A 144,179-nucleotide genomic window follows, 5' to 3' on the forward strand; every position below is an offset into this window, starting at 1 on the left:
TCCCTTTCTTGGGATCAAAATTTTTGAGGTGTTTCTTGGGGTTTCGAAGCATATCGTGAAGCTTCCCCCTGATATCCAACTGTATATTGAGCCATCGAGGCTAAAGGTGTCGATGGTTAGCTTTGGTGGATGATAGATGACTATTTTAATGTTATCTTCCTAATAAATTTTAGAGCCAAACCTAGGGCCTTCACTAGTGCATGGAGGTTCTTCGTCATTCCCCCAGGACCATTAGGTTTCCAAATTCCAAAATTTTTCTGAGGTTTCTAATGTTCTCAAATTCTTTAGGAACCTAGGTTCCTCTTGTTTCGAGGTTCCTCAACATTTTGAAATCGACTTGCTTCCTAACATTCCCTTCACCCTTGGTCTTTGAACCACCTCAACATTCTTTTCCATATTTGGTTTCCACCTTGTGAATTCTCGCCTCTATGTCCCTCCCTTTCAGATTTCGGGGGGCTCTCCAAAACTTTGATTGAAATCTCTCAACAACATCCACATAACCATCCAAAATCATACTAGTAAAATGTGGTACCGAAATTACAAGGACACCTTTATAGGTATGGTAAAGATTAGAAGTGCGTGGATTAGGGAGGGAGCTCGTGGAAGGGATACAATTGAGGCCTTTAGAAAATTGTCGAGTAATAGGGTGTAAAGCTCTAAACTGCTTGTATGTGACTTCATAGAGAGGTGGCTCCTCCTCAACTAGAGCATTCTCGAGTGGGGGAGGTTTAGAATTGTTGGGGAAGGTCATCGAAAAGTAGACCAAAAGCGTGGTGGTGAGGTGACGTAGAAGGAATAGGGGGAGGTTGGTTACTAGATTGTTGGGATATTCCAGGATCAAGACAGGTGTTAGTTCCAACCATTTTGTAAAGGCCATCCTTCCAGTGCCAAAATCTATTGACGATGGAATGTACACCAACATCTAGGGATATCCTCGGTGTAGGATCCCAATCAAACTCTACACCGTTTGGTTTAGAGTCCCATTCGGTATGTGGGCTCAAGTTCCATCTCATTAAGTGCTATTTTTCTTTGGAAAAAAAAGTGTTAAAGTGAGAGAAAAATTAAAACTTATCCAATGCAAGAGAGTATCCTACAAAAATCCAATATGACAAAGGCCATGAATGTCGACAACATAACTTCAAAGTGTGGACCTCAAGAAAAGTTTTGTTAGAAAAGCCTTAAATCAGATTCACATATATATAAATACAACATTATCAACCATGAATGAGTTTGTGATTAAAAACCATGTGAAATCTAAGCATACAATTCCATAACAATATAATGATAATGCCAAGGAAATAGTTTATCAACACTAGAAAATATTAAGCACATCATATACCAGCTGTTCACTGCAAGAAGAATCACACAATGCATGATGATACATGAGGAAACAATATTCCAAAGTTCAAATAACTTATAAAATTAAGCTGAGACTATCCAAAGCACCATCACATGAGACATCCATTAATTCCAAGGGTGGAAATAGAAAATTGCTTCTTGCATTCACTAAGAGATCTCTTAATTCTCAAACCATATGCACAAAAGATAAGTCCAAAGCTAAAAGTCCTTTACAATGTGTCATGGGGACATATTTATAGAAAGAAGGGTGAATTTTTGTCTACCCATGACTCTTGAGCTACCTTGTGACCTTTCATATCCCCATGAGACTCTACTTTACTCTTGTCTCTATTCTACTATGCACATGCTAAATAAAAGAGATGACTTTAGTCCGCTAATTAAACCAAGAAAAACTCAAGAACGTCGACATGTATTTCATACACTATATATGAATGCCAAAGCTTGTACTTTGTTGCAACACTAAACAAATTTTGTTGCTCATCTCCATGTCTTTGAAGACACTCTAGATCATCCTATATTAGAATTCTTTTCGACCTTGATTTTAATTGATAAGATCACCATCTTGGTATATATCCTCACTAGTTCTATCAAATACTGAGTAATTGTTTCTTTTATCACCTGCAATTTTTCTATAGCAGAGGCTTGTTTGATAGGAATGAGAAATGATTGAATTTCTTGGAGAACCTCCTCTCGTTTCCTTACTTCCCCGACTGATTCGATAGAACAAACTTTGTGTACTTCAATTACAAATTCTAGTCCACTCAACAAATTCTTATATGAAGCTAGTACTTTGTCTACAACCTTTGATAGTTTTTGTTGTGATTGTACCTTGACACGAATTTGGACTTTGGCATTTTGAGCAGCTATCCAATATTTTGTAGGGAGAGTTGCTGGCGCATTCAAATATTTGGTAGTACATTCACATATGTTGTTGATAACTATGGTGGCTTGTCTGAGCATAACTGTCTTCTCCTTAGTTTTATCTTGTATTTTTGGCAATGGTGCTATATTCTGATGCAACTTCAACATCTCTTCATAGACTATAGTCATATATTCCTCTAATGTTTCTACCTCTTCTTCAGTAGACACTTTCAACTCCTTTGTTCTTGAATGGGCTAGTAACAAAACTTTATTCTCTTCTTCAGACTTAGCGACTCTTTGCTAGGATGCTTAGATCTTGGCTTGAAGTTCTACAACCTTTTTGTTGATCCCTCTCACATTTAGCTCTGTTGTAGTCACAAAGCAGGTTCCAACCAAAGAAATCATTTCAGGGTTCATTATAGTATCTAGGACAATATTCTTCTCTGTAGCCATTGATAAAGGCTTGGAAGGATTCTTGACATAACATCTTCTTCTCTCTTGCATAATATTACAATAGACCTGATCAAAAGTCAATATAGTAATGTCCAATACTTCTTCCTCTTCTTCATCTGGTATTCCCAACTCTTTGAGTGGAATATGTTCGCTAGTAGTTGGGGTGGATGGAGGAATGTTCAATGGAGATAAATAAATTTGCATCCCAGAACCTTTCCCCTATTGGTCATTTGTTGTACTTCCTTGTTTCTTGCTAAGGTGGACTAGCTTTACCTTCTTATGGAGTTCTTCTTGCCGTCTCTTTATTTCTTATTCAACCTAACTCTCCTTGTCTTGTTCGATTTTCCTCTTTCATTCCTCTTCAATTATTTCCTTTTCTAACTCCTCTTCTTCCCGCTTCTTATTTAGTTCCTCTTCTTCTTGTTTCTTCCTGATTTCTTCTTCTTATGGCCTTTTCTTTTGGTCAACTTCCTAAGCTTTCCATTCTTCCTCTTCCTTATTAAGTCATTCTTCTTTTTCCTTCTTGATTCATTCTCGTTCCTTTCCTGTTCCTGATGCTTTTCTTCTTTCCACTGCTGGCGACGAAGTTAGATGACCTGTTGATTTCCTCCCCCTTGTGATTGTCTAAGCTCTTCCTCCCTTTTTCTCCTTATCTCTTGCTTCTTCCTGGAAATAACTGCATTCCTTCCTTCCAGGGTTTCTTCATATTTGTTTCCCTCTTGCTAATCCAATGGATCCTCTTGGTCATTTCTTTTATGCTTCTTTTGTTTTCCATCTATATTTTGATTCACTCTCTTCCTTTTAAGCAATACGGATTTAACTTCCAGGCTTATACTTTCTTGTGAGTCATCTTCTTATTCATCCTCCTGCTCCTGTTTTTCTCTTGGTCCTATTTCCCTAGTGGCATTGTACCAATTTCTAACTTTTTCTTCATGACTATCCTTGGTATTAATTTAGGACCAATTGAAACCTACCCTTTTGCAATGAGATGCTACAACTTCCTTTGGGTTGCATCTACAGTGGCTCAAATCTACAAAGTAGAAACCTTTCATCTCCTTCACCTCCTTTTAATCCTCCCTGAAGTTCTCTAGGGTGTATGCCCCAATGGTTAGAGGGAAAACATGCCATGTATTTTTCCTTCCTTTACCTAATATCTTAGAGAACCTTGTAGTTAATTGGTAGTAGACTTGAGGCAAGAGCACCCTTTCTATTGCTAGTTTAGGAAGAGCATGTGAAGGCTCATAAGCGCTGAAGAATTTGATAAATGTAGCCTCTCCAATGGGAAACCAATCTTCCACCTTGTTGATTGTTTCCTTAGCCCTTTTAGATATGCAAGGGCCATCTTCTCCAAAGAGCATCTGGTATAAAGGTGCAATGAATGATTAAAAAGTAATTTCATGTATACTTTTGTAGCCTGGATTCTAGAAGATTTTATAATGAATGTGCACGAGCTCTGGTACCTCTAGGGTTCAAACATAACTCCATCCCTCAAATGAACATCTGGAACATGCTGCATCCAAGAGGTATTATGCCATATAAAACTTCGACGATTGATATTTTTCATGGTTCGTTGCTGCTTGTATATTTGAATTCAGAGTTGATGCCAAAATTCTTGCCTAGTTGAAAATAGTTCCTCTGGTAGCTACTGTGTACATGATAGAGACCCATGTTACTAGGAAAGTGTCAATGTTTGCCTTGCCATATAATTAATTCATGATTGCTGCCAAAAGCTGATAGAGTTTCCTAAGGCCTTCTGTTTTATATACCTTATCTGCCTTGACCCAAAACTTGGACGGTTTTGACCACCATGACTTTAGAATATCTTTGGTTTACATCTATAAATATTCTAGCCACCTAGTGTTGAAGGAATATTCTCACTTTGGTAGGTTATATTAGGCAACAATATCAGTAGCAGTGGAGGAAGTGAAGGCTTCACATATGTGCCTACTTTAACCCAATGATCTTTATCAGTGTTCTGTAGTATCCATTCAATGATATCTGCACATGGGAACACTGGAGGATGTGCAAGCACTTTATGAAGCCATGAACTCTTGATGTTGATATAAACTCTAAAGTCCTCCTGGTCTTAGGGATATCTCTTTTTGAGAATTCTGAATAGATGTTGCACCACGAGAGCTTGGTGGTCTTATTAATATTACATGTTGTGTCCTTGTAGATTGGCGGTGGTGGTGAACCTTCAAGAATTTATTGGACACTGATCTTTGCACTTTTGTGAAAATTATTTACCATTGGAGGCACCATATGTCCAAAGAAAGACGATATCAAAATCCAATTTAGATAAATTTCACCTGGAATTTCAAACATACAATCCCAAGAAGAAAATGATGACATAAATAATACTATCAAGAGCAACAATTGTCAACAAAATTTCACAAGTGCTGGGCATAGGAAAATACTTGATTCAGGAACTAGCTTAAGGGTTGGTCACAGGGTCACAAGTTCAAGGGGTCGCTAATCAATAGAAGATTAAAATGGCAACTTTGCGACCTAAGAATTTGAAGAGGCTGAAGGTCATTAGGTCATAATTTTGAAATATTAAAAGGTCCCAAGTATATAAGGTTGTGAAGTAGCAGGGTTGCAAGGTTGCATCATTACAAATAGAATCATGGTACGACTCTACAATCTAGTGACCTTGTGGTCTTAGGGAAGAGATAAGTCCAGGGTTGATCAATAGGTGGGAAAACTAGGTCACCAGGTCGCAGGATGGAGGTTATCACGATGTTCAGGAGCATGACCAAGCTTCTGTCGGCTGCTGGAGCGATGAAGTAATTACTAAGGAGGAAAATGAGGGTTCCAAGGTTTGCTATGAATTCATGCGAGAACAAATGATCAAGGGAAAATCAAGGAATGAGTTTATATTATCTAAACGAGGAATGAGGAACTAAAACACATAACTGAGAAATTGAATGGAGGTTTGGAGGGTTTAGGGAAAGTTCATATTTTAAATGGCCTATTAAGGTGGATAAAATATAGTTTCCATAGCATATGAAGAGTCAGAGAGACACATGGAATACTTAATGATTATAGTTCAGGTGAAGAGTCACTAGCCTGGAGAAAAAAGTTGCGCCTCTGCCTAGTCTCAAAACTCGTCTGCTTTGAGCGCTCCAACAAGCTGATTAGTGACAAATGAAGCAAGGGTGTATATATAGAAAAGGTCACACGTGCGGAGCTCGAGGTCACATATTATAACCTTTAGTAAATTGCGACCTCAAAACCATGCAACCAATTGATTTAATGTCTTTACGAGGTCGCAAGGTGTCAAGTAATAATGGGTCACAAGAAATAAGGTTGACAACAATGTGAATATATGACTTTACAACTTGAGATTTAGTGAGTGGTGCAGGTCACGAGGTCACAAGGTCACAGAGTCTTTGAAATTAATAGTTGTGCGATAAGGAAACTATGAAACCAAACAATCTAGGTAAAACAAGGTGTGTTTGACAGGGGTCATAGGTCACATCTTTTAAGTTGAGGATAGGGATTCTAGATGCGACTTGCAGGTTTGGGGAGAAATTTAAACTGAAACTTGTAAATTGAAAATCTCTCAAGTTTCATAGGAAAACCTGTCTCGGTTTGATGAGTGTGAAACCTTAATACAATGCAGATGAAGGTAAAAATATCAGAGAAGAGGGGGGCTCCAAAATTTTGAAGTGGGTCAAATTTTTGGGTTGTTGTAATGGCTACAATAATTGGCGATTCACTTGTGGAACCTCAAAGTATCTACATGTTATATATTGAGAGTACAGTCACCCCTTGTGAGTGTGTCATCCCAAGCTCATGGGTCCCATTGATGTCTCCAAGTTACCATAGATGTTGATCAGAAGAACCCCATTTCTTTAGCTTGTCTTACTCAAACACATCACTTTGGTTTTACATAGTAGGACTGTTAGGTCCCTATACTACTAGTGTAACCCCTTATTGTTATTAGTGAAACACCCTTATTATATTATTGTGCCCATATAGTCCCCATGCTGTTATTGTTGTGCCCCATAGAAGCCCACTATTGTTATTGTTGTGCCCCTAAAACATTATTGTTATATAGGCTCTGATTGTATTGGGACCCCTTAAACTCCTACATATATAAAGGAGGTCTTGTCATTTGTATCATACAATAATTGTTCATCTGTGTAATGTAAAGGAGGTTTAACCCTCGAAGAGGCTGATTTTGAAGTTGTTGATATATCTTTTCTTCTATTTTGTGAGCTGGTTACATAACATTTGGTATTAGAGCTTTGGATTCTAGGGTTTCGCTGCTCCAAATGGGTCATCGTGGCATTTTCGCTATAACGTTTTTTCTATGACGTTTCAGAAGCTGAAATTAAAATCCATTTGATCGGAAATCACGTTGAACCTTGGGTCCGAATTTCAGATATTTTATCGCTATATTTTCAGAGATGGGATCCAAGGAAGTTAGGGTTTTTACAGGCTCACGAATTATATCTCAAACATGTGACTTGGGGAAAATAGTCATAACTTTCTCTTTGAGCATAAATTTAAAATTTCATAAAATGTTACATAAAGAGGATGAATTGTAGTTTTCTTTATATATGTTTCAGGTCCTAAGGTTGAAACAATGACACGTGGAACTTCGTACAAGTTTGCTCTACTGAACCAGTTTATAATCAGGTCATCGTGAGATATTTGGCATAACTCTTCCTCGGAGAATCCAATCTTGATCAGACTTGTGGGGTTGGAAAGAGGACTCAGAGGGTTAACGCAAGATGAAATTTTAGACCCTGGAGATCTAAAATTACAGAGATACAACAGATTCAATCTCGAGCTCCTACGAAGTGAAAAAGGGTGTGCAGTTTTTTTTAAATTTTGCGTAAGTTTGGTTGAAAAATTAGTTTGAAGGAATTCAAAGGGCATACTGAAGCATTATTATCATTAAATGATGCCCCAAAGAAAGAAAATGGAAACACCTAATAAGCAACCTGAAAGCTCTAGCATGACTCATGAAGAAGAGAAAGAAATGCAACATGATATATCAAAATTACGAGACCAAGTGCAACAAAATTCACTCACAAAAAGTAATAGAAGCTAAGATGGATGGTGTGGAAGCTAAGCTAGATGGTTTAAATAAATGCGTGGAAGCTAAGATGAATGGCGTGGAATCTAAGATGGATGGTACATAAGAAAAAATTAAAGGAAGCATGGAAGATTTGAAGACAAAGTTGCTACAAGAAATGCTTACTAATGGCGAAAGGTTAGTAAAGGAAACTCATGATGAGAACAAAAGAAATGTTAATCATGATTTCATAGACTCTAACGTTGGATTGAAGACCCACCATGTTCCAAAGATCGATATGAGGAAGTTTGATGGTAAGGATCTCGTAACATGGATACTACAAATGAAGCAATATTTCGATCTCCATAATGTGAAAAACACACAAAATATATGCATTGTAACTTTATATGTGGAACAAAATCAGTTTGTATGGTATCGATGACTTTGCTCTTGTAAACAAATTGTCACTTAGGCAATTTTTACGAAATAAATGATAGCACATTATGAGGATACAAAAAGCAACACCTTTTTTAACCAATTGATAAATCTCAAACAAAAGGGTTCAATGATGGAGCACATTGAGGACTTCCAAAAATTGAATATAAGGGTAAAAGATATTCTATAGGAGCATAGGATTGATGTGTTCATAGGGACTTTAAAGGATAACATCCAACATGAGGTTTGCCTTTGGGAAATTGATTCATTGGAGAAGGAATTCAGGTTGGCAAGAAAAATGGAAAGCAATATTATAGCAACAAGGAATCCTATCACTCACAACTATAAAGATGGAAGTGTTGTTGCCCCTAGCCTTGCACAACCTACAAGGTTGAGACCAAACAATTGGAAGAAAAAAGAGAAGAATTTCTTTGTTACAGTTGTGATAGAAAATACACTAAAGGTCATAAGTGTGCTGAGAAGAAATTATTTTAAATAGATTGTGAAGAGGAGGAAGAAAAAGAACAAGAAACATCAAAAGAAGAGGATATACACCAGGAACAAACCCTAGATAAAGAAGAAATGAATCCGACCATATCTTGTAATGAATCGGCCAAAATTACCACTCCTCAAACTATCAAGATAGAAGGAAATATCAAGAATAAAAAGGTAATGGTGTTGATTGATTCGAGCAGTACCCATAATTTTATTCATTGTAAGATAGCCAAGGAATTGAATTTCCTCCTATATCCAGCACTAGAGTGTCAAGTGATGGTTGCAAGTGGAGGAACCATAAATTTCTTTGGAAAGTGCCATAAGATCAAGTTATCCATGGGAGAATAGGTATTGAATATCCCAATGCTTTCCATTCCAATGGGTGGTGCTAATGTTTTACTAGGATTCCAATGGATACAATCTTGGGGTACAATAGCTTTTGATTTTCAAGAAATTTTCTTGAATTTTTTTTCAGAAGGAAAGGAAGTTGAATGAAGGGGCATCGTAGGGAAATCAGGAAAGATAATCAGCTCTAACGGAATGAAAAAGCTTTTAAAGAAATAAAAACAAGGTGTAATTGCACAATTATGCTCACTAGAGGTTTCCACATCGAAATCATCTGTTTCTCCAGATCTCCAAAAATCCTTGGACAATCATTCCAAGGTATTTGAGACTCCCAAAGGCCTACCACCTATTTGTGATCATGATCATGCTATTCATTTGATTCCAGGAAGTGTTCCCCCAAACATAAGGCCTTACAGATATCCATATGCCCAAAAGAGTGAAATTGAACATATGGCTACAGAAATGCTAGAGGTTGGTATAATTAAACCTAGTCAAAGTTCTTTCTCTGCTCCAGTGGTATTGGTACACAAGTAGAATGGATCATGGCGCATGTGTCCAGATTATAGGGAGCTCAAAAAGCTTACTGTTAAAGATAAATTTCCCATTCCTGTCATTGATGAATTATTGGATGAATTATATGAAGAAATTTACTTCACCAAGTTGGATCTTCGTTCAGGATATCATCAAATTAGAATGAAGAATCAAGACATTCCAAAAACAACATTTAGAACTCATGAGGGTCATTATGCATTTTTGGTCATGCCTTTTTGCCTTACCAATGCACATTCTACATTTCAAGGTTTGATGAATTCCATTTTCAAACCATTCCTTAGAAAATTTGTGTTAGTATTTTTTGATGATATACTAATCTACAACAAGTCTTGGAAGAATCATGTTCAACATGTTGACAGGGTGCTAAAACTATTGGAGGAGAAACAATTATATGCAAAAGGCTCCAAATGTTTCTTTGGAGTACAAGGGCTAGGATATTTGGGTCATATTGTATCTCACGAAGGTGTTAAAGTAGACCCTAGAAAAATTAAAGCCATTAAGGAATGGAAAATTCCCACATCCATAAAGCATCTGCGAGGATTTCTTGGGTTGACAGGGTATTATCGTAGGTTTGTTAAGAATTATGGGAGAATATCAACACCTCTAACAACATTACTAAAGAAAGATGCATTTCCTTGGACTCCAGAAGCAACGAAGGCCTTTGAACATCTTAAAGAGGAAATGTGCCAAGCACCGGTCTCAACTATGACATACTTCACAAAAACCTTTATTGTGGAATGTGATGCCTCAGGAAATGGAATTTGTGTTGTTTTAATGCAATAAGAAATACCCATTTCTTTCGAAAGTTGTCCAATCAACATAAAAGATTTACACAAAGCTATTTACGAGAAGGAAATGTTGGAAATACTGCATGCACTCAAGAAATGGCGAACTTACCTAATGGGAAGACACTTCAAGGTAAAAAAAAATCATGATAGCCTTAAATCATTTTTAGAACAAAGATTATCTTTAGAAGAACAACAAAAATGGGTCACAAATATGTTGGGTTATGACTTTGAAATCATCTACAAAAAAGGGAAGCAAAGGGTTGTTGTAGATGCACTCTCAAGAAAGGATGAGGATGCAGAAGAATTATTTTGTGCCATTTGTATTATCCAACCAGATTGGATAAATGAAGCAAGGGATGAAAGGAATAATTACGAAGAAGTGTGTCCACTAATTCAAAATTTTCAGAATATCCCAGTTCAAAAAATATTTCTAGAACTTGAAGAGGAAGGAAAAATCATATTGGAACCTGAAGCAGTCACAGAAACAAGAAATTGACAGCTACAAAATCGATCAGTTTCAGAGTATCTCATCAAGTTGAAGAACTTACCCACTGAAGATTCCACATGGGAGGATGATAATTTTATACAGAAGCATCCAGAACTACTCAAGCATTGAGGACAACAATTTTTGAAGGAGAGGGGCATGTTAGGTCCCTATACTAGTAGTGTAACCCCTTATTGTTATTAGTGCAACCCCTTATTGTATTATTGTGCCCATATAGTCCCCATGTTGTTATTATTGTGCCCCATAGAAGCCCACTATTGTTATTGTTGCGCCCCTACAATATTATTGTTATGTAGGCTCTGATTGTATTGGGACCCCTTAGACTCCTGTATATAGAAAGGAGGTATTGTCATTGGTATCATCCAAGAATTGTTCATTTGTGTAATGTAAAGGAGGTTTCCCCCTCAAAGAGGCTGATTTTGAAGTCATTGATCTATATTTTAGTTTATTTTGTGAGTTGCTTACATAACAAGGAAAAGGTGTACCTTGATATTCTTGTGATAACTAGAGGGTAGGTAGGTACAAGTTTGGTAGCAAAATTGCTTCCTTCCCATACACTAGGAAGTAAGGAGAAGTCCTGAGAGATAGTTTAGGGGTGACACGGTCTGTCCACAGGGAATTGGTTAAGGCATCTTGCTAATTTGCTTGATTTGATAACAAGGTTTTCTTGATAATACATACTAGGTTCTTATTGGTGGATTCTGCTAGGTCATTTCATTGGGGGTAGTAATTAGTTGAATGTTTCAAAACAATACCATTTTATAAAGCAAAATCATAAAATTTGAATGATGAGAAATAAGTAGCATTATCAAATACGAGGGAGGTGGGAGCACCTAACCTAGTTATGATGTTTTGATTAATGAAGCGAATTACCTCTTGGTCATTGATTTAATGTAAAGACACAACATACACCCATATTATGAAGTATTCGGTCGCTGTGAGTATGTTCCATGTTGTTTTGATGAATGTGGTACGATTTCCCCAATGACATCCAACCCCCACTGTTGAAAAGGTTTTTCAGCTTCTATAGAATGGAGTGGTGCAATTGACCGTGATTCCCTTCCGGCACACTTCTAACAAATAAAGCATTTTTTCATATATGCATGGGCATCCTTAAACATGGTACACCAATAGAAACTGAATCTCATGATTTTATGCACTGCAGCTTCACTAGAGTAATTCAAACCTGTCGGGCCATCATGTAACTCCTTCAACACCTTTGTGGATTCATCAAATTCTAAACATTTGATACACCATTGTGGTGTTTACAAAATAAATTACCTTGAACTAGCTAATAAGATTTATCCTTAAACCTCATAGGTCCTTTTTGCTTCGCAGACAAGTCAAGAGACAAGGTTCCTTGTCCTAAATACTACTTCAGATCAGTATACCAAGATGATGAAGAATAATGTGCTGGCATCAAATCATTCTGGTACATTTCAATTTCCTAATCCCACCCTTCTAGCTCTTTTTTTGGTTGGTCGGAAGCTTCAGTGGTCAGTTTCCACAGCTTAGATCCTTTAATTATGTGAGAAATATTGAACACAATTTCATATTCTTGGAGGGATGTCATCCAGTTAACTCTTCTTTTTCCCAACTCTTGTTGGACAAACAATGACCTTATGCCCGAGTGGGGCACAAACATTGTCACGTGATTCTTTAGGATGTACGACCAAAAATGTTTAACAACTTTGTAAACAACATATGCCTATTTGTCCATCTCAAGATAGTTGAGCTCAGAACCTTGCAGACTGGTACTCATGAAATGGGTCGTTCGTTACCTTTATTATCCTTCTATGTCAGCACAACTATTAATGAGGAATATGAAGCAAATGTGTACAAAATAAAATATTTATTGAAAGCAAGGGTATACAAGGTAGGAGCTTCAACGATGGATTTATTGATATAATTAAAATATCCATTCTCTTCCTAATTCCATTTGAATCCTGCATCCTTTCTTATCATATTTTTTGAAGTCTTGACTATCTGAGAAAAATCAGTGATAAAATTACGAAGGAAGTTCATTTTACCCAGAAAAAATTGCATCGCCTTGTTACTGTTGGGGTGCGCGATATGTGTGATAGATTTGAATCATATGATATCACTCGTGATACTGCTCTTGGTTATTATATGTCCCAAGAGATTACCTTCGGAGATCGCAAAGATTCTCTTCTTTGGATTGAGCGATATCCCTTACTTTCTGCAACGTTCAAATATTTTCTTTAGGTGATGCAGATGATCTGATCTTCCCTTAGAGAACACTGTCACATTATCAAGGTACACTACCAAGATTTGGCCAATAAGACCTCTAAATTCATTATCCATTGTTAGGACCTCATATTGTACCTTTTTGACCATACATTTTGTTATGATATCATCCCTTTCAACTTACATTTAAAAGCCTTTGTTAGTATTTTAACCCAATTATCTCAAAGGTATGTAATGATTCTTCTCATCACTATACGTTTAGTTATTTAGCATATAATCACGACATCTTCATAGTTAATCTTTAAATTATTAAGTGATGAACTATTAAAGAATGATATGCAGTCCACGTTGCTGAAACAACCTGGAAGTCTATTTTTGCAGTTGCTGAAACAACAAAAACGGCACACGAGTCATGATGCTGAAACAGTTGAGAATTGCGTTCTAAATTTGACAGCAGCGAAGGAACCAGAACTGATCACCGAGGAAGCTATTACACTGGATTAACGCTTATAACTAAAGACAACATTTTGTTGACAGGGAACTGATTTCCCTATTTTTGTATAATGGGTTAAAACAATGTAAATCTTTTGTAATAGATGTCTCCTCTTTATAAAGAGGAGACATCTACATTAGAAGGGCGATGAACAGACTGTGGAAAAAGGCTTAACTGAAGAAACATGGCTGGAATTCTTTTTGTAATATGACATATTGATGGATGAATAAAATTTTGTTCTGAACATCTTTTTATAGTTCTTGTTTCCAGGGGGATCTTGTGAGAAGGACAGGGCCCACTTTCATCACAAGATTCACTCATTTCATTTCTGCAGTGTGTCAAGTATGTCTTTTATTCATGCCTTGTTAACAAGTACTGTTTGCTGAATATTATAATACCTTTGCCGAAATTCTGTTTCTTTCTCAATTGATTGCTGTGTTATTCAAAGTTAATTTATGAGTGTTTCATCGGTGATTAAGTTATAGAGTGAATTAGCAAGCTAGTTAATCAGAGGCAGTGCTGGAGATTCCCGCTCTGGGGATAGGGTCCTAATTCTCTGTTACAGCACATCCATTGTTTTCTTTTGCAGAATGATTCTTTTTCATTATCTGATTCTTTGAGTGGAATTCAACATCCTCTGATAGCTATCTGCAACAGAGTGTAATTGTTGTAATGCAGAGTGGAACTTCAGTTTGTTAATTTAAGGCGTGAATTGTTTATACTACAACCTTTTGTTGCTTTTAAAATTGAGTGCATATAGTACGCAGTTGCCTTTGAAATAACAAGACCTCCCTAGGTTGACAATTAATGTCGCACTTTAATTCAATAAGCAATTAAAGTGACCAACATTTTGGTGCTGTTGCTGGGGAAGGCAATTATAGATTTTAAAAGTACTGATGATTTTTCTGTAGATATGTAGGATGCATGAGAGGACGCAAGAAAACTAATCCTACAGGTGGCAAAGGCAAAGGAAGAGGAGGAAGAAAAACTTTCATTGATGATATTATTTCAAAAGCTGAGACATCCCAGAGGTTAAGCTCTGGGAGGCCACAAACTCAACATTCTTTCCAAACGGACCATCAAACGGAGGAATTAGTGGGACCTAAAAGGATTATAGAAACAACAGAACATACTGAGGAACTAGTGGAGGAAGTCGAAGGACCAATAGAAGATATTGAAGAAGCAATAGAAGATATTGAAGTTGAGGAACCAGTTCAGGACATTGAGAGTCCAACAGAAAACACTAAAGACCGGGCAAGTGCATAAGGAAAACAACCAATGGAGGACAAAAATGAAGGACTCTTTGGTGGAGGTCATAGAGGAGAAGGAAGAGGAGACAATTCCCTCTCCACCTTGGAATTCCCTATTGGGGAACTCCCCAGAGGAACAACTCCTATGAAGAATATCCCACTTTCAGCATTACCCAATTTCCATGGTTTATCCTTTGAAGACCCTGACGAGTTTCTTTTCGAATTTGATATATAGTATAAAAGCTGTGATTATGTTAATAATGCTCAGAAATTGAAGTTGTTTCCAACAACATTAAAAGGAAATGCACTAAGATGGTTTATGAGCTTGGGAGGTCATGTGATCACAACATGGGATCAGATGAAGGAGAAATTTCTGGCCAAATACCAAGACTATTGCCGGACGAGAGAAAAAAGGGAGGAATTATTCAAGATGGTTCAGAAGGAGGATGAAAATCTGGAGGACTTTGTGGAAAGACTCCAGTATAATCTGCAGAGATCTGAGCACCCTGATGTAAGTAAAGATATTCTCAAAACAATATTATTGAAAGGGGTAAGGGATGATTGTTTAGATATGTTAAATATGCTTGGTAAAGGGGATATATCTAAAGAATCGTATGATGAAATCGTTAACCTCTGTAAGAGATGTTCAAGAGGAGCTGCAAATAAATCAAAGAGCAGGGACAATACTTATTCAAGGGTCCAGAAATCAGCCAGTGGAGGAGTAACAAGAGCTGAAATAGGTAATCTGCTTGAGGAATTCAAGACTGAAATGTTAAGTTCTTTTGCTTCACAGATTGATACCTTGCAGGTTAAAAAGAAGCAGGCAGAGGCAGAAGCCGCTTTGGCCATCTTTTGCTCTAAATGTAGAGAAAAACACCCATTGAGGGAATGCCCACTGGACAAGGTGCCAATCTGTACCATTTGTGAGAAGGACCATGAAACTCAACAATGCCCCTCTTTACTAGGGATAAAGGCAACGTTACAACCAACTGAGGAGGAAGCTGAAGTAGTTTATCTGCTGACACAAAGGAGGCAATGGCAACCACGAGGACAAGGTACGAACTCTAGTATGCCATTTAATCGTTGGAATAATTATCCTTCTTTTAATCAAGAAAATTACCCGCCCTTTAGCCAAATGCAATACCTGCCCTTTAATCAAATGAATTTCCCACCCATGCAGCAAACAAACCCTCCCTTTGTAGACCCTGCAATGTGGACTCCCTGGATTCTACAACAATCCTATTTTAATCAATGGAACCCAAACTGGAGAGCTCAACAAACTCCATTCACAAACCAATTTCCTCAGTTCCAGCAACAACTTTCTCTCCCGTCAGGTACCCCACCGAATAATCAGACCATGAAGCCTCAGCTGCCTGTATAACTGAACCCTAACCCTAATAATAATAAAGCTGTGCAAGTCATCAACATTTAGAACCTGCCTACATCTCCTGTGTAATGTAATGATATTCATTTACGATCTAGGAGAGTAGTCGAGCCAATTATAGATGATATTACCTCTTCTGACTCTGATAAAGAAGAGACAGAACAGGGTAAATCATCTAATAAGGATGCTGAAACAGTCAAGCCATCCTCTAATGGAACTGCTGAAACAGCAGAACCACCATTCCCTGAGCGCTTGGCTCTCACTAAGACGCCTGAGCCGCCTGCTTTTAACCTTTTAGGGGAATTGTAGAATCTGTATGTTAAAATCCCACTTTTACGAGCACTCACAGATGTACCAATCTATGCCAGAATCGTCAGAGACATTTGTATCAAGAAACCTGGTAGGAAGGCTAAAGATCCCCTTACAGTTCATGTGATGGGAGATCTAGCTGCTTTAATGTCAAGAAAAGTTCCTCTTGTAAAATATGGTGACCTTGGTCACCCTACGGTCACAGTGCAGGTCGGAAAAACTATTGTTTCGCGAGTTCTGGTAGACCTAGGTGCTGCTATAAACATTATGACCCTTGAAACTGCACAGTTGTTACAATTGAAAAATGTAATTAGAGAAACGCCAACTATCCTGGAATTAGCTGATCATTCCACAATCAAACCAGAAGGGGTTATTGAAGACCTGATCATTTCAGTTGAATCCTGGAATTACCCAGTTGACTTTGTTGTGTTACAGACTAAAGCAAAGTTGGGGGGCATCCTCTGATTTTGGGGAGACCCTGGCTGGCTACAACAGATGCTTTTATTAGCTGTAGATCAGGATCAATGACAATTTCTAATGGTTGTGAAACTAAGCAGCTTACGCTGCACCCTCATGCTACACCTATGATTAATAATGATGATTTTGTATGGTTAGACTATGAGGATAATGATACTCAACCTATTTGAACCATTGGACAAGCCTTAACTCTTAAAGATACCACAGAAGATGAAGTAATTAGCAATTTTATTTCTGAACCTTCCTCAGTTACTTCTGAAGCACATAATTAGTTAACTGCAACTTTGGATCTTGAAACACAACAAAAGCTTAAATTTGAAGATTTACCTCAAACATCAACTGCTATCTCCTCTAAAAGCATAACAATAGAAATTGGACCTGGCAAAACATTGAACATAAACCCCAATTTATCAGATGCTGAAACACAACAGCTAATGAAGTTGCTCTGTGAGAACAAGGAAGCATTCGCATGGGACTACACAGACATGAAGGGGATCTCTCCTGAATTATGTACTCATCGTATCTATATTAAGGAGGGAGCCCGACCAGTCTGTCAACCCCAACGGCGAATGAATCCCAATTTGAGGGAAATTGTTAAAGAAGAACTTCAAAAGTTGCTTGATGCAGGGTTTATATACCCCATATCTGACAGTGAATGGGTTTCTCCATTGGTAATAGTACCGAAGAAAAATGGGAAATGGAGAGTGTGTGTAGATTATAGAGCCTTAAATAAAGCTACCCAAAAAGATCATTTCCCCTTGCCATTTATTGATCAGGTATTGGACAGCTTGTCAGGAAAGAAATTCTTTTCCTTTTTAGATGGTTTTAGTGGATATAACCAAATCAGAATTGCACCTCAAGATCAAGACAAGACCACTTTTACTAGTCATTGGGGAACTTTTGCTTATAGATTTCTTCCATTTGGACTATGTAATGCTCCAGCAACATTTCAAAGAGCAGTGATAGGAATTTTTTTTTTTGATATGCTTAATGATTCTTTGGAGATATTTATGGATGATTTCACTCCCTATGGTGTGACTTTTGAAGTTGCGCTACAAAACCTTGAGAAAGTACTTAAACGATGCATACAAGCTAATCTTTCCTTGAGTACCGAAAAATGTCATATGATGATGAATGAAGGAATTGTACTTGGACACTTCATTTCATTCCTTGGGATTCAAGTGGATCCATCCAAAGTACAGGTAATTCAGACCCTTCCTATTCCTAAAACACAAACTGATGTAAGAAGTTTTTTAGGACATGCTGGATATTACAAAAGATTTATCAATTTTTTTTCTAAAATAGCTTCTCCTTTGTTTGTGTTACTTATGAAAAATGCTGAATTTAAGTGGACTGATGCCTGTCAGAAAGCATTTGATGAACTTAAGCATCAGTTGTCTACAGCTCCTATTCTGAGGGGACCTGATTGGGCAATTCCCTTTCATATATCCTCTGATTCTTCGGATACCGCAATTGGAGCTGTCTTGGGTCAAGAGGAAAACAATCTTCCTTATGCTATCTACTTCATTAGTAAGAATATGACCCCCGCTGAACTTAATTACACAGTTACCGAGAAAGAATTTTTAGTAGTTATTTATGCTATTAATAAATTTCGACATTATATTACTGGTTATCCTACTTTTGTTCATACTGACCACTCGGCTATCAAGTATTTAATGAATAAATCTGTTACAAATGCTCGAGTTACCAGGTGGTTATTGTTACTACAAGAATTTGATATTACAATTGTGGATCGACCAGGTAAAGAAAATGTAGTTGCTGATTTCCTTTCTTGGATAAAAACTGATGATAATACTCCAGTAGATGATTCCTTTCCTGATGAATATTTGTTTGCAGTATATGCTCACTCACCATGGTATGCAGACATTGCCAATTATTTGGTTGCAGGGAAGCTACCATCACACCTATCACATAGGGAGAAAAGAAGGATCATTCAACAAAGTGCTTGGTACAGCTGGATAACTGGGTGTCTTTTTCATACAGGACTTGATCAGGAGATCCGAAGATGCATTAGAGAAGATGAGGTCTATGATATATTGAAGGCTTGTCATGATGGCCCTTGTGGTGGGCATTTTGCTGATAAGAGAACAACACATAAAATTCTCAGGATGGGTTATTATTGGCCCTCACTTTTCAAGGATGCAAAGAAATATGTCAGGGCCTGCGACAGTTGTTAGAGAATGGGCCAACCCAATCATAGAGATGAAATGCCACTGAACCCTCAGGTAATACTTGAACCCTTTGAAAGATGGGCTCTAGATTTTGTAGGGCCCATCAATCCTCCATCCAACCAAAGAGTTTATATATTGGTTTGTACAGATTATATGACTAAATGGGTGGAAGCTAAGGCACTTATCAAAGCTAATGAAGAATCTGTTTTAACCTTTTTATTTGAAGAAATCTTTGTTAGATTTGGGGTGCCTAGAGAATTAGTCACAGATGGAGGACCTCCTTTCAATTCACATGGTTTCAAAGATATGCTTAAAAAATATCATATCAATCATAAAATGACTACACCTTACCACCCCTAAGCTAATGGTCAGGTGGAAAGTACAAATAAAGTCATAGAAGCTATTTTAACAAAAACTGTGAAGGAGAATAGGAAAGATTGGTCTCAAAGACTGCCTGAGGCATTATGGGCTTACAGAACTACTTGGAGGAATACAACAAGTTTTTCAACCTATAAATTGGTTTATGGTAAAAGTGTTGTTTTTCCTGTGGAATTTGAAATTAAAACTTTAAGAACTGCTTTAGCTATTAACCTTGATTTGACTGATGCACCGATAGCTAGGATGCAACGGCTGCAGGAATTGGATGAAAAAAGGTTGGATGCAATCCATCAAACAACTATGATTAAGCAGCAAAGAACCAGGTGGCATGACACAACTATTAAGCATAAATAGTTCCAAAAAGGTAATTGGGTTTTACTATATGATTCCAGGTTTGAAAATTTTCAAGGAAAACTACGAGCAAGGTGGCTGGGACCTTACGAGATAGATACTGTTTTTCCCAATGGAACAGTAAGGCTCCTAACAATTGATGGTTTTAGAACTCCATTTCTAGTAAATGGGTATCGGCTTCGTCTGTACTAGCAACCAATTTCTAAGGAGGATTTTAAGGCCACTTGCATGGCAGATTCACATTACATCTTTTTGGGGGAACCTCTTACCCCTCATTGCAGTTAATCTCTGCATTTTTTTGTATTAGTATTAGATTAGATTACTTAACTAATAATCCCTGTCAAGGGCTGCCATATTACAATCTATTTTGCAGGTCTTAGATTCGGAGGCCGGTTGAAGGAATAATTGCATTACAAGCAGGATCAGGTTTCAGTTTGGGAAACACGACCATTCCACTTTAATTCATGATCCATCAGCAACATTTTCCTATTCCTCTTTAACAGTAGCATCTCTTTTTCCCGTTGCTGAAACACCAGTTTCGGCCGTTGCTGAAACACCAGTTTCTGTTGTTGCTGAAACACCAACTTTTCCCCATTTTCCCCGTTGTTGAAACACCAACTTTTCCCCATTTTCCCTGTTGCTGAAACACCAACTTTTCCCCATTTTCTCCATTGCCGAAACACCGACTTTTTCCATTTTTTCCGAAAAAGCGTCAATTTTCCCATTTTTCTGTAATTGAGGCATCAACTTCTCTAAAAAACGATCAATACATAACACTTTCCATTTGAGAGAATCAGCCATTCATCCTGATAATTGAGTTCCTTCACCATTACCTCCTGTGAATAGAGAAAGCCTTTTATATAAATACCCTCATATCTTATAACCCTTTCCAATAACCATTGGTGATCTACTAAACGACGAAAATATACTTTCAGCACAACAATCGAAGGTAAAACGTGAGGTATGCATGTTTATGTGTAAATATTAAACTATAGTTAATGAGAATATTATGATATGATTGCCGAAATCGCCGTACATTCAAAACTTATCATTTTAGCCGCAGTTGGGGGGAATATCAAAGTTTTGCAATCATTACCCGATATGCCAATCACCGTCATTTTTTTAACACGATCAAGTCTCGTCACCCCGTCTCTGTTTTATTATGTCATAACCCCATTTGCAATATCTTACTCTGTCTCGGCTGCGGTAACTCAGCTCTATATTATGCATTTTACCGAACAAGTAACTGTGGGAGGTAACGCTGTCCGAAATGAACCTGGTTCAACAACGCTATTGGAACTTTACCCAGAAGCATATCAAATTTTTCTGCAAGCCGGCTGGGTGGATTACTTCCGGAGGCTCCAGGAATTCGATTCTCAACAAGTCCTGGAATTCGCACATAATTTAAAGGAAGATTATTCCACTGTTCGGGGAGTGCGAATTCCGGTAACAGAGGGGGATATAGCACAGGTTTCAGGATTTCCAGCCAATGGCATCCGTTGGTTCAGCTGTAAACACATAATTCTGAACGCATAGCAAGATTTTCTTCTACCTAGGGAGCAGGTCGAACCTAAAGGCAGAGGTGTTGCACTGCATTCATTACCACCTCCATGGCCAAAGGTTGCAGAGTTTGTCAAGCATTATCTCACCTGTGAAGGACGTTACCAGGTAGTGTACCAGCATGACTTTGTGTTGTTGAATCATTTAAGACATGGTCGTTTATTAAATATGTCGTACTATCTGCTTGGGTGTCTAAAGAATATGGCACATTATTCCAAGGATGCAAAGTACCTACTCCTCTCCATTACTCACCATCGCCTGGTTTAGCTTTTAATCCTGAGGGGCTTTGCCATGCAGAACCCTCCTTCCCTTAACAACCCACCCCAGGAAGCTGCTGAAGTTACTCAACCAGCAGCCGAGAACCCTCAAGAAACTGCTGAAATTTCTCAAGTAGCAGCCGAGACTCCCCAAGTGAATGCTGAAAATCCTCAGCCATCTGTGACAGCCAGTCCAATTGACCCCGCTAGTGCATCAACCCTGTCCCATAATTTACCTGAATCATCCATTCCCACTGTCCATATCCCCAGCGGTGATTCAGACGAAGTTGAAATGACCACCTTTGCATTCTGAACGTTACTGACGTTCGAGCTGATATGAGAGATCAATAAATCCATTTGTTCATTGACCAACAAGTTACTATAACTAACTCGAGGGTCGTACATTCACGACGGAATCGGGATCAAATGTACGTAACTCACTATCTATATTACGAAATTCCCCTAGCTAGGCTGAGAAGGAAAAGGAAAAGGCAAGAAATGGTTGTTCCTTCATCAAAAAGACGAACAAGGGCCTCAATTAAACAAGCTATTATCTCTGATGTTCCTCCTACCCCAGAAAAGGCCATCCATAAAAGAAAAACCACTGTTTTCCCTGCCTCCTTACCTCGAAGACGAAGGAGGACGTCTTCTGCAGTAGCAACAGAGACCCCCATCCCAAATTCCCCACCCATTATCCTAAAACCCCATACCCCACCAAACCCCGAATCCTTACCTTCCTCACCCTCGGGTACCAAAATGCAAAACATCCAGGATTTTGTGACATCATTCCTTTCAGAAGACGCAGCTGCTCCACAAGAACCAGCTGCTAATTTATCAAAAGTAGACACCCAAGACGATGTACAACATGTAGCTGTTACACAAGAACCAGCTACCGACTCAACAAGTGTTACACAAGAACCACCTGCTGAGGAGCTAAAGATAGACGACCTAGAAGTAGCTGCCCCACAAGAACCAGCTACTGACTCAACACCTGCCGAGGAACAAAAGATAGATGACCTAGAGGTAGCTGCCCCACAAGAACCAGCTACTGACTCAACAGGTGCTGAGGAGCAAAAGTTAGATGACCAAGAGGTAGCTGTCCCACAAGAACTAGCTACTAGTCCAGCAGGTGTTACACAAGAACCACCTGCTGACGATCATGATCTGGAAACACATCAGGACATAGCAGCTACTGATTCAGCAAGTGTTACACAAGAACCACCTGCTGATAAACAGGAAATGGATAATCAACATACAACTGAATCAGCTACTGTCTCAGCAAGTGTCACACAAGAACCACCTGCTGATGACCATGATTAGGAAACAGAGCAAGACTTGGCTGCTACTGATTCAACAGTTGATACACAAGAGCCACCTTCCGATGAGCAAAGTGTAGAAACCCAGGATACTGCACAAACTATAGCTGCTACAGAAGAACTAGCCACTTAGTTGATTGATATGCAGAATTTGCATGTTCAGGAGGATATAGCTATTACAAAACTAGCTGATGATCCAGCAGTTGTCACACAAGAACCACCTGCTGGAGATATAAGTAATGAAACTGCCACCAAACAACCATCCTCCCATCCACTTGAACCAGCTACAGAGACTACAATTGCTACAGAAGACCCTGTCACGCTAGCTTCCCTTCAACAAGAGAATGAGTTTCTGAAAGCCGAGATTCAGGCTTATAAGCAGGAGTTAATAATAGCAAGGGAAGCTTATGAAAAAGAACTTAACTTGTATACTTTAGCTCAGGTAGCATCTGCAGCCGAGAAAAGTGCAGATAAGGATCGGTATGATGAATACATGTGCAGCCAGTGTGGTGACCTCTATTCTCGAGCTGGTTATAAGGTAATTGAAGTCCCATTGTCTGGACCCACTCCTGCATTTACTCCTGTTGTAGTTAAAAAGGAACGCCCTGCTGTTACACAAGAACCAGCAGGGCCTTCAAAAATTTCTGAAGAAGAAGAGAAACCGCAAGTACCCCGGCCTACCCTAGTTGTTAAAGCTGAGAATCCTGCACCAAAGTCTGCAAAGACGGTATTTACCCAGACTGAGCCTCTCTGTGCAGAAACTGTCTTCACTCAAACTTTAAGCATTCAAGAACTCAGGGATATATGGAAGAAAGAGTATGCCTTGTCACAAGAAAAGGCATTACAGGAACATAAATCAGTATGGCAGAATCATGTATATAGAAATTGGGAAGTCCTGGAACAATTCCATGCACAACAGAAGGAAAATAAAAAGTTAAAAACTAGACTGTCTCTTATCTTTGAATTAGTTCAAAGACTTCTGGCTACTAGGAAACTATCTTTTAATTATTCTGTGTTCCTAGCAGAACGCCTAGCATTCCTTCAGATAAAAGTAGTCAGAGATGGATGACCTCACGAAGTGTCTACACCCTAGCAGCTTATTGAAACTTTTGCAGCAACGTCAGTCAGTGAACAAAATCTCTTATGTGAACTCCATCTCCATAATGAGGCCATGCCGGAAGATAGAAAGCTTAATCTGATTCCTGTGGCTGGTGACATTCAGATTAGAGCCTTGGTCTCTTTTATGGCCAATCAACTCATGTGGCAAAACACTTTTCTTTCAGCAAAACATAATGAAGAAAATCGCCTTCTGTGGATCCGAGCTGAACCACAGAATGCTGTTGTTTTCATTGCTGAACATCATCGGGTTATAAGAGAACCAGGAATGACTGAGCATATCAGGGAATTACAGGCAGCAGTGTTAGAAGAATGTCAACAATATATCAAAAAGAAAGGACCTCTTGCCATACAGGCAAACAATTTGTTCTGGGAACATTGCCCTAAGGAGAGAAGGGAATACCATCCTTTTAACCCTCTTAATATTCATGCAGCAATTTCATGAGTGCCTAATTATGTTAAATGTGTTCAGCAGTGTGGTGACAAATGGTTGGGTTATCATTTTCATTTCCCGCTTCTCTGGTTGCCAGTACAACAATATAAGGCCTACTTCAAGGTGTCCAAAAAGGAGGAGCTTGCAGCATGGCAAAGATTACAGAGCGTCCAGGGTTTCAGAGATTCGACTGATAGCACCTTCTATACTTACTGTATAAGTAATTTTCACTGTACATCCCAGTACTCCGATTCAGACTCAGAGTAGATGTTGCATGGGGACATGCAACTGCTTCAGTTGGGGGGGATGTTAGGACCTCATATTGTCCCTTTTTGACCATACATTTTGTTATGATATCATCCCTTTCAACTTACATTTAAAAGCCTTTGTTAGTATTTTAACCCAATTATCTCAAAGGTATGTAATGATTCTTCTCATCACTATACTTTTAATTATTTAGCATATAATCACGACATCTTCATAGTTAATATTTAAATTATTAAGTGCTGAACAGTTAAAGAATGATGTGCAGTCCACGTTGCTGAAACAACCTGGAAGTCTATTTTTGCAGTTGCTGAAACAGTAGAAACGGCACGCGAGTCATGATGCTGAAACAGTTGAGAATTGCGTTCTAAATTTGACAGCAGCGAAGGAACCAGAACTGATCACCGAGGAAGCTATTACACTGGATTAACACTTATAACTAAAGACAACATTTTGTTGACAGGGAACTGATTTCCCTATTTTTGTATAATGGGTTAAAACAATGTAAATCTTTTGTAATAGATGTCTCCTCTTTATAAAGAGGAGACATCTACATTAAAAGGGGGATGAACAGATTGTGGAAAAAGGCTTAACTGAAGAAACAGGGCTGGAATTATTTTTGTAATATGACATATTGATGGATGAATAAAATTTTGTTCTGAACATATTTTTCTAGTTCTTGTTTCCTAGGGGATCTTGTGAGAAGGACAGGGCCCACCTTCATCACAAGATTCACCCATTTCATTTCTGCAGTGTGTCAAGTGTGTCTTTTATTCATGCCTTGTTAACAAGTACTGTTTGCTGAATATTATAATACCTTTGCCGAAATTCTGTTTCTTTCTCAATTGATTGCTGTGTTATTCAAAGTTAATTTATGAGTGTTTCACCGGTGATTAAGTTATAGAGTGAATTGGCAAGCTAGTTAATCAGAGGCAGGTGCTGGAGATTCCCGCTCTGGGGATAGGATCCTGACTCTCTGTTACAGCACAACCATTGTTTTCTTTTGCAGATTGATTCTTTTTCATTATCTGATTCTTTGAGTGGAATTCAACATCCTCTAATAGCTATCTGCAACAGAGTGTAATTGATGTAATGAAGAGTGGAACTTCAGTTTGTTAATTTAAGGCGTGAATTGTTTATACTACAACCTTTTGTTGCTTTTAAAATTGAGTGCATATAGTACGCAATTGCCTTTGAAATAAGAAGACCTCCCTGGGTTGACAATTAATGTTGCACTTTAATTCAATAAGCAATTAAAGTGACGAACATCCATCACTGTAGGTTTTAACCCCGTATAGAAATTACCTGCATACAAATTCTATCAACATAAAATAAAAAATGTGAGAGCATAACACATAAAACACATATACACAAATATTTTCCCCTGGATCCCAAAACCGGGACTACTAGCTTGATTTTTCATTATGTTCCTTTCAATGTTATAATACATATATATACATGCCGAAGCATCTAATACCATGGACCGAAAACCATCGCGTCCAAAACCATGTGCGAAAACCATGCACAAAACCATAGGTAGGTTCGCCCCACCTAATATAGGGTCCAAATTTTTTTCCCGACCCCGTAGAGGGGGGCTAACCACCCCCCTCTAATACCCTATACAAGGGGGGCTACCATGTCCCCACTTCGCAGTTGGTGCAACAAAGGGGGGGCTCTGCCCTCCCTCTAACCCCCCGATTAACTAGGGGGTCTAGTTGTGGAAAGAATATAACACAACCCAACAATCACCGTTTGGAAGGTAGCTATAGCATTGATAAGACCATAGGGAATGTGTCGAGAAGCGAATCCCTCCACTTTGTCCAAAATGTTGTCTTCAGTCAGTCTGGCTCTGTGACTAAAACTTGATTATAACCTGATAACCTGACAATATAATTATGACATTTTTCAAATCTATGACAAGGACTTGAGATTTATCAAGCAGGATAATTTTAGCATATGTCATATCTGGCTCAATGTTCAACTTCTTACAAACTCAAAAATGCATGACATTTGTGCATACGCCAGAAGCAACAAGCCAATTGCACACATTGTAGTTAGAGATCTCGAAGGTTAAAAGAAAGGGAGGATTCAAACCCATAGAATTGGAATTAGCAACATTAACAATAGATTGTAGGTTAAATGAAGTCTTGGACAGACTGGAAGGGGTGGATTTTGAGGAGGAAGAAGATTTACTGGCAGGAGATGTGGCAACAAAGGTTTTGATGATTAACTCCCACTGGTTGGCTATCTTAGGAAGTTCATAAAGTGAAATATTGGCCTGTGTATTCTTCATGTCCTCTATAATTTTGTATCCCATATTCAAGGGTGTAGTTTCCTCTTTATATGATTGAGGAGTATAAGTAGGTTGTTAATATTTAGTTGGGGTTTCGAGAGCATTAGAGTTACATTTATTTCTTGTCAAAGTGCTCTTCGAGGTTTGGTTGGATGAATTTTTGGGATCCTAGGTTGAAACCTTGGTCAGATTGTTTGGGGGAAAAATCCTTCTTAACAATTCCTTCTTCTTTTCTTCTAGCATGGGTTTTGCTATCGACTCTTTACTACTTAGGTTATATGCCTTCGGTGTCTTGGGGGAGGGGGGGTGTCTCCCACAGGGGCTTCTTGGATGGATGGACTTCACCCCCTCGAATAAATTCAAATGCTAACACTGAAGAATAAACATTAGTGTATCGGGGAAAAATTTCCTCTTTAGCGTCCTTAGTTTCCTCATCTTCTTCACCAATCATCTGATCTTCAAGAACTTTGGTAACCATGAAATCTGTGTTGTATATCCATTGTGAACACGTATTTTCTGAATGGGAAGCTTGGTGAAAGGTGCAGTAATTCTCCATCCCAACCTTTTCTACGTTGAAATTTTCATTAGTGATATGAGATGACTTTGCACGCGAAATATTGTTATTTTAAAAGAAAGGCTTGTAAGACTTATTGCCCGATGAACTCTCACTGGTTTTCCTTTTCAACTGAAAAAATTTGTTGGTCAACTGCTTCAAAGATTTGGATAAAGCCTTAAAATCAAAAGAATCCTTATAATGGGATTTCTAGTTGAGGCTTGAGTTTTCTTACTAGCCGACTTCACATATTTGCAGGTGTCAAGCTCAAGTGCTCCTATGGAAAGTAAATCCTTTTCAACAACAAGGGCCTTTGCAAAGTTTTCAACAAGAGTAACCTTTTCTTCTCAGTTTAAAAACATGGAAATATCATGCGTTAAGGATTTAGTATAATAATTTGTTATGAAACCAGCACACAAAAAGATAGACAAGATAGATGAATGCCTTAGAAATCAACCTCTTCGAGGGGGCAACCTCCTTTACATTACACAAATGAACAATTCTTGGATGATACAAATGACAAGACCTCCTTTCTATATATAGGAGTCTAAGGGGACATAATATAATCAAAGCCGACATAACAATAATAATGTAAGGGCACAATAATAACAATAGTGGGGTTCTATGGGGCACAATAATAACAATATGGGGACTACATGGGCACAAAAATATAATAAGGGGGTTGTACTAATAACAATAAGGGGTTAAACTAGTAGTATAGGGACCTAACATGCTCCTCTCCTTTAAAAAGTGTTGTCCTCAATGCTTGAGTAGTTTTGGATGCTTCTGTATAAAATTCTCATCCTCCCGTGTGGAATATTCAGTGGTTAAGTTCTTCCACTTGATGAGATACTCTGAAATTGATCTATTTCATAGCTGTCAATTTCTCAGTTCTGTGACTGCTTTAGGTTCCAATATGATTTTTCCTTCCTTGTCAATTTCTCACAATATTGTTTGAACTCGGATCTTCTGCAACTTTTGAATGAGTTCCCTCCCTGCTTCGTCATTCTTCCATTCATCCCTTGCTTCATTTATCGAATTTGATTGGATAATTATACCAACCTCTAACATTTCAGCAACCATACATTCAATTTCACTCCTTTGGGAATATGGATATCTGTAAGGCCTGATGTTTGGAGGAACACTTCCTAGAATCAAATGAATAGCATGATCATGATCACGAATAGGTGGGAGGCCTTTGGGAGTCTCAAATACCTTGGAATGATTATCCAAGACGTTTTGGAGAGCTGGAGAAATAGATGATTTCGATGTGGGAACCTCTAGCAAACATAATTGTGAAACTACGCCTCTTTGTTCTTTCTTTAGAAGCTTTGTCATTCTGTTAGAGATGATTATCTTTCCCGGTTTCCCTATGATACCCCTTAATTCAACTTCATTTCCTTTTGAAGAAAATTTCATGAAAAGTTCTTGAAAATTAAAATCTATTGTACCCAAGGATTGTAGCCATTGGACTCATAGTACAACATCAGCACCACCCATTGGAATGGAAAGCATTGGGCTATTCAATGCATATTATCCCATGGATAGCTTGATATTATGATGATTTCTAGAGCAATTTATGGTTCCACCACTTGCAACCATCACTTGACACTCTGGTGCTGGATATAGGAAGCAATTCAATTCCTTGGCTATCTTACAATGAATAAAATTATGGGTACTGCCCTAATCAATCAACACTATTACCTTTTTCTTATTGATATGTCCTTCTATCTTGATAGCTTGAGAAGTGGTAATTCCGGCCAATGCATTACAACATATTTTTGGATTCATTTCTTGATGCTCGGTGTGATCTTTCGCTTCTTGAACCTTTTTCTTCTTGATATGTCCGTTTATCTTGAGAGTTTGAGGAGTCGTAATTCTTGCCAATTCTTTACAAGATATGGTCAGATTCATTTCTTCTTTCTCTGGGGTTGGTTCCTAGTGTATATCCTCTTATTTTGAGTTTCTTGATCCTTTTCTTCCTCCTCTTCACAATCTATGTAAAATAATTTCTTCTCAGCACACTTATGATCTTTAGTGTATTTACTATCACAACTATAACAAATCCCTTTTTTTCTTTTTTCTTCCAATTTTTGTCGTGTAAACCTTGTAGGTTAAGACTAGGAGAAAAAACACTTCCATATTTATAGTTGTGAGTGGTAGGATTCCTTGTTTCCATAATTCTGCTTTCAATTTTTCTTGCCAACCTGAATGCCTTTTCCAATGAATCAAGTTCCCAAATACGAACCTCATGTTGAATGTTATCCTTTAAAGTCCCTATGAAGACATCAATCCTTTTCTTCTCTGAAATATCATTTACCCTTATATTCAATTTTTGGAAGTCCTAAATGTGCTCTGCCATTGAACCCTTTTGTTCAAGATTTACCAATTGGCTAAAGAAGGTGTTACTCTTTGTATCCTCATAGTGTGCTATCATTTCTTCTGTGAAAATTGACCAAGTGACAAGTGCTTTATGAGAAAAAAGCCCTTTATACCATAAAAAATTGATTTGATTCTAAATATAAAGATGAAATATGTAAATTTTTTAACAGTTACACCTCATGTGGATCAAAATATTGCTCCATCTATAGTATCCAATTTACCAGATCCTTGCCATCAAACTTCCGCATATCGTTTTTTTCTTGATTTTAGGAGCTCGATTTTGAAAAAAATGTAACTCTCTAATTTTGGATCTTTAAGTTCTAAAATTTCGGCCTGTTATAGCCCTTTGAGTGCTCTCTCTAACCCGCAAGTCTGATCACAATTGGATTCCCGAAAAAATAGTTATGCCAAATCTCCCACGATGACCTGATTATAGACTGGTTCAGTAGAGTGAACTTGTATGACGTGCCACATGTCACTGTTTTGACCTTATGTTCTAAAAATGATACCCAGAAAACTACAGTTTGTTGTCTTTCTGTCACTTCTTACGAAATTTGAACAGATGCTCCGAGAGAGAGTTATGACATGTTTTCCAAGGTCACCTATTTGGGATGTAATTTGGGGGCCTATAGAAACCCTACATGTCTTGGACTGTATCTCTGAAAAGATAGTGAAGAAAAATCTGAAGTTCGGGACCAAGTGTCACCAAGTTTTCGGCTTAACTGGGTTTTAATTTCAGAGTTTGACACTTCGTAGAAAAACAATTATAGCAAAAATTTCACGATGGCTTGTTTTAGATAGAATTCTGGAGCTTGAAAAACCCTAAATTCCTCAGATCAGATCTTTGAACATATAGTGATACAAGATCTGAAATTAGTATCCGATGTTCAGCGTGATTTCATATCAAATGATTTTTTGTTTTAGCTTTTGAAACATCGCAGAAAAAAAGTTATAGCGAAAATGCCACGATGTCCGGTTTGGAGCAGCGAAACCCTAGAATCCAAAGCTCTGATACCAAATGTTATGAAACCATTTCACAAAAAGATAGAAAATATAGATGAACGCCTTAGAAATCGGCCTCTTTGAGGGGGAAACCTCCTTTACATTACAAAAATGAACTATTTGTGGATGATACAAATGACAAGACCTCCTTTCTATATATATGAGTCTAAGGGGACATAATATAATCAGAGCTGATATAACAATAATAATGCAAGGGCACAATAATAACAATAGTGGGCTTCTATGGGGCACAATAATAACAATATGGGGACTACATGGGCACAACAATATAATAAGGGGGTTGTACTAATAACAACAAGGGGTTAAACTAGTAGTATAGGGACCTAACATAATCATTAGTGATTGAATCATTAAGAGTAACATCAACTGGGAACTTATTCAAGATGGTGGTGAATCACTGATTTAGGTCTTTAACTTTTTCATTATTACCAATCTTCAAAGAACTTAGCTCAATAAGAAGCATAATTATTTTGGAACTCATCCCAATTCCATATACAAGCTACATACAAAGAGGGATACCATGTGGCCGCTTTATTCTCAAGGGTGTGAGGGAAAATCTTAAAGGAAACATCATCATGTTGTAATTTCATCATTTGCAAGGCTAGATACAAATTGTTGATATGGTCTTAAGCCGTGGTCCCTTTCTCAGGATCATATTTTGGGAGGTTTTTCTCAGGGTGTCAAAGAATACCATGAAGCTACCCCCTGATATCCAAAGGAGACGGAGCCATCCAGGATAAAGGTTGTTAATGATTAGCTTTGGGTGGATGGTAGACAACTTGGCTAATGTTATCTTCTTGATAATTTTCAAAGCCAGACCTAGAGCCTCCACTAGTGCGTGGAGGTCCTTCTTCATCCCCCCCCAGGGACCCTTAGGTTTCCTAGATTCCTAAAGTTTCTGAGGTTTCTAAGGTTATTCAAATTACTTTGGGATATAAGGTCCCTCCCTTTCAAATCCTAGGGGGCTCTCCAAACCTTCAATTGAAAGTCTGTCAGAAACATTCACATAATCATCCAAAGTCATACTGATCAAATGTGGTATCGATCTTACCAAGAAATCTTTACGGGTATGGTGAGGCTTAGAAGTCAATGGATTAGGGAGGGAGATTGTAGCATGGATACATTTAAGGCATTTTGGAAATTGTTGAGTAATAGGGCATAAATATAGCAACTGCTCATATGTGATTTCATAGAGAAGTGGTTCCTTCTTGACTGGAGCATCCTCGAGTGGAGGAGGTTGAGAATCATCTGGGGGAAGGTCACCGAAAGGTGGACCAAAAGAGGGACGGTGAGGTGATGTGGAAGGAATAGGGGGAAGTTGGTTACTAGCTTGTTGGGAGGTTTAAGGATGAGGATGGGTTTTACTACCAATAGTTTTGTAAAGGCCCTCCTTTAGCACCAAAATCTGTTGATAGGTTGGAATGTACAACCAACAACTAGAGGATCTCTCCGATGTAGGATCCAAATCAGACTCTACACCATTTTCTTTAGGAGTCCCATCTGGTATGTGTGCCCGATTTCCATCTCATTAAGTGCTATTTTTATTCAGACAAACAAATTCCAGTAATAACAATAATATGACAAATTCCATGAATAGAAACAACGTAAATTCAAAGTGTGGACCTCAAGAAAAGCATTGTTAGCAACGCCTTAAATCATATTCAAACACATATACATATAAGCTTATCAACCATGAATGAGTTCATTATTAATAACCATGTGAAAGAATAGACAAGCATATGATTCCATAAAGATATAATGCTAATGCCAAGGAAATATTTTATCAAAACTAGAAAAAGGCAAGAACATCATATACTAGTTGTTCACTGGAAGAAGAACCCTGCAATGCACAATGATAAATAAGGAAACAATTTGCCAAAGTTCAAGGAACCTAGAACATTATGCTGAGAATATCCAAAGCTCTATCACATGAGACATCCATCAAATCCAAGAATGGAAATATTTTTTTTTCTTGCATTCACTAAGAGATCTCTTAATTCTCAAACCATATGCACAAAATATAAGTCCAAAGCTAAAAGTCCTTTACAATGTGCCATGGGGACATATTTATAGAAAGAAGGTTGATTTTCTTCCTACCTGTGATTCTTGAGCTACCTTGTGACCTTTCACACCCTTATGAGACCCTACTCTACTCTTGTCTCTATCCTACTATGCACATGTTGCATACAAGAGATGGCCCTACTCTGCTAATTAACCAAAGATAATTCAGGAATATATACATATAATTCTTGCACAAGATATGAATTCCAAACCTTGTACTTTCTTGCCATGCTAACCACCTTTTTCTACTCATCACTGTGTTCTTTTTTTACCTTGATTTGATTTGATAAGCTCACCATCTTGGTATATATCCTCACTGGTTCTATCACATACTGAGTAATTGTTTCTTTTTTCACCTGCAAGTTTTCCATAGTAGAGGCCTGTTTGAGAGGATTGAGAAATGCTTGAATTTATTGGAGAAACTCTCCTTGCTTCCTTACTTCCCTAACTAATTCGATAGAAGGGACTTTGTGTACTTAAATCATAGATTCTAGTTGACTCAACAAATGCTTATATGAAGGCAGTACTTAGTCTACATCCTTTGCTAGTTTGTCTCATGATTGGACCTTCATGTGAATTTGGACTTTGTCATTTTGAGCAATTATCCAATCTTTTGTAGGTAGAATTTCGGCACATTCAAATATTTGTTAGTCCATTCACATATGTTGTTGATAACTGTGGTGGCTTGTCTAAGCATAGTTGTCTTCTCCTTAGTTTTAGCTGGTATGATTAGGAATGGTGCTATAGTCTAATGCAACTTCAACATCTATTCATAGACTACAACCATAACTTCCTATAATGTTGCCACCTCTTCTTCAATAGATGCTTTCGACTCCTTTGCACTTGAATGGGATAGGCACACAAATTTATTATCTTCTTCAGCCTTAACATCTCTTTGATCGAAAGCATAGAGATTGGCTTGAAGTTTTGCAACTAGTTTGTTTAGCCTACTTGTATTTAGCTCTATTGCAGTCACAAATGTGGTTCCAACCGAAACGATCATTTCAGGATTCATTGTAGTATCCAGGACAATCCCCTTCTCTGTATTCATTGATAAAGGCATGGAAGGGTTATTGGCATAAAATTTTCTTCTCTCTTGCATAATCTTACAGTGGATTTGATAAAAAATTAATCTAGTAATGTCTAGTACTTCTTCCTCTTCCTCATCTGGGATACCCAAATCTTTGAGTGGAAGACGTCTGCCAGTAATTGGGGTGGATGGAGGAATGTCCAATGGAGATAAATCAATCTGCATCCCAGAACCTTGCCCTTGCTGGTCATTTGATGTACTGCCTTATTGCTTGCTAAGGCAACCTAGCTAAGCCTTCTTATGGATTTCTTCATATCATCTCTTTATTTCTTATTCAACCCGCTACTCCTTGTCTTCTTCAGTTTTCATCTTTCATTCTTCTTCAAATACTTTCTTTTCTTGCTCCTCTTCTTCCCGCTTCCTCTTTAGTTCCTCCTCTTATTGTTTCTTCCTAATTTATTCTTCTTCTTGCCTTTTCTTTTTCTGAACTTCCTTTGCGTTTTGTTCTTCCTCTTCCTTCTTAAGTCATTCTTCTTTATTCTTTTTTAAGTCATTCTTCTTCCTCTTGTTGCTTATTCCTTTCCTCTTCTAACTTTTGTTGTTGAAGTTCCTTGACCAACTGATTTCCTACTCCTTGTGATTATCTAAGCTCTTCCTCCCTTTTCCTCCTTATCTCTTGCTTTTTCCCAGCAATAGCTGCATTCCTTTCTTCTAGGGTTTCTTCATCTTCGTTTCCCTCTTGCTCATCCAATGGGTCCTCTTGGTCATTTATTTTATGGTTCTTTTGTTTTCCATTTGTCTTTTGTTGCTCTCTCTTCCTTCTAAGCAGTGTGGCTTTAGCTTCCAGGGTTATACTTTCTTGGGATTCATCTGCTTGTTCATCCTCATGCTCCTATTATTCACTTGGTCCTATTTCCCTAGTGGCATTAGAACAGACTCTAACTTTGTCTTCATGCCTATCCCTTGTATGAATGTACGACCAATTGAAACCTACCCTTTTGTAATGAAATTGTACGATTTCCTTTGGGTTGTAGCTGTGGTGGTTCAAATGTACGAAGTAGAAACCTTTCATCTCCTCCGCCTCTTTTTCAGCCTCCTTGAAGTTCTCTAGGGTGTGTTCCCCAATGGCTAGAGGGAAAACATGCCATGGTTTTTTCTTGCCTTTGACTAAGATCTTGGGGAACCCCTGTAGTTAAGTGGTAGCAGACTTCATGTAAGAGCACTTTGTCTGTTGCCAGTATAGGAAGAGCATGTGGAGGCTTATAGGAGCCAAAGAATCTGATATAGGTGGCCTCTCCAATGGGAAACAAATGTGCCACCTTGTTTATTGTTTCCTTATCCATTTTATACATGCAAGGGGAATCTTCTCCAAAGAGCATCTAGTATAAAGGTGCAACGAATGATTCAAAAGTAATTTCATGCATAATTTTGTAGCCTAGATCCCATAATATTTTATAGTGAATGTGCATGGGATCTGGTACCTCTGGGGTCCAATCGTAACTCCATCCCTCAAACTAACATCTAGAACATACTACATCCAATAAGTATGATTCCATATAAAACTCCGATGACTATTTTTTTTTAATTAATTAATTAATTTTTTATTTATTTATTTATTTTATTTTTATTTTTCTTTATTTATTTATTTATTTTTAATTTTATTTATTTATTTATTTTAAAATTTTTTTTTTTTTTTTTAAATTTTTTTTTTTAAATTTAAATTAAATTTTATTTATTTGAATCAAATATCAAGTTTGTTTCATGATTAATTTAATTGGAGATTGTGAAGATTTCAATTTAAAAAAGCGTAAGCTGACCTTTCTGACACAACACCACCAAGTAGATCAAATGCTATGTCAAATGATTAGAAGAGACAAACCAACCACAATAAGAAGTGGAGTTAAAAGGTGAATGAGAATCCACGAAGCTTTAATTTTTGTTCATCCTTCTAGGAAGGTGCAAATTAAAAAGCTTATGTATTGTAATCAGCTTGATAGACCAAAATAAAACATCAACGCTGTCATACTACAACGTTGTGGCAGAAGGATAGGGAAGAGGAGAATACTTTCTTTGCAGAACATAGCGAAAATATGGCGGACAAGCCTTCCCGTGCTTTGTTGATCTATGGGGATGGCCTGATACCTGCTATGGGTTCTTCTCATTCTTATCTACATGCTCTAGCTTCTCGAGGCTGTTGTGGTTTCCTCGCTGTTAGATATCTACCCCGCAAGGCATGTTATATGTTTCTCTGACTCTTTTAAGAAAAAAGAACATATTAGTGTTTTTGACATTATGGGTTTATTGGAAACGACTTATGAACTTTTGGGTTTAATGTCAAACTGCAGTTTCTGATCAATGACTGTAGAGTTCTATCAGGGCAGTGGGATTGTATTTCACATTTTAAAACTTTCCATCATTAGTAAATAGAGCTAGGGTGTATTGCATAGATAATGCTACAGCAAAAGACTTTTACATGAATAATGATCTTTGATATTGAAGCAACATTACCTTCTATGTCAAAGCGAACATCAAGATAACCAGCTTAAGGAATTCATATGGATATAATTGGGCTGAAATAATGCACTTAATTTTTCTTGAAAATTTAAATTGGGACTTCACATATAGAATTTTTATTGTTGTTGTTGTTGCATAGGCTAGGTTTTCATATGATTAAAAAATGCAGCATTCATAATTCTTGTATCACTGGGTCTAGCCTTTTTCTTATTCTCAATGTCCAACCGCATTGGGAAATCTATTTGTACTTAGTATTTTTTAAGGCTTGCACTACTAAGCTAGATCGCCTAAGGAATCTTACTGGTGGTAGTGCCGGTCCAGGTGCAACAAGAATTGCCAACCAGGGCGATCAATTCCAAAGCATACACTTGTAGCATCTTAATCTGTTAGCGTTCTGCATCTCAATGGAAAATTTGTTTCTTATGTCTAGAACATCCAATGAATTGCGGCAAATTTTTTTTCCCCTCACTTTTTAAGCGATTAGACATTAAAAGTTTATGTATTTCATACCATTTCATTTGATATAGAAGCCACTGCTTTATGATGCTGACGTGGGTGTAAAATTTATGTCCTGCTAATAAACATATTGAATTAAGGGTTTTCTATTCTTGAATTCTTCACTTTAAATATCAAATCTATCATAAAATTTCGTTGTTCCCTCGTACTCGAGGTACCAGCGTACTGAAACTTGTGCAACATAGGGGACCTTCTACTTGCTCGGTGAAACATCTACACTTTGTCGAAAAAATTAAGGGCCTGGTCTGATTCATATACATGTCCAAGGGGCAATGGTGGATATTGTAATCAGCTTGATATACCAAAAGAAAACATCAACGCTGTCATACTACAACATTGTGGCTATGTTACCAGGATTCAGATACGGATACGGATCCGGATCCAGATTCGCTAGTTTTTTGAAAATCCAAGATCCGGATACGGCAAGGATACGTCACGTACACATAAAAAAAATATAATAATATTTTCTAAATTTTAAAAAACACTTTAGAACTAAAAGATCAAATACTCCATCAAAAACTTTTAGAACACTGAATGATAAATATGAAGATTGAAACACTGAAATGATGCGTCCTCCCTTACACAAAGTAACAAAAAGAATCATAATATCATAAATAGTCTATAAGCTACCTTACTAGTAATGCATATAAAGTTCAAATTATAATATATTAATAATTATCAATACACAATTAAATAATAAAAATTAAAATACAGCTCATTTAAGTTTTAACATCATAATATCATAAATGCTCTATAAATTACCTTACTTAGTAATGCATATAAAGTTCAAATTATAATATATTAGTAATTATTAATACACAATTAAATAATAAAAATTAAAATACACTTCATTTAAGTTTTAACACCACTACAATATGAATATCTTCCTGAATGGTAGAACACTTCTCAGTGCAATAAAGCAATTATTATTAGAATAATGCAATTATTATTAATATTTCTAATAATAAGATAATAGGACATAGAGATACCATGTTTTGTATTCATATATAATCTTTGCCATATTGATATATGATACCAAATTAAATTAATGTATATGTATTCTATTAAAATAAAAATATACATATTTTATTTTATTAAATTCTACATACATATATAAATATTAAATACACATACATACTAATAAATTCTATTAAAATAAAAATATACAGGCTTTATTCTTTGAACTTAAACTTATAAAACATTTAAAAAACTTTTGTTATTTAGCTTCTAATGATCAATTTTTTTAACTTCCACGCACTCTTTTGTAATATAATATATGGATATAAAAAATTAAAAATTTATCAGATTCGGCCTTTGTATATATGTAATATGTGTATAAAAAATTATCAGATTTGGTATTTGTATATAATATATACGTATATAAAAAATTTCGGGCGGCGGATATAAATCGGCGGAATTTTCGGGCATAGTGCATACATTTTACTGTATATTTCTTTACTTTTATAATAAAATACGATGAAAAAGAACTCTGGTTTCCACTTCAAATTTCCGCTGGTTGTGAGGTGGTTCACAGGTAATATAGGGGAAATATCTTTGCAGGGGCAGTCTCCGTGCATGCATTGGCGTTATCTATCTGTCTGCAATTTGTAAACTTCCGGGAGTTACCAGTATCCTGTCTCGGGCTCTATCAGCAGCAGCTCCATTCTCTGGCTCTCTTGCCAGACTTGGTTGCAATCTGTTTGAACTTTGAACAATATAACATCGCACTTTGTATCAAGCCCCCTTCTGAACAGTGAATAACGCCAAACCCAACGCTGAACTCCTCCTGCCGTATTTCATCCGTATTTCTCCGTATCCGGATCAGATCCGAGGATCCGTGGATCTTGGCCCCCCTGCTGCCGGATCCGGTAACATAATATTTTGTTAAAAAGGTGGCCTTGGTTTATAGTTTAAAGGTGGTCGATATTATAAAATTTCTTTTAACCACTCTTTTGTCAAGGATAGGGTCATCTGACTTAGGACATTGACTAATATAAATTAATTAATTGTTTGGACCAATGATCCACAAGGATAAAATTACCTATTGTTGGCTCTAGCTCCCTTCACACAATCCAATTCCTAGGATTTCCCAGTCTATAAACTCTTACAACTATCTCAATCCATGATTCCTCTCCCATCAGGTTGCACAACCCAAGGAATGGGATCCCTATCTTTGTCATGTAGTCCCTCAGGTTATCCCACTTCCCTCCAAGGCTCTAGCATTGACCAACCAAGAAATCTCACTGTTGGGGACTCCAGGGGTTATCAACTGTAATTAAGTTTATTCAATGACAACCATTTCCCTTTCACATTGTCATAATTTCCACATAGTTTCATGACAATTGTTTCCATAATTCTATTATAGCATTAATACAATAACCTAAGCTTTGAGAGAAAAATCTCAGGGAAGAATGGATGTCAAAATCTCTTTTGCATGCTCAAAAATCATGGATTATATTTTCATGCATGGGAGATACCATGTGCTTTCATAAGAAGTACATGTCTCTCTCTTAACCACTAATTCCAAATTTCCAAGGTTAATAAGACTTAGGATAACCATAAAGCAAGGTTTAATAAGGCTAAGGTTAAAGAACCGATGGGAGTAATAAAATGATAAAATATTTTTCCCTTAGGCCCTAAGCCCCCTTTCATTCCCTTCTTGTGGGTTCATATCCCCCATTTTTTTGCCTTTCTCCTTCTTCTATATGTGATGTATTTTTATTATGATTCAATGTACCACTTTACATATTCCATTTTTTGGCTTTTTAGCCATTTATCATGTAGACATATACATTATTGTTCTAGGGATCAAAACTGGGGTATTACATAGATAGCATTATCACCCAACTCCACTTGCATGTCTCCTTTTGCTCTTGAAACATGCTGGATATTGCACAATTGAATGACATGTGCTTCGATCCTCCACTATGCACATGCTGATCAACAATAAAGTGGTATTGGTTGAGAAACAAGAAATTGTGGAGAAGGATGTCTCTAGCTTGGATGCCAAATCTCAAATTGCTTTTGCAGCTGCTTCCCTTTTTTGGATTTTGGCTTGCATAATATCCATTCTTACAACATTTGAAACATGTTACATGGATCATAGCCTCCTCCTCAGAATGAGATGAACAAAACTCTTTTTCCTTGGCCTTCTTGGGCCCCCCATTAGTCATCCTCCAAATGAGTGGAGGATTTTGAGTCTCTTCCACTATGTGACTAACAAATTATCCTCCTGGAAAAAGTCATCACGCAATGTTTCAAAAGTGGGCAACTTAACACGTGCACATTTTCCCTGCACAAAGGTAAGTCAAGATTCTGAGAATCCATTTAGAGTTATCCGAACTAACTCATCTTCATAAACCTTGTTTCCTATGTTCATGATTTGATCTCTCAACTTGGTGATCTTCATTGGATAGCTTGCCATAGTATTAGTATTGTTCATGTGGTTACTAATGAGCTTTTTCTTCAAAAACATCTTGTGGGATATGTTCACACTTTGATACAGAGTGACTGAGGCATCGTACATATTTTTCCTTCTCTTCTTCTATGCGATGTGAGGGATCAAGTGGTCCTTGACTGAATTCAAGACAATTTGCTTCTTTTGGCCACCTTCTTATTGTGTTCAACCAACGAAACGGATGGGCATCTCACCCTCAAACCTCACACATGTCTAGGTGCCTATCTTGGGGGCAAATCAACCTCAAGCACTGAAACAAGGGCATTGCACACACTGAAAATTTCTGACATCTCTGTATCACAGAAAACAGTCCCATCCATACATGGATTTACTGAGAGATTTCATATGCATAGCTCTGATACCATGTTAGTTTTCTATACCATATTTCAGATCTTTACCCAAAGGATGAATTTTACAGCTCCTAAAACTTTAAACTTTAGATTGCACCTATCAAAACTTTAGATGAGTATATACTAAAATACTATAAGGAAATATTCAAGAGTGCAAAGACTGCATTTCATGAGATAATTTACCACAGCAAATAAATAATGTCTATTTGACATAAAATCTGCAATTTGGAAATTATGACAACAAGCTATAGCAGCTAAATAGTGCCTGATATACATCATGCAGAAATCTGAAATGTTCTGGATGGTAAGGACATGCTTCAACAACAATCAAATGATTTTTCTTCTACTCAGAAAACAAAGTATTATAGCAGCTTGGCATCATGCTCAAGCTCCACGTGTATCAAAGATACAACAACACAGACAACTCTGTTGTCTAAAATATTAGTGTGCCCTCCGCCCTTTTATAAATTGGTCATTAATGGCCTAAAGGAGTGCATCATTCTTGGCTAATTAAATCTCTCAGGGGATGTAACTCCTAAATTAAATGCAGCCACCTGCTCAACAATAATTGCTCCTTGGTAAGTGCATCCCTACTGAGGAATGGTAACTTCCAAGCATAAATGTGCCATGGAGGGATGTATGCCCAAAAATATTACAAGAGAAGTTGCTCTATGGTATGTTCCCTATCTCATGAATGCACAATAACCCTTGCAAATCCAAAATAGAATGAAGTGGCCCATAAGGGAAATTGAACTCATGAGGACCAATCTTACAAGTGTGCCATCTCTCTCCAATTGCTGCTGTTGTTTGCCAACGTGGAAATGATATTATGCTAACTCAAATCAAAACATCAAAACATGCAATTAGAAAGTGGATATGGGAATAGATTTTTTCTACAAATTAATCTTCAATGACGCATGATGACAACTGCAACCTTTGTCACATTTCTATTACAAAATGCACTCCACATACCTCCAATATATAGATTACAAATGATAGGCAGGGTAAGCAATGTAGTTGGAAAAAATAAAAAATTATAAGTTCCTAGAAGATAATTACATGTGGATAAATATGTTTGACCACATGTGATTATTCACATGTGGATAAATACATGTGACTACATGTGAATATTCACATGTGGATAAATTCACGTGACTACATATATAGAACTAGGTTATGTGTACCTAATGGACAAGTAAAAATTAGACACAATAGACACACATGACTAAACATATGTCCTAACAATAGCCATCCCTCATCAAATTCTTAGCATGAAGACAGTCTACCACCTTTGTTTTGTTCAACTCTCTCTTAAGGTGTCAAAGTCTCTGCCCTTGAAGATGGCTGAGTGAGTTATGCATTGAGATCAAGCTCGCTAGTGGACAAGCCTTGGTTGCAGTAGGAAGTTACCAAGAGGGAAATCCTTTTAATTCACAGGATTGGTTTGTTGCTTTCATGGTTCAGCATGCCAAGGTGAGCATCTAGTCCTAGATAATTGTCCCTGTAGCTGTAACAAAGTTTCTCCAACAAAAGAAATTTGGTTGAACTCCATTAGCTGGAAGCTTTTTCGATGGAGTGGGAGGAAATGGCAGCTCAAGAACACACCGTTTTTTAACAGAAATCCATCAGTCTTCTGGAATTTATTGTTTCTGCTATCAAAATATTGGATTGCAGCCAACAAAAGGATGAAGACTTTAAAAGTACATTCCGCAGTAATTTGGATACCCTGTTTGATGATATGTACATGTGTCACCCTGAAAAAGAGGTTCTATGACAGCCTAAGGAGATATAAGTTTTCATCAGCCATTGAAGCATCAAAATTCAATTTTTTTGACATCTACTTGGATGTAATTGTGTATGACACTAACTCTGTATTTGGATATTCTGATGTCTTGTCAAGGACAATTTTTGTAGTGTTATTTTTGTATAGTCGAAAGTATTGGAAAATCTTTTGTATGCTCTGTAGGAAGTATTAGAAAACTCACATGCTCTAATCCAGGAGTGCTTGTAAGTTTTGTTTCGATAGTAAATTGGATTCTGTAGGGTCTATGCTACAAGTTACAAGTGAATACCCCTGTTTGGCCTAAACTATCTAGCTATTTGGTTGTACTTCTATCTCTTCTTCAGAAGAGATCTTATATAAAATATTTTTTTCCTCTTATATAGGAGTCAACCAATATATGTCTTTTATAGTATTTTATAAAAATTGAATATGCACAGAACTCATTAGTGTTGGTTATTTGCTCTGATTGTCCACATTAGATTGTGAGTTCTATGGAGAATTTGATGGACGGTTTCACAAAAGCTTGGAGTTAGATATCGATATCTGCTGCTTTGCTTGGCCATTGCTCACAAAGGTACTTTATAAATGCTAGAACCATGCTTAATTTGTCATATCCTCTTTAGTACTCTATAGAATAGTTTAGACCATCGTTCTAACTATTATTCATTTACTTCTGTCCAAAAAGCTTCTGCCCCCAAGTGGGCCAGGTATGGGCTATTCTATTTAACTAAATTGTAGTAAGAATGTTTGATATGAATATTCTTTAACATAATAATGATCACACTCAAACAAATCAACTTGATGGTAAGTCGAAAAGGTTCCATATTTGAAGTGTCCAAGGAGAATTGCATGCAGATTTCTGCATATCTAGTATATTAGTTAGATTTGGATTTATCTTCTGCTTTTCTTGGTCATCACACACTAAGGTGTTGTATAAATGCTAGAACCATGTTTAATTTGTCATGTCCTTTTTGGTACTCTGTAGAATAGTTTAGACTATTGTTCTAACTACTATTCTATCACTTCTGTCAAAAAGGGTTCCTTTTTTGTCCCCATGTGGGTCAGGTATGGACTCTTATATTTAAGTAAAATTTAATAAGAATGCTTGAGATGAATGTTCTTTAACTTTCACACTAACACAAATCGACTTGATGATAAGTGGAAAAAGATTGCATATTTGATGTCCAAGGAGAATTGCTTGCATATTTCAACATTTCTAGTGTATTAGTGAAGTAGCAGTTGTATCCATTTAAACACTGAGTGACAAATAAGAATGCTTGAGATGAATGTTCTTCAACTTTCACACTAACACAAATCGACTTGATGATAAGTGGAAAAAGATTGCATATTTGATGTCCAAGGAGAATTGCTTGCATATTTCAACATTTCTAGTGTATTAGTGAAGTAGCAGTTGTATCCATTTAAACACTAAGTGACCCAAGGTTGTTACAAATCCCAATGTCGCATTATTGTGCTACAAACCTAGGTTAACATGAGGGGAGGGAGATTTGAACCCTGCACCTCTCCCAAGCATTAACAATACCTTTACAAATACACCTTTTTTCAATGTTGGGTTAGAAACCATTTTAGCTTTGAGCCTTGGAGACATTAGTCAGAGAGTTTTATCTAATAAAGACTTAGAGGGGTGTTTGGAGGTGCAATTTCAATTGTAAAGGTTGCATGGGTAGCTCATAAAATCCACTGTTAAATATGAACATGTAGTTGACATCATGTTGACAAGGGTAAAGGTGATTGTTTTTGTTATGATCTAGGTCCAACACGCTATGGGTTACATAGTAGGTCAAAGTGGTTTTTATTGCATTTATAGTACTTGATAGTGAAACAAATCTCAACCTTGAAACCTACAACAGGATGAAACAGAGTAAATATCTGTCCAATTATGAAGTATAGTAGCCTTGTGTGGGGAAATGAAGAATGACAAGACCATAAAAAAAGGTAAGACTGGCTCAAGCAAAAAAGGGAACCATAAGTTGACAAAAATGTAATAATACATAAGGATGGTAAGAGATATTTGCAGGTTTGAAGATTGGGCATGTTTGAAAGTTGGGAATATTTCAAGGTTTCAATATTGATATATGAACCGTATTAGGGAAACAAGGGAATGAGCTGCAAAATGTAAAACATAGAGATTAAAAAGAGGATAAGAAAATAGAGCAAATTCCATTAAGCAGCAAGAACAAGAAAAAACACATAGCTTCATAAATCTCCTAGGTGGATTATGCTAGGCCATATATAAGTTAATAAGAACATGTTTTGAAGGTGTATGGTCTTGGTTGATGATTTTTTTTAATGTACATTCTTTTAATCACAAAAATAAATAAGATTGATTGTATGTAGATAAAACTGCCTGATGCATTTGTTATAATATAATATGCATATTGTGGGTTGTACAACAGGTGTTTCAGTTTTACAGGACTTGTTAATAAATATCCAAGACCAAGCCAAAATGAGAACTAGGCCTAAAAAATTGGCAGACTCACAATTTATAAAAATTAGAAATGTGCCAATTTTTTTAAGAAAGTTGCGCAGGTAGGAGGCAAAAATCTATTTTTAAAGTGACCTTCTGGGTCTCATTTTACCCATTTTTGTTTGCACATTTCATTTCGATGAATTAGAACTTCACTTCATTATTCCAACAGGGGGTGAGGGGGGGCACTTGGTGTTAATGCATGGACAATATAATTACTTGAAAGAAAAATTTTGCATTTTTAAAAGCTTAGCAAGATCTTTGTTGGTTTTTTTCTATACCTATTTTTTTGAAGAAAGTTGCACAGGTAGGAGGAAAAAATCTATTTTTAAAGTGACCTTTTGGGTGTCATTTTACCCATTTTTCTTTACATATTTCATTTCCATGAGTGATAACTTTGCTTCATTGTTCCAACAGAGGGGAAACATGGTGTTAATGCATGGAGAATATAATTACTTGAAAGAAGTTTTTGCATTTTAAAAATCCTAGCAAGATCTTTGCTGGTTTTTTCTAAGCTTTTCCTTAGTCAACAATTCAAGATGATGTTAAAGTCACTATAAATTTTGACTCCAAGTCCTGCATTACTAGTTTCAATTTCCCTGTCTCATATAAGTAAAAGCCTATTTTTATCCCTTTGGGATAACCATCTAATTGAGTTTTTGTATTCTTAATATCAAGACAGTGCAACTATTTTGTCCTTTTCAATTATTTCTTCATTTCCTTTCTCCTTTTTCCAAATATCAATTGGAAGCAATGTTGCTTGCCTACTTGATTTCTCTTTGATATAGGCTGCTAGGAAAACTGGTGGCAAACTTATTGTCCTTTGAAATTCAATATTTGTTGCTAGAGCTGAATGATTGGACACCTGATATATTCCGTTGTGATTGCTAGAAATTTTGGTGTTTACAGTTTGGGGACTCCTGCTTGCCTTGTTATTTTCTAATATATATATATATATATATATATATATATATGTATATATATATATATATATATATGTATATATATATATATATATATATATATATATATATATATATATATATATATATATATATATATATATATATATATATATATATATATATATATGTGTATGTATATATATATATCTATATATATATATATATTGGTATAGGATTGTTGTTAATACAATGCTTCACATAGACTTTGGATGTTTCTTCTTGGAACTTTTCTAATTGAATTTTGGTTATGCTTGGCAAGTAGTGAGGGTCAGGCAATAGAAGAGGCTAAATCCATTAATCTTTCCCTCACAGCGCATCAATGCACTAGCTGAAAATAGTTCCCATATTCCTATAAGAGATTCAAAGATGACTAGATTGTTTTGTGACTCATTTGGAGGTTATTGAATTATCTCTCTATGATTTGTATTTTTTGTTCTTTTATTATTGAAATTACTTCTCTTTTTCTTTATTTCCTTTGTAATCATTCCCAAGTATAGTGCTGAAAATATACATTTTTCATTTGATGTCTATATATGCGAAAATTTGTTAATGGGTCTTTTCATAATATAATTTTGTAATGCATAAATTAAAAAAAAAAGAAAATTTTCACATTAAAGTGAAGGACTCACCAATTGAATGCTGGATATGGAGTTCCACCTCCTTTCAAACTTTGAGGTCAACATAATAATAAGCCTATTTGTTGGTGCTAAATCTTTCCCCATGATGAATAGGTTTTGCAAAGACTTAGTTATAAGAGTTGAACCATTACCGCGACATTGAGGAGAGACAACAAACAAAATTATGTTTGGTCAGAGAGTGAGTCATAAGCTTAGTGTCATTTTGTATGTTGTTGGTTGTTTAAGCATATAATTTTGTCTTATTTAAACCTCACTGTTTACTGGTAATATCTACCAATGCTAACATAGAGAATCAAATGAAATTTAAGATGATTCCATTTAAAACTAAAAGCTTTGAGCCCATGGATGTGTGGTCTAGAGAAAAGCAGTGAGGTGTTTGGGATTTTTATTTACATGGATACTTGGGTTCAAAACCCCCCAATTGTATTTTTGTAGAGTAGTTTTTTTTTCTTTTAGGTTCTTGTCTTCACATCCCTTTGCTAGTTGAAGTACTTATGGGAAGACATAATTATCATTAAGAGGTAGAAAGTGCTTTCTTCATATCCATGAAATTGCATCTTTCTATACTTGTGCTTGGTGTAGATTTGGAAGTGTTTGAATGCCCCTTGGATATTTTGTTGGTGTACTAAAAAATATTAATTAGTTAGTGATTATATTTTAGAATCATTGTTATTGATCGTTGTATTTCAACATCTTGAATTAATTAATAACGAGAATCTCTCCCAATTAGTTTTCTAAACCCCATAGCCAATAGGATTCAAACATGTAGCTAATTATTCATAATTGCATCATATGTACTCATTGCTTTTTATTTTTTGGCATGCAAATTAGTTTTTCAGAGGCAAATTTTTATACTGTCACTATATATTTACTTGATTCACAAGGTGAGAAATCAATGTTTGGTGTAATTGCAGATTTTAGGTTTGATACTTATAGGTTATTTATAGGCTATAAATGTGTTAAGAGTTTCACTTCTAATTGAGTATTCAACTGAACATATTGAGTATCTTATACATAACTATTTTTCCCTCCACTCACTTTCATAATTTCCATAACCATTGGGTAGGGACTTGCAACTTCAATGTTATTTTGTTTTTCTAATAAAAGATTTTCCAAGACTTAACAAAGTTTTATAATTTATTGAAAGTTTTAGAATTTACAATTTATGAAGTTTCAAGGTCTAATTTTTAAAAGTATAATTCTTTAAAGGGTGCTATCTCAATGGAAGAGCACCTGCTTTACAAGCAGGAGGTTGGTGGTTCGATTCTATCGTTCTCTGACATCCATATGGAATGACGACAATCAATTTTTGGTGATGGAGGCTCTTTTGACCATCACCAATGAGCTTTGGTGACATTTTTCGACCCTCACCAAAAATATGAAATGGTGATGGTCAACGAATGCCACCATATATACGCCTCAATAGTGATGACCCTTAAAGGTCCGTAACCATAAATCATTGTTGTTGATATGAAATGGTGATGGTCGTTGTCCGTCATTATAGTCATTATTCGTGACGGGCTTTGAATGTCACCACAACACCTACTTCTGGAAATGCGGCTTTTGGTGACGGTCAACGAACGTCATCATATATATGCACCAATAGTGACGACCATTAAAGATCCATCACAATAAATCATTGGTTTTCATATGAAATGGTGACAGCCACTATCGTCATTATAATCAATATTCGTGACGGACCTTGAATGTCACCATAACACTTATACTTTTGGCGACGCCACTTTTGGTGACGTTCAGTTTTTGGTGACCGAGGCTATGGTCTGTCACCATCGCTCATATGTAATGGTGACGGCCATTATCCGTCATTATAAATCATTATTGGTGACAAACTTTGAATGTCACTACAACACCTATACTTTTGGCGACGCCACCTTTGGTGACGTTCATTTTTTGGTGATGAAGGCTATGGTCCGTCACCATTGCTCATATTAAATGGTGACGGTCGCTATCCGTCATTATAAATCATTATTGATGATGGACTTTGTATGTCACTACAACACCTATACTTTTGGCGATGCTACCTTTGGTGACGTTCAATTTTTGGTGACAGATGCTCCTTTGATCGTCACCAATGAGCTTATGGTGACATTTTTTGACCCTCACCAATGTCTTTTTTTCTTGTAGTGTATATTGCATTAATCAGAAGATATGAGAAAAAAATACAATACTTGTTCATCCTAAACAATTCCTACACTAGTAGAATCTAACTCTCTGCTTCCTACGCTGACTCTGGCCAACACTTAGCCAATTTACTAGCCTTCCAAGTCCATACTTCCTTGTGCCCTTAGTCAAATAATCTGGATGAATACAATATTCTCTACTCAACCTTGAGCTCAACCTGCACAAGTATTTTCTATCCTCTGCTTGACTGACTTCCTTTGGCCAATACTTAGTCAAATTTCCAAGCCTCCAAGCTCCTGATTCCTTGCCCAATTCCTGAGAGAATTAGCCTCTATTTAATGTGGAAATTCCCTCTCCATATCTGCACAATCCAAACATAGGTCTTCAACTGATTGCATGCACCATCTGTAAAATTTAGAAAATTATGCAACTGATATTACATTGTCCCTGAACTCTAATCTCAACTGGGTCTTCCTCTGAATTGACATGCATGAGTTATTTCTGAGTGAATCTTCAACTAACTAGTGTGGTACTGATGATACACTATTGCACTACTCCACTCCTAGACCTCTACTAGTTCCTCCAACAATTAGAACTAGTTTAACTCGCTATAACTTAGTTAGACTAAGTTATCTATTTACAACTCAAAAGAACTCAACCTGGGCCCCTAAAATTTAGGTATCACTGTACCTGACTCTAGATAGACTTCAAACTCGAATTTCCTAAGTCAATTAAGTCAACTTAACTTAATTAACTATTACAATAATTCAAGGACAAATTAAATTAGAATTTCTAGATGTTATTTTTAAAATTTATTATTGCCATTTTCAACACTCTCTCTCAACAAGAAAGTAATTCAACTCTATCTCGATCCGATACCTTTGGAATGTTATGCATGCAACACTTTTCTATATTGTTTTTGCTACTGCAACTTCTAAAACTGAAAAAGCATCCAACCTGAATCAATATGATGCGTATGCCACCAAACTCTCTCACTGCTACTAGCTCTGCCTCTGTCGACTAAAAACTTTGCGCTTATGCTAAGTCTGCCTCTGTTCCATCTGCACTGTTTTCAACTGTGCTCTGCGCTCTCCAGTATCTAACTACTGCTAGCCTCTACCTTTTTCACTCTATATCTGATTGGATCAACCGCCACTAATCCATCTTGCTATTGTGTGTTGTGAACTCCCATAGAAAGGTAATGATCCATGAGACAAAACCTCTTAATGGACCCTACCCAAATTTCTGCACTCTTGGGCCTAATACTTCACATTGCCCCACCTCTCACCTATAGGTATGGCTGCATGTGCCCCGTCTTCCCACATGGCTCAAAATTCCCCCTACTGGAGGTCTTTGCTTGAGTGGATGTCTCCACTTGGTCTCCTCTCTGCTTCTCCAATTGTGGGTGCTCCACAACTTTCTGAGGCTTCTTCTGGGGCTGCATGTTGAGAGGTAATTCACTCTCCCTCTCAACCACCAAGTCTTTAACATTTTCCTTGCTCCTTAAGGCTTTGCATGCATCTTGTACCTCAAGTGCATACAGGTTCTTGACTCACACATCTGCCATCACAATTTTTTTTTTTTAAAAGAGATGATTTTAAATCGATGATATCTCCCTCATTTGAACTCCGATTCGACCGATTTTTTTGTTTGAATTTGGGTATTTTTTTGCAAGGAATCCAGACTTGATTTTTTTTTTTGTTGAAAAAATTCAACAAAAATTTTCAGATATGCTTGCAAACTTGCCACCCAAAAAATTCTTGCTCAATCTGCGAATATCAATGATCACAACTCCTTTTGTGTCACCAAGCATTGGTTCACTGATCCACCCACTAGTAGCCTTCTAGCTCCATTAAGAAGTCTGCACATAGGGTCTTCTAGAGCTGCACTAAGCTAGAGCTCCATAATTCTTCTCTTCTATAATGCATTAAGTTCCGATACCATGTAGATTTTTACTTGTAGATTCAACAAATTATGTGATATGCTAAAATACAAGACAAGAATCTACTCTACTCTTCAATGGAAACCAAAATTGATCGATAAAAACAATAAGCAGAAAAGGAAGAATATTAATCTGCAAATAACACAATATTTCTTTGGGGAAAGGAACTGCTAAAAACACCAACTATCTATATTGCATTGACTAGAAGATCTGAGAAGAAAATACAATGATTGTTCATCCTAAACAATTCTTGCACTAATAAAATCTAACTCTCTGCTTCCTAGGCCTACTCTGGCTAACACTTAGCCAATTTACTAGCCTTTCAAGCCCCTACTTCCTTGCACCCTTTGTTAAAGAATATGGATGAATACAATATGCTCTGATCAACCTTGAGCTCAACCTGCACAAGTATTTTCTATCCTTTGCATGACTGACTTCTTTTGGTTAATACTTAGCCAAATTTCCAAGCCTCCAAGCTTCTAATTCCTCGCCCAATTCCCGAGAGAATTAGCTTCTATTTAATTTGGAAATTTCCTCTCCATAATTGTGCAATCCAAACATAGGTCCTCAACTGATTGCATGCACCATTTGTAAAATTCAGAAAATTATACAACTGATAGTACACTGTCCCTGAACTCTAATCTCGACTAGGTATTCCTCTGAACTGACATGCATGAGTTATTTATGAGTGAATGTTCAATTAACTGGTGTGGTATTGGTGATGCATTGGTGCCTTACTCCACTACTAGACCTCTACTAGTTCCTCCAGCAGTTAGAACTAGTTTAATCGACTATAACTCAGTTAGACTGAGTTATCTAATTACAACTCAAAAGAACACAATCTGGGCACCTAAAATTTAGGGATTACTCTACATGACTTTAGATAGACTTCCAACTTGAATTTCCTAAGTCAATTAAGTCAATTTAACTTAATTAACTATTAAAAGTTGTGATGAGAATATGATTACAATTTAATTCAAGGACAAATTAAATTAGAATTTCTATATCTTATTTACATTTCTTGTTGCCATTTTCAACAAGAAGTATATCTTTTAAATTGTATTGAATTTTGGAAAATGGTTTGAGATTTAACCAATTTTCCATACTAGGAACAAAACTCATGCTTTGGAATTTTCAGATTCGCCTTCATCGCCTCGAGATTGGAGCCCAAAGTTAAATATATGGAAACTTTGACATATAAAATTCTTTTGGAGCTGGAGCTTCATACATGCAACCAAGGCACGATTTGAATATCATACAATAATTTTAATACCTATACCTTCAAAACCCATGTCGCATAGTTTCTTTTAGAAGGGTGCAAATATGTTAACCACGATTGGGTACTGGAACTGAATTGCTGGTACAAGAAATGAGCTAAACAATCCATCATTAGCAAAAAAAACTAAAATTCATTTAATGTATTAGAGAATTAGGAATTAATGATTATAAGAAACGTTTACCTCAAAATGCGTGCAAAGGGTTTCAGGTTCAAGGGGTTCATAATGCATAATAGCATGGGAAATATGTGGTTTCAATTGTAGGTTGTGAGTGCTAAAAGGTTAAATTAATTATTAAAAAATATAACAAAACGAGAACCCAATAGTCTATAACCATAGACTAAAAAGTAGCACAAGTCTAGAAAGTAGTTATCCAATACAAGTACTTATATAATTTCAGAGAAATGCTTAATAATGTAAATTCTACAAAAGTGCCTAAAAGCCTTACAATCTTAGAAAACATAGAGGATTAGATAGTGATTTGATAATCGTTAGCCTTGTTTGTTGTTTGTTTATCTGAATCTTACATCAACGCCTTCAAGTTTGGGAGTAGATGAACCAAGATGTACACTGGCCAACACTCAAATTTAGTACTGGAACTGAAGGACCAATCCAATTCATTATGTTAGGTTAACGCATTGAAAAAAATGATACATTTTACCTCCAATTTGCTAATATGCATCCTTTGTTGTACCAAAATCCCCACAATAATTCCTAATTGTGTTAATATATTTATGTCTTTCTCAAGAATTTTCCTAAAGAACATTTGAAGTTGAGGCACTATTGGCTTAATTTTTTCCATCTTTCCTTTTGACTATTCATTGTATGTTCTCTCCCAAATCCACAAGAGTACAAGGATGGTTCAAACCACAAGCATAATGATTCTCAAAGAGAGAATGAAGGAGATAATTGAGCTTGAACTTGAAGCCTCAATTCTTTGTCACTACAAAGGGTGACTATAGAAACAATAACCCCTCCCTACTAACATTAAAACTTATTGGGAATTCTAGGTTTACTGCCCAGAGCACAAACAATGGCCAATTTCCAAATGATTGTACTAGAACCACAAAAGTAGAGAGGTTTTTTTCCATGAATCTCAAAGCCACACCAAATAGAGTCAAAATCATAATGAATATATGGCCAAAGGCCAAGCTAACACTTATTTCTAAAGTACCCACTAAAATAAAGGTATAAGAAAATAATAATTTAACCAAGGGCCCCCCTACACAAAAGCACAAATTTGGAGTTCCAAGAGCCAAGCTAAGGGTTCCTAGCAAGAGCCATCAACCAAAATACTAGAGACACCAATGAGCCATCTCCATTGCCACAATGTTAATTCCATGCCAACTGTGTGAGATTAGGAGCATCAATTAATGATTGTAGGAGTTATGAATTTGATGCATGTGGCATGGAAGTAATTACTGTTAAATTTCCAATACCAGTTTAGATTTATTTATACCTCAACAATTTTATTCCTGGAAAATTATTAAATAAAATTTTGACTTGTTGTGGAAATAAAATAACAGGTTTTTAACTTATGAAATAAAATATTTGTAGTGGAAAAATAAAATAAGGGAGATCAATCACATCACAACAATAAACATACAACCATAACAATTTTCCTTCATTAAAATCCTCAGTAAAATCTAGGCCTAGACCCATAGAGAAAATACACAGAAAAATGTATTGCTAGAACAAGTAACTTGGCCCCATTGGAAAAACTCAGCCCAAGGAATTTGACCCACCAAAAAATCGACCTCCTAAGGAATTTAGCCCTGGAGAAACTAGGCCTCCACCACCAGCAAATCAACCCTCTCCTTTCGTCCTTGCAGGACCCTTGCACACTTAAGAAAATCATCCCATTGGATAAATCAACCTCTCCACAACTCAACCTCCTCTATGCTTCAACTACTCAACCTCTCGATTTCATGAACTTGGCCTCCTAGAAATACTCTTGAAATTTCATTGCACACTTCCTCCCTTCTCTTCAATCTAGATGAGCCTCTTATGCTAGAGAAAATTGCTTCCTTCACTTGTGTGTCTTCACTTCTCGCTTAGTCTTATTTTATAACTTCATTAAGCCAAATCCCTAACCCTAATCTCCTAAGTGATTAACAGTCAATATTAGATCTCACCTCACTTGAGATCAACGGTTGAGATCATATCTAAGTCCCTTAAATAATTAAATTATTTATCCATAGTGGTTTGGCTTAATAGTCCATAATAATTCATTTACTTTAGTTATTGTACTTTTCCTAAGTTAAACTTAGGAAAGAAGTCATAAATTACTTACTCCACCAAGCAAGAATCTAAAGAGGCAATCAACCATCTCCTACATGCTAAGACACCAAGCTCATGTAGAAGACCTTCCAAAGCTACCAAAAACTTTAACACTCCCTCCTAGCAAGGAAGGGATTCTTCACCATCCCTACTTGTCCCTGTAAAACACAAACTTCCTTTTAACTAGAAGATTGATGAGAATATCTTTTACCTACTCCTCCATCGAAATGTACTACAATATCACAACACCTCTCTAGACCATATCTTTGATGAAGTGATATAAGATCTCTATATATTTGGACCTATCATGAAACACATGACTTTTAGAGAGCTTAATGCAACTTTGATTATCACAATGAATCACCATGGGATTCGACTCAAGACCAAATAACCCTTTGAGAATCTTGCAAATCCATATGGACCCACAACTCACTAGCACTGCTATGTAATTTTCCTCTACTAAGCTAAGTTCCACTAACTACTGCATCTTGCCACACCACAAGATTGTGGGTGATCCCAAGATAAAACAACACTCAGACGTGTATTTTATTTAGTCCAATCAGAATCTGTGTATCCGTGCAACTCTACTCCACCAACTCCAACACATCTCAATCCAAGTATCTCAACACATACTTCACTTCCACCTAATGAACTGGTCTCGACTCCACCATGAAATGGTTAAGCGTGTTCACAACAAAACATATATCCAGCCTAGTGTTGACCAGATACATCAAGGAATCAATCAACTGCCTATACAATGTGTGACCGCCAACACTCCCTCAGATGCCCTTGGATTTTTCAAGTTGGTAGCAATAGGTGTATACATCGGCCTGCAGTCCTCCGTTCAAAATCTCTTCAAGGTCTCAATTGCATACTTGCCTTGTCTTAGGAAAATTTCTCCTAGATGCTACCACAACTCTAATCCCAAAAAATAATGCATAAAACCCTTGCCCTTCATCTCAAACTCTGAAGCAAGGTCCTCACTGCACATCCTTATGATCTTCTTTAATCCCTTGAAGGGTAAATTGTTCACATAAAGGACCAAGATAAGTGGTTCACCCTCAACAAGTAGATAGTATAAGTTGGGATATGCTTCACTCTTGGTGAATCCCAAACCAAGAATATACCCATAAATTTTGGTATACCATGTGTGGAGCCTACTTCAGCCCATAAAGGGCCTTCTTCAACCTATATACATGAGAATCTTTCCCATTTACCTCAAAGCCTTGATGCTATTCAATATGCACCTCTTCCTCAATCACCCCATTGAGGAAGGAAGTCTTCACATCCATCTAATGTATCCTCAACTTCATCTCTAAAGTAATAGATATGATTTCCCTAATAGATGCATATCTAGCGATAGGAGAAAATGTCTCCTCATAGTTCACTCCCTCCTTTTAGGAGAACCTTCTCACCACGAACCTCATTTTATACTTCTTGGCATTTCCATCAACTACATTCTTGATATTGAAGATCCATTGAGAAGTAACCATTAAATTCCCCTTACGCCTCGGAACTATGTCCCATATATCATTCCTCATGATGTAGTTATACTCCTCCAAGATGGCATCCCTCTAGATCTGCACATATGTAACCTCCTCAAAAGTGGAAGGCTCAGAGTCACTGATGTTGCTTGATAAGGCTAACTAAGTAAAACATATCACTAGTGGCATAATCTACTTGAAGGTGTTGCTAAGTGCCTCCACATGCTCCTCAACATCTCTCAAGGTATATTCAGCTCATCTAGGCCTCCTCCTGGTAAAGCTCAAAGGAACATCTCGTTCCTCCTCCATATCTATAGGATGTGTCGTTGTTGCTGGTGTTGTTGGTCCCTACTCAACCTTATGAGATTCTTGATCCTAATCCTCTACCAATGTTGGCTTCATATCATGAGATCTCTTAAAGGTCTTTGCCTCCTTGAATCTAACATCCAAACTGACAATGATTATCCTCTTTCTAGGAATGCAAACCTTGTAGTTCTTTGATACCTCACTGTAGCTAATAAAAATTTCATTCTCTAATGACGGTTCTAGCTTATTCCTCTTATCTATAGGAATGTGGACATAAACTAGATTGTTGAAGATGCACAAATGACTCACCTCTGGTCTCACTATTGTAGAAATATCCTTAGGAGTCTTATCCTCTAATACTCTATGAGGACTTCTATTTTGCAAATAAATAGTTGTATTGCAGGAATTCACCCACAAAAACATAGGCAAGTAATGATCATAGATCATGTTGAAATGTGCAACAAGAAATGCTAAAAATAGAAAATGATAAAAATAACACTGCTATAAATAGCCCTGCTATAAATAGTAGTTTGGCCATTGGAGATCTTAGCAACAATGGGTGAAAAGTGAAAGCGCTAAAAAATAGCTTTTCTAAAAATAGCATTTCGGGATCCCTTCTTATTTTAGTCAGTCCCTGGACTAAACATAGGAAGTAAAATTCGAATTTGATATTAACAGTAGTTTGAAAATTAATTAATTAATACATCTTGAGTTAATTAGTTAAGGAAAATCAAACTTGAAGTCTATGTGAGGACATGCAACAATTTCTCTTTTGATTGAGAGATTTATCCATTAGTTAAAGAGATAAGGATGAGTTGTAAATATTGAGTTGTAATTAGTTGGCTCAGTTAACTGAGTCAAGTCCAATTAGATTAATTTAATAGTTTTTTAAATTAATGAGAGTTCAGTTAGTTAATGCTTGCATGCATGTAACTACTGTATTTCAGATAACTAAGTATTCACTCATGGATAACTCATGCATGTCAGTTCAGTTAGAGACCCAGTTGAGATCAGATGGAGGGACAATGTACTATCAGTTGCAAGAATATTCTATTGCGAATATTCCTTGCATGTAGAAGGAGTATTATTCCTTGAGGATTGCGCAATTGGACCTGAGGTTACAATGAGTGTGATGAGGCCAATGCACACATGTGATATCATTGGACCCCAATCAAAACTGCGCAAGGAAATAGGAGGCTTGGAGGGCTTGAGGAAGATATATTCTATGTCTATTCAGTCTGTGAGCTGTATTGTTTGATTACGGAGAGTAGGATAGCTTGAGAGCTGATTCTTTTTGTAACTTGAACAAGATTTCCACTTGTATGATAATACAGAGTTGGGGTTTTAGGCTGGTGCTTTCCCCAGTGATATATCTTCTATGTTATGGTTGATTACTTCTCATTCTCAGTTATATTTTCTCATGCTTGATGATGCTCATATCTATTTAAGCTTTCGAAAAGTTTAAAGTAGAAGTAGATCTAGTATTATGCTTTAGGACATTGCATATATTAGTTGATCTATAGGTGAAAATTCTATAGATCATCTCCTTTGTTTCTCCCACTATGGTCATGTTCTTCCTTTCAATAACTCCATTCTTTTGAGGGTTGTAAGGAACTGTTAGTTCCTTCTTGATCAATGCCTCCCTGTAGAAATACTAAAACTCATGGGAGGTATACTTTCCCCCATTATAAGATTTGAGTAACTTAATATTCTTCTCAATTCGGTTCTCCACAAGAGCTTTTAACTCTTTAAACTGACCAAATACCTCACCCTTGGTCTTTAAGAAGTAGATCCAAGTCTTCCTAGAATAGTCATCTATGAATGTCGTAAAGTAACTAGACCCTATGATTGATTCCACTAACATAGGACCACATATATTTGAATACACAAAGTCCAATATCCCCTTGGAATTGGTCTCACTGTGACGAAATGCTACATTGGCATGCTTGCTAAGGGCACAACTCTTGCACACCACCTCCCACTCCACCCTAATCTCTGGAAAACCTATAACCATCCTTCATAACATAAGAAGATCCATGTAATGTCGATATCCCATTGTTGGAGAGGTAAATCCCCTCTACGGATAGAGGCGATCCCTACTAGCCCAGCAAGGGTCTAGCAACAATCACACAATGCTGCTACGCATGTTCCTAGTTACAATTAAACAAGAGGTAAAGAGCACCTACTTGGATTCCTGCGCTGTCGTTTGACGAAGAGATGTTGCCTTCGCTCCTCCGCTTTGGCTGGTCACAATCCTCCGCAATCTGCGAATCGATACCTGCACACACAAAGAGGAAACAAACACAAGCGTGAAATCTAGTAAAAGCAACCCTACATCAGTCAGACAAGATGTAATTCACATTTAACCATTGCGTAGACAAATGAGAATGGAACAATAATAGCAGTCATCTATTATTAATCAGAATAGAGAAGAGTACAACCAAATGTTCTGACGTCGGTAACCTTCTCAGGAGGGGCCAGTCAGCATGTATCTCAAGCATTCACCTTTGAGGATGATTCTCCCAAGACAAACAACTCTCTCTCTCACACAAATAACACAAAAAAACCTTCCCTAAGCAATCAATCACTTCCACACCTAGCACACCACACCTATAGCAGCAATCTGAGCACTACAAGCTCTGTACAATCCAAGCTATTCCAAGCTAAGTCTAACTATCCAAAAACTAGCTGCTCATGGTAATGGTGGAAGTTTATATAGGAGAAGGAGTCTCCTAAAAGGGTGGAAGGATGAGCTTATCTTTGAGGGAAATGGTTGCAAAAGGTCGAACAATCATGCCATAGAAAGGAGTCGATATTTACAAAGCTAACAACCAAGCCTGGAGTTATCTGGAAGGCTGGTTGTTTGAACGAATTCGCCCAAACTGGATCAGTGCGGATAATGAGGAAACTGTCGCGCTGGCAGCGCATATCAATAACTGAAGAAGCCACGTCAGCGCGGAAGAACACGGGAAAGGCGCGCTGTGGACCATCGCGGAAAAGTGATGTTCTTCCGCGATGGCAGCGCACAGAATACACTGGAAGGCGCCTGTCATCGCGGTTATTTTAGGAACAGACGCGCTGATGAACAAAACTTTGGAAAAATGGGTTTTTAAGCCAGTTCAGGGATCAAGCACTTAGTGATTGTGAATTCTGGGCACAGCAGGGTGACTGACAGGAAGGCAGTGATAAATTACTGTGTAACAGATGCCCCCTAAAGCATGAAGACCGAGAGAGTGGGAGGGGTGAAATGCTTTACAACACACGCCGAACTGGAACACCACCAAGAAGTACCGAAAATCTCTGACAATCAAATACATGTAGTCTAGGCATGGGCGCAGCCATCCAAAAGACATGCGAGAATGGTCTGTGGAATGGACGCAGCCACCCAGCTAAAGAGACCATAATAATGATAAGGAATGGTCGCAGCCATTCATGAAGACTCAGGTATGGGCGCAGCCATCCATCAATGAGTCATGTAATGATCATCCACAAAATCGCAACCTGGCCCACAACAGACACGGATCCAGGGTCTTGCGCTCCGTCCCGATCCGAACAAAGTACAAGTTCAAGCATGTGAATATATGAGTCGAAGTCGAACATGCATGAACATCGTCTGATTACCAGTCAATGGTGAAAACTGTTAACAGACGCGAGAGGTACCACCAATAATGACAATGGCCCTCAAGGTACTATAGGTACAATCCGCGGCATGTGAATCAATGAGCTGGTGTCGAACACCCACGGAATCATTCAATCGGAGGCCAATGATGTAAACCTCGCGTCGAACACGAAGAACCTGCCATTAGGGCATGCAGGCTCTAAGGCACCTGAAGGGAGTCTCTAAGTCGCCTTCCCGGATAATGAGCTGAAGTCAACAGGAAGTGACCTTGATCGAAGGTGGGCCATAATGTTTCCCACATCATCGACACGAGACAGAGGAAAAATGATTTGTGTGAGATAGCAGATGAGGTTGTATTATTGCAGAGGTCAACATCTCTTGAACATATCGGCGGCACTGTAGCGGGTTTGGCAGTATTTGACATCAAATGAGCAGAGGGTATAGTAATAATGGCAATGGGCAGATGAGAGGTCGAATAAGATAACCCAAACCCACGGAGGCCAGTGAAAAACAAGATGAGATGGTCCCACCCAGACACGAAGCAGAAGAGTGCCATGTTCAAGAGCGACATACTGCCGACACGACTATGATTACTGTTCCATTTTCCCCACCATTTCTGGCAGGTACCCCGATTATTTTTGGATGACAAGCTTGACGGGGATAGCATATGCTTGAGGAGCGTCATTTCGACAATACCCGATGTCATCAAATGTTTAACGAGCCTGACAAAGGAAAAACTCGGCGTCTTTTCTTGTTTAGAGAGCCTGAAAAGACAGCAAAAAGAAGACTCCAGGGGGGTCCTTTTTCGTACAGTTGTGTCTCTCGAGCCCGAAAAAGTATAAAACTATGCTCGAAAGAACCGCCCGACCATTACGATCGAGGAGTACTTTTCGTAAATAGTAACTTCGACCCGAAAAAGTAAAAAAACGGTCAGAAGTACGTCATTTTGGAGCCAATAACGAGTGCGAAACGACAAACACCCGGCAATCTTTTTAGTTTAAACGGTCGAAAAAAGAGCTTTAAAGGTGACCGCCTCTCATTTCTTTAACGAGTCGAGAGGGGGACTCGGCAATCTTTTCATCTATAAATGGTCAGAAAAGAGCTGAAAGCAGACTTCCATTTTTATTCTTTTTAACGAGTCAAAAAGGGAAAAATACTCGGCAATCTTTTCACATTTTACGAGTCAGAAAAGAGCTTAAAGGTGACTCGTCCTAGAGGAACGAGTGGTATAAAGGATAGCAACTGGTTCCGGCAATGGTGGAACTGCTCAAAACATGTAATGGTCAAGAGGCTGGCTAATAAAACCACTCATCGCTGCGGTTCCTCAGGAAAGGATAAACAACCAAGTGAAAGCATATGATCGGCCAAAGAGATGGTGGCGATGGAATGAAAACAACCAAGGCTCATCTAGCAGAATTCAGTGGATAAAAATGGCAATCACGAGATGTAAATCGGGTATGGGTTCATTTTTACACAAGCTTGAACCATGGAGAACTCTGCTTGGATTATGTTTCATGTTTACACAAGCTTGAAACGAAAAACTATGCTTGTTATAAGTTTGCATGCCCCCAGCATAATAATGAAAATCGAGGTACATGCCCCCCAAGCTTCATTGCATTCAACAAAGTGGATGGAATGAAGGTTCACTCTCGAGATCTAGGAAAGACTCGACTTGGATTTTACGAGATCTTAATCAAAAGACTCAATCTGGAAAGGGAGGTGTTTCATTTTGTAATGAGGTTGACACAGTAAAAGAACTATCCTCATAACCCTTGTTTCATTTTTTAACGAGCTTGACACAAGATCAGGAACTATGCTCCGACCACCTTGTTTCGTTTTTTAACGAGGTCGCCACAAGATCAGGAACTATCCTCGGAACGCCGTGTTTCATTTTTTAGCGAGCTTGACACAAGACAAGGAACTGTGCTCCAAACAGACTTCATCATAATGAACGGGAAGTGGAGGCCCCCAAGAAAGTGGCTCCGGAGGGGAGGCCAACATCTTGGAAATCAGGACCTAATGCCCCCAGGACACTATGTACAATGGTGTCATCACTGGGTACGGGCATGGGGTGGCCACGTAGTTGATTTGCGGCGAGGCAGATGCAACTTGTGGATGAAAGCCAGGAGGGAAAGACGAATGCGCGGGAGGGGCTTGTGGACGAACGAACGATAATTGATCGAATGTCACGATTCTTCCGTCGTGTGGAAAGCAGACCACACGGAAAAGTGAAGAAACAAGGGCTCCCATGGCATACACATAATCGCGACCAAGGAGAAGACTGAAGTCTAGAGAACCTTGGGTAACTGAGACGTCTATATAGACAGTCTTGCCCCCCAAAGTAATAGGAAACTTCGGGAGGATCCCTAATGGCTGACTCGTTCCTCCATCAAACGCGGTGAGATGCGGCGCGACAGGTACGAGCGATGGGGAACCCAAAGCTCGCCAAGTAGTAACGGGCATGAGACTAACCGATGCTCCTTCGTCTAACACAGTGCCAGGCAGCGCCTTATTGCAAGCATAGGCGGTGACCCAGAAAGGCACATGGGACGGAAGGGGAGGGGCAGTCAAACGACTCCAATCAAAGGAGATGACCGAACCACTTGGTGGGGGAACCATATGGTTGCCCCCCTGCTTGGAAAGAACCGAATCTAAATTCTCCAGAGAGGTTTCAGCAGAAGTTTTATCAAACTCAGGAGAATCCGAGGAGACGAGAAGAACATGAGAACTTTGCTCTTCCGAAACAGAGTGGTTGAGAGGAGGCGAACTCGAGTCAACACCCTTTCCGACCAACGGCGGGTCTGGAACAGGCTGGGAACAGTCAGGTTCGGGAAGAGGGGCCTGGACAATAGAAGAATCTGAAGCGATCTCTTTGTGAACAGGGGCGCGATCTATAGCTGTAGAAAGACGCTGATAACCAGCGGGGAATGGATTCGAAGGAGCAGCAAGACTTTCCAACACAGCAGAGGCTTTATCCATGAGTGGACAAAGGTGAAGGGGATGCTTGCCTTCACAAAGTCGGCAGGGGATTCGAAGCTTCCCTTTCTCCTTACCATTCCCAACTGATGAGGGAGCATCGCCATGATCATCAGTGGACGATGTAGGGCGGGCCGGATTGTGAGACCAAACTTCTAATACCCTGGGAATGCCAGGACAATCACGAAGCAGATGGTCCTCCTTGCATAATCGACAAGGAAACTTGACCTTCCGCGGAGGAGCAGAAGGTGACCCGACTTCAGGTATACTGGAGTGGATAGCTGGACTTGGGGGGGGGACTGTGTGTGTAAGCTCTCCCTTAGGAGACTTCTTCTTCTTGGTCTTCCTCTTCTTCTTCTTAGCCACCTGGTTATGCAAATCGATACTTTCACCAGGCGAAGTACAAGAGGACGACGTAGAAGTAGGCGTCGAAGGGGAGAGATCCACCTTAGGATCAACATGATGTTGTTCAGGTGGAGGGACAGATGGACTACCAGCCGATACGGTAGAGATCAAAGAGGTTGAAAACAACCACACAGGCAACCCGACAGTTAACCCTGGTAGGGATAATGTCGCCATATACGGAGCACCAACATTCCCAAGAGGAGGGAATTGTCCTGGATTCCCATTAGAGGGGGAACCTGGGTTAGTGAATCCCGGAAAAGTTGCCATAACAAACGAACACGAAACCTACTCAAGCTAGCGTACACAAGACCTAAAATAGGTGATGTTATCGTGGCCAAATTAATTTTAAGACACAAGAACCAAACTTGACCTTTTCATATTTCAGGAGTCGAGAAAAGGACGAAAAGATGACTCCAGTCTCCTTCGAATGTTTTATGAGCACGAAGTGACAAGACGCTCACAGGCACCTTTTCGTTTAGGGAGTCCGAAAAGGATCAAAAGTGACTGCTCTGGAATTCTAGGTAGAGGGTGTGCCAAACTTTTCGCAAAACCACAGAATACTTTTTAGGGTACGGGTGGTCAATCTTCGTGAATGCTGTGTTCACTGCATTGCGAATCGTAGGGCGGCCGACTCGGCTTCCTATGGATAAAGGATAAAAGCCTAGTGGGGTCTCCCTATATACGCGACGGTACGTGGGAGCGCAGTCCGTGTTAGACCACTATCGAGTCACAGAAGGAGGAATCACCCAACCTAATGTGAAACAACAGTGACTATGTTTAAAGACGCCGGAACACGTCTCTAACCTAGACCTCTAGATGTTTGCGTTTAGTTCCAATGCGTTTTTAGATTCATTTGGTTCATTTTATAGTTGATCTTGAGATTAAGTTTCGATTTCAAGCTCTATCGTATGTTCGCTCACAATTACCTAGATGCAATCTATATGCCAAAGAATTCCGTTTTATTCGATGAATTCTAGCTACGAGAGGGCAAGAAATTTTCTATCAAACAAAACAAGTACAAGCAAACAAGCAACTTAATGCAACTAAAGCGAGGAAAGGAAACTTTTCTTTTGAAGATGCAAATCAATGAAATGTTCTTTTCCTTTTCAATTTTCAAAGGCAAAGCTACTAGTTTGATTTTCTTTCAGTGACACAAAGCATCTAAAATAATTTGGAGGAACCGGAACACCAAGTAAACTACTTAATGAAAGCACACAAAGTTCCCTAAACATTCAACCAAAGCTTCCAAATCAAAGGAAAACAAAGGTCTGCACGAGCTATGTAATCTAAGCTCTGTAAGACAAGCAAGGATTGCAAGCAAGGAGGAAGCGAAAAGAAACCACTTGGAAACACAATCCAAAGCACTCCAACAATCACTGAACAAGTGCATGAACAGATCTGAACTTGGCTGGTCGAACAAACAAACAAGCTCCCTACGGTAGGCTTGACACACACGCAACCTCTAGATGTCCTAGAGTTAGAGCGCGAAATCAATAGAAAAAGGCAAACACCCGAAGGACGAAAGTCACAACCAGTCAACTAGAGACACAACACAATCCAGCAATTGCAAAAGTGATGGTGGGAACACGAACCAAGCAGCGAAAGCAAAAAAGGAAGGTATTTGCAAACTTAAAACTGAGCAAAAACGAAACCTTATGGAAACAAGCTTCGCAATCAAGCAGTTCAGAGTTCAAACAATGAAAAACAAGTCATCAGACAGGAGGAGAGAAGAAGGGAAAGTCACAGTAAGAGGTTCAGGAGGCCAATTTGGTCAAAAATGAATTTTACAGGATCAGCGCGGGTAGCCTTCAGCAACTCGGCGCTGACAGGGGGAGGCCTGTAGCAACTTTGCGACGTCAGCGCGGAAAGACAGGAATAAAGCGCGCTGTCTCGGAGAACGAGGTCAGCGCGACTGTTAGACGTACAGGCGCGATGGAAAGAAAACCAAAGAACAGGAACGCGATGTCAGCGCGACTGTTTGGAATTAAAACGCGCTGAGCGCAAAAAACAAGCAAGGCCAAACTAAAAACTTCCCAAACCAAATCAAGAGCTTTTTAACAATAAAGATGCTTCCCAGAAACGCCCAGAAAGTTCATAAGCAAAAAGACAATCCCAAAAACTCGAAAAGAGATCAATCAAAGCCAAACACAAAAGTGGACTCAAGAGACAAAAAGGCTGATCCCCAGCGGAGTCGCCAAATTGTTGGAGAGGTAAATCCCCTCTACGGATAGAGGCGATCCCTACTAGCCCAGCAAGGGTCTAGCAACAATCACACAATGCTGCTACGCATGTTCCTAGTTACAATTAAACAAGAGGTAAAGAGCACCTACTTGGATTCCTGCGCTGTCGTTTGACGAAGAGATGTTGCCTTCGCTCCTCCGCTTTGGCTGGTCACAATCCTCCGCAATCTGCGAATCGATACCTGCACACACGAAGAGGAAACAAACACAAGCGTGAAATCTAGTAAAAGCAACCATACATCAGTCAGACAAGATGTAATTCACATTTAACCATTGCGTAGACAAATGAGAATGGAACAATAATAGCAGTCATCTATTATTAATCAGAATAGAGAAGAGTACAACCAAATGTTCTGACGTCGGTAACCTTCTCAGGAGGGGCCAGTCAGCATGTATCTCAAGCATTCACCTTTGAGGATGATTCTCCCAAGACAAACAACTCTCTCTCTCACACAAATAACACAAAACAACCTTCCCTAAGCAATCAATCACTTCCACACCTAGCACACCACACCTATAGCAGCAATCTGAGCACTACAAGCTCTGTACAATCCAAGCTATTCCAAGCTAAGTCTAACTATCCAAAAACTAGCTGCTCATGGTAATGGTGGAAGTTTATATAGGAGAAGGAGTCTCCTAAAAGGGTGGAAGGATGAGCTTATCTTTGAGGGAAATGGTTGCAAAAGGTCGAACAGTCATGCCATAGAAAGGAGTCGATATTTACAAAGCTAACAACCAAGCCTGGAGTTATCTGGAAGGCTGGTTGTTTGAACGAATTCGCCCAAACTGGATCAGTGCGGATAATGAGGAAACTGTCGCGCTGGCAGCGCATATCAATAACTGAAGAAGCCACGTCAGCGCGGAAGAACACGGGAAAGGCGCGCTGTGGACCATCGCGGAAAAGTGATGTTCTTCCGCGATGCCAGCGCACAGAATACACTGGAAGGCGCCTGTCATCGCGGTTATTTTAGGAACAGACGCGCTGATGAACAAAACTTTGGAAAAATGGGTTTTTAAGCCAGTTCAGGGATCAAGCACTTAGTGATTGTGAATTCTGGGCACAACAGGGTGACTGACAGGAAGGCAGTGATAAATTACTGTGTAACACCCATCCTCCTATGCCAAAGCTTAGTCTGACTATCACTCTCATGTACAAAAGCATTCACCAGTTGTCCTCCCAATAAATGTAGTTTGTTCTCCCTACTCCCAATTACTCGCCTCTTACTGGGATCAACTCATTTTGACCCAATAGTTACTTCACCTTTCGTGAAGTTGACCTCTAGTCCTTTGTCCTCCATGGATGAAATTGATAGGATATTATTTTCCAACCATGGTACAAACATCACTTGGTTCACCTCCATGATAGCCCCTAAGTCCATCTGAAGCTTAATGTTGCCAATGCCCTCTACTGCATACTTGGTGTTGTCTCCAAGTTGCACTTGTAGATCTATAAGCTCTTTGGCCATGTTGGTGAAAATATCTCAATATCTCATAACGTGACAAGATGCTCCACTATCCAAAAACCACACCCCTCTCGTAATAGTGCTAAAATGGCATGAAAACAAGGCAAATTTCTTCTCTAACTTCTCAACCAACTCATATATCTATGTTGTGGCTACTATACATGTATTTCCCTTTCCCTTCTTCCTATTGGACATTGCCCAGCAAAGTGACCAAACTTATGACATGGAAAACATTTTACTTTGTTTGTGTCCTTCTTCTTTCTAATTTGTATTAAAGATCCTCCTCCACGCCGGTTCTGCTTGGCCTTCCATTTTACCTTCTTCTCTTACACATCAAGAGAAAGTTCCTCATCCCCACCAACACTCCTACTTTGTCCACGAATTATTTAACTCTCTTATATTTCTTTGTATATGAAGTCATCCCACAATTGACTCCAATTAGGAAGCTATTATCTAGGAAGAATCCACTCCACAAAGGGGGTTCATTTCTTAGCGCATCCTTTTGGAGATACCTTCACTAGATTTGAATTATTCACAACTTATCCAACTGAAAACTCATCATGATCCTATTAGGTCATGGTGATATATGAGGTTACAATTGTTGGGTGTGGAGGCTGATTATCTTCTTTATTCAGAGGTATCACCGCATTGGATCCCAGTCCGTAATGTGGCGGCAATGCCACCCGTAATATTTGCACTGCAAGGGGGATCCAAGGGGGGGTGACTGCGATCTTTGGGAGCCCCCCCCCCGTGGGGGATCGGGGGAAACACCCCCAAAGCTAAAAATAGATGTAATATTGCCTTGCAAAATGTTGTAGTTTTGTAGTCAATCTGGGCTGTTCATTAAGTGGAGATTTGATGGTAGAAGTTATGTTTAATTTAGGGTTTTTTGCCCTAGAAGGCAACCCCTTGCTATATATGAGGGAATTGTATTGCGTCTATGTAGATCTGTATTCTGAGCGAGGAAGAGAGAGGAGATTGAGAGCGAAGAGGGAATTACAACAGATCTGCTGTAGGTTGTATCTCTTCATTTTGCTAGATAATATAAAAGGAAGGACTAGTTGTTTCTTCGTGGATGTAGCCCAAATTGGGTGAACCACGTATATCTGTGTCTCACTTGTTTTATGTGTTTTCTGTGTTTATATTTCTGCAATATATTTTATGTGTTCCATTGCTCTGTAATATATAATTTTCTAACAACAATCTCTGATCTATTCATTCATATGATGTTCAACTTCTCCCATAACACCATTATCCCATTCTCATTTTTACTCTAATAAAAATTGGTTAAGGCTTCTGTGTGTTCTAAAATGCGGATGCAAATTAGAGTAATGTGTGTCTAAAATGCAGATGCAAATTAGAGTTTAATTTAATGTCAACCCGGAAAGGTAAACTTAGAAGTGCTTATCTAAAATATATAGATCTAGAAATATTTCTAATTTGTCCAAGATCTTAAAGTCCCCTTACAAGAGCATATTCATTAAGATCTCTTTCAATAACTAATCATGCCTAGATCTAACAATTGTTTGAGATCTATGATTCTCTTACAAGAACATATTCTACAAGATCTCTTCCAAAATTAGATCATCTAATTAGAATTTAAAAGCGGAAATGAAGTAAACCTAGATCTAATCACTGTATGAGATCTTATGGTTCTTTTACAAAAACACTTTCAAATAAGATCCTTCCAATATTAGAACATTTAATAAAACTTGAAAGCTGAAATCAAACAAAAACATAAAGTAAATTATAAACAAATAAGCATGCAAGTGAGGCCATGGGGGCCCTCCATAACTCCACAAGCACACCACTTCAATGGAGACTCAGATGTAGAAGCAAAATTGAAGTATGATCCTTTATTTCAAAATCTCCATTACAAACCAACTCTAAGATTACAACTCTAAGCTTCTAAGATTACATACTCCAAAATTCTAAGATTACAAAAACTTCCAGATTACAAATGGAGGAGATTGTACTCCTATTTATACAATGGGATGAGTAACAAACTCATAATGATCATCCACTAATCTCTCTTTAGTTCCATAAATCTCACAACCATTTTTAACTACTTTCCCATTATTACAAAATATGATCCCACAAATCTCTCAAGAATTTTTAACTACTTTCGCGTTATTACAAAATATGATCCCTTTGAATCCTCCATAAATCTCTCACATATCTTGGATAAGATATGCCAACCAAATCCTCCATGATCTTCTCCTTAGGAATTGGATAAGATATGCCAACCAAATCCTCCATGATTTTCTCCTTAGGAATAGGATAAGATATGCCAACCAAATCCTCCATGATTTGCTCCTTAGGAATATGATAAGATATGCCAACCAAATTCTCCATGATTTTCTCCTTAGGAATAGGCTTTCACAATTATCTCCTTAATATGGTGGAGGAGATATTAATTCTTCACATATTTCCTACACATCACAAAACTCACATATTCTTGAGATATATATAAAAATATGTATATCTTCTAATATTTAATCATAAATTCACTTGTAATACAAAAATGAATAAAATGGAAAATAAGAAGGTGAAACCCAAATGTATTTATGAAAATGATATGATAAAAGGTTATTGGGATGATGATATGTAAGGAATAATGAAGAAAAAGGTGGATGAAAATATGACATTTCTGAGTCCCAACAGCTTCCCACATCTTGCCTATTGTGTCCTTCCTTGTTATGTGAGGAATTATATGATCCCTCACACCATCCAAGATAATACCCATCACTTTCACATCCTTTAGATTGTGCTTGACTGCTTGGGCAGGGTCAGAAGGAACCTAGATCTCTATGTTTGCAAAATCCCACAAACCATTCATTTTCATAACAATAGTGATCTGCTCCTATGGACTAAATTTAGTAGCCCAATCCAACTTGTCCTCATATCTCAAGCTTATTGATGCCATTTCACAAATCGACCTTGGCCATAAAAACCTAGCTGCAAAATAAAAAATTATGTTATCATAAAATAAATATCTTGCTATTGTAAAACCCTTGTGATCTTGGATCTCCCTCTCAAAGTTTCTATAGCTCTGCTACCATGTTAAATTTCCAATACCGCTCCATATTTGTTTATACCACAACAATTTTATTCCCAGAAAATTATTAAATAAAATCTTGAATTGTCATGAAAATAAAATCATTGGTACTTAAATTCTAAAATAAAATATTTGCAGTGGAAAAATAAAATCAAAGAGATCAATTACATCAAAATAGTAAGTATACACCCATAACAATTTTCCTTCATTAAAATCCTTGAGAAAATCTAGCCCTAGACCCATAGAGAAAAATACACAAAAAATGCACTACTGGAACCTGTAACTTGGACCTCACTGGAAATCCACCTCCTAAAGGATTTGTTTCTGGAGCAAATTGGTCTCCACCACCAGTAATTCAACCCTCTCCTTTTATTCTCGTATAATCCCTGTGCACTCAAGAAAATTGGCACGTTGGATAAATCAACCTCTCAACAACACAACCTCCTTTGTGCTTCAGCTACTTGGCCTCTCAATTTCCTGAACTTGACCTCCTAGAAATATTCCTGAAATTTCCCTACACTTTGCCTCCCTTCTCTTTAGTTTAGCTAAGCCTCTCCCTCTAGGGAAAATCACTTCCTCCACTTCTGTGTCTTCACTTCTCCCTTCGACTTATTTTATAACTTCGTTAAGCCAAATCCCTAACCCTAATCTCCTAAGTGATTAATGGTCAAGATTAGATCTCGCCTCACTTGAAATCAACAATTAAGATCATATTTAAGTCACTTAAATAATTAAATTATTTATCCTTACTACTTTTTCTCATTTAAAGTCCACAATAATTAATTGACTTTAATTATTGTACTTTTCCTAACTTAGACTTAGGAAATAATTCATAAATCACTTACTCAACCAAGCAAGCACCTAAAGAGGCAATGAACCATCTCTTACATACTAAGACACCAAGCTTATGTAGAAAGCCTTCTGAAGCTACGAAGAACTTCAACAATATCCTCACTGCAAAGGATATATCATGGAGTTTATCACCCATGCAATGAGTTGAGTACCCATATAATTTGACCTTTCTTCAATTGATGTTTAGCATCACAAAATTAGTTAATGATAGACCTTATTGTTAATAACAATACTCCCTTCTTTTCAAAGTATTACCTCAAAATTAGTTAATGATAGACCTTATTGTTAATAACAATGCTCCCTTCTTTTCAAAGTATTACCTTATTTGTGTATTTATCTATGATTAGCTTAATTTCTTGAAACACATGAAAAAACTTATTCTCGAGAATAAATGACAAAGGCTTGCTTAATCATAACAAACATTAATACTTAAGTCTGAAGGGTTCATGCTTCATACCAAATGCCTAATGAAATTCTTTAAATCCCCCACCAAAATCATATGTTGAATATAGAGTGTTAGCAACTTGCAAAACTTGCAAGCGCACATAATCCTCAACAAGATTATTAAAAAGATTCCAAAACTCCATACATAAAAACATTCAATTATTTTTCTAGATTAATGAGAACCCTACTCTCACTTACCACTCCAATATTTATTTTTATAACTAAACATCAATCTATTAAACATTTATGCTAAAATAAATTTATAATTTTAAAATATAAACATATAACTTTATTTGAGTTGCATATGGAAGGCTCACAACACTCCCTTCTTCACGCTTACTTTTGGCTTGTTACTTTGTCAAAGGTATATGGTCATCTTTCATTAAGTTGTCAATTTTCTTTTGAAAATAGATTTTTAAATAAAATGGTAAATATCATATTAAAATTATATTTTTCACATTTAAAAAATAATTTTTATTAAAATAAAATTGCAAAATGCCTATTTCTTTTCTTAATATAAAAGTTAGCGAGTTAATTTAATTATCAAACCTTACAAAAGCAATTTAGTGTGAATGTCTCCTTTGTCAATGCCTATGTGGCCTTTCTAACTCAATGCCCCGGTGGGAATATTCGATCACCAATGATGCTTAGGTAGTTATACAATGACCTCCCCATGACATTTGTTTCCTACATTTGGTGTCTTTAATTTTTTTTTTCTTAACACTACTACACCAGATAAATATTAATTTTGATCGAAAAAGTATTTCATTTTCTAATTTTTTATGGAGATAATTTTAGAGTATTTTTTGGTGGCTGCAGAAAAATTTGAGATGAAATTTTGATTTATGTTATTTAAATTAGGTTTTTGACTAGCGCAGAAAAATTTGAGGTGAAACCTTGATTTGTATCATTAAACTGGTTTTTTGACTCAACATGATGAAAACACCCTAAAACACTTCAATTGTGTATAAATTACTTATCAAACTTATAATTTTAATAAGTTCTTACAAAATTTAAAAAAAATTAAAATAGAAAATCCCACTTAAAAAACTTCCAAAAAAATATCACTAATAACAACTCAATTTTTTATTTCTATACCATTCTCAAACATTCATGTTCCAAAACTTCAGGTTACTCATAAAAGTAGGTTCCACTTGCACCATCGGTGTGTATGTCTAAAAATATTCAATCTACCATTAAAACTAAGGTCCACATATACCATCACCGTGCTGTAACATTTACATTGGAGGCGAACAAAACCGACTAAGCAAGAAATTTGGTGAAATTATTTAATTTTACACTTGATTCTAAAATTTATTATTTAAAATATATTTATCTTAGTGTCATTTTTATATAAATATTATTTAAAAAAATAAAGAATTATTATTAAATTAAAACAATTTTAAAGAAAACTAAATTGATATGAGTCCCGTGGGTGGTGAGATTACTGGAAATGTAATACATTATTAAACTTGTTTATAACATTTTATCTAAATGTTATTAACAGCTTTCTAAAAAGGAATACTTATAATGTAGTTTCAAAAATGAAAATTAAATATATCATATATAAACCTAATTTCAAACTGAAGGCCACTTGCTCGACATCGTTTCATGTAATCAAATCACTTTTCCAAATGATAGATATAAGATATATTTAATGCATTTTTCCAAACTATAAATATATCTATAAGATATATTTAGGAGGCGTTATCTAATTATTATATATTTTAGAGTATTTTTGGACATATTTATGAGGTGTTGTTTAATTATTACATGTTTTGGATTTTTTTGAGATAAAATTAAAAAACAATTTTTGGTTTAATCATAATATTTTGTTGTTTTATATATATATATATAATTTTATTATTTTGAAATTTTTTTGGAATGTTCAAATGATGAGAAGTTCACAACTCAAACTTGTAATTCTAATAAATCTTTATAACATTTTAAACAAATTCAAAAAAAAATCTCAAAAAATCTCTATAACATATAGACTAATAATATTTATAACCAGTGGTTACCATTTAAAGTCATTTATTGCAGCTTCATGTGTTTAATTTTTTCTATTTTGATAGCAATCCGTGAAATGCATGGATCACCAGTGATAATCACGAACTCATTGGAGTTTCTACCAAAATAATTCTGACATGAATGTGTTTTTCCTAAAAAGTGAATATTTACACAAATACATGTCTTTTTTGCTTTTTTGCTTTTTTTGTTTTTTGTTTTTTTCTGTCTCAAAAAAATATTAGTGCATTATTTTTTTTCACTGAAAAATATACACAATAATTCTAGAAACCGTGCTTCTCAAAAAACCTAAAAGCTCGAAATCATCTAAATAAACATATAATCCTACAAAACCAGTCTCAAATTATGACTAACCAGCCATACAAAATTGCCTATAAATTTTATCCAAATACATTATTAAAACATAATAAATTCTTTAATAACATAACAATTTTTTAATAGCTATAAATGGAATACAATTTCCCAAAAAGTATTATTCAAAAACAAATACTAAAACTGAGTGAGTGACTCATAGTAATCTCTTTAAGAAAAACACAAACAAGGAATATTATGACGTGGTAAAAGGTATTATACCCATAAAACTGAGTGAGTGACTCATAGTAATCTCCCCCAAAAAAAAGAAGAGAAAGAAGTATTATGACGTGGTAAAAGGTATTCTGCCCATAATTTTTCAGAGAGGAATCATGCTTTCTTCGCATAACCAGTATTTGAAGTGAAAGCTCTTTCAGATATTACATCCGCTTAGTATTCTATTCTCTTTAAATATATTGAAATGTAACATATTGAAATTTTTCTCTAATGGCCAAAATCATGTCTTTAAAAAAAACAGATTTAGCACCTGTAAGGAAGAAATGTATGTCAACCAATCCACTATACATTTAGAATTATAATGTAAGGAAGAAATGTATGTCAACCAATTCACTATACACTTAGAATTATAATCCTCATAGACTTGTAAATGTAGTATTTTTTTTAAATAAAAAAAAAAAGGTCCAATAAGCAACTAGCTCAACCACTGTGTTTATGCCATGTCCCATATTCAGATCTGGTAAGATGGTTTTCTGAAAATATAATGAAAACACCTCACCACAAGCACCTTCTTGAGAGGTCTCATCAAAGAAGCCAATAAAAAAAATGTGTGAGATATTAGAAAAACTAGCCAATATGGTGAATATATATTTTACACTTAATACTAAAAATGATTGAATATATATTTACGTATTTAAAATATATTTATTTTGCTTACTGGGGTAGTTCAATTGGGAATGGCAGTGGAAATGAAGTCTATATTTATCTTGTCAGCTTGGGGTAGTTCAATTGGGAATGAGAGTTGAAATGAAGTCTATATTTATCTTGTTCGCTTGGGGTAGTTCAATTGGGAATGACAGTGGAAATGAAGTCTCACCCAACAGGAAGTCTTGGGTTCAAATCTTGTGCTATCCCCATGGATAGGGGTGAGAATTTGGACATGATGAAGATGTAGTCCCTATCAAGCTTACAAAAAAAATTATTTATCTTAGTGTCATTTTTAAGGAAAACTAAATTTACAAATTTATATTATTATTGACATGAGTCCCTAATGCTAGGTGGTGAGATCACATTATTATTCACATGAGTTCATAATGAAGTCTATATTTATCTTGTTCGCTTGGGGTAATTCAATTGGGAATGGCAGTGGAAATGAAGTCTATATTTATCTTGTCTGCTTGGCCTTTGAGGTCAAATCTTGTGAGTAGTTCAATTGGGAATGGAAGTGGAAATGAAGCCTTGAGTCTCATCCAACCGGAAGCCTTGAGTTCAAATCTTGTGAGTAGTTCAATTGGGAATGGAAGTGGAAATGAAGCCTTCAAATCTTGTGAGTAGTTCAATTGGGAATGGAAGTGGAAATGAAGCCTTGAGTTCAAATCTTCTGAGTAGTTCAATTGGGAATGGAAGTGGAAATGAAGTCTCACCCAACCAAAAGTCTTGGGTTCAAATCTTGTAATATCCGCATGAAGGGGGGTGAGAAGTTGGACATGATAAAGATGTAATCGTACCAAGCTTACAATTTTTTTTAGCTATCTTAGTATCATTTTTAAGGAAAACTAAATTTACAAATTAATTTACAAATTTATATTATTATTGACACGAGTCCCTATCCTCTATCCTATCAATACTACTATTGATCTTTAAAAATGAAAAATAAATTATAATGCAATTTCAAAAATGAAAAAATAAATATATCACATATTGTTGTTATTATTGACCTTTTAAAAATGAAAAGTAAATTATAATGCAATTTCAAAAATAAAAAAATAAATATATCACATATTGTTGTTAAAATAAACTTAATTTCAAAGTGAAGACCACTTCCCTGACATCGTTTCATGTAACGTAATGCACTTTTCCAAATTACAGATATAAGACATATTTATGAGGTATTGTCTAATTATTATATGTTTTGGAGTTTTTTTAGTTAAATTAGGTAAAACAAATTTTGGTTTAATTATAACATTTTGTTGTTAAAAATATGTGTTGTTTAAAACATATATATATATATATTTTCAATACTTAAATGCTCAGATTATGAAAAGTTCACAACTCAAACTTGTAATTTATCATATTTTGAACAAATTCTACAATAAAAAATGCCCAAAAAATCTCCAAAACATATAACAAGTACACTAATAATATTTATAAGAAATTGTTACTCTTTAAAGCCCTTTATTGTAGATTCACGTGTTTAATTTATTCCGATTTTGATAGCAATACTTGAAATGCATGGATCACCACTCCTAATGACGAACTCATTGGGGGTTTCTACCAAAATGAATCCATGAATGTGTTTTTCGTAAAAAGTGAATATCTACTCATACATTTTTTTCTTTTCCCAAAATATTAGAGCATTATTCTTTTTTTTTTTTCACTAGAAAATATTTGCACCTTATTATTCATAGTGAGAATCAAAGGTAGTATACAAATACACAATAGTTCTAGAAACCATGTGTTTTTGGTAGAAAGTGAATACTTACACATACATTTTTTTCTTCCCAAAATATGAGTGAATTATTATTTTCTTTTTTTCACTAGAAAATATTTGCACCTTATTATTCATAGTGAGAACCAAAAGTAGCATACAAATTCACAATAGTTCTAGAAACCATGTTTATCAAAACATTAAAAGCTCAAGACTCATCTAGATGAACATATAGTCCTACAAAACCATCATTAAGATATGACTAACTGACCATACACAATTTCCCATAGGTGTTGGCACGAAAATGATAGCAGGTTTGAGACCCTTGGTTCAGGCACAAGGGGCCAACAAGGCTTCGCTGTAGTCTAGAGCAACGCTGACATTTTCAGCTTACCCAGAGAGGGTCAGCAGTCTCCTTCGAAGCGTGTCGTGGATGAAGTTAGATGAGGGTGGATTTAAGCACCAGAGGAGTCATATCAAACAAAAAAAACCGAAATATAATACCTTATCTTCTACATTAACCCAATCACATTGATCTACTCATACCATATCATAAAACTATATAACTAGATGCATTCATTAAAATTTTGAACGAGCCAACACAAAGCTTAAGACCACAAGGTGGATCTAAACCGTCTCTTCCATTAACATAACATAAAGCGGTACATAAGGCTCAAGGCTTAGTCATAAATAACATGAATAACATAACCAACATAAAAAGATACAAACAGGACCATGGAGTTGTTCACATTCCTTTGCAACACAGGAATACTCTAACTATCACAAGCTCACTCGACTGAATAACAAAAACCCTCCTTCACTCTTTCTTCTGCTTTTTATCCTCTGCCATGCGCTCAGACTACTAGTTCTGCCTTCCTCCTGCTCGAATGCCTTCATTCTCGGCTGCCTTTATTATCTCCTTGCTTGGTTGTCCCTGCTTCTTCTCGCCACCTTTCTGTGACTGTCAGTCATCTTGTAGTTTCTATTCTTCCCTCGACTGTTAACTCTGCAACTCCAATGGTCGTCCCCTCCACTTGTCATCGACTTCTTTCTTTGCCAAATATCAAAACGAAGGCCTCAACACGCCTCGACCACACTCCATTGACTCGTCCTCGAGTCAATCTTCCCTTGGTGTTGTCCATGCTATTGGTCCGGTTGACATTTCTTCCAGTCCCTCTGCTATTACTGTTGCGGGTGTTTCTGCTGGCACTGATGCTGCTTCTTGCGGTGTCATTGTTGCTTCTTGTTGCACTCTTGCTGCTTCTTGATGTCCTTCTTTTCCAAACAAAGGCCCCAAATCTGGTACGACAACAATTGTGCCATGACAGAATCGGGTCTAGTCATTGAGTGTTGCTTGCCAGGGTCTGGTGATTTCCTCGGTCTGTTTGATGAACTCTGTTGCCATGCTATAAGTTGGTTGGGCTAGTTGATTACTCAATAGGGAAGCCCACTACTCCTCCATTTCTTCACTGAGCTCTCGCAGGGCGTTGGCATGAATGTCGACCGATGGTTGAATATCACAGATCTTTTGTTTGGTCTTCGACAACCTATCTTCTATTTGATGGACGTGGACTTCTAAAGAGGCTACCTCTAATTCAAACTTATTCCACTGATATTTTGCCTTGGAGCTCCTGATGTCAGCGAGGAGCTGTTGAATTCACTATCAAAGTGGGTAGACTGGTTCATTTTTCTTTGCTAGACTGCCAGACCAGTCATGGACTTAGTGCATCAGTATGTATCCATCGTTCAGAGCATCAGAAATGGAGGCTTTCAGAGCAACAACGACAATGATATTTTGTTCAAACTCATTAATATAGGCTGTGGAAGGATCGAGCAATGCCTTCTTTGCATCTTCGAGGCTCTGTATGAGTTCTCTATTGGTGGAGATCAACCCAGTGCATGTAGCTTGGATGTGGTTGCAACATTCGACCAGGGTGCAAGCAGAGAAGTCCTTTGACGCTTCGATGACTACATCAGCAATGGCCGACCAAAGCATCTGGAACCACAAAGTTATCTGATCAACCTATGTCTACAGTTGATGATTTCTTTGGCGGAGCCAGTCTCTTTCAGCTGTAAGGGCGGTGATTTGTTGCTTTTGTTGCTCGTGGTCAACAACAAGGTCATTGTGAATTTGTTCCACCCACTGTGCAACTTGCTGTATGAAACTAAACAACTGTGCTGATGACCAAGTCTGAAGGTTATCTTGTTGCATAATGGATGGATGTGGGAATCTGCTCTGCAAAGGATGCCCACTAGCAATGAACTTATCAGAATGGCCTTGGGGCGAGGTGGTTTGTTGCGAGGGTTCTGCAAATTGGGGCATTGCAGGGATAGAAACTAGATTTGGAACAACATGGAAATTTAAAGAAAAGGGGGCCACAAAGGGCTCGATAGCTGTAACTAGTTGTTGTGAGGCGACGAGAATTGCACTCAGTAGTGGGCCCAAATCTAATAGTAGGGATATCATGGAGGTGGTGATGTTTTCTCCAATGGGGAGTGTCATAGCAAAATGAACAATGGAGTCAACCTCCATATATTCTATTCCTAGCCATGCCTTGAATGGAATGCTATTCGACAGGGTTGCGGAAGTGGATGTTATATGCAGAGATGAATCTCACGAGCTCAGTGAAACGGTGGAGGTGGAGGGTGGGAATTATTCTACGATTGGGGAGGCCGCAACGGTCTGGGGTCCTTCGATGGTGAGGTCGACTATAGGCACTACAGGGTCTACCTTTTGCTTCTTGGTTGTAGCTGGAGACTTAGTGCTTTTTGTTTTCCTGGGTTTGGGAATGGTTGGCTTGGATTGCAAATGAGGTCCTACATGCGGTATGGAAACAACAAGGGGTGTGGTGACCATGGGTGTTCTACTGCTTAAAACCTTTCAATTCAACAAAGTTAGAACCTAAACCTAACGAAATAGTTAAGCTCGCAATGGTTTTCTTGAGGGAGATCATTTTCTTCTTCATTTGAGTGAAAACCGACTGCAACTCGTGCTCCGTCATCCACTTGCTGGTGTCTATAACTGTTTTTCATTGTAATGAATATGGTACTATCCCACCAAATAAGTATATGTACTTTCCTTCTCTAATCTCACATGCAACCCCTGGAAATGACCTGAACTCGCATGGAACGCTTTAGCTGATAGCGCGAATTTATGGGCCTACATCTGGAAGGTGTGCGGGTGAACGCAATGCAGCATGATGAAGGTATTCCCATGAGTGACCCCAAACCATATTGATGTTGAGTACTCATCAAGCAGTGACCTAGGGATTATTTTAGTGGCCCTTATCACCTCAAGCATCTTAACATACCATCCTCCAAAAGAAGCTTCATTGATTTCCTTGCTGCTTGGGTCTCTCGACGTCCTCCATGGTGTATACTGGAGAGCTAAGGGTTGGTCTTTTGAGATTGGCGCTAGGTCCCTGCCCGCTGGTGGGAACCACTTCCACATCACCAGAGTCATCACCAGATAGCCATAGATGAAGTTAGTGCTCCTCTTATAAACATATTCGCAGGCCTCAAATAACTCATTCAGTAGAAACGCGCACCAGTTCAGTTGGACGCCCTGTGTACAATGCTCCGTAGCTGATATTGTGTCCAACGTGCACTCATTCCTTGAAAAATGGTGCATCAACTTCCCTGTGATGATGTAGCAGGAAAATCTAATATATTCCTTATTGATGAGGTCGATTTTTTCTCCCTTCCCTCCTCTCTTGGTGTTGTACTTGGCATAGTAGTCAGCATCTCCTTCCTTCTTTTCTCTTTTTGAGTTCATCTGGAATGTCGTTGAAACTACATCCCTCATTGATGATAAACCTGTGAGCCGGTAAATATCAATCGCATGAATCTGGTACTCCTTGTCCAACCAGGAGCAACCTACCATGAATCCTGATGATCAAAAGTTTAGTGCACTACATTGTAGCGAGAGTCGTGCTGAACACGGGAAAAATCCTCAAATTTAACAGTGTTGAATGTTGAATTCCCTTGTATACGACCTTGGCCTTGACTGTTGTTATCTCGTCCTCCTTTGTGATCGTTTCTGTATATACTTCCCGCTTCAGGTTTAGGAATTGAATAGAATCCGACAAACCATTGTCAACGAGCATGGCCTTATCGTATTTTCCATAGAGTGGCTCTGTAATTGAAATATTATCATCTAACCCATCTTTAGGAATGGAAAGAATTGGCTTTGTCATATTGGAACGTCACTAGTAGACTGAAATTACTAGAGGTTGATAACGAATTCTTGGGCAACAACATTGATAACTTGACTGTGACTTGAGTGACTCTATCACCTTAGCTTCAAACTCTGAGAAATTTGGCATATCCATGCAAAATAAGTAGACCAGCTCAACATGATGTTTTTGACGAGACTTACTAACTAATTACTACGATAACTTTCCCTACGCAGACTCGAACGTGTTAATCCACCGTCGGTTGAGCTGAACCTGTCTTGGTAGACATACTCCTGGAAAAGACAAGGTGGAGCAGATGGGTAATTATGTTAGCATAATGGCAGACATTTAGGAATTTTTTTACAGAAATCCAGGCTGATAGTAATATTATTGTCTAATTATTAAGGAAAATACTCCTAGCACGTGTGACTTACCCCCCCGACCGAAATCGGTTGCGGTGTGGTGACATGGAAGCTGCAAATGAACTTGACGTCCCATATTTGTTTATTGAAAATAATTTGACAGTTGGCTAACTGACTAACTAAACTCATTCTAAATCGACTAACTGACTCCTACTGACTTTTCCTAATCCTACCTATGATCTCTTTTCAGAGACCCAATCAATTTTAAGTGTCAATATTTGATTTGTGGAAGGGTTTTAGGCATGTTCCATTCACCCAACCTGGTATTAGTACTCCATCCAGTTGTGCGAGCTTGATAGCTCCAGATTCCCTGATCTCTGCAACTGTGAACGACGCTAGCCAGTAAATCTATAGTTTGCTCGAAAATTTCTAGAACTTGTTTTCTATAATAAAACATGCCCCCCGATTGTGAAGGATTTTTTCTTGATGTGTCTGCCATGCCATGCTTTCTGTCTTTTCTGCTTGACCGATTGGTGAAAATCTGCTAGGAACCTTGCTTCATCCAGTTCCAATAGCTCCTCCAATCGCTTCTGGAGTGATGCTTCTTTCGTCATTTTTGTGGCTTGGGCAATTAAGATGATTGGGATTGCAAAATCTAATGGCACAACGACTTCTCATCCATACACCAATTGGAATAATGTCTGTTTTTGTAGTCTCTTCACTGTTGTGTGGTATGCCCATAGTGTGGTTGGCACCCTTTCATCCCAATCATCCCTATTTGCTGAACACACCTTAGTTAATCCCTTTTCAAGTATTTTGTTGAATTCCTCTATAGTTCCATTGACCTGCGGGTGATATGGGCTGCTCTTGTGATGTTGTATCATGAAGTTCTACAACAGAGAAGCAATTGTTTTGTTGATGAAGTGAGTTCCTTGATCGCTTGTCAGGCTCCTGGGGCACCCGAACCTTGAGATGATATTTTCAAATATAAACCTTGTAGTTGTGTTTGCTGTGAAGTCCTTCACTAGTGATGCCTTAGCCCATCTTGTGAGATATTCTGTCACTGTGATTATGTACCTGACCTGAGTGTGATGCGTCGATAGATTGATTAGATGTATGAAATCAATTGCCTGCTTTTCAAATATTTGTAAGGAACGCACGTGCTGTAGTGGGATCTCTTCGCAATGTGATGATTTCCAACTCTATTACACACATCACATCCCTTAGCATACTCTTTGAAATCCTTATAGATTGTCGGCCACCATAACCCTGCCTGCCATATCTTCCGCGCAGTGGCTTTCCCTCCTACGTGGCCCCCTGCAACTCTTAGTGGCATTACAATAAGACGTCTTTTTGCTTGTGGTGGAGAACACACCGCCACAACACCTAATCTAACCCCAATTTTTATAGGTGCCTTGCAATTTGTTGGTAATCAACTACTCGCATGCCCATGTATCTTCTTTTCATAGCTGTGTAATCCTCTGAGCATTTCCCTGTGGCTAGGAAGGCTGCGATCTCTTCTAAATAATCTAATATTTATTCCACTCTGAATAAATCGACATCAAGAAAATAATCATCCAGGGACCCCCCACTTTCTCCCGATTCCAACCTTGAAAGGTGATCAAGCCCAACATTCAACTGGCCTGGTTTGACGATTACTTCAAAAGTAAATTCCTGAAACAATAGCAACCATCTGCAAATTCTCCCCTCTAGTACAGGCTTGTTGACTAGGTATTTCAATGCGGAGTGGTCTGTAAAGAACTTAAACGGGCCCCCAAGTAAGTAGTGTCTGAAATTTTGAAGAGAGTAGACCATATCTAGTGCTTCCCTCTCTGTCGTGATGTAATTCTTTTCTACAGTTGATAATTTCCTGCTGGTGAAATAGATTGGATGGTCCAAGCTTCCTTCTCTCGGTTGTGCCAATACTAATCCTATAGAAATACCAGACACATCAATATGGACATGGAATTTCTTATTCAAGTCGGGATAGACTAAAATTGGAGCACTTACCAACCTCTCCTTCAGTATGTTCAGTGTGGCTTGACACTCCTCCGACCATGTGAATGCTTCCACATTCCTTAATAACTTCTCCATAGGCGCAGTGATGGAGGCGTAGTTGAGGATGAATATTCGGTAGTATCCAGTGTGCCCTAATGTTGATCTGAGCTGCTTAACATTGGCTGGTGGGTCCATGTTGACAATTTCCGCAACCTTGGCAGGATCTATGCATACCCCGTCCTTGCACACAATATGGCCCAAAAGTGTGCCGAATGGAACTGCAAATATGCATTTATTTAGATTCAAATAGATTTGTAATTATCTGTAGATATCAAACATTATCCTAAATAGGCTTGAATGTTTCTTCAGTAGGATGTATACTGTCCAGTCATCCATGTATACCTCCAAGAACCTGTGGATGTAGTCTCTGAATGTTGCAATGACAATTCTGGAGAATACTGCAGGCACATTCTTAAGACTAAATGGCATCACATGATAGGCATACGACCCCCATTCTGTAATAAGAGTGGTTTTCTTCTTGTAGTATTCAGCTATTTAGCCCTGCTGGTAACCTGAGAACCCATCTATGAAGGAATATGCCTCATTCCCCGTGACATTGTCTAGGACCTCATCGCTAATAGTGTGGGGAATGGATCATGCACACAAGCATTATTAAGGTTGCGATAGTCTACACAGACTCTTATATCCATGGCATCCTTTTTGTTCTGTATTACTATCGAACTGACCCATTCTACCTCGTCCACCGGGAAAATAAGTCTTGCATCTAACATTTTTTCTATTTCTTTCTTTACCTTGTCTTTGTCCCTTGGGTTCAACCTGTATGGGCAATGCTTCCCCAACGTTGCATCGAGCTTCAACACAATTTTCATTTCTCCTATGTCTCCCTTAATCCCTTTTAGCTCCACAACCAACGAGGGAAATAGATCTTCGTACTCCCTTAGGAGATCAAAGATTTCTTTTGTTGTCTATTCATCCCAATAGTCTTTGATTGATGCGAGCTTAGGTTTATCCTCCGTGCCAATGTTGTGCTTTTGCAACCTCATTGGGAGAAAGTGCAGAGCATCTGTTACGGTTCCCTCCTGTATATCTCTCTCCCCTTCGGTTTCATGGAATGTCAAGTCCCATAACCCTTCTAGGTCGTCCACATCTGGTTCTTTGTCCACCTTCCCACAGGCCATCACCTCTGGATATCCGGACTCATAGAAAGACTGTAAGATTCTCTAGTCTATGCATTCATCCCAGAGTTGCCTTGATGTAAGGAGGACATGTTTGATAGCATGCAATGCCTCAGTTAGCCTTCTATAATTGTACCTTAAAGAGAAACTACTAATAAACTATTATTCCAGGGCGTCTCATTAACTCGTGCACCTAAAGCTCTTCCGGAACCCCCTCTCGATTCCATATGTCCTTATAGTTTTCTACGTGTTGCTGGGGATCAGAATCCCCCCTATATTTTGAAAATCCTTGCAGGTATTCCCCACCTGTTTGAATCTCTCCTTCATAGCTCTCTTACTTCTTTCCCAGTCCTTGAGATAGTTGTGGTGGACCCCCCACCATCCTACTAGGGTCTCTTGTAACATAATGTCTAACAATGGTATTTTATGTTCCTCCCTTACGATTACATCAAATTTATTAAGGAATAAATCCACAGAGTCTATACCATTGAAAATGGGAAAGTCTCCTACCTCTATTCCGCTACAATTAACATGACACACCATAGCACAACATCTGGTGTCAACCTCATATACGCCTTGCTGCCAAGGGTCCCATGAAGATTTTGAACCAACCTCAGAGCTCTAGATACTCCTCCATCTGACCGATCCTTTAGCTGTTGGGTTGATGTAATCTTCTCTCTTACACGTTGTTAACCTGTAGAGTTGGTCTAACATCCCTAGATATTCTCTGTCGTCTACAGATTCTGTGAATCTGGGTCCTTAGTACGGGTCTAGTGGTTGGATGAATCTTACTCCATCTACTTCAAAGACCATCATATCCTTCTCCAGATCTATAATGGCATAATTTTCATAGGCTCAGTCAATACCTAGCAGTGTCGGGTAAGGATCTTTTTCCTCCATTATATCGATCACTTCAAAATTCGCATGTGTTTTTACCCCTACTACATCCAGCTCCATGCCCTCTAGTCTCCCAATCAGAAGTATACAGTATTGATTGGCCATTTGCAACTAGATTAGTGAGAATGTTAGTTGAGGTTTCCTCATTGCCTCCCACGTATTTCTTGGCAGGATGTTGACGTTGGAACCCAGGTCTAACATAGTGTCCTTGATTTGAAATTTGCCAATCTGAGCATCAATTCTGAATTCCCCACTCGTTCTCTTCTTATTTCTCCTTACTCTCTTGGTGTCCCTTTCGGGAAAGTTGGCAAAGATTTCCCCCCTTTCAGTTTCTTCTTCCAGTGTGGCTGCCCCTAGGCTTTTCCATAGTTTCCCCAACATTTGCTCATCAATGAAAATCTGCAAGAATAGCCTGAAACACTCTTCAATAGGTTTGGTATTGGTAGATTTTGGAAGTTCTAAATTCTTGTCCTTACGAGACTTTGCTTGTTCTCATGATGGTCATGTGCCTTCAATCATATTTTCAAAAAATTTGGTTGCTTCTTTGTAGTATTGTTTTAGCTGCTCAGAGTTATATGACCACTTTGGCGAGGCTACTCAAATGATTTTGGGTTGGTCTGGAGTGCCTTGGTCAGTCCTAGTATTTTTTATACCGTGAGTAAATATGTTTATGTTGGACAACAAAGCTACCTCTATAACCCTAGGTTCTGCATTAATCAGATTTGTCCCCCATTTCTTGTTCTACTCCTCCCATCTTGCGATAAGCTCTGGGAAATCCTCCATCGTGTGGGAATTGACCCTGCACTGTGAGCACTAGGGTCTCCTTGGTAGGGGGTAGTTCTGTGCGACATGTCCCTCCTGGTCACAATTGTAACAAAGGATGGGTCCCTTGCCTCCTGCCCTTCCTCCTATCGTTTCTCCTCCTCCCCGCCCACTGTGAGAAATCTCGTTGATCCTGAAGATCGAACTGTCTAGTCGATTTTCTAGTGCATCCAACACTTGGCACTAGTCTGCGTGGTGCGTTGTGGATGCAAAAAAATCACAATAGTTTTTATTCGGGACATTCTAATATTTCTGCAATATCGGGCATAAGCACAGTGGGTGTTCATACCCCTTACACACTTCGTAGTACTCTAGTTGGTTGCAGCCTGGAAATGCGCCTTACAACCGTACCACCGCGGCTCCTACTGTAAACAGGGACCCCGATTGTACCCCTAGCCCTGATGTGGCATCCACACCCCTCAACCTTGGGCACTCCATGGAAACGTGACCCTCCAATAGGAAGTTGCTGCACCACACATTCGGTCTTGCTGGGTGGCTTGGCTGTAGATCTTTCAAATTCTCCGTTAAACTTGCAATTTGGTGTTGGAGACCCAAGATAGAGGGGTCATGTGAAGCGTATCCACCCCCCCGCGATATTCATGCATATACCCCACCATAGCCTCTATTCGGGTTGCTTTCTCTAGGGCATATTGCAGCGTCTCGATTTTCTATTGTGTTAGTGGCATCCGAGTGAGGGCTAATAGGGATTTGATGAACCAATCCATCTGGTGATTTGGGTCTATGGTATAGCTGAGCTTACCAATTGCATATTTAGACCTTTTTATTAGTTCCTGGGTGGTTTCTCCCTCCTGTTTCTTAATTTCCCACAGCTCTGACAACCGTTGTTGATCCGTCTAGGGAAGTTTGAATTATGGTATAAACTCCTTTTTAATCTCATCTGCCGTCGGGTTTTGGTGTAACTCCAACCACTTGATGAACCACCTCAGGGCCCTTTCCATGAGAGTGGTATGGAATTATATCATCTTTACATTGTCAAGTGTCTGACGATCCCTCCAGATACCCTCACATAGGTACTAGTGTTGCTCCACATCTTCATTCCCTCTACTGGAGAATTCTGAATATCTTGTAAATGACCCGCCATTATAGATTGGATTCGTGCTAGAAGAACAAAAACTTGCGATCCTGAATGTTGAGATCCTTATAATCCCAAATTAATATTGCTATTATTTCTACTACTACTAGCAGTAGCAATCTTATAGTTAACATGCACACTATGCACTCTTATTGTCTTAAGCAACTTAAAAATAAATTTACCAAGGCTGTTGTAGAGTACCAGGGGAAGGTCGAGGGGAACGCTACTTGAGCTTCAAGGGGTTGGATCTTTGATTCTTCCAGATGCATCATCCTCTACGAACAGTCTCCTCATCACAAAGCACATCTCATCCTCCATGTCTTCCTTTGAGTTAACGCGACCAATTACATTGGACCCCTCCTCTGCAACTAGTGAGGGAGCGCTCTTATCACCCTCTGGAATTCCAACAATCCTAGTTGTCTCTATCCCCTTTGCCAAGTTCTTCTCCATCCCGTCTTCCTCTTCTGAGCTGTTCAACACCGCTCTTGTTTGGTGTAGTTCCCCTGGTTGCCATTTAATCAACTGCATGGCCCTTTCCTGCCATTTCTTCACTATCAACACCTTCCTATACACTCTCACTTCCTTGGCCCTTCATGAATCCTCTGTGTCCATCCTTCTAATGGCCTCATGATCCCCCACTCGGTAGAATTTCTCCCCTTAGATCCTTCCCCTAGTACTAGGGGTTTACGCTGCCATGCTTAAACTTTGGAATATAAGTAGGTCTTCTTCCACCATTAAGACTTTAATCCAGAGGGGTACTTCTTTCAACAAATTCCCTCTTAGCCCCACTCGAAACACAAGGTACTCCTCCAGTGTAGTTTGCACCCAGAAATCTATTGCTCTTGTCAGATCCGTGTCAAGACGGTAGAGTGTCATGATATCCATTGGAGTCGAGTGGCGATGAGACAATGTCTATCTTCCCAACCTACCCTTCTCTTGTAATCTCCACAACCAGGTGTATATTTCCTCTAGGAACTTACACCAGATCTTGTACTAATCACTTACAACATCTAGAGTATAGAACTTCGTCTTTCAATTTCGCAATGGCTTGGTTATGAAGTAGAGTTTGCTAAGATACAAATCGATGCACTTGGTCATCCCATCAGTTTGGTATTTCCTTCTTAAAAATCCTCGATACCATATTCCAAAACCTCCTTTTTTATTTTAGGTCCCGACAACAGAACCATTTGTTTGCACGAAAATGACAGTAGGTTTGAGACCTAGGGTTCGAGCACAAGGGTCCAATAAGGCTCCACTGTAGTCTAGAGCAATGCCGACATTTTCACCTTCCCCAAAGAGGGTAAGGGGTCTCACCTGAGGCATGCCGCGACTGAAGTTAGATGAGGGTGGATTTAGGCACCAAAGGAGTCATATTGAATAAAAGAGACTGAAATATAATAGCTTAGCATCTACATTAACCCAATCACATTGATCTACTCATACCATATCATGAAACTATATAACCAGATGCATTCATTAAAATTTTGAAAGAGTCAACAAAAAGCTTAAGAACACAAGGTGGATCTGAACCGTTTCTTCCATTAACATAACATAAAGCGGTACATAAGGCTGAAGGCCTGGTCATCAATAACATGAATGATAACAAAATTTTCGAATATTACAACTTTGACATGGAAATATTTATGTTTTTAGAGATTTCAATATATCAATAAGATATGGTTTTACTTTTAGAGATTCATTTTACAAATATTTAATTAAAATAAATATTAAAATATTTTGGAGCAAGATTTTAAATTCTTTGCCTTGAAATAATCTTTTTACTTTATTTTACAAAATGGTATTGACTTTAGCCCAAAGTAAAGATGTTTAAAATTTTCCCTGATTTGGAATTTTAATGTGGTAATTTTTTTTGTTGAAGGTAAATTTATGATCCATTCAAATTCAATTAAAATAAAATATACATTGAATTTGAATAACTATATAAAATATTTAAATTAATTATTTTTATTTTTAGATTTTTAATTTTTATTTTTTATTTTGACTGATATGATCAAAATTTCAACTTTGATGATGGACAGACACGCTTACACTTTATGTCTATTGCATCTAGTGTGAAGAGTAAAGTTGGGTAATTGAGTTGGATTATCATGTTATTAATATCACTATGACTATATTATAGTTTTTATTTTTGCCTCAAAGACATATGCCAAAAGATGTCAACCTATTAGGCCATTTAGTGTTAGGGAAGTCACTTAGCTCTCTACATAGATTCTCAATTTTTTTAGGTATTCCATTTCTCTCTCACACACACAAACATATTATTGGTTCTTGGCTTCAATGCATCATTGTTATATTGAATAGAAGATAGTGAAATCTAGGATGTTTACCAAATATTTGATCATAATAGGCACAATGCATATGCATATTCATATAGTTGAGCACTCGCCAAGCATGATTAAACCCAGTTAGTGACACCCATTAAACATAAAATTGAGAAATCCTTGTCAAATAATTCTTCCATGTTATATTTATTTATTGGTTCCAACACGGCTTTTGGCCATTCTATATGAACATCAATAATAAAATACTCATTTAAAATAAAAGTTCATATCTATTGTAGTTTTCATGATTCATATGGTAATCTAACTATAAAGTAGGAATAATGACATTTGAATCGATCTATATCAAATTATTCAATCTCAATGCCATTTTGTTTTGATTCATGTCTATGTTAGAGTTTATGTAATAAATATATCAAAGACATCTTTTGGCTAGTTTGGAAAATCTACAATTCAGTGATTATCAATTTGAATATCTTGGTATTGTTTGTTCTTTGAATGTTGTAACACAATGCATCCATTACATGTGATATACTAACAAGAAAATCATATTATATAGAATGTATCCATTCTATATTGATAAAGAAGGATTTCAGTGATGAATTTGTATCTTGTGGGAAGGTAATTGTATAGACGCTATATTATATTAATCACAATGAGCATGTGTGGTTTGTAGTATCAAATAAAGAAAAATATTCTATAAATAGAGAATTACAAATATATAATTATAAAAATTTCTTACATATGTTCAATTACAAAAATAATTTTATCATCAATACTAATGAATTTATAAAAATAATTTTATTAGATATAATATCTGAATTTTATATTTCAACTAAACATACTTCACTTCTCACTACACAATTTCATATATTTATAATAAATTTAACTACAACATATATATTAAGATTTTAATTATAAAAATCATTTTAAACCTTCAAAATAATTAAAATGTAAATAAAACTTTTTCTTCTATTTTCGTTTTTTTTCCTTTCATTTAAAATTTTACATTCAATATTAAATAATATTTTCATATGTATGGGAGTACATTGAAAATATTAATGAAGATGGTAAATTTTTTAATTAATTTAATTACAAATTAAATTGGCATAATTTATTTCCCTACACTTTTATATTACCCAAATGCATATATTTAATTAAAACCAGCCTAAATCTAGTTAACTTCGGATCTAGCATGCATTGAAAGGGATAAAATTTCTCGAGGTGTAAACCTTTCCTCAAATTCCACACTCCAAAAAGAAGGTTTGCACCTCAAGGGATTTGATCCCTCTCAGTAGATGATAGATTCAGAATTAGATGGGTCTAGGTTGGTTTGAGTTGAGGGAAACAATGACAAATTTTTAGATTATCATTATTATGTATATGTTTAAGATAAACTTCATACTTTGAAATTTACATTATGTTTTCTTTGTTTGACATGACTATATCATTCTTTTCTTTAATTTTGTTTTTTTGGTTGCCTTCAATGGTTTGTATATTTGCGCTTGGGTGCTTTGAGTGGTTTGTGTGTTTATGTGTTCGGATTTGGACAATAATGTTTGTGAATTTAAAAATTGAGAGATAAACACATAGAGCAATTGCACAACACAAATCACACACTATGATTTATTCATTACAACAATTACATATATATAAGACATAACAAAGTGACTTCAACACATCTAGATCATGACTCCAACTCATCACATAGGAATCAACAAGTTCTAGACTGGTGCCTAGGGACTCACAGTGACAACTACATATGACATGGAAGCATTACTTCCAACACCCTCCCTTAATGATTACATGGAAAACATTGAAAACACATATTACAACAAAAATATGATGTTTGTCTGATTGGTCTTCATCAACACTCACGTCCACTCTGGAACTCGCAAACACCGATCTTTCCTCACCACCACATCTTTGGGTTGTCACTTGAACTCCATTTAAAACATGATTGCCTCTAACCATCATTGACGAACATTGAACAAATTGATGCTTCTTGACTACCCTGAAAAATAATCTAGATACTGAATATCTTTATGGACATGCTTCCATCCTAGTAATATGCATAGAAATACATACTTCTAGTTATATAGGTAAGTTATCTACGTACTAAGATTATCCAGCTGTCCACCATACAACTAGCCTTTTTGACATTTACACTTACATACATATAAAGAAAACCTGTAACTAATAAAGAAAACCTACATTCATTAATTGGTCTTCTGTATGATTACAATAGAATCACCATACCCAAATTAAACACTAAAACATTAACCCACTATAAGCCCATAAAATAAATCCATTGTCGCCAGTCATTTTAATTCAACACTCGGAGGCCTCTTTATAAAATATGAGCATTGAATACGTTGGGTTTCCCATCTGCTTTGGCAAAACTGGATTGTTGGCCTATTTCCCCAAGGCTGTGGAAATAGTTATTGATATTTCCTTACCATTGTCTGCTGTCCCTTTTGATATGTAGATGCTTGCTTCTACGACAATAAGTGGATCACAGCTCTTGATTTTACACGTTCTTTTAAAAAACATTCAATTGGCACACTGAATATGAGCGGTTCCTCCCAACGTATGGCAGTGGCTTCTCAAGGTTTGATGGAACCTTCAAACCAATGCCTAAAATTCACGTGCGACTCGCTATACTGCAATGATGGCTTGATTCAAAGCGATGCAAAACCATACAGGAAAGCTTAATAATAGATTATTAACTCGGATCAAAACAATTTCCCTGTGCATGAGCTAGACTCATGCCCTTCGATCTGTGAATAGACCCACCACAATTTATGAGAGATTCCATGCCACAACAAAACATGCAACGAAAAAATGGAAAAAAAAATAGCCCTTCGATCTGTGAATAGACCCACCACAATTTATGAGAGATTCCATGCCACAACAAAACACGCAACGAAAAAAAAAAAAATACGCTTTGGACCACCATGGCCACCAAAAACACCAACACCTTCAGGGCTTACTGACGTCAACCAGGAAACAAGGCAAACGACATTATTTTCATCATTTTCTAACAAGGCACCTCAATCCCGCGACCAATCTCCTCGCCATATTACACGTCACACATCCTGACTGACCTGTCACTTTACGATTACTGCATAATCAATGGAATCTGCATTGCAACGCTTTCTTCCCTGAGGGCTTTCAGGGGATGAAATCCAAATCCGCACAACAAAATAAATTTCCATTTACCAAAACTTCCAAGCTCGAAACTCAAGCCCTGTTGACTGAATTTAGATCTTTGATCACATATCCAAGGCAAAGCCCTTCCCCACCACAAATAATGGCCGCATGTAGAGAATGAGATGGGTGAGAAAGATAGAAGCGTCTAGCAACATTTTCCATTTCTTCCATCTAAGTCGATCCACGCTAAAACAAATATCTCAATGCGGCCACTGCGATCTTGACCATGAAAATACAAAAATGAAATCTCTCAGGCGCTTCTGCAACATCGTGGTCCATCCATTTTTTACACCCGTCGGCATGCTAAACAGTGCCACAAAACTCAAATAGGCCACCACTCAGGATCTTTGGAAATGCTTGGACTGTTGAGCGAATAATCTCACACCAATAAGAAAATTTCTACAACTCAGCTGTCAACAAACAGATTCAAGCACTTCAACACCACAAAACACACAACACACAGTAACAATTATACACATAATAAATACAGAAATAAAACACCTAAATAATATATTTACATAGCATCAGTGAACTCAAGACTGTCTCACATATTCCTGGTCCTCAAGCGAAGGAGTCAGGCTAGAAAAGACTGTGATACCATGATAGAAATTGAGAGATAAGCAAATAGAGAAATTTCACAACACAAATCACACACCATGATTTATTCATCACAACTGTTAGATATATATATGACATAACACATTGACTTGGACGCATCTAGATCATGACTTCAACTCATTATATTGGAATCAACAACTTCTAGACTAATGCTTAGGGACTCACAATGACAATTGCATATGACATGGAAGCATTACTTCCAATATATGTAATTGTCTGTTAGTAATTAGTTGGTGATGAAGAAGGAATATGTTCTTGTCAATAGTTTGTAAGAGGATTAATATTGCACATATAGTTTATTTACTTTTAGGTATCACGAATTTTGACAATTAATAATTCTTAATAGTGTCCCTCCAGGTATTACTAAATATATTTTGAAGAGTAGTTTTAATAATTTACTGCATCAAGATTACTCTTCTAATCATTTGTTTCATTGCTAATATTCGAAATAATTTGTTTCCTTCAAAATATTTTGACAATTTTTTTTATCTATAGTTTGTTTTGCAAAAGTCAAGAAATAATGTAATTTTGATTTTTTTAATGAGTGGTTAGATTTAAAAAGTTTTACATTATTTGTTATTTTTTCCATCTTTTCATATTGATTATATAAAAAGGACAGTTGAGATTGTAAAACATTAAATTATTTCACTCAAACTATTGTAGTAAACTTCATACCTTGTCTCTCTTGCTCTCCAATATTAATAGGTTGAATTACTATAACACAAAAATCAATGCAAATTGCTAATCATTTTTTCAATGTGGTTACACTGGAATCAATGCACTTTTTTAATCCAATCACTTTAAATTAATGTACCATCATACATTGAGTTACATCAAATAAAAAATCATCATATACATTTAAATCAATGCATCTAATGCACACAATTAAATAAGAGTAGAAAACATCTATATTGAAATCAATGAATCTAATGCAACCAGTCAAATAAGACTAGAAATCAACATCTACACTAAAATCAATGCATCTAGTGCAAGAAATCAAATAATATTATAAATCACAATCTAAACTTAAATCAATGCATCTAATACAAGCAACGATCGATAAACTATCGTGGATATTCCACTGTATAGTTCGTCACAACAAATCTGATAATATTATATTAAAAATCTGATATTCTACACTATTACAGTTTTATTTAATTTGTAGATCTATAAAATTAACTGTAATTATTGCATGCATATAAAATTAAATCAAGAAGAAAAGTAGAGAATGAAAAAATAAGCTCACACACACATAATACACAAGATATTATTTCTGGGAAACCCTTTTGGGAGAAAATTCAGCTGGAAGGTGAGGCTGCGTCACTCTCTTTCTCTGTCTGGAAAATATGGTTGCAGATACAAAGAAGCAATGTTTGTGGCCCATGGGTTGCTATAGTGCATAGATCCTCTCTATGTACTCTACCTCCTATCTCTCCTAGCTATCTTTGCTCAACTATGGAACAAAATTATCTCGAAAGAATGGAATGCCTCTACCTCCTAGTGGCTCGGTTATAACATAGTCCGTTAGCCTACTAGTGGTTAATTTTGACTATGTCAACTCTTAACTAGAGTTACAAAATAGACTCTTTTAGATTATTTTACATCACAAACATGTGTCTAGCCCATTTTCCATGAATAATGGGGCTGACGCAGCATCCTCCCGAACTATAGGTGTGAAAATAGGAAGGTCAACTTCTATGTGGCATAACTTTTGCATACAGACTCTAATTGACGTGATTCTTGCGCCATTGGAAAGCTCTGTGTGTGTAGAATAGAATGAAATGATGTGATCCTTAAGAGGAAAATTTTTACCCCCAAAAAAAACGTCATTTGATGTCTCAAAACGCTCTTGGAAGGTTTCAGGCCCTGTTTCGCCAAACTTGGTCCCGTCGGTAAAAACGGTCCCATGAGCTGATTCATCCAATCTGTCCACTCCAAATGCATCAAGATGGATGAAAAAAAATATTCCAATTTGGATCACACCTCCCCATTTTGGAAGGCTTTTGGTCCCCAAAATCATTTATTGAATGAGGTGAGGAAAGTTTTCCTCCAACTTCTCTCTAGTGTACCATTTAGTTTTCCCTAGAAGTTGTTCCTTTAACCCAATCTTCTAACGGTCTTGTTTCGCTTATCTTGTAGTTATAAACCTATTTTGCAAGAATTTATCTTATATCAACTCTGCCTGAGCATCTAGTTCCAAATCTTCCACAGAAGGTAGGACCTGTTGTTACACAGTATTTTGTCACATCTCCTACACTTCCCTGTGTCATACCTCGAGTGCCAAAATCTTGACAACTATGCATTGTACCCATCCTAATATGCAATCCAGATCTTCCCTGAAGAACTAATGAAAATTTTCTTTGAGCCTTTCCTAAGAAAAATGAGCTCAAAACCCTAATTTCTGGGCTAGCACGACTGTGACACCACCCTCTCGTGCTGATGGTAGGTTGTGCCATATGAGCCTCGTGCTGCTAGCACAGATTTTGCTTGGATACTCACGCTGAACCCTAAAAGAAAAGTTTTCCTGAAGTAGAGGAGAACCTTCGTGATCTAGAGGCTTCCAGAATGGCGAACTGGATGACGTTCGTTGTGGATGTGGTCGAATTCTCCCAATATTACCCTTTGATCTTATCCCTATTAGCTTCCTCATTGAGATGAGGACCGTCCCCTATCTTTGGTGAGATCCAACTCCCTCTCTTTGCCTATAAATGCATTCCCCTCCATTCCCAAATGGTTGGTCTCTAATTATTTGCACCCTTGTTCTGAGATAGTGCCTACATGCTATTCATTTTGGCTTGGAGGAGTGCTTGGAAGAGCTTGAGCTTGGACTTGAACATTCACTCAAGGAGAGCTACTAACATCAAGGCCTGAGTCGTATGCTTCCTCTTTATTTTATTAATATATACAATTGTTTGTTCACTTTCCATAATAGTTTGTATCAATAATTCATTTATCTTAATGCTCCTTGATCTGTTAAGTGGATTACATTTGATTATACTTGTTGCACTTTTATGCTTTGTCATGTCTTTGGCCTCTTGTACAAGTTTTCAAATGCTATGAGTAGCAAGGACTGGGCTTGAGAAGCAAGTGATCAAGATCTTCAACAAAGGAGTGCATTATATCATCAAAGCGAGGTAGGTTTCTTTCTCTTCTCTTATTTCGATTGTAATCTAGGAAAGTGTCTTGTAGATTGTCTCATTTGTTGCTAGACCCACTCATTGGGATAGAGAGATCATCTCTATCCGTAGAGAGGATTAACCTACACAAAACTTGTTCCTCTTCCTGATCTAGCATGGAAGGCTCATAGAGTTTTACATTTTCCACATTTACAACTTATTAAATGCACATATATCGTGGTAAACTAAGTCGATAGGCATTATCACCCACCTTTTCTAGTATCTCAAAGGGACCATACCTTAGAGCCTTTATTTTCTTACCAGGCCCATGTAGCCTCTCCTTGTTCAACTGTAGCCATACTCTGTCTCCCACCTTGAATGATTTCTCTGTTCTGTGTTGATCACGACTGGCCATATACTTCACCTACCACTTCTGCAGTGTTTCATGTACCTGTAGATAGATCTGCTTGATTTTCTCTATAAATTTTTTATCCCTCAAAGAATCTCTTGTAATGTCTTCCTTCACTCCTCCTTTTTGCCCATATGCAATATGTAAAGGTGAAGGTGGAAAATATCCAAAACAAGTTTCAAATGGGGACATTCCTATAGAAGTGTGGACTACCCAATTATAAGAATGTTATATATACCAGATTTTCATCCCAGGTCTTCGGATGCTTTTGGTTGTAACCCCTCAGAAGTTGCAATAAATTCCTATTGACTACTTTTGTCTTCCCATATCTCTATGGATGGAATGTTGTAGATCTCTTCAACTTCGTGTCGATATTCTCCCACAATGTAATCCAGAATGCACTAAGAAATCTTGTATCCATGTCTGAAATGATGCTCCTTGGTATTTCGAAGTGTACCCAGACCTGTCCGAAGAACAAGTTTTCTACTTCTTGTCCATTGATGGTCTTTTTATAGGGCATTAGAACACACATCTTGTTGAACCTATCAACTACCACGAACAGGTAGTCATGTCCCTTCCTGGTGGTTGGTAAACCTCCCACAAAGTCCATGGAAATGATTTCCCAAAGACGAGTTGGTACAATAAAGCATGGCAACATGCATCCTCTTATGAGCCTAGCTACTTGTTCTTGCATCTTTGGCCAATACACATACCTCTGCAAGTTAGCCACAGTCTTCCCTACACCAAAGTGCCCTGCAACCTTAAAGGTGTGAGCCTCTCTAATCAGCTGCAAACGCTCACCTTTAGGAACACATAGCTTATTCAGTCTGTAGAGTAACCCATCCTGGAGATGGTAGTCAATGGTGTTGTCGACATCATGCACATGACTCTGACTCTGCAACTATTGATACACCTCCTTGAAGTCATCATCTTCTAAATTTGCCTCTCTGTATGCATCATGGGTGAATGGCTCCATGTGCATAAGGGTTCCCAAAGTTGTAATATTTGATGTGGGTGGCCTTGATCACCAAATGAAACTGCTATAAAAATCCCATCCACTTGTAGTGCCTGGTCTGTCAAGTAGCTTATTCTGGGCCTGCAGGTACTATAATGACTGGTGATCTATATGGATTATTGTCTCCTTTCCCATTAGATAGTTCTTCCACTTCTTCACAGCTTGCACCATGGAATAGAGCTCCTTATCATAGGTAGGATAGTTAAGAACTGCCCCATGAAATACTTTATAATGGTAGCAAATGGGCCTTCCTCCTTGCATCAAGACAACTCTCATAGCATACCCACTCGCATCTGTCTCCACTTCAAAGGTTCATTGCAAGTTTGGTAATGCCAGAACTAGTGCTTCACTGATCTTCTTCTTTAACTCATCGAAAGCCTTATGCTGCCATTTTCTCCACTGGAAGCTCTTGCCACTTATTGTTATGGCACGTAGCAGTGCTAATACCGCTGAAAACAAGGCTATGAATTTCCTCAGGTATTGTGTTGCTCCAATGAATCTCCTAACCTCAGTAACATTAATAGGCACCAACCATTTCATGGTGGCCTCCATCTTGGAAGGATCTATCTTCAATTCTCTTCCACCAATCTTATATCCCAAATACACCAAGGGCTACTGCACAAACTCGCACTTCTTGAGATTTGCTAGCAGTTGGTGCTTCTTCAATGTTTCCAGCACCTGCGTAAAATGTGAAATATGCTCCTCCCAGGTAGCAGTATATACCAATATATCATTCAAATAAACAATAAAAATGAATCTATAAAAGGGTGTAGTACATCATTCATTAATCTCATAAATGTAGCCGGAGCATTACATAGTCCAAACGACATAACTAACCACCCATACAAACCTTGCCTGGTTTTGAAGACGGTCTTCCATGTATCTTCTTCTCTGACTCAAACCTGGTGATATCCAAACTTCAAGTCCATCTTGGTGAAATACTTTTCTTGCTACAACTGATCTAACAGATCATCCATCCTGGGTAGGGGGTATATGTTCTTGAGCGTGATTTTATTCAACAGCCTGTAATCTATACACATCTACCAAGTCCCATCCTTCTTTGGCACAATGATGATGGGTGACCCACATGGTGATGTACTCAGTTGAATGACACCCCATTCCAGTAGCTGTTGCAACTATTTCTTCACCTCACTTGCTTCTATAACAAACTACCTATACATCCCAATATTTGGCAATGGGGAGTCTGGCAATAGCTGGATCTCTTGCTCCACTTCTCTCTTAGGGGGTAGCCCTTTAGGCCCTTGGAACACGTCCTTGTGTGCATGTAACAACTCCTCTAATTGTTGTTTTTATTTCTTATTACACCCCTCTAGGGATGCCTTACCTCTTATTGACTCCTCTATAGACTGATTTTCCCTTAAAAACAGTAAAACATACTTCTTGCTAAAACTGACCAATTTCTTAGCTTGGTTGGCACTTACTAGTGAAATTTTCGACTTTCCTTTGTGTGCGTTGATGATGAATTATTTTCCATACTTGATGAGCTGATACTGGTTAGTTCTCCTCATGAATATTTCATCATGCATGTACATGTATGGAATCCCAAACATGACTCCACATACATCAAGGGGAACCACATCCATATTTACTTCATCAATAAAATCAGCATTGATAGCAAATCTAATTTTACACTGTTTTTTTACCTTCAGCTTTGTATCCTTATGTACCCATCCCAGTGGATATGGATTTGGATGATCACGAATTCCAGCCCAAACTTATTGACCATATCTGCTGTAATGGGATTTCCCTGTGATCCTGAGTCAAACAGAGTATTAATCTTTGTCTTCTTGACCTGTATCTTTACATGGAAGGGTTTGGTCATTTCTTTCTCTTCTTGTTGTTGAAGGCTACTTAGATTCACCTCCTTCTGCACTAACATACAAATGATCTTCTCATCCACGTCCGAGTTGCTTTCAACTTGGTTGCTCAAATCAGTGGCCATGAGATTCTTCTTCTTTTTATGTTTGTTCTTGTTCTTTGGGTTTAGCTTTGGATGCAATTTCCAACACTTCTCCTCTGTATGGCCATCAATGTTGCAGTGGTTGCTAGGATCTTTACACTGGTGTTTTGTGGCTATCGTCTTTTTATCTTGATCCCCTTTTTGCTTCTTATTCCCCTCCTTAGAAGCGTCATGTTGTTCCTTTCGCTTCAATCCACTTGATTGCGCTCTTTTCAGGCATATGTTCTCTAGGTATTGTGCCTATACACAAGCCTCATCCACCATTTTGGGCTTGAACAACATCACTTGCTCATGCATATGGTGGTGCAGACCCCCCAAATACATGAGGAGTACATCTGGGTTCATTGAAGAGATACCCAACATTATAGCCATCTTTCTGAATTCTTTGGTGTACTCCTGCACGCTTTGGACTGACTTTTGCCTGAAGTAATGCCACAAGATCCATTGGTATTCCACATACCCAATGGGATAAAACTATGACATAATGACAATTTTTAAATCCTCCCACTTAGTCACTGTAGGTTCTCCCTCCAACCTCAGGGTTTCTGTGTGGCTCTCCCACTAAGTCAGTGCATGGCCCTTCAATTTTAGCCGTGCGAATGAGATCTTCTACCCTTCCTTGATCTTATGGACATTGAAATAAACTTCCAGTTGCTGCAACCAGTGGTTTAGCTTCAGAGCGTCAATATCATCATGGTATGGCTTGATATCGAATTTTTCTTCCACTTTAAATAGGGATTGGTTAGCGACACTGGAACTGGGTTGATCTTTTCCGAGTTCTTTCTTCAACTGGTTATCTGTGTCTACCTGATCTCCCAATCCCCCTTATGATTATTCCTCTGCATTCAAACCTCTTTCTTCTCCAAATATCCCTAGCTTATTGCTTAGGGCTTTCATGAGGAGGTTGACATTGCGGTTTACATCCGCGACTTGTTCTTTGAGCCGCGAAACCCTCAACTCTGCAGGATCACGAGGTTCATTTACAAATTTGTCGCCCATGATTAGGGTTTTATGATTTTCGGCCTTGCTGATCTAGATACTTGTAATATCCACAAAATAACCAAAGAAACTCACTCTGATACCAAATGATCCATAAACTACTGTGGATATTCCACTGGACAATTCATCACAAAAGATCTGATAATATTATATTAAAAATTTGAGATTCTACACTATTACAGTTTTATTTAATTTGTAAATCTATAAAATTAACTATAATTAGTGCATGCATGTAAAATTAAATCAAGGAGAAAAGTAGAGAACGAAAAAATAAGCTCACACACACATAGTACACAAGATATGGTCTCTGGGAAACCCTTTCGGGAGAAATACCAGCTGGAAGGTGAGGTCACTTCGCTCTCTTCCTCTGTCTGGAAAATATGCCTGCGGATACAATGAAGAAATGTTTGTGGCCTATGAGCTGCTACAATGCACATATCCTCTCTATTTTCTCTACCTCCTATCTCTCATGGCTATGTCTTCTTAACTATGGAACAAAGTGTTCTCGAAAGAATGGAATGCCTCTACCTCCTAGTGGCCCGGTTATAACATAGCTCGATAACCTACTAGTGGTTAATTTTGACTACATCAACTCTTAACTAGAGTTACAAAATAGACTCTTCTAGAGTCTTTTACATCACAAATATCTGGCTAGCCCCTTTTCCATGAATAATGGGGCTGACATGGAATCCTCCTGAACTATAGGTGTGAAAACAACACTGTCAACCTCTAAGTGGCATAACTTTTGCATACGGACTCCAATTGATGTGATTCTTGCACCGTTGGAAAGATCTCTTTGTGTAGAATAACGTGAAAAGGTGCAGTGCTTAGGAAGTGTTGGGGCCTCAAAAATTGTTACGACAACATGGGGATAACCACCCGGTTCGGACCTTAAGACAACTCCTTTTCTGTTTAAAGTGGTGGCTTCGATTGGGGATAATGGGACCAATTTCATAATGTGGGTTTTAATATGAGAGTGGGTGGTTCATGAGCATTTGCAAATAGAATAATGATAATCTAAATGACCTATTCTATCATGCAAATCTTCCAACTAATTTATTCTAATATAAACCCGGGTATTTCTGTGTGGTATGCAATCTACATAAATATCTGCTTAACATGTGATAATAAAGATTAATCACGCATAAATAGAGATGATAACGTATAAGATAATTTCTTTGACTAAATAGTTAGTCAAAGAAATTTATAAAATATATCGCATATATGATGAATTATATATATGAAAATTAACAATTTCAGCTAGGCATCATACAATAGTACAATTAACGCTTAATAGAAAGAATAAATCTCACACACAATTCATGAAAGTAAAGTGTTGTCACTGATTAAAAGAAAACTGAAACAATCATACAAGATAATAGTACCATATATGCGAAGTTCTGCTCATTTAATGAATGACATGGATCAACTCCTTTCTTCAAATCAAATTATCTCCCAAGAACACAATAGTGCATCAACAAAGGAAATTAGTCTCATATCTTAAAGCAATGATCATGTTCTATAATTCCACCAAAGCATTCACAAACTTACAAAAGTGTATTATTTGCAAATATTTTTGGTAAAATTCTGGACCCTTCTATAAATGCATGAGAAGGGTATAAATACTGTTCTAACTAATATGCAAATATAGATTATACAAAAGATTGAGGAGGTTTCAAACAACCATTCCTCGTAAATCGTTAACTAACTCTAAAAATAAAAAGTGGCCTGATGAGTAGAACTAACATGATGATTTGTTGTCTGCTAGCTTGTCCTTCAAATCGCAAATACCGGTCATTGGTTTGAGTTGAGGAGGTGCCCTGAAATGTGTCCTGAGCTTTCCTGCGAAAATTGCATTGGTGAGAGATGGCAACATCCGCTGAGTCGAATGAAGTGAGAAGTTAAGGGTCATGATCTGGATGTGCGGTTTTACGAGGTATTGCCAATACGACTCCTAATTTTTCTTGATCAATTTTGCGATTGCTTCCCTTTGAGTCTCTGCCTTTTCCTGCTAGCTTTTATACAAAGCACCCAAATCGATCATTTCTTTTAGGCTGCCTTCCTTTACCAGGTTGGTGACAAACGAAGTGTGGTTCACCACCTTGATTATATTATTCGATACCCCAGCTGCCCTTGACATTGCTAGCTCAGCTTGCTTGATTCTCGCGTCCCAATCTCTTAAACGAATGTCTTTGTGTGTCTCCTAGATTTCAAGCAGATTGGCCTTCCTTTCATCTTCTGTTTCCTTCCATTCGATGAAATATGAGATTCTGGTGTTGAGATTAGTAAACTCGGTTCTCTGGTCGATCGCCTTATCTGTTAGCTGGTCGCTAGTGATTAGATAAGGAGTAATGTGTGACATTGTTTGGCAAAAATGCTCCTGAAGTTTCATTAGGAGGTAATTCAGTTCCAGAGCCTCTTTAACGAACTCCTCAGTAGTGGGAACATCCTTATATCTTTCCATGGCTTGCTGCAATTCTTGGAGTTGCATGTTTTTAGTCAATATATCGGCTTCGTGGATTATTTTCAGGACCTCCATGCTCTATTGCAATTGGGCAAGCTACTCAGCTGCTTGCTTGTCCACATTTGCTTTCTCTATCTTGAGTTGCTGCTCGAGCTGTGCAATCCTCTCCTCCTTTTCTCTCAACAAAGTAGAGACTTCAGTGGCTTTGTCCATAGTGGTCATTACATAGGCGCCCGTGAACTGTGACAATCTAGTCAAGTTCTTAGTTGGGTAGAAAGGAATGTCCCTCCAAACTATGTCCATGGGCTCGTTTCCAGGTGGGAGCTCGGGCGTTTAAGCCCTTTTTATTTTTCTATGTCTTCTTACTACTTCCTTGTGGAGCAGGCTGTAGAACACATCAAGTGGAGGGATTTCGGTCACTTTCAAGATGATCTCTGATGTGTGCAGAGCAGGGATAATCTCAGTTTGCTGGGATGTTTTCGCCTGCTCATCTATAGGCATGGACTGCTCATCCATGGGTTTGGATTGCTCATCCATAGACTTGGACTTTGTATTCCCCTGAATATGTAGAGGAGTTTGACACTCCATTGTCTCTTGGGTATTTGTTTTGGGAGTGTCTTGCAGTTTCTAATTAAACTGATCCCACTCCTGCTCCAAATTGTTGCCTTTGACCTTTGAAATGATTTGTTTAGGTGGGGTGATCAGAACCTATTTCTCAGCTGATTTCCTGCTAGACTTTATTGTATTATCTGTCTCTTGGGACTTCCTCGTATCTGGTGTTTTCTCAGTATTCACCCGAGACACTGTGCAAGAACTAGGTCCTTCAATGTTAACAGTCACACTTGGTGTAGCCTTATCTTCGATCTTCAACAAGTGCAGTGGGACTACTGTGAGCCTTTCATTTCTGAATTCCTGAAATACTTCAAAATTTTCAGGACTCAAGTTCGCTTTAGCCCATTCGAATGCTTGTTCGAAGGACTTCGCTGACTGTAATAGGTCTTCAAAATCATTATCCTCATGGTTGTATGGCTTGAGCTTTACCACAGTAGTGATGTTATGTGCTACCTTGTCTGGGTCAAATTTCCTTTTTGGCAATGTATGAAGCCTGAGGGCTTCCATGTTTGCTAACTCCTTAATGGCATGATTAAAATTTGCTAAAGCAAAGGAACCGCACTTGACAGGAAAAGATGGCCATAATAACTTCTTTTTTTCTTTGAGGAATTTAGTTAGGCCTTTTCCCATGGTCTGGTGGGTGATTTCCCTTGCTAACAATTTATCAGAAACATATAAAGGAAGGACATGTGGGTCGACTATGCTACCAAAAACTCTAATGTAGGGGAACCATTCTTCAACAAAATATCTGCCAACAGCTAGAAGGTCTGTTGCGGCTTCTTGGGAAAACCTAGGGGCTTTCTTATTGAAAATTATTTGATGCAGAGGCAAAATAATAGAATGACATATGTTATAGAAATGAGGTATATAATGGGATTCCAATATTTTCTTATGACTGAGGTGGATAGGGTAGGGGTCCTGTAAGGTCCATTTCCAACCCATGGTCGAAAATGCAATGAAGAAACAAATGGCATACATAATGTAGGCACAAAAATAGAAGGGGGAAAGATTCTTTGGAGGAGAGGCTCTCTTCTGTCGATACTCGGTAATGATGGTGGCTAGGTTATCAGATAGGATGGTGGCCCAATTCATGATGTGGACGTTAACGCAGGCATAAATCAGAGGAATCCATTCTATGGAAAACTTAAAATTATTGGAAAACCCATATAGTCTACATAACATAGCAGTTGCATAGTTATAAGGGTTTGCCAAAGAGGCTATAACATATATACCCGATTTGTCAAATTTGAATTGGTTGTCAAATACTTTCCAGCCCTGAATCAGCTTGAAGGGGTCTGGGTTATTCTTTGTGAAGCTTGCCATGTATGTCTTATCATATATATCTAAAGGATCAGTTATATGATACATTTTCTTCGTGTCCTCTGCTCTGAACGATTCTATGAGTTCGTTTCTTGAATTCTTGAATTGCCTATTTTCAATGGTGAGGTTTTCGACCACCCATCTGATCATATCCGTGTATGGGAGGATTTTAGCCCTCGCTCCTATCCTATGCGGGAAAGAACAGGAAGTGTCCTTGAATTGAATCCCCAAAGGTCTTGTAGAGTCAGTTGTTGCTCTTGCAACAGTAATCTTGTGACGCTTGTCCTCAAGCCTATTGTAAATGACCTCCCAAGTAGTTTCTCCTCCATTAGAGTTGTAGACTGTATTAGAGAATATGGTAGCCATCTCTGTAAACTCGGATTCTGCAACCCTCTTCTTTTTTTGTTTCTGTATCACCTTCCTCAATGAGATGTCTTTTGTCGCTTGCCTAAAATGGACAAGATATATCAGCGCAAACAATATCGGGAAATTAAGATAGAAAGCATTCTTGAAATAACCTTGGATCATGAGAAACGTTTAATGAGATACTCAATGTTAACTACCCATAACTTGGAAAATGATTAGCTCTCCTCGGGCCGCTAAATATTTATTATCCTGTCAATTTGTTCGGTTTTGTATTTAAAACACAATTATTTCACACACTTATCGCTCTTATTCACATATTGCAATCTTAAAACTGATACAATATAGTGTTGTGCTTACTATAAGGTGAAATGCGATTGTGATTGGCACAATATTGAATTTCACAAATCGTTAATGGGCGTTGTAATGGCATAGATTCATCACTTGTGAAGTTTGCGAAGTGTGATTTGCGAAATGACAAGGTGCTTATAATCGGGATATCATAGTGGGAGGTTTGATCGTGCATCGTAGATTTTTAAAGGTGTTTTATGATAGTCACATGGAAAAGTGAGATTTGCAATTTGCGATAAGGATCTCATCCTTGGGTTTTTTTTGCAATATTTTTCAAGGCAATTTCTTAGAGTTAGGTTTTATTATCTTAAGACTAAAAATTTAAAAAGGATCCCCATTTATATCTCTAACCTACCTATTGTTATTCATAAATGGGGGGGTTATTACATAGTACAACTATTGGCGATTCACTTGGGAGAACCAGCTATCTCTGAGTAGTTTTCTAAAATTTCTAAAACTTTCAAAGTAATTAGAGTTATAGGAATAATAATAATGAGTTGTAAAGTAAACAACATTTCTCTATAATCATTATCACTTACATAATATATATATTCAACTACTTTACTCTTGTAATGATATAAATACAAATGTTTGCATCAGTCAATAATAAGAGAAAGTGGTATAGTTGGTGTTTTCTATAGATTAGTTTTTGATGTTTACTTATTTATCATAGATAGAGCCTCTGTTGCTAGCAGGCATTCATAGCCTCGACAAGGTTATCTTTTAACCAAAAATGATTCATTATCCCATCTCAAGCAATTTTCAAATTTTGAAATGATATTCACTTTCTTTGAATCTCATTTGGATCTTGTCCCTTTTTCCTTTTTAATATAATCTTTTCTTTTAGGTTTCTTAAAAGAGATCGTCTAGGCTTGGTAAACTAATAATGAAAATTCCATTCACTGGTTGTAACTAAACTAAACAGGTTGGCTCTTGATGAGACCCCTTATCTTCTGATTGATGAGATCATCAGCTATTACCCTGTTTTGATATGCAGTATTGGTAATATCAGTTTAATTATTTCCCTATAACCATGGTAAACAAGCTCACAATGAGACTTTTTATCTTCTAAGTTTTGTATATTTTAGAATTACACTCTGAAAAAGGAAAATTTTATCAGGTGGGGTGAATCATTGGCTCTTTTGAGAGTTTTGGATGATAATGATAGAGTTTTAGGATACTGATCTACAGAAATTCCTTACTAGGTTAAATATTTCTTTCTTGACTGATAACAAAGCATTCATACTCCAAAAGATAAGAGTTTGTTCATAGAATAAATGTTTTTAGCAAGATCAAGTTTTTCAAAGAAATGAGGTTTGCTTTGGTACTCGAATGTCCTAATTATTTCTTTTAACTTTTACTTATAGAAGTGAAAAATCAGAAATATTATCAAAGAATTTATTTTGAAAATCCAAAACTAAATACTACTTAAACTTTATTTTTGTAAGAATTTGAAAGGCTATATGATACAAAATTGGAAGAGGTTGTCTTCTAAGAAAAATATTTTGTCAAGATTTGCCCATTAACGAGCAAAGAATCCTTCTTACCTGATAAGTCTTGTAAAAGAAACATTGATTGTCCAATTTTCTCAATAATTTGAAAAGGGTCAAGCCATAGTCTTTGAAATTTGGTATGTTTACATTTTTCCTTGTGTGCTTTGTCCCATTTCAAAACCAAATCCCCTACTTCAAAAGTTTTTTGGCTGGGAGAGGTTGTATCAAAAGAGGCTTTGACCACTTGTTGATGATGGAAGTGGGTTGCTTTGGCATTTTCTCGTTCTTCTTCAAGCTTAAGAATCTGAAACTGTCTAGCTTGGAGAGAAGAAGAAGGGTTTTCATCGATGAATTGCACTAGGGAAAGAGATGAGACTGCTATGTTTGTGGGAAGAACAACTTCTTTTCCATAAACCAAAGCAAAAGGGGAAGAACTGGTAGATGCCTTCTGTGTAATTATGTATACCCATAAGGAAATGTCAATGCTTTGTGCCAATTCTTATGATTTTTGTCAATAGTCCTTTTGATAATTCTGATGAGGTTTTTTTTTTTGATTATGCTAATCCATTACCTTGTGGATAATAGTTGGCTGAATATTTTAGCTTCAAACCTCGCTTTAGAGGAAATTTTACCATTGCATTTCCAGAAAAGTAAGATGCATTGCCAAACATTAAAGTTGAGGGTAAGCCAAATTTGGTAATAATGTACTGATCAATGAAGTTCGTAATGCTTTCTATATTGGCTATCCTTAAGGCGATAACTTCTACCCATTTTGTAAAATAAACAGTAGATGTATGGATGAATCTATGCAGTTTGGAAGAGTTAGGAACAATTTCACCAATTATGTCTAATCCCCATTGTTCAATTGGTTGTTGGATGTTTACTGGTTGCAAAGAGAATGCTATCTTCCTTTCTCTTCCAGCTGTAGTTTGACAAGTTTTACACTTTCTTGCATATTCATTGTGCATCCTTAAATATAGTTGGCCAATAATATCTTGCAAGCAAGATTTTGTGAGCTGTGGTATTTCCTCTGAAATGTCCTCCAGCTGGTCCATCATGTAATTCCTGCATGACCTTTTCAGCTTCAAGTTTCTCCAAACATCTTAGTAATATTGAATCATAATTTTTTCTAAACAATACATCATCGACTAATTGATACTAATTTGATTTCAACCTTAAAGCACATTTTGTTTTGTAATTAAGGTGTGTTAGGTGCATATACCAATAGGAGTCATAATTTTGAATGACTAAGGTTAAACCTTGTAATATTGTACATACCTTTGCTTTCTACAAATGTTTTCCATACTAAAAAATTAAAAAAATGTAAAGAGGGTATGTCCTAAAAGAAAAATCAAAGAACAAAAATAATGAGAAAATGTCAAAAAATGAAAATATATGAACCCCAAAAAACAAAAGAGACCATGAAAGTGAGCAATTATAAATGCCACTACTATTTACTTTTATGCATAATAATGATTGTGTGCAGCTTATTATTCATGCCACAATCGATGGTAATCAAACTGTTTAATCTTGATTATATCATGTTTTGAATTTTATGTTTATAGTTAGAGAATAAAATCTGACCAAACAGTTTAATCTTGGAAGATCATTAGATAGGTAGAGAAAATAAAAGGAGCTCATCAGTTTAATCTGAGCCCTTGGATGATATAAGGTTAGAAATAGATAGTTTGTTTTATTAAAGAAAAGATAGAATAAGGGTTTGCTAACCTAAATGCACCTAAAGAATGAAGAAAAAATGTTAGAATAGGTAAATGGGTAAGTAGAATAAAGGTTGTTGAAATATAAAGTTAATTGGATCAAAATACATGCATCATGCTTAGACTCATATTTCAAACATGTATGATCAATTATGAAGGAAAAAGCAAAGGTTTACAAGTTCATGTGATTAACTCCCCCTCATTCCTTTTTCCCCTTTACTTACTAATTTCCTATCCACAAGTATGTTCTAGTACTTTGAATCCTACAAGTCAAAGAGGCTCAGAGCATTTCTCTGACTTTTGGAGGGACCGAACCCTCAGCTTAATGACTTAAGGACATCAAGTGCTAGAATCCCCTTCATAAAATCCATTCCCCCTTCATTTCCCTAATAAAACCCCCTTTTCCTATGGTTAAACTCTTTTGCCTAGGAAAAGTAAAAACAACTCCATGTAAATCCCTTTTCACCCAAAAACCCACAAAAAACCTTTTATCCTAAGTATTGAGCGTATGTGTGCCAAAATTACATTTTACCTTTTTACTTAAGTAAAAACCACTCTGCCACATTTCATATTAATTATTAACTTTATTATATAACTCCCCAATGAAACCCTTTTCCCGTATATTAACTAAATCCCTATGTAAATACCTCCAACCCTTAGTTTTAAATAGAAACTAATGCATTTGCCCCATAACCAGACAAAACCCACTTAATTTACCAAATCTCAGTAAATCTAAGTTAATCCCGTCATTAAATTCCACCCGATCCCCTAACCTCATGATTAACCCCACATTAATGACAAACCGTCGTGATTAAGGCCTGTGGGCCCCCACAAACTCCCGTTCATTTCCTCCACACAATTTTGTCGCCCGACTGCTGTTAGATCAACTTCCCACTCATCCAATGGCCCACAACCATATCAGTCGTGCCTAATGGACGAACGTTACCCGCCCGATAAAGTGGTTTTTCCTGACCCCTCCTTTGCTACATGTCACGCTCTAGAGTAGATCGGGTGACCCCTTCGAAATACCACCCAACCTCCATAAGCGGTGCGATGGCCTGGGAAATTGCCTCCCCGCTCAACCCGCCAAACCACCTACTATTCATTCGAAATCACCCGCCAAAAAATAACTGTTTCTCTATAAAAAGGCCAAGCAACCTTTTTTTACCCTTTTTCGCTCATTTTCTCTATGAACCAGTGTAATTCCTACAAACGCCGAATTCACCATTTAAACTCTGAATTCACTCCTGAAGAAAGTTGCAGAGACCCCAGTCGACCTCTCAGTCCATACTAGAACCATTCGAACCTCTGCAGCTGCCTCCAAATTTGCAGATTATTCACCCAATTCTAGGTATTTTACCACAAATTATCACTCACCCTTTCAAATTCGGAAATTCTCAGCCTTGTACAATGTTTCAATTAAGTAAAATTAATTGAATAAATACTTTAAATTTTAAAACCCACGGCCAAACCCTCTGAAAAATCCCAGTTTCCGTGAAAAACTTCTGAATAAACCTGTAAAGCCTAATTTAAATCCACAAGAACTAAATTATGGCTGCCCCTGTTGCCTTGGATGTTAGACCTATCACAACTCCCCATTTGGACCTCGACCACCTTCCCTTGGCTGACAGGGATTTCCAAATTAAGGATACATCTACCCAAGGCCTCCTGCTTAAAATCCATTGTTTAAGTAGGGATAGATACCTCAATCATGTTGATGATATTGGCCTTTGGGAGTCAAATTTTCCCAAATACCAGTTCCCACAGGTACATGTTTTCCTTGAAATTGTCCACCAGTGCCATGCCTGTTACATTCCTAGCCTAAGAGCTATTATGTCCCCTAACCAAAAGATTCTATTCACCATTACAGTTGATTCCATAAATGAAATGCTGCAACTCCAACCAGGACCGAACCTGACTCCACTTTCAATTGGAGATTTCTTAGACCAATATTCCAAGTTAAGTCCCTCTAGACTGGCCCAATTGTTCCAAGATTTCATTGTTGAAGAGTGGCACATTCCTAAAATTCCCCCCCATAATCTTTATTCCATGTTCTCTGAAAGGAGCAAATAAATCATCACCATGATATCATGTGTCCTAGGCTGCTTCGTTGATGAATTTGTTGATGAACTTGTCCTGGCCTTCATGTTAATCTATACCCCAAGACAACCTCTTGCTATTTCGTACAATTATGATGAGTTCATATATGAGAGAATGCATGAACAGTTCACCAAGATGCATAATGAAAGAGTGTTCAAATACTCATCTGTCCTCTACCATATGTTCATATATTATCAGCCAATGTTCATATATTATCAACCAGATAGATTTCCTTTTCCCCTTTAGAAGCTGGATACCAAAGGCCAGCCCAAGACTGTCATTTTTTGGACCCTATTGTTCCACAAGTTTCAGTTACCATATACCTATTCAGATTTCATAGATTCTTTTGTTCATCCAGTCATGACTATGCTGAAAGGAAGCCCTCCACCTAGGATAAGTACAGAGATCAAAAGGGTCCTTCAGTTGTCTAAACAAAGCAAAGTGGGAGATTGGTACCTTTACCAAAACCACACAGAGATAAGAATTTATGGTTGCCAGCTTGCACCATATAAACTACCCAAATACCTCCCCATGAGGTTATTTGCTCTAGAGTACTATAGAAAAATAATGAACTCTAATGAGATAAATTTTGTCTCGGCCAAGAAAAGATCACAATTCAAAGTAAAAAACCAGTTGGGCCCCTTCATCTGCAATTCTAGAGAGGCAGGGAAGGAAGCAGACCAAATTTTGCAGCAAATGAAGTTCCAAAAGAGTTTCATGTGGAGGTATGGCCCTCAAGAATTTATGACCAGATTGAGAAAGAAGGCCAAGTTGGGACCTTATATTCACCACCCCATACCAAAGATATAAAGATATGTAAATAAATCTGAGTGGGTGGAAAACACTCTTGTAGATAGAGACAGTATAAAGGTAGATGTAGAGAATGCCTTATGTGACTTAGAAAGAGAGTTTGATGAGAGTTAATTTCTGGATGTACCTGAACAACAAGAGCTAGCCATGAGCACCCTTCCTATCGTGTAGACTCCTCAGAATGAGGAAAAGGACCCCAAAAGGACTAGGGAGGAACCATCAAGTTCAGGAATGGGCACATCAAATATACAGTATGGGACCAGTCAGTGCAAAAGACCTAGGCTAAATCTTGTTTCAGAGCAGGAAGACACAGAAGGATCAGTAGAAATAACCGATAATGAGCTGGACAAAAGTAAGGGCACAACTCTATCTGAGGAAACACAGGGGCCATCTACATCACAGTATCAGATTTTGGAAAGGCAGCTAAGTGTAGAGGTATCCTCATTCAGTAGGCCTGCTGATAAGGATAAGGATATAAAAGATAGATATAAAGAGATCAAAATGAGAAATGAGAAACTAAAGGCCCAAACTTATGCTCAGTATCTCAAACTCACACCTACCAATCAGATAAAGGTTGGTGTCTGCTTTTGACATCAAAGAGGGAAAACTACAGATGTCCTTCATAAAACCAATAGCACAATAGCCAAAGACAACAACAGATTACAAGAGAATTGACTTTGAGGTATTGGCAAGGGATATTCATCCCATAAACCAAATCAAATTGCACATATAGGATGGAGAGATGATATACTCCACCCTCACAGGTAAAGCCCTAGTTGCTCATCAGTTACAGAATTCATTGAGCAATATCTCAGCTCAATATCAATTAGGGAAGGCCTCCTCACAGGCCAAGGATACTAGAATCAAGTCTTTGGAAGACTTAGTGATTGAACTGGGACATGATCCCAAAGATATCAAAGCCAAATAGCAACTGATAAAGAATAAAAATGATGACATTGCTGCACTAAAGAAATAATTGAAGATACCTCAGCCACAACATCCCCAAACACAGGAGGTCTTAGACAGCCAAACCAGACATGAAGAGTTGATGGACTTGGTCCTAAAACTTAATGATCAGTTAAAAGAGACAGAGAAAGTATTAGACACTTTAATTTAATTGAAGCAAAGTGATATTGCCACTACATCTGCAAATGTCATCCCAACGGTCTCAGCAGCAGTCCCTTCAACGTTGGCAGCCGCATTAGCCCCCACAGCTCCCATGCCTACAGCACAACCAGTTTCAATAGAGTTTACATTAGCAGCAGGTGCATCAAGAGAACAAGCAACTGATTTGGTCAAATCCATGAAAGAAATGTCTATTTAGGCTACAGAAATGAACAAACTGAAAGAAAAGGTGACATGCTTGGAAACATATTACAAGATTTCCAAGATCATGCACAAGGAAGAAGTGCAGAAATCTGCCAGAATGAATGAAAGATTAAAGGCCATGGAGAAAGATCTAACACTAAAGGAACCCCTTGGGAAAGCCAAGGAGCTATTATGGGCCAATATCATTGACTCTGTCAATGATATTTGGCCATCCATTCAAGTGATTTTTGAATAGATAGACCTGATAAAGATAGCTACAGAAGCTATCCAAAAATTCAAGGAAGAACTAGGAGACATGCCTGAAGATGCAACCAGACTTATCCACTTCCTCAATAGTAAAAAGAAATATGAACTTCAGGAATTGGATATAGAGGATAGGATAGAAACTATTTTGGAGGTAAGAAAGGTCCTTTCCGAGAGAAACTTAATGATAAACTTGGAGGACAAGTGTCAAAATATGCAGGTAGCAGTCGATAGATTTATGACCAAGTTTCAAATTTTGGGAGAGAAAGGGTTACCCAGTCCCTTGGTCATAAATGAAAAGCTCATGACACAATAGGATTATGACAACAAAATTAGAGAGCTAGCTAAAGAACGTGCTAGTACATCATCAATAAAGGCATTGCCAACACGGAAAGTTCTTTACCAGACATTTGAAAACATGTTTTTCCTCCAGCATGAGGTGAAACACCTATTCATCATTAGGCCTACTTTTGCTAAGTATACTGAGGCAAATGAGATATATAGGAGGATGTTGAAAATCAAGTTACTTGATGCTGAATTATGGGAAAATTTGACAAATTTACTATAGTAAAATGTAGTAAAAAGGTTAATGTACAGTTAGCAGGGTAAAAGGTAAGGGCAGGTCAACATGGTTAAATATTATCAGTGCAAAGAGTATCAAACGAAAGTCAAAAGTAACTAAATCCTCTAGCGTGAAATTTCAAACAACAAAGATCATAAAGGGCTACAAACCAAACCATAAAGGCCAGCAGCACCACAATAAAAGGGACAGCATGAAAACAGTTCAATAGCTATCTCTATCTTCTTGCAAGAAGATATTTGTATTTCCTAGATTAAATCTCAAGTTAGTTTGAGATATTTTGTAATAATTTTTGTATAAATACTTCACAATTTGAAGTATGTAGTGTGGATTCTTACACATTTCTATAGACTTCTTGATCAAAAGACTGTAAAGCTATTGTATCACTAACTGGACCAGCAAGTTGGATTGATGAATAAAGACAAGATATTTCATAGGATTCATGTGTAGAGCGAAGTGCAGACAAGTATTTTCTCATGTTGCTATCTTTCTTAATTTTTTTCCACAATCTTTAATGTATTTCTATATCTGAATGCTATAACATGGAATGATATCAGAATTTGTTTAAATACACTTTGTTTTAACTGTTATGCATTTAAATGTTTTCTACTGATATCTAAGGAATTCTTAATTTCTCCTTAGTTTAGGTTGTCTCTTTATAATCTATAGCAAAGCATTCTTAATTGTCCTTTGTTTTCTATTATCCATTGTTCCTCATTTCAATCCCGGTCTGAGAATTCTTAATTGCTCCCTCACCCTGGTTAAGACCATTTCACCCCTTTGGCCCAAAGACCTGCACTTTACTCTGCTAGATTGCCCTTTGAACACTCCTTTTAGTGAGTTAATTCCAGTTCTGTTGCCCTTACGTTGACTCCATAGCTAAAGACATCATTCTATCCATTTGTTTTAAGGATTCCACCATCCAATCTTCAATACAAATCAAAAACCCCTGAACATTCAGAACTAGCCTAAAATCCCAGCAAACAAAGCTAAATCATATAGAGAGAACCCTCTCTGAGCCATAGGTTGGTTAGAGCCTATGCTTAAAAGTTGATTTGTGGTTACCTCGGTCATTTTATTTCTTTTGATAACTTCTAGAGAAAATTCTGAGTGATAACATAGTGGCAACCATACCGGGGACATTGAATCCTCAGTCCTAATAAAGTTTTAAGAAAATCCTAAATCTTCATTCTGAGCCTCTTAAAGCCATTTGTTAGAAGTTATCTTGAAAAATCTCACAAAAAAAATTAAAAATTTGAAATTCTGGCTTCTAGGAAGACTCATTTTGCTAGGGCTAATCTAGATCCAAACCTTGCCCCAGTAGTTGATAATCCTAACCTAATTTCAAGAAAATCCAAAAAATAAGAAAGTTCAGTTAGCCAGATACCATTAGTTAAATCTAGTTCGTGTCCTAATGAGTGGTTATTTTTAGAACAACTTCCTTTTGATGTGCCATTTGATCTTTCATTATTTAGAACAAAATCCAAAAATGCACTCAGTGAAACTGTTCTAGATCCTGATTTTATTGCAGACCTTGAAGTTCAACAGGCTAACAAATCCATTGATGAATACATTCTGAAATCTCCACAATCATTCATTAATACTGCCACAGCCCCTAAGATTTTTGAACAATTGTCCATTACTTTGAGTTCACCTTTGTTCCCTTCACTTCATCAATAATACCTTCTGAAGTCCATTTTTCACCACCATTTATACCTACTCTCCCTCACCAACCTATCATTACCCATCCATCACCTACTAGTCCTGGTTCTTCATCCACTGCTGCATTATCTCTAAGTACCTCAACCCCACATCTTAACCCCTCCCAGCTTACAGCCATGGAAAATAGATATGCTCCTCTTGTTTTACCTGCCCAACTTGGTGCTATGCTAGCAGACTACCAAAGTAAAATTGTTCAATTTGATGGCACAAGACATTACACTGCACAACAACATGTCAACAAGATAACAGATTATTTTGAGTTGCACGAGATTGACACAGATAGTGTTCAAATGAGACTCTTTGCCCAGACTTTAGCTGGTGATGTTAGGGAATGGTTTAGAGAATTTCCTACTTATAATATTGATAGTTTAGATTCATTTCACCAGCAACTTTTAAACAGATGGGAAAAGAAAAAGAATCCCCTACAAATCCTTTCAGAATATGAGAATATTAGAAGAGGACCTAATGAAACTGTTTAAGATTACTGCACTAGATTCAATAATATATATAACGCCATCCCAATTACTCTTAGACCCCCACCTGACTTAGCATTAATAAAGTTCCCTGATGGTTTTGACACAGATATGGCATACCAACTTAGGGAAATAAACCCCCCAACATTAGAAGAAATGCAAAGTGTAGCTCTTAGTGTTGAAGCTAATTTGTTAGCTAAAAGGGCTAGAGTAAGAAATGAAAAAAGAGGAACTATTAAGGATGAAACTTCACCATCTGACATTAAAATACATAGTTTAGCAAAAAATATGGAAAGACTAATGGATAGAATAGAGAACATAGAAAGGGAACCCTAATGGGATAACCAACAAGCACCTCCAATTAGAAACCTGAATTTTAGAAAAAAACCAAAATCAAAACATTAGGAAAAATGGGCCGGATCAGAACATTAGGCCTCCTTTCCAAGAAAATTATGCAGATACATCCCATCCAGAAGATCCAGAACAAAATACACAAATTAAACTAATGGGAATAAATAATGAGGACACTATTTTTCTAACCCAAGATGAGCAGGAACTGCATATGCTGCATCAATTACAAATACAGTCTGGAGAATCATTGATTACAAACAGGGATATGATTTTGCCATCTTTGAAGTAGATAAACAATATAATCTAAGAAGCAAAAAGAATATTGATGTCCCTGACCAAACCAAGAAAACAGTACAAATTCAACCCAAGAAAATAAAAGAAGCCCCTGTTTCAAAGATCCTCCAAATTCTCCCTAGGCAGAACCCAAATCCTACTGGCCCCACAATTGTGGACATAACCTCTAATCAACCTTCTGTTGATCCACCATCCACTTCAATTTCACCTAAAGAACCAGTGGACAAAGCTCAAAACATCAGATCTGAAAATCCACATAAGGAGATCCCCAATAAAGGAAAAGAAGATAAACCTACTCAAGTCCCTGCTGCAAAATTTCAAAACCTTCAAACAGAAAAAGTCTCTTTGCCATTCAATCTGGGAGCAGAGATAGAAAATCTAAAGATTTCAGTTCCTTTAACAGAACTAATCAAGAATGAAACATACAAATCACAGATAAACTAGACCTTAAACATTGCTGAAAATGAGGACTCTATCAACCTATTTGATGTCCAACCAAAACTCATATTTGGTCTAGATGTTAATGGAAAACCATTAGAAGGAGGATATCCACCTTTTTACATCAGCCTTAGTATCCATGACAAAATTCTACACAATGCAATATTGGATTCTGGGGCCTCTCACAACTTAATGCCCAAATTAGTGATGGATAAATTAAACATAGACATTACAAGGCCTTACAAAGACTTATTTTCATTTGACTCCAGTCAGGTACAGTGTCTAGGATTGATTAAAGACCTGTGTGTCACTTTAGTCCAACATCCTACCAAAAGGATCCTCATGGATATTGTGGTTGCTGACATCCCACCAAAGTATGGCATGCTATTATCCAGATCATGGGGAGCCAAACTTCATGGATCCCTACAACTAGATATGTCATATGCAACAATCTCTGTTTTTGGACAACCTAAGAAACAATACCGAGAAACCTTAATAAAATATATGGTAAGTAGCCAGGTTCGGCCTCAAAACTTTCCCATCTACTCCATACACTCGGATATATATTCTTTTATCTTGTGTAATGTTGATCAAACACAAGAAAAAATTTTAGATAGTACAAATGCAGAACCAAAAGAAATTGCAGTTTCTACACAAAATGAAACTAACCAAACTACAAAACTTTTCAATGAACAAGATGGTCAAATTGCTGTAAATGATGAAAATTTTGTTGCACCAGATAGTGAAAATTATGAGCATGAGATATTATGGCATTTAGAATTTGATGGGTCAGTCAATAAGTTAGGAGCAGGAGTAGGAGTGTGGATATATAATTTGGAAAATAATCACTCAGAAGGCCATGCATATAGATTGAATTTTAAATGTACCAATAATATGGCCAAGTATGAAGCATTAATTTTAGGTCTTAAGTTAGTTAGGAATCTAGGAGCTAAAAGAGTTTCTGTCATGGGAGATTCTGAACTAATTATAAAACAGATTGATGTTGTATATATGACAAAGGACCCTAGATTAAGTTGTTATAGAGGAACTATTATAGAAATACTTAACACTTTCCTAGAAACAAAGCTTGCAGTAATCCCTAGAAAACACAATATGCAAGCCCATAGTTTAGCAATGTTTGCCAACACTTGCAAATTACCCTTCCAACCTAACCATCAATACACTACTGAAGTTAGGCACAGACCTACAATTCTAGATAATTTGAAGAATTGGCAAATATTTTCTAATGACAAACAGATAAATAACTTTTTACTTTTAGAAGAAGAGTTTGTAAATAACAATATAGATACTGATACATCCATAGATCCTGACATTAAGAATGATATAGAAATAAATGAGATAGAAGGTGACGAACTAGATAGAGTCAACCCAACTAAATTTACCAAATTAGATGTAGATAACCTAGAGAAAATTGAGATTGATGAAATAATTAGTGAAGAAACTGAAGTAATTAATCTCAAGGATAACTTCTTACCAAAGGGATTAACCCCTTTGGAAGATCTATTTGATTCAAATGATGTTCCTAGGAAACCTAAAATGGAACCATTAAGGTATGATATATAGGAATGTAATATAGGCACCAATTAAAATCCCAAACTGATCAAACTTTCAAAATCATTACCTCCAACTGAAAAAGTAAAATGCATTGAGTTGTTGAAAGAATTTCAGGATGTCTTTGCTTGGAGTTATGAGGACCTCAAATCCTATGACACCAACATCATCCAACACACAATTCCTATTAAAGAAAATCAAAAGCCTTTCAAACAAAAACTTAGAAGGATAAATCCTATTTTATTACCTGCAATTGAAAAAGAAATTCAGAGGATGTATGATGCAAAATAATTTCACCAATCAGATTTTCTGATTGGGTCTCAAACTTGGTGCCAACTAGAAAGAAAACTGGTGAGGTCAGACTCTGTGTGGATCTCAGAAACCTCAACAAAGTGTCATTGAAAGACAATTACCCTCTCCGCAAAATGGACCACATATTATAGAGAGTAGTTGGATCAACCAGAATCTCATTGTTGGATGGGTTTTCTGGTTACAATCAAATCTTGGTTCATCCTAATAACCAACCCAAAACTGCCTTTACTACTCCTTAGGGCACATTTATGTATGTGAAAATGCCTTTTGGGCTAATGGATGCAGGAGCCACTTTCTAGAGGGCTATGGATATAGCCTTTACAAAAGAAATTCATGATTTCCTTGTGATATATCTAGATGATGTTACCGTATTTTCAAAATCTGAAAATCAACATTTGGATCATCTAAGACAAGTTTTATTAAATGCAGGAAATTTGGAATCTCCTTGAAGCCCAAAAAGTCTTTGCTTGGGTTAGAAGAAGGAAAGTTGTTAGGTCACATAATTTCAAAACATGGTATAAGAATAGACCCTGCGAGAATAGAAGCCATCTTGTAAATACAACACCTGAGGAACATTAGAGAGTTACAAGCTTTTTTAGGAAAAAATAATTTTCTTAGAATATTTATATCTAATCTAACAGAATTAATTAGATCACTAAACAATATGCTGAAAAAAGATTCCACCATAAAATGGACTGTTGAGGCTAAAAAATCTTTCGAAGACATTAAATTGGCCTTAACTAAAACACCTGCATTAATCAGTCCTAATTTTGATAGAGATTTCATCTTGTTTTCCTTTGATTCTGAGCACACAACAGCTGCAGTTCTATTGCAAAAAAATGACCAGGGCTATGGACAGCCCATTGCTTTCTTCAGCAAAGCCCTGAGAGATGCCCCCTTGAAATATAATATAATGGAAAAACAAGCATTGGCTTTAGTCAAAGCCATTAAGGACTTTAGGGTATACATCTTATATTCTCATATAGTAGCCTACATTCCAAATTCAGTAGTCAAAGACATCCTAACTCAGGATGGTCTTGATGGAAAGAGGGGAAAGTGGATTGCTACTATTTTAGAGTATGATATAGAAATCAAACCTACTAAGTTAATCAAAGGCCAAGGTTTAGCCAAGCTCATGGCTGAATCGAACTGTCAAGCCTTGGATATAAACTTTATTGCAGCAATAGATAATGAAGAGGAGATGGTGACTCCACTAATCAGCCAGGCCTTTATTGAATCACCTTGGTATGCTGATATTATTTATGTTTTATTGAACTTACAAGCTCCTCCTGAATTATCTAGGACTAAAAGCAAGTTTTTGAAGATGAAATCCTTGAAATTCTGTATATTAGACAATGCTTTGTTTTAGAGAGATCATGAAGGTATTCTTCTCAATTTCTTATTAAAAGATGAATCTGACAAATTTTTGCAAGAGTTTCATGCAGGTGACTGTGGAGGACACCTTTATTGGAAGACCACTGCAGATAAAATCCTTAGAGCTGGTTTTTACTGGCCTACCTTGTTTGCTGATGTCAAAAAATATGTGACCTCCTGTCACAAATGTCAAATTTTTGAGGGGAAGAAAAAGCATTTACCTTTACCCCTCAAGCCAATATCTGCTGAAATACCTTTTCAACAATGGGGTTTAGACTTCAATGGTGAAATTTACCCACCCTCATTTGCCCAGCACAAATGGATCTTCACTGCCACAGACTACTTCATAAAATGGATAGAGGCCATACCTTCAAGGCGAGTCATATACACTGTTATCATAACCTTCCTTGAAACCAATATTATATCAAGATTTGGATGTCCAACTAAGCTCATTACTGATAATGCAGCAGTCTTTAAATCCAAAAGAATGATAGAATTCTGCAATAAGTACCATATCACCCTGGCCCATTCTACAACCTATTACCCTCAAGGTAATGGACTGGCAGAATCCTCAAACAAAAGCCTAGTAAACATCATCAAGAAGTTACTAGAGGACAATAAGAAAACTTGGAATAAAAAGCTAGTCAATGCCTTATGGGTAGACAGATTGACTACTAAAAAATCAATTGGTACTTCTCCCTATCAACTAGTTTATGGGATGGAAGTTGTCTTTCCATCCTCTTTGGGAGTACCAGTAATGAAGATACTTCAAGAATTGCAGGTTGAACCAAATAGTATCCAAAGAAGAATCAATCAAACTATTCATCTTCAACAAACTAGAGAAGAGGTCTATATCAGGTCTCAAGTTGTGCAGGAAAGGGTTAAAAAGATTTTTGATAAGAGAACCAAGGCTGAAGATTTCTACCTTGGTGACAAGGTGCTCAAGTGGGATTCAAGGAGGGAAGACAAAGGTAAACATGGGAAATTTGATTTCCTATGGAAAGGTCCCTATGTCATTTATGCTTACAGAGGAAATAATGCTTTCTTCCTGAGAGAAATTGATGGTACAGATGCAGAAGGTGGGCCAGTGAATGGTCAGATGCTAAAACATTACTTTGAACCAAGTTACTAATTTTCATTTCCCATGTTGTACTTATTCTATTTTCAAAATTCTAGTTTGGATTGGATGGTGATTTTTGAAGTTGAAGCCCAAAGAGAAGGCCCTAAGCTTTGAAAGATTTACTATCATAAGTATCAATAATGCATATTTGCAGAAGGACACCTAGCTAGGTAACATCAGCAATGATTTAAAGGTTACTGATATTTAAAGTTCTTGACATTTCACTAGAAAATGCCATCCCCAAGTGGAGCCACTATTAGGTTCCTATACCAATAGGAGTCATAATTTTGAATGACTAAGGTTAAACCTTGTAATATTGTACATACCTTTGCTTTCTGCAAATGTTTTCCATATTAAAAAAATAAAAAAATGTAAAGAGGGTATGTCCTAAAAGAAAAATCAAAGGAAAAAAAGAATGAGAAAAGGTCAAAAAATGAAAATATATGAACCCCCCAAAAAAAAGAGACCATGAAAGTGAGTAAGTCTAAATGCCACTACTATTTACTTTTATGCATAATAATGACTGTGTGCTGCTTGTTATTCATTACACAATCCATGGTAATCAAACTGTTTAATCTTGATTATATCATACTTTGAATTTTATTTTAATAGTTAGAGAATAAAATCTGACCAAACAGTTTAATCTTGGTAGATCATTAGATAGGTAGAGAAAATAAAAGGAGCTCATCAGTTTAATCTAAGCCCTTGGATGATATAAGGTTAGAAATAGATAGTTTGTTTTATTAAAGAAAAGATAGAATAAGGGTTTGCTAGTCTAAATGCACCTAAATGAATGAAGAAAAAATGTTAGAATAGGTAAATGGGTAAGTAGAAGAAAGGTTGCTGAAGTATAAAGTTAATTGGATCAAAATACATGCATCATGCTTAGACTCATATTTCAAACATGTATGATCAATTATGAAGGAAAAAGAAAAGGTTTATAAGTTCATGTGATTAACTCCCCTTCATTATTTTTTCCCCTTTACTTACTAATTTCCTATCCACAAGTATGTTCTAGTACTTTGAATCCTACAAGTCAAAGAGGCTCAGAAAATTTCTCTGACTTTTGGAGGGACCGAACCCTCGGCTTAATGACTTAAGAACATCAAGTGCTAGAATCCCCTTCACAAAATCCATTCCCCTTTCATTTCCCTAATAAAACCCCCTTTTCCTATGGTTAAAATCTTTTGCCTAAGAAAAGTAAAAACAACTCCATGTAAATCCCTTTTCACCCAAAAACCCACAAAAAACCTTTTATCCTAAGTATTGAGCGCATGTGCACCAAAATTACATTTTATCTTTTTACTTAAGGAAAAACTCACTCTGCCAAATTTCATATTAATTATTAACTTGATTATATAACTCCCCAATGAAACCCTTTTCCCGTATATTAATTAAGTCCCTATGTAAATACCCCCAACCCCTAGTTTTAAATAGAAACTAATACATTTGCCCCATATCCCGACAAAACCCACTTAATTTACCAAATCGCAGTAAATCTAAGTTAATTCTGTCATTAAATTCCACCCGATCCCCTAACCTCATGATTAACCCCACATTAATCACAAACCACCGTGATTAAGGCCCCTAGGCCCCCCCTAAACTCCCGTTCATTTCCTCCATGCAATTTTGTCGCCCGACTGCCGTTAGATCAACTTTCCGCTCATCCAATGGCCCACATCCATATCGATCGCGCCCGATGGACAAACATTACCCGCCCGATAAAGTGGTTTTGCCGACCCCTCCTTTGCTACATGTCATGCTCTGGAGTAGATCGGGTGACCCCTTCGAAATACCACCCAGCCTCCATAAGCTGGTGCGGTGGCCTGAGAAACCACCTCCCTGCTCAACCCGCCAAAAAATAACTGTTGCTCCATAAAAAGGCTGAGAAGCCATTTTTTACCCTTTTTTGCTCATTTTCTCTGCGAACCAGTGTAACTCTTGAAAATGCCGAATTCACCATTTAAACTCTGAATTCACTCCTGAAGGAAGTTGCAGAGACCCTAGTCGACCTCTCAGTCTATACCAGAACCATTCAAACCTCTACAGTTGCCTCCAAATTTTCATATATTCACCCAATTCCAAGTATTTTACCACAAATTATCACTCGCCCTTTCAAGCTCGGAAATGCTCAGCCTTGCACAATGTTTCAATTAAGTAAAATTAATTGAATAAATACTTTAAATTTTAAAACCCATAGCTAAACCCTCTGAAAAGTCCCAGTTGCCGTGAAAAACTTCTGAATAAGCCTGTAAAGCCTAATTTAAATCCACAAGAACTAAATTATGGCTACCCCTGTTACCTTGGACATTAGACCTATCACAACTCCCCATTTGGACCTTGACCACCTTCCCTTGGCTAACAGGGATTTCCAAATTAAGGATACATCTACCCAGGGCCTCCTGCTTAAAATCCATTATTTAAGTAGGGACAGATACCTCAATCATGCTGATGATTGCTATGGGGTAAAATGCACGGTGTATGGAGAATGAAAACTACCCTCAAAGGCCTTCCCAGGACTTTCGATAGACTGTAAGATTATCTGCAGAAGCTACCAAGTTATACACATGTTCATTTATCAAATATAATTTTTTTTTTCTCTGCAAATACTAAATTCTATTAACTGTAAAGAAAAATATTTTTACATAGAGTTGAGGCCTCAGAAAACATAGCTTGAGGGCACTCAACACAACAGAACTGCCCCCTTACAAACAGAAGCTGGGGAGACCAGTTACATAGAGCAAAAAACCAGATGAAAAACACAGAGAGTGACATGTTTAGCTGAGAAGGAGACATGGGCCACAGAAACACAAAATCAGTGCAAACCAGCAGTAAGTGTATCACCAATTCCCTCACGGGAAGCCAAAAGCAATAGGTCATGAGTGCTAAATCCTGACTGTGAGCTAGAATGCCTATAGGTGATTATCTGAACAGTAGCTGAAACAAAAAAGAAAGAGGCAGTCCCAGGTGGCGCTACCCTTCCTTAGCCTTGCCATGATTCTTTTCCTCAGCCAGACATGCAGTGTCGGTCCTCAGACTCTCATTACCATCCAAATCGCTAACAAGGATTGCCATGGAATGGCTTGCTTCACCATGAGTCCCTACCTCAACAGCAGGGCCTGTGTCTTCAAGGGACAGAATATTTTTAAGAAATTCCTCCTGACCAGACTTCTCACTTTTCCAATTCTCAGGGCTATCTTTGTCCATGGAGTGCTCACTGCTTTGGGAAGGATCAGGAGAAATGCAAGCCAAAGGGGAGACCTGATTTTCCTCTTCTGAAAGGATAATGGTGATGTGAGAAGTAATAAGAGGCCTGTTCAAATTACTTTGAAATTTAAAGTGCGTGGTTTGGAAGGCACTGTTCGGAATTGGCTTGTGCCCAGAGCTCAAAGGTGGCACCGCCTCGTGGATTGGAGGAGGATTGATGGGCGCCTGCTAAGGTTCCACAAAATGACCTACTGAAGAATGCAAGCCACTGTAATGATGCCCCCCAAAACGATGTCTTTTACCCGAACAAACCATAATGACAGACGAGTGGTAGGGCGCAGAGAGATTATAGACACCAGAGACTACAGAACAGGGTTGGTTGAAACGATGGAGATATCAAACAGAACGCACAGAAAGCACTCCAGACGAAGGCACAATACAGCCAATGCGTAAGTCCAGAACAGGGGAGAGCTTACCCTTGGAAATGTTGGCCTGGAGCTCGCGGTGGTGAGCAAGAATCAGCCCGTCACCATCTACCTCCGCTAACCAGGTTCCGTTGCCATGAGACTGAGCACAAGGCGTGATGAGGACACTGAGGATCGACATGATTATAATAGAGGGAATGTTGCGTCGAACAACGCGAGCCATTAATGCGAATCTCCTACCAGATCCAGCCTTAAAACCTTCCTCCCGCTCGCACAAGGTGAATTCTTGGGAAGCCACGCTGCTCTGCAGTTGGCAGTACTAGGCTTTAATTTGCTGCATGATGTGCATTAAGAGTAATGGTGCCACCCGCATCTGGGGGTATTTCTTCTATCTTAGGCATTTCCTTCTACACTAGATTGTTAAAATCCAGGAGTTGAGATTCAGATATTAAATTAGTGAGTGATCCAACATGTAGATGCATCCCACACTCAACTCCCATATTAGCTAATAGGTCCGCAACTTTGTTCCCTTCTCTATGAATGTGTTTCAAGGAGACCGCCCTGTGGGAGGAAAACCAGCGTTCAATATGCTATAGCCTTTGTGCCATTCTCCAACTGTTACTGATCTTGGAGGAGGGGGAGCCCTGTAGAATTCTCGAGACCATTTTGATGATGATTTGAGAGTCTCCCTCTATTATAAGAGGAAAGAGGTCCTTACCTTGCGCCAGAAGTATCCCTTGCCATAGACCTTCTAACTCCGCTGAGTTATTGGTGTCCCACCCTCGTGAGCCTAAGAAGGTTAAGATAGGAGCTCCCTTGTGATCTCTGAATATCCCTCCAAAGCCAGAATTCCCTGGGTTACCCTTTGAGGCACCATCAAAGTTTAGCTTATACATGTTCATGGGGGGAGGGAGCCATTTCTCTGGTGAGTGACCTCTCGGAGGCTTTGTTCCTTTGATCAATTGTTCTTTCTTTCTATGGAAATTCCAATTATTCCATATTGATTGTTCCTGTGGGATAGTTGGGAAGTCCTCTTGGTACCAGGTCTTGAGAGATATGGTTTCTTCAATATTTTGATTGATGATTTTCCATATGTCATCCAACGATTTGGTGTGATTCTTGAATATTCTACCATTTCTCTCCTTCCATATGGCCCACATAACAAATCCTGGGATGAGCTTCCAGAGAAAATTCAGGATCTTACTTTGATAGGGGTGGTGGTCCCAGTTGCGCACAGTAGCAGTGATATCTCCATTGGCTCCTCCTTTTTGACAATGGAAACTGATTTTTTGCCATAGCTTGTGTGCCAACGGACAGTAATACATGAGGTGTTCAATGGTTTCCTCTTCGTTTTTACAGTTGGGACAGATGGAGGGTCCATAGAAGTTTCTTTTTCTCAGATTGTCCCATGTGAGAATCTTTTTGTGACAAAGGAGCCAAAGAAAGGTAGACACTTTCGGCCAGATGGAGGGATCCCATATTTTGCTCCAGAGCGAGTCCAGCACCATGTGTTCCTTGATAAGTATATTGTAGGCCTCTCTTGTGGAGTAGGTTCCCTTTTCTTCATATCCCCATCTGAGAATGTCCTTTTCCTCAGAATATTGAATTTTCCTTTTCATTAATTTTGTATCCAGAATTTGTTGGTCTTGCATCGGCCCCTGTCTTAAGATCTGAGTCGCTTTGAGCCACTCTCTGTAATCTTGGTGTGAGGAATTGCACCAGAAATTTCTCACCGTATTTTGAGGTTGCATATCCTGTTCCAGAAGTGTATTTGGAGGGAAAAGGTCCCTGAGTTTGGGCATCTGTTGCCAGGAGTCTTCCCAAAACCTAGCATTACCACCATTCTTCACTTCCCAAAAGCTATGCTGCTGTATGAGGTTCTTGTGCTGTTTGGCCGAGTTCCACATGATTGAGCTTGTGCTGGTCTCTGATATTCTAATTAGTTCCTCCCTTGGACAATTTCCCACATATTTAGCTGTCCATAGCGAGGCCCAAGGGGTGAGAGGTTCCGAAAGCCATTTCCACCAGATTCGAGCCCCCATAACTGCATTGCTGTGAGAGGGGTCCCTCAATCCAATACCGCCTCCTTTCTTTGGAGGACATGCTGTTTCCCATTTAACTAGAGCCCACTTGCGCTTGAGGCCACTGCTGCCCCAAAGAAACGATCTTTGGATAGTTTTGATTTCTTTAAGAACCCATTTGGGAGCCACAAGGATGGAGAAGAGGTATAAAGGCATAGCTTGAAGGACAACTTTAATGAGGACAAGACGGCTTGCCATGTTAAGTGATCTGTGAGTCCAAGAGGAGAGCCGCGCTTCCAGATTATCTAGAAGGATTCTCCAGGAAGAGTGCTTTAGGCCAGAGGCAATGAGCGGAGCACCTAGATAAGAGGAGGGAAGTTTAGCAGAGGAGAAGCCTAGGATGTGTAAAATGGCTGACTGAGTGACTGAGGGGGTATGAAAGAAGAAGATTTGAGATTTGGAGTGATTGATTGAGGCACCAGAGGCTTCTGAGAAGTCCGTCAAAAGAGTTTTGATCTAACGAGCCTCTTGGATCGAGGGATGCCCAAAAAGCATATTATCATCAACAAATTGCTGATGAGTGAAAGCAGGGGAGTTTTGAAAGAAGAGGCCTTTGAGACAGAGAGATTGCTGAGCAGACCTGATACTGCGACCTAAACCCTCCGCAATGATAGCAAACAGGAAAGGGGAGAGGGGGTCTCCCTGCCTGATGCCACGAGAAGGATGAAAGGTAGCAGAGGGAATTCCATTGATTAAGACAGAGAAAAAGGAGGATGAGATGAGGCTCATAATCCATCAAACCCAGGAAGCATCAAAACCAAAAGCTGTTAGAATCTTTTCAATATACTTCCAGCTAAGGCTATCAAAAGCCTTTGAAAGATCTAGTTTGAGTAGCATACCTGGCTTCTTGGAGATCTTCAGAGAATGAATTATTTCATGAGTTAGGATGATCCCATCCGTGATTTGCCTCCCCTCAACATATCCGGATTTCTCAGGTGAGATGATGAGAGGAAGCAGGAGTTTGAGCCTGGAAGCTATGATTTTAGACACGATCTTATAGATTATGTTGCAGAGTGCTATCGGTCTGTACTTGTCGGGTGTGCTTGGCTGATCCACCTTGGGAACCAGGGCTATGAAAGTAGCATTTACCCCTGGAAACATCCATCTTAGAGAGCGAGACTCTTCAACCATCTGCCAGACCTCCATCTTGATCAGGTCCCAGAAGTTATGGAAAAAATTAGAGGTGAATCCATCTGGGCCTGGGGCTTTGCCTGCTTTTAGTTGTCGTACTGCAAGTTCCACCTCTTGGAGATCAATAGGCTTGAGAAGCATTTGGTTATGCTCTTCTGTGATAAGTTTGGGAATATTGCGAGTAATTTTCTCTATGGCCTGAGATCTGTCATTGTTTGGCTCTCTGTGCACCTGCTTGAAATAATTTAAAAGTTCAGTCTCTATTTCTTCATGCTTTTCCATTTTGATTCCCTGCTCGTTTTGAATATGAGTTATATTATTATGCATCCTGCGTTGGATTGTAGTGCTATGAAAGAATTTAGTGTTTTTCTCTCCATCTTTAAGCCATCTGATCCGTGATTTTTTCCGCCACAACGTTTCTTCCTGCTTTTCCTTTTCTGCTAGTTGCATTTCAAGGGTTTTTTCCTGTTCTGCCAGGTCCTCTGATCGACCATTTATGATGATCTTCTGCTGTAGCTGCCTCATTTCTAGCTCGAGGGTTGCTTTCCCCTGAAAGATATTGCCGAATGATGTGTGATTCCAATACTTGATCTTGCCTTTTAGGTGCTTGAGCTTTTGTTGGAATTGGAACATTTTTGAGCCCGGAGGAGGATAGAAGCTGTTCCATTCTGTATTGATTAATTTGTGGAAGTCCGGATGGGTCAACCAGAAGGCCTCAAAGCGAAAAGGCCTGCGGATCTTGTTTCCTGGACGAGACCATTGGAGGGAAATGGGCCAGTGATCAGATCCCGAGAAGGGCAGTATGGAGGCTGCAAAATCACCACCAAGATGAATGGCATTATCTGAGAGTAAAAACCTATCCAACCGAGAAGCGATTTGCTGGTTCCCTGCTCGTCTGTTGTTCCAGGTAAATACTCCATTATTGAAAGGGAGGTCGATAAGCCAGTTATTCTGAATGAAGTCCTTCAGGAGCGACCCTTCCTGAGATCCTCTGCATCTGCCCCCTCTCTTTTCTTCCAGTCTTGTAATCATATTGAAGTCGCCTCCTGCGATCCATAAAGGGTGCAATCTGTTATGGTTGAGAGCAGAGATGGAGTTTAGGATATCCGCTTTTCTAGATGTATCCTGTGGGAAATATACATTAGTTAAGAGCCCATGTTGATTTGTGCCTATGATATGAAAAATTGCTTGAAGGAAATTCCTGTGTGCATGGAAATTGTTGAGCGTGATAGCTCTCGAATCCCATATAATAGCTAGGCCTCCCAAGGCACCATCTGCATCCACTGCTATGTTATGACTCCCAGGCCAGAATTTAGCAGCTAATCTATCAAATGCATTAGAATCACATTTGGTCTCTTGCAAGAATAAAACTTGAGGGTTTTCTTGCTTTATCATGTTTTTAAGAATTCGGGTCTTCCTTGGGCCATTAAGCCCTCTTATATTCCAAGAGATTAACTTCATTGGGAAGGAGTGTTTTCAGGACGGTAGTACTTGGTTAACTTGGCATACCTGCCGGAATCCACTAGAATTTGTCCTACCTTGATTGTTCTCTGTAGAACAGTTTTCCTTCCTCGCTTTTTGATATCTTTGGCTATGAATCGACCATCCCATGGACCTCCTATCTGTATACCTAAAGATTTTTGCCTCTGCGCCCGAGATAACACTTCTTCCAGGTTCTTAAGTTGTCCTGCCGGAATGTTGTCAAAGTTGTTTGTTGTGCAAGCTTTTTCTAGACCGAGAAGGTCCAGATCCCCAATGTCTATTGTTTCTGTTTCTTCCTCCATGAACTGAGAGTAATCTGATTCTTCCATCGGTTCCTCTTCTAGGCTGGCATTTGAGTTTGGAATCTCCAACTGCATGACTTGAGTGTTCCATAATGTTTATTTTTGCTTGTCTGAGGTGGAAGCTTCCTTACCTTGAGTATCTGCTTGTGGCATTGTGGGATTTCCCTTCTTTGAGTGGTCGTCGTTCATTGTCTCTGGCTCCGGTGGATTCGTTTGCATTTCCAGCTAGTTAGCTAAGACACCAAAACTATTGCTTGTTGAGGGCCCGGGTGGGCTGGTCTGTGCTACCTTTGGTTTTGGAGCATGTTTCTTGTGGGCTTTCCAGCGATTTGTGACTTTGATGAAGCCACCTGCTTCAGAGGCTTCCAGATCAGAGGCAGGAGAGGGTTTCTGCGTTAGTGGGCAGTCTCTGACTAAGTGCCCAAGGGCATGACATCTTCGGCATCGAAAAGGCACATGTTCATAGTCAATCGTCTAAATCCATTCAATGTCATAGTGAGATATGCTTACCGCATCTGGGAGAGCCTGATTTAGATTCATATAGACACAGATTCTGGCAAAAGAAGTGTATCTACATGTTTTCGTTTCCTCTGTGATTTTGACAAACTCGCCTAGAGTGTTTCCTATTGCCTATAGGGAGTCTTCCTCCCAATATTCCACCGGCAGCGAGTATAAGCGGATCCACACTGGAGCCCAGCTGAGGTCCTCCTTGTCTGGGTTGAAGCATTCCACCCATCCTTTGAGAAACAGATCGGCTGCATTGAAGAAGTAAGGCCCACCGTCTAGAACCCTATTTCTGTCCTCCAAGCAGTTGAAGATAGCAATGAAGAACCCTTTCGGTCCCAACTGCAGGGTTATATGTCCCTTTGGATGCCATTTCGCATTTATCCAGCTTCTTAATGCTTTTTCAGTTGGCCATAGACCGATGAATTTCCCTATTAGAGCATGATATTTCATGAACTGTATCTTTGTATTGATTCGATGGCCTGGTAGTTCTACCCTTTGGCGTACAGAGGCCACTGGTTTGCATGTAGCAGAGCGTACTTCTAGTGGCTTTTCGTCTTGTTTCGTCTATTGGCTTTTCGGATCTTCATTATTCTCATTCTGATTTACAGTTCCCTTTCCTTCCTCATTCAGAAACTGTTCATTGTCGTTTTGTGGGGGAGGTCCATCGCCCTCCCCCGGCAGGGGCTCCATGAGGTCGTGTGCCCTCTGTACGGTGTATGAATGGGCCTGAATCCATCAGAGATTGCAGGTATTCTGTAGTTTTGCAAAGCCTGCCGTCGCTGCAAATGTACAAACCCTAGAACGCAGAGCGCAGAGCCATCATCTCCATTTTCTGGCCATCAAATATAAGTTAACAAAGTATGGAAAGAGGATTAACTCAAGTCTCCTTCTAGATTTGTTTGGAGATTGCTATGCAGCCAAGAAGAACTCCCTCAAAGCCGTCTCCAAATAAATTCCTGCACAAAGGAAAGGCAAACACAATCACAACATACAATCTTGAAAACTAATATAAGAATGCACAATGAACATCTATTAGCAGATAACTAAACCATTCATCTCAACAAGTATCGAAGTGAACAACTCAATGAACAATGTTACCGACACTATGGAGTAGGGAACACAACTGCAGTTCTGTATTAATAATGGAAGAGTGATTACAACCATCCATTGTATCAGTCTTCCCTTGCCCCTTCTTCTTCTCTCTCTCTCTCTCTTTCAGCTCACTTCTTCAAGTGTATGATAGTTCACAACAGCTTAGTGGGCTATCCTTTCAAATGCTCTGACCCTTTTCACAATAACCCTCACTTTGCTTATATAGCAATCAAGTTAGGGTTGCCAAGCTCCTCCTAGAGTTCACTAGGGCAAAAGCAATGAACTTGCTCCGCTTTTCAGCTCTTTCCCATTTTCCTTCTTTTCTTAGATTAGAAATCCTCCAAATATCTTGATTTTGGATGTTTCCTTGCTTTTCTTGAGCAAATTTAGGGATAAATATCTAGATATTTGTGAGTCAATTCGTTGGCTTGACCCATTGAACTTCCCTTAGTTTCACTAACGTTGCCCCTTCACTAGTAACATGAGTTAGTGGGGTCACTAACGCTCCCTTAGGCTTGGTAACAAGCTTTATAAAGCAGGTTTTCAGTGTGCAACCAGCGTTAGTGTGGAATCAAGGCCTGCAATTGTGGTCTTTGCTTCAGTCATCATGTCTTTCACCTCTGAGTTGATGAGGAGGTCATTTTGTTGTATAACAGATGCCCCCTAAAGTATGAGATTAGAGGCAGAGATGATGGCCAAAATACTTTACTGAAACTGTAATTTTTCCTGTCAAAATTTGTAGAGAGAGAGAAGCTTCGGGCGACAAGGAAAACCTGATACAACACATATATATAAAACTGCTAAAATCATGTCCTGAGTCGGGCATTCCCATGCTCAGTAGCTATGTTAGAGTAATTTTCTCCAAAGAGATATAACAAGGTTGGCCGCCGATAAGCACAATGTGGATCCAATGTCATAATAGAATCATCCTGAAACAGTTGTCTCCAAAAAACAATATCTGCAGCTTGGGAGAGGAAACAAGGCTGAATGATGCAAGCCTCTACCCAAGGTCTTGATTTCCGCTTCACCGAACAACATAGATCGATACATGTGAAAAATATGTGTTGATGTCGAACATGCAAGAAATCATCTGATTACCATTCAATAATGGAGACCGTTAATAGATGCAAGGAAGGCCAGTGATAATGGTGATGGTCTCCAAGATGCATAGTACAAACTAGCAAGTGTGAAAGATTTCTTTGTCGTCGAACACCTGTAGAATCACTTAACCAGGAGCCAATAATGAGAAACCCTGATCAAACACAAGGTAACCTGTCACTCATGTTTGCAAGTACCAAGGCACTGAATGTGTTTCTGGGTTATCTTCCTAGATAAAGTGTTGAAGTCGATAGGAAGAAACTTGTCGAAAGGTGAGCAATGATGTGTTCTACATCAATTGACACGAAACGGGACAAGAATGATTTTGTTTTTTGAGGAATCTTTTGAGCATTTGGGTCTAAACAACGAAGGGCATGATGAAAGGATATGTTTGATCAGTTGATGGAGGAACAAATGGGTAACCCTTGAACAATAGAAGGCACGACAATGGTTTTAACCAGACAGCACTAGACTGATGAACACTATATAGTGTTAGGATACAGAGATGCAATTACATCAGGGTATATAGGCTAAAAATCATAGAATGGTAGGGTTCATATTGAGAGGCCATCAAAAGGAAGGTTTATCTGAGGGAGTGCCATGTTCAAGGGAACGACCACTGCCAAACCACGCTTTCTAATACAGAATACAGTTGTATTGTCCACTTTCCCCGTCTAATTAATTTAATGAGTCCAGACGGGTAAACTCATCGATCTTTTCATGTTTAAAGATTTGAAAAGGATCGCAAAAAGAATGACTCTTTGCCCTATCTAATTAGTTTAATGAATCCAGACAAGAAAGCTCGTCGATTTTTTCATGTTTTAAGAGTCTGAAAAGTATCGTAAAAATAACGACTCTATATCTTGTCTGTGTAATTTAAAGAGTCCATTCTAGACAACTCAGTGGTCTTTTCATATTTAGAGAGTCTAAAAAGATCGTAAAGAGAGATTCCATGGTGGTCCCTTTGTCATAGTTGTTAACCAGGTGTGACAAAAGGTTAATAGTATACCCGGATCGATTACTTTTCCGTAAGTTAATCTATTAAACCCGGATAAAGAGAAACCTATTTTCAATAAATGTCGACCTCATTTTTTTACGAGTACGAAGTGACGGACTAAAGTTGTTTTTCGTCGTGAATTTTTAATGAGTCACGCAACGACAAACTCAATACCTTCATCAAAATTTTTAATGAGTCAAATGAAGAAAACTCAAGGTATCTTTTTCAGTTTAGTGAGCGAGAAAAAGAGGGAAAAGAATGGCTCATCCCTTCTTCATAGTTTTACGAGCTCGAAGGAGGGGAAAAACTCGGGGATTTTTTGATTTAAGAGCGAGAAACGGTCCCAAAAAAGAAAGTGCTCTTGCTACTGCCGTATATTTTTAACGAGCCCGGTAACAAAAACTTGGGATTTTTCGGTTTTAACGAGCGAGAAAAGTACCTAAAAGAATGCTCGGGTCATCTTCATCAATTTTAATGAGCAGAAAGACTAAGCTCGGGATTTTTTTAGTTTAAAGAGCGAGAAAAAAGTGCCTAAAAAGAATGCTCTTTTGGTCTTTTTCAGTTTATGAGCTGGAAAAAGATCAAAAAAGAGTTGCTCAGAGCATCGTTGTATGGATTTAACGAGCGCAACGATGAAAACTCGGAGATGTTTCTATTTTTTAAAGAGCAATAAAATATCACAAAAGGTGCTCTAACCATCATCGCATAGATTTAACGAGCTCAACAATGAAAACTCGGAGATGTTTATATTTTTTAAAGAGCAATAAAATATCATGAAAAGTTCTCTATTCATCTTTGTAGTAGTTTAACGAGCCCAAAGAAGGATACTCGAGGTTTTTCAGATTAACGAGCAAGAAAAATACCATAAAAAGAACGTTTGATCTTCTTCATGGGAGTTTAACGAGCTTGAAGAAGGAGACTCGAGGATTTTTCGGATTAATGAGCAAGAAAAATACCATAAAAAGAATGCTCGGTCCTTCTTGATCTCATGCTTGACAATAGAAGAGTCTATGCCATGAATTTCCTCATAAGACCAAGGGAAAACATCGTGGAAATCCTTAACAGGGTAGGTGAAGCTCACAATTTCCTTAGGATTGCGATTGGCTCCAATCTGTATGTTTTCCACGATGCCTGTCATGATAGAAATATCGATGAGCAATGTTTTTGAAATATTGCCCATGTTTCCTTCCAAATCCACAGGTTGGATAGTCGTATATGGTGAGGAAACGATTTCATGTGCGTTAGGTGACAGGATTTGAAGAGGCATCATGTCCGAATCAGATATTGAAACATGATGGTGCGAGTCCTCCCAAGGTCACTCTTCTAAACTTGTGATCTCTCTAATAGCTTCGTCCTTAGGTAGGACTTGATTGAGTGGATCGAAAGAAGGAGTGGTTATGGGAGGGGCAGTGGTACCGTTGGCTGAAACCAAAGTGACCGGAGATTCAGATGCAATTTGAATGGCTTCGCAGGCCAATTCAGCTGGTGACAACGGAATTTGTTCTCCGTATGTGTCAATGTCTGAAGGAGCCAGTAGGATCCATGGATTGATTTGTTCATGAGGAATAGATGAAAGCATATTGACCATCTGTGAAACCTTCGGCGACTAAAGAGGGAAACAATCCATGAGGGAAGAAGCCTTCAGTAGACCAGTACCTAAATTAACGTAACTGTCAGTTCCACCTCCTACTAGGGGTACGAAGCCACTTGGTAATGGTGAATAATTAGGGGTGCAGAAAGACAACTGATCTACTGTAATAAACTTTCCATCCAATGGAAATTGGATGATGCGAAAGACAGTAGATACGACTTCCGTCATGGCATATGTCCAACCGCGACCCAGCAAGAGATTATAGTCGAGTTTTCTGTCTACGACTTCTACGTCCACCATTACGGTTTTTCCAGTCAAAGTGATGGGAAAACTAGCTAGGTATCCTTTTGGGATAAAGGTGTGGTCGTCAAAAGCTTTCAGGGAGTTTGATGGTGGGGATAGGGTTGGAAAACCCAGGGTGAGCCAAAATGAAGCCGACAAGACGTAGGTTGAAGCACCTTCGTCAATGACAGTTCTATGTATACCTTTACCTTTCGAAGTTATATGCACCTGGAATGCAAGCTAGTGAGAAAGGGGAGGTTTACACTTGTCCATGTTGAAAATAGCAAGCATGGAATCCATTGGGTCAATACCTCCAATAGCCAAAAGCAAAGCTTTCCATTGTGTTGGGCATGTTTGTAATACTTCGAGCACCGACATAGCCGACGACACTTGCGCCAAATCCTCTACAATGTTGTAGTGTTGGGCGGCACGTGCAGATGTATTGTGCATTGTGCGTCGAAGTGCCCCTTTTGGGGGTCGAATTACAAAGTCCTCAACTAGCCTTTCGATATGAAAATCATTGGGCGGTGGTGGGTTTTGACCTGAGGATGGTTCTGCTACAGGAGCGATAAGAGCTCCATATGATTTGGCTCTTGTGGCGAGATCTACCGTTTCAAATGTGTAAACGGTAGAAGATCCTTCACTAGCTGAAGGATGTTGCGAACCATCATTGCCCCCTGGCGTGGGTTGTTGTTGGTTTGCAATAAGATTTTGCTACTGCTGAGTGGGAAAAGGATTCCTAAGGATAGCGGGGGTCTTACCAGTATCCCTTTTGGTAAGGTAATCTATGCATTCCTGAAGCTGTGGACAACGCCAGGTTACGTGGTCTTCAACACAGAGTTTGCAAGGAAATCTGGCAGGTGTATCCTTTTCATCAACAGTAGGCGCAATGGCCTTCTGTTTTGGGTTGGGCTGCTTTGTTGACTGCTCCTAAGAAGGAGCGATCTTTTTCTTATTCTTCTTTTTCTTACCACTGGGATTTTGTGTAGGCTGCACAGATTTTATTACAGTGGCAGGAAGAGCAGTTGTATTGGTAGAGGGGTCCACTACCATCTTGGCAATGGAACCAATGAGTTGTTTTACAACAGCCCCAGAGGTTGCGTCAACAATCCTGTCGGCATGCACTCCGAGGTACTAAGTGGCGGAAGCATTGGGGTTACCAGGAGAATCAGGGATTATGTCGTAAAGAGTGCCAGACTATGAATATATCAAATCTAAGTGCTGGGCATGACATATGGATTGGTATTCTATGACCGCACCACCTAGAGTGACATCTCTAGTGATTAGAGGAAGTAAGGACCTGCAGAACCAGTCCGTTAAGAGTAAGTCTAGGAGGGGAGCTTTGACTAACCTCCGCCTACATCTCCATTCATGTATATGATCGGAGATGTGGGTGACAGTATCCTGACGAAATGAAGTGAGGAGCTCTGTCCCAGTCTCATAGCAGATTGGTAACTGGAAGTGCTTTAGGAATTCCATCGCTAAAGTGTCAAAGGTGTTTACTGACACATGTGGTAACTCAATATACCATTTCACTACGTTGCCAATGAGGGTGTGGGGAAAAATAAGTAACCAGACACTATCATCCACCATAGAGTTTGAAACACACCAGAGATGGTAAGTGGTGATGTGGGTGCCCAGATCATCCCCTTGTTTTCCATCGAACTTTGGGATGTCTGTTGGTATTTTATGTGGGATTGGTAGCCATTGTAAGTTGTGATAGATGGGGTTGTTTGTCAACTTGTATAAGTCAGGTATAGCCAACGTTGCTAAGAAAGGTAGAGAGTTAGGTGCCCCCGACTCAGACCATGGTGATGATGGATGACTTGAGGAGCTTTGCGCTCCTCCCATCGTTTGGTTCCCCATAGTGTACATGGGTTGCATGGTGTAGTAGTTGCTTTGCGGTATGGTGTTGTAGAGTGGATTTTCATGAGGATTTTGATACTGGGGTATGAAATTTCCCCCAGTATAAGCGGTGCCCCCTTGACTCATTTGAGTATGTGAGTAGGGTGCCCCCATGGACTAGTTGGGAACCCCTCGTGGATTCCTGCCTGACACAGAACTGACCATTTGGCCTTGATTGACAACAGGGACACTCATGTCAATTAGCGACTGACCATGCATGCCTGAGAACGGAGGGGGAACTGTTATGTTCCCTACCGCATGTGCATATTGGGAACCCCCCCAGGTATATGAGTCTGGGGGTTTGAACTATACATTGGTGGCCGACCATATTGTTGGTAAACAGGAACCGCGCCCATAGTGCTGCATTGAGTGCTATAAGAAGCACTATATGTGGCACTTGTCGAAGGTATGCATGGTGGCACCATAGGGGTGGAACTAGGCATCTGCTGGGTTCCACTCATAGAGGGTGTCGTGTGAGTGGTTGTACCTGGGACAAACGGGATAGCGGGATTCACCATTACTGGTGTTGTGGAGACTATCGACTGGGGGAGTGGTGAAGGACCAAAGTGTCCCTAAAGTTCCACAACCCATTAGTTGTCGACTGGATAGATGGAAATGTTCCAACTACCAAAGCAGGAAGTACTGGTGCCACTGGAATCAAGAGTGGGTCCAACTAACTTGTGAGATAGGGTTAAAATGAGGAAGAAATCCTCTGGAAAACTTGAATCGTCAGTTGTCCAAACAGATCTCGTGTGAGATCTAGGAGACTGATTCCCCGAAGATGGGGAATCTGGTTCACCGGAGCTCGGAAGATCCTCCACAATGAGTGGAGGAAGTCCTAACAATCGTCTAGAGTGATGACGAGGGCTGGATGTAGCCACGGTGACCGTTAATTTTATCAATAAATTTTTATCGTGATGTTCATTAAAGTCTCAAAATGATAACACTCGGGTACCTAATATAAAAAATACACTAAGTCTATCAATCAGCAAATAGAGGGAAAATACCTCGTCTGATAAGCACCGATCACCGGAGATGAAACCTGATATCTCAATGAATAACAGAGAAGGATGGCCAGATGTAAAGTTACAGTTACTTTAGAGCTTTGCATGAACCTCAGATTGAGGGGCCAAGTACTCTTGTGAAGACGAGCACCCTCCCAAAACTGAAGACAAAGTAGGTTCGTTTGTGTTAGGTACCAAGACAGCCCGTCCCAGTCACCTTGTGTAAGTCCCTATAAGTTTGGCCACTAGAGATACCTCAAATCACAGACATCACCAGGGGGGACATAGTCGTAGACAGCACGCTGTGTGGGTAGGATACCTGAGTCCCCGACTCAGTTCTGAAATCCTTGAAGGGACCCCTAGTACACAGAATGCCCAAAGGATTTGTAAGAGAAGGCGGGCTACCTTCAATTACAGTCCGATGTTGTCTCGTATTTTGCTCCGTTGTTAGTGGAGTGGTCCCGGTAATATGAGTGCAAAAGGAATTTTTCGCTCATTAACGACACTAGTTTTGGTTTTCAACCTTGGGCAGTTCACTCACATGCTTATCCCAAGATCCTAGCCTAGCTAATGTTGGTTTTCTCAAAAGAGTAACTGATTGATTTTAATGTAAATTTTATGTGTACTTGATTATTTGTCTTCGGTAGGGGTGCTGACATATGAAATATGGTGAGACTCTTAACTCAATAAATCATGCAGAGACAATGCTTTGAAAAAAAATTCAATTTGATGCAAACAAGCTTTGTTCTACATATTCTTATTTTTCACATATTCATAGTTTTGTCTGTGCATATATAGTCTTTCAACACATGCATAACCAAAAGATTCTTTTCCAATATTTCCTAACAACTACTGAAAACCAAAATGAAGCAACTCTTTCAGAAAAAATGTTTTTTAAGAGAGAAAAACCACGCTGTGTACATGGGTTCCCCATAGTGTACATGGCTTGCATGGTGTAGCAGTTGCTTTGCGGTATGGTGTTGTAGAGTGGATTTCCATGAGGATTTTGATACTGGGGTATGAAATTTCCCCCAGTATAAGTGGTGCCCCCTTGACTCATTTGAGTATGTGAGTAGGGTGCCCCCATGGATTGGTTGGGAACCCCTCGTGGATTCCTTCCTGACACAAAAATGACCATTTGGCCTTGATTGACAGAGGGGACACTCATGTCAATTAGCAACTGACCATGCATGCCTGAGAACGGAGGGGGAATTGTTACGTTCCCTACCGGCATGTGCATATTGGGAACCCCCCAGGTATATGAGTCTAGGGGTTTGAACTGTACATTGGCGGCCAACCATATTGTTGGTAAACAGGAACCACGCCCATAGTGCCGCATTGAGTGTTATAAGGAGCACTATATGTGGCACTTGTTGAAGGTATGCATGGTGGCACCATAGGGTTGGAACCTAGCATCTGCTGGGTTCCACTCATAGAGGGTTTCGTGTGAGTGGTTGTACCTAGGACAAATGGGATAGCGGGATTTGCCATTACTAGTGTTATAGAGACTGTCAACTGGGGGAGTGGTGAAGGACCAAAAGTGTACCTAAAGTTCCACAACCCATTAGTTGTCGACTAGAGAGATGGAAATGTTCCAACTACCGAAGCATGAAATACTGGTGCCACTGGAATCAAGAGTGGGTCCAACTGACTTGTGAGCGAAGGTTTAAAATGTGGAAGAAATCCTTCCATGAAGAAATCCTCTGGAAAGCTTGAATCATCAGTTGTCCAAACAGATTCCGTGTGAGATCTGGGAGACTGATTCCCCGAAGATGGGGAATTCGGTTCACTAGAGCTTGGCGGATCCTCCACAATAAGTGGAGGAAGTCCTAACAATCGTCTAGAGTGACGACGAGGGCTGGATGTAGCCACGGTGATCGTTAATTTTATCAATAAAATTTTATCGTGATGTTCGTTAAAGTCTCAAAATGATAACACTCGGGTACCTAATATAAAAAATACACTAAGTCTATCAATCAACAAACAGAGGGAAAATACCTCATCTGATAAGCACCGATCACTGGAGATGAAACCCGGTATCTCAATGAATAACAGAGAAGGATGGCCAGATGTATAGTTACGGTTACTTTAGAGCTTTGCCCGAACCTCAGATTGAGGGGCCAAGTACTCTCGTGAAGACGAGCACCCTCCCAAAAACTGAAGACAAAGTAGGTCCATCTGTGTTAGGTACCAGGACAGCCCATCCCAGTCACCTTGTGTAAGTCCCTATAAGTTTGGCCACTAGAGATACCTCAAATCACAGACATCACCGAGGGGGACATAGTCATAGATAGCATGCTGTGTGGGTAGGATACCTGAGTCCCCGACTCAGTTCCGAAATCCCCGAAGGGACCCCTAGTACACAGAATGCCCAAAGGATTTGTAAGAGAAGGTGGGCTACCTTCAATTATAGTCCAATGTTGTCTCGTATTTTGCTCTATTGTTAGTGGAGTGGTCCTAGTAATATGAGTGTAGAAGGAATTTTTCACTCGTTAACGACACTAGTTTTGGTTTTCAACCTTGGGCAGTTCACTCACATGCTTATCCCAAGATCCTAGCCTAGCTAATGTTGGTTTGCTCAAAAGAGTAACTGATTGATTTTAATGTAAATTTTATGTGTACTTGATTATTTGTCTTCGGTAGGGGTGTTGACGTATGAAATATGGTGAGACTCTTGACTCAATAAATCATGCAGAAACAATGCTTTGAAAAAAAAATTCAGTTTGATGCAAACAAGCTTTATTCTACAAATTCATATTTTTCACATATTCATAGTTTCGTCTATGCATCTATAGTCTTTCAACACATGCATAACCAAAAGATTCTTTTCCAATATTTCCTAACAACTACTGAAAACCAAAATGAAGCAACTCACAACTATTTAAATAGAAGGATGAATACAAAATATCAGTCTTTCTTTTAGAAAAAATGTTTTTTAAGAGAGAAAAACCAAATTTTTTTCCTAAAAATAAATTTCTAGGACACCAATTTTGCTTACATAATATAGTTACAGATCTTATTTCAGCCCATGAGAAGATTTTCCATCCCTTTTAGTCCACAGATACTATTGGAAATGAAGGCAAAGGGAGACTAACGCTATGTAACAGTGGTTACAGAGAATTAGTAGGGTCACTAACGCTCCCTGTACACAGGCACAATGCTTTATAAAGCTCTGTGTAGCCTGGTAACCTTCGTTAGTGTGGGAAATCTTGCACAACAAGGGTTTCCAAGATCGGTTTCTGAGATGAATGTACACTAATAGGATGCAACAAGATATTTGGTGGATCAGAAAAAGGATTGTTGAAGAATAGGGAGCTCTTAGAAGGAAGAGAGAACAAAGAAGAGTTTGGGTAAACCAAGAACTAGATGTATAGTCCCTAGTGGAGTCACCAATTCTGCTATGGGGTAAAATGCACGGTGTATGGAGAATGAAAACTACCCTCAAAGGCCTTCCCAGGACCTTCGACAGACTGTAAGATTATCTGCAGAAGCTACCAAGTTATACACATGTTCATCTATCAAATATAAGTTAACAAAGTATGGAAAGAGGATTACCTCAAGTCTCCTTCTAGATTTTTTTGGAGATCGCTATGCAGCCAAGAAGAACTCCCTCAAAGCCAGCTCCAAATCAATTCCTGCACAAAGGAAAGTCAAACACAATCACAACATACAATCTTGAAAACTAGTATAATAATGCACAATGAACATCTACTAGCATACAACTAAACCACTCATCTCAACAAGTATCGAAGTGAACAACTCAATGAACAATATTACTGACACTATGGAGTAGGGAACACAACTGCAATTTTATATTAATAATGGAAGAGTGATTACAACCATCCGTTGTATCAGTCTTCCCTTGCCCCTTCTTCTCTCTCTCTCTCTCTCTCTCTTTCAGCTCACTTCTTCAAGTGTATGACAGTTCACAATAGCTTAGTGGGCTATCATTTCAAATGCTCTGAACCTTTTCACAATAACCCTCACTTTGCTTATATAGCAATTGAGTTAATGTTGCCAAGCTCCTCCTATACTTCACTACCTAAAAACCAATGAACTTGCTCTGCTTTTTAGCTCTTTCCCATTTGCCTTCTTTTCTTAGATTAGAAATCCTCCAAATATCTTAATTTTGGATGTTTCCTTGCTTTTCTTGAGCAAATTTAGGGATAAATATCTAGATATTTGTGAGTCAATTCATAGGCTTGACCCATTGAACTTCCCTTAGTTTCACTAACGCTGCCCCTTCACTAGTAACATGAGTTAGTGGGGTCACTAATGCTCCCTTAGGCATGGTAACAAGCTTTGTAAAGTAGGTTTTCAGTGTGCAACTAGCGTTAGTGTGGAATCAAGGCCTGCAATTGTGGTCTTAGCTTCAGTCATCACGTCTTTCACCTCTGAGTTGTTAAGGAGGTCATTTTGTTGTATAACAATGATATTGGCCTTTGGGAGTCAAATTTGCCCAAATACTAGTTCCCACAGGTACATGTTTTCGCTGAAATTGTCCACCAGTGCCATGCCTATTACACTCCCAGCCTAAGAGCTATTATGTCCCCTAACCAAAAGATTCTATTCACCATTATAATTGATTCCATAAATGAAATGTTGCAACTCCAACCAGGACCAAACCTAACTCCACTCTCAATTGGAGATTTTTTAGACCAATATTCCAAGTTAAATCCCTCTAGACTGGCCCAATTGTTCCAAGATTTCATTGTTGAAGAGCAACACATTCCTAAAATTCCCCCCCCCCCCACCGTATCTTTATTCCATGTTCTTTGAAAGGGGCAAACAAATCATCACCATGATATCATGTGTCCTAAGCTGCTCCGCTGATGAATTTGTTGATGAACTTGTCCTGGCCTTCATGTCAATCTATACCCCAGGAAAGCCTCCTGCTATTTTGTACAATTATGCTGCTTTCATAACTGAGAAAATGCATGAACAGTTCACCAGGATGCACAATGAAAGAGTGTTCAAATACTCATATATCCTCTACCATATGTTCCTATATTATCAGCCAAATAGATTTCCTTTTCCCCTTCAAAAGCTGGATACCAAAGACCAGCCCACGTCTGTCATTTTTTGGACCCCATTGTTCCACAAGTTTCAGTCACCATATACGTATTCAAATTTCATAGATTCTTTTGTTCATCCAGTCATGACTATGCTAAAAGGAAGCCCTCCACTGAGGATAAGTCCAGAGATCAAAAGGGTCCATCAGAGTTCTAAACAAAGCAAAGTGGGAGATTGGTACCTTTACCAAAACCAACAAAGATAAGAATTTATGGTTGCTAGCTTGCACCATATAAACTACCCAAATACCTCCTGATGAGGTTATTTGCTCAAGAGTACTATAGACAAATAATAAACTCTGATGAGATAAATTTTGTCTCGGTCAAGAAAAGATCACAATTCAAAGTAAAAAACCAGTTAGGCCCCTTTATCTGTAATTCTAGAGAAGCAGGGAAGGAAGCAGACCAAATTTTGCAGCAAATGAAGTTCCAAAA

Source organism: Pinus tabuliformis, chromosome 2_1, assembly GCF_031772625.1.
Source record: "Pinus tabuliformis cultivar Carrire ecotype Pingquan chromosome 2_1, CPIR1, whole genome shotgun sequence".
NCBI classification, from domain to species: Eukaryota; Viridiplantae; Streptophyta; class Pinopsida; order Pinales; family Pinaceae; genus Pinus; species Pinus tabuliformis.